This window comes from Urocampus carinirostris, chromosome 9, assembly GCF_059441175.1.
Source record: "Urocampus carinirostris isolate Australia breed hairy pipefish chromosome 9, RoL_Ucar_1.0, whole genome shotgun sequence".
In the NCBI taxonomy this organism is placed as follows: Eukaryota; Metazoa; Chordata; class Actinopteri; order Syngnathiformes; family Syngnathidae; genus Urocampus; species Urocampus carinirostris.
In genome coordinates this window covers 27,030,478-27,152,373 of record NC_142357.1, presented here as the reverse complement: position 1 = coordinate 27,152,373, position 121,896 = coordinate 27,030,478, and the positions used below count along the sequence as shown (strand labels likewise).

The window sequence follows — 121,896 nt, the reverse complement described above, 5'->3', positions numbered from 1 at the left end:
ATGCTACTGCACAAAACATAGCACATAAAATTAGTTAACTTAAAATACAGTAAGAAAGACTCTAAACCGGCTACTAAATAGCTGGCATCTTTAGGGTTTGTCTTGAACAAAATACAGTAAGTAAAATACAACGACAAATAAGTGAAATACAGTAAAGGACTTCCCTGCTATTGCTAGCATTTTCCTGCTTGTGAAAACACGGCGTACCTCCTAACAGTTATGAATTCCTCTGGACCAAAATACAAAAAGAACCTCTGCAGTCAAACACATAAAGCGGTTCAATTTGGACTTATGATTTTTTTTTTACCATGATACCTTCACTAATAAGCAAAAAATAATTGATTTTTGTTCCACCAAAGACGGAATTGTAACAATTAAATGCATTCGTTTTCAATTTTCAAAAATACTTTTTATAAAAAGAACAATTTAAAATTACTGCTGCCACATGTGGCCAATAACATTTAATGGCAGAAGCATGTAAACTGCAAATTATCAGTTTTTAAAAAAAATAAAAATAAAATAGGTCATGGAAAAAAAAAATTTCCAGGCAAAATATTCTTGTTTTCTGTGACTGACTGGCAACCTGTTTATGGTGTCCCCTGCCTACTACCCGAGGAAGCTGGGATGGGCTCCAGCGTCCCCGCGACCCTACTTAGGATAAGCAGATATTGGCTGGATGGATGGATATTCTTGTTTTTATTCTACTAGTTCTTTAAAATATATAGTTTTCTGTTTTTAAGAATTAATCTAAATAATTTCAAAAAAATGTTTTTGTTGTGTATATCACTAATCTGATGATTGGAAGATGTTTTGTGTGTAAACCATCATTCATAAAGGATACTGTGAAGAAATTTAGCACCATTTTTTTACACAGAGCTGCTTGAATAAAATAATTCATGATTAAAGTAATATTTTATTGCAATAAGTTACAACACTATAGGATGTTTTTTTACCCAACCAGAATCAGGTTATGAACTCAACATTAAATTAAATAATACCAAACTCGGTGTTAATAAGCTCCATCGTTTTCCTGCTAAAATTACTAATAAAATATTTAAAGGGACATAACGTATTATTTCGCTCCTCCTGGGGATTAAAAAAAAAACTAATAAGAAAACAATATTGTTTTAAATAGTACACAAAACTACATTATCAAATGAATGTATGATTTTTTTAAATACCCGTGGGTCGAGAAATTTGCATTTATTCTACACAACATGAGCCTCATTTAGAAGCAGCTGACATCATTGTCTGCCATCTTGCTCTTACAGGTACCCTAAAAACTAAAAAAAAAACAGGGCAAAACAATGAGAAGTAAAATGGTGCGTTTTGTTCACCTTGAGTCTCCATAGTTTATACTCCTCCATCTGGTTTCTGGCACTCATTTTTGGTTGGAAAACACCAGAGGTCTCCAACCTTTTTCAAGCTGAGCACTACTTTTGTTACGATTTCGCGCAAAGGGCACCTAGTTCGATATGCATTTCTGAAATAACTTATCATGTTATGTATATACCAGGTTGACATTATCAGAAGTTGAGTTAAAATAGGCTCTGTCATCCACAAAAACATCTCGCCAATTAAAAGTCAAATTTCCAGGAAAATTACCGTTACCCAGAGCCTGTTACTTAGGTATTTTTATGGGGCACTACGTCGGAGACCCCTGCACTACACCAGACAATGACATCTGGTGGTGAGATAATACACACTGCCCCTTTAGTATGAATCAAAAGTAATTGCATACATACTGTTACTGAACAGTATTTTGTTTTGCCCAGTGATAGTGACAAGAAACAAAAACACTTGCAAATCTACTCGCGTCCTATAACTGAATGTGTTCAACTGAGGAGGTTCCATTGCAATTATTTTCGTAAGCATCCCGGTAATAAAATCAGTGCAAGCAGATGAATGCAGGGTTAAGTGCCACCATTACTAGAAGCTGAGAAGATGAGCATTGGCGCGTGCCTGTACCTTGCCTAGGGCAATCATTCAGCCCTTTTTGATAGCGGCCGCACCCTTGACACCGCTCGCCCTCAGATTACATCTTATCAGCGTCAATAAAGAACACCGGCCTCTGCTGCATCTCGGCCAAAGAATCGCACCCGAGTGCCATGAGCACACATCTGGCGAGTCCAATTGAGCCTTCCAAACTGGTCAGCAGCACGACCCGCGTGATATTTTGCGGTTTCCGTGGAGATCGATGGTTCCGCTGAGAAGTGAGTGGTCGGCGTGATCTTCGGAGGCCAGGACTTCCCTCACAGCTGCCTCGAACGCGGCTGCCACGTTAGTGTCGTCTTTGGCGCTGGTCTCGAAGTACGGGCAGCAGCCGCTCTCTTCGCACCAGGCCCGCGCTTCGTCTGCGCCCACTTCCCTCCGCCCCACGTCCACTTTGTTGCCCAGCACCACGAAAGGGAAGCGCTCGGGATCTTTGACGTCCGAGTAAAAGGCAAACTCTTTCTTCCAGCCGGAGAGGTTTTGGAAGCTCTGCAAGTCGTCCACGGCGAAGGTGAGCAGGCAGCAGTCGGCGCCTCGGTAGAAGGGCGTGCGCAGGGACTTGAAGCGCTCCTGGCCGGCCGTGTCCCAGATCTGGAGGGTGACCAGGCGGCCGTCCACTTCCAGGTCCCGGTTGAGGAACTCCACGCCGATGGTGTGGAAGGACTGCGAGTCGAAGCGGTCCGTCACATAGCGGTTCATCAGGGACGACTTGCCTACTCCTCCGTCACCGAGGAGGATCACCTTTAGCAGGAGGCTCTTGCCGCTCATGGTGCACAGCCCTCCTCGCTGGGTCGCGACAAGATAGGGGCTCAATTCATCCTAGGAAGATAAAAAAATATATATTTTGAACTGAGTCCACCTAAGTGCAAAGTTAAAGGAAACAACAGGAAGCATTTGGAACCAGTCTAAATGTTCCATTGGATATTATCTCAATAGTAAATTCTTCCCCAGAGTTCTCACCACTCTAAATTCGCACACAAAACTTTACAAACGTGTGTAGAAAAAATGTATGTTCATATTGATGAACTCTTACATTTGCACATTGTTGCCGCTTAGTGTCATTGTACTATTTTCAGCTGTGCATATAATTTAAGACAGTCTATGACTAATATCTTGAAAATATTGCCTATCTATTCAATGTTCTTTTTATCTAGTTTATACCTTTATGCCTTTTATTACATGGTTATCCTGGAGTGCCACCTCTAATCCTGTAAACTGTGTACTGAAAAATGAAAATAAACAATTCTATTCTAAATGGACGGAAATATATTTTTTTATATTATATACATTTATGTAATAAAAAACTGCAATAAACAGCAAAATGAATAATTCTCACATACAAAATTCGATCAAATAGCATTCCATTAGCTGACTAATGTGTAATTTCTTAAACAGTGTTGCCTGGATTTGGAAGACTTTTTTTGCACGGTTAGGAACTTTTATCGAGGAATTTACATTAGTTTTTTATTTATTTTTGGGGGGAGGGGGAGAAAAGATACTGGTCAACGTATATATGTTCTCCATATTTTATGTGTTTTTTGATCATTTCATTTAACAATTTTGGTATGGGAAATAAAATGTTTTTAAAAAAATTGTTTGACCGATCTTATCTTGCCAACTGACATTTCAAGCCCGAACCCACCCGAATTTCGGACCAGGTTTGGACCCGGGGCCAAGATCTTACCTCTAATATATTATATTTTCGAATATATTACTATGTTCCATATACAGCAATCTCAAAAAAAGTAGTAAAAAATATAGAGGCCATCAACGTGGTGCCTGCGTGCACCAGCCTCAAATGCATCTCGGCAAGGAACACCTGAGTAGATTCCTATATCGTGCCCTTGATAAGTCATTGTGATTTTCTTTACTGATGTAAGAAACAATTTACATGATTAGCATCTCTAAATGTCTATACAAGTATTACAAAATACTTTTTGAAATTAGCCCAAGTAAATCACTTATACAAGACAGATGTTTTAGTTGTTGACAGCCAATTCAAACCCTAATTATAAGATATCATATGATAACGTAGCAACACAATAGTAGTGACATGGTACATTATTTTGAACATATCAGAAACTAAAAAAAGTGTGTCACTGCTTCGAAATGGTCAGTGACCCCGATATAAACCAAAGGAAATTAGATACCCCCGAAAAAAAAGTTTTTTTACCTTTAATATATCGTAGTAGTCTTACAAATTCGAAGTGTTGTGTGAACTTGTGTTCTTGCAATGCAGTACAAACTTGTTATTTGCACGCCTTCGATTTCGTCATCGGATTATTGTGTCCATGAGCATGAACCAGTGTCAACAAAATGACTGTTGGAACTACCACTGCGCATGCGCAGACATGTGCCAGCCTGTCAAAAGGAGCCTACGGCTAGAATGCTATTAAATGTCTAATCATGTTGACCTCATGAATAAGTGTTTTTGTGGTCGCACCAAACAATTCGGAACCATTGCGACTTAACTGCCCCGTGAAACTCACATTAAATCCAAAAAGCGTATTAAAAAAAGCTCTTTCCTAACTAAATTAGCAAGCTAGCCGGCTGCCGTCGTCGGCTTGTTGACATTCCAGCTGCTCATGCTAACATGTTAACAGCTTAGCATGAGTAGCTGCGAATAGTTCGAAAACGCTTATGGAACCAAAAACTAAACGTGGTAATTTATGCAGTGTGACCTGTCGATACAGACGCTATTAATAACGTGATTACTTACCTGTTTTAGGTTGTTTATGTATTGCAGTCGCCCAGGGTCCCCTAAACAGGGATGAGATTGATTATTGTGACGTTTAGTGGGCGGCTGTCCCCATTGGGTAGGCGCAGTTGCGCCTGACTATAAATTGCTGGGTCCTAAAACCTTTCCAATTCCTCTTTCATCGATATAATATTCCCATTTTGTTTAAATTTCAGAAAATTATCTTTTTTTGTGTGTGTGTGTGAAACGGTAACCTAATCTACGTTTTACATCTTAATTTTTAATTGAGTGAACTCATACTTAATGACACAGTTAAAAAAAATGTTAAATTGTCCATAGTAAACAGTCAAACATATCAATAAAATATATTTAACCTAGGTAGGCCTATTCGAAAATTATCATTAAATATGTATTATTTAGTCATAAATAATTACATACAAAATGCGAGAGCAAGACATTTTCGGGGGATGGTGTAATCGTGGCCTGTGCAGTCCTTTGAGACATTGAGGGCTATACGAATAAATGTGACTTTACTTGACTTTGAATTTGTATTAATTGGACATTAACTATTGTTTTGACTTTACCTGTTTTTTTAAAAATTAGTTTATTCATCGAGTATATAAATATTTGTAAACTTCCAACTACAAACTCCTTACGTTCCTTTTCATCAATGGAATAATTGTACGGTAAATGTTAAAAAAACGTCAATATTTTAAGTTGACACCCATGCACAACATCGTAGTAAATACATTTAATAAAGTATTAAAAACTCCGTAGAAAATAATCAAACATATAATTAAAATACTTTGACTCATGTATTAAAAAATAGAACAGCTTTATTAAATATGTATTATTTACTCATAAAAAATTAGATACAGAATGCTAGAAAAAAATTTAAAACTCCCTTTACTTTGTGTTTGTTTGTATTTTACATTCACTATTATAGTAACTTTTCCGAGTTTTCTGGTAATTATTTTTGTTTTTGTGTATTAATAGGAAAAATAAATATACTCTGGCAGCACGGCGGCGCAGTGGTTAGCGCTTGTGCAGCACAGTTCTGAAGTCATGGGTTCAAATCCAGCTACCGGACTTCCTGTGCGGAGTTTGTATGTTCTCCCCGTGCTTGCGTGGGTTCGCCCTGGGCACTCTGGTTTCCTCCCACATTCCAAAAACATGCATTTCAGGTGAATTGGCCGGTCCAAATTGTCTCTAGGTGTGAATGAGCGAGCGAGTTGTCTGTCCCTGTGTGCCCTGCGATTGGCTGGCAACCAGTTCAGGGTGTCCCCTGCCCACTGCCCGGAGATAGCTGGGATGGGCTCCAGCACCCCCGCGACCCTACTGAGGATAAGCGGCGCAGATAATGGATGGATGGATGGATAAATATACTTGTATTAGAAAATTCCCACTCACGACCCCCCTCGTGTACCCATGCATAGATTCAATAATATTGGTCTTTATTAGATGTTTATTCTGGAGTTCCACATCTAATCTCGTTGTAAACGAGGTTCAAGATGTTAATTTCAATGACAATAAATACAATTCTAATTCTAATGCAAAATATGATCCAACCTCTTCAAATATCTTAGCTGGGAAAAATGTCTAAATTGAGCAAAATACTATGCCCACTTCCTGACAAGCACCCATAAACACAACCTTCGTTTATTTCCAGTATTACATAAATGTCACATTGAGGTGTGTGATTTTCCTTTTCATGCAATACCGAGTTACCTAAGTTAAAATCAAATATGAACTAAGTAAAGAATTGCATATCGGTATAGCGTAAGAGCCGTTTGGGGTTGTTGGGTGGAGGAAAGCGTGGTATTTTATTTACATATTGTGCATTGGATTGTTTTTAAATCACTTTTGTGCTAGAAAAGTCTGATATAAATCATTTATTTTATTTGATAATACTGTACTTTTCAGTACAGATTGTATTACGAGTGTAGAAATATAGATGGCAGTATAGCACTCTTCTGCCTCCGACCGGTAAAGATCGAAAACAAGAAGAAGAATCCGGATGTTGTGTTTCTTCCTCCGTCTGCTATCAGCATCTTTCGATGCTATCATGCTACATTGGCAATATATATTTTTTAAGATAACCATATAAATAAAATTGTGAATTTGGGGTGAAAAAGGACTTCAATGTTTTTGCTGCGGTAACAAAGGTACTCGTTCGTTTCTTATTTTTTTACTCATGTGTTATGGACTTTGTTCATTTTAGAATTGAAGTTTAACACTTACTTTCGTATTACCACGTTAAAGAATTAACACGGAGGGAAGTTTAAAGATTGTGTTCGTTCTGAGCTTTGATTTATTAACTAATATGTATTTTTTCACTTTTGTCAGATGGCAGGGAGATGCAGGCTAGTGTCCTGTGTGTGCTTCGGTGTGTTTGGCATCCTGTGCTGGGTGTGGGTCTCCTTTGCGTCCTTCCCTGACGATCAGCCTATGATGACTTCCTACGATGCGTCAGATCGAGGACATTTCGAGCCCCAGAGCGCTCTTGCAGACATGGAGTTTGCCCAAGTGAACTCATATCGTGGGCCTGGCAACCAAGACAGACGTAGCACTAAGGAGCTGCCCATCATCTTGTGGTGGAGCGGAGGCTTATTTCCACATTTCCCTGGGGATAGCGAACGAATCGATTGTGCCACATCGTCCTGCCTGGCCACGAGTAACCGCAAGGTAGCAATGATCCTCAATAAGAGTTTTAAATATATATATATATATATATATATATATATATATATATTCTTATCTACTGTCAATGAAGTCTTCTGAGGTTCATCTGACTATTTAAGCGGTCGACAAATCGGATTACAAGCAAATATGCAACCATTAATGGATCCACGCACAATATGTTTTTAAAACTAGAAAGGTATGACAAATTGTTATTGGACCCTCGTGTTTTACTTCAAATTGCATACCCAGATATCATAAACCACTGACCAAGCCTGTAAACCCAGAGCCATTAAGGCAAAAGCCATCCATTATCTTCTGCTTGTCCGGGATCATGTTGGGGCAGCAGCCTCAGCAGGGAAGCCCAGACCTCCAAGCCACTTTGTCTAACCTATCCAATGGGATCCTGAATTGTTCCCAGGCTAGCCTATACCAATATTCTTTCCAGCATGTCCTTGTTTGGCCCCTGGGGCGTCCCCGGGCCTTATTCCCCTTATGTTTGCAAACATTGGACACGATTTCCCTCGACCCGATTGGGGTTACCGGAGGCGCCCTCTGGAGCAAAGCCTGGTGGCCTGGCCTAGGCCTGAATCTGAGCTTGTGGCTTTTAATCAAGTGTGCTGTGTAGTCCGAAATTTATGGTAACTTAAAGGTATGGTGCATTATTTAAGGTGTCCTTAAAGAAGTGGAAATATAAATATTTTCTCTATTAAGTATGTGTTAACAATGCCCAACTGAGCTTTTTTTTTCCCCCATCGCAACTATCTGCTTTTATCTTATTATTAGCAAAGCGGTTCGGTGCGAAATACATGAGGTAGGAAGAATAATTGAACAGGGGGAGTGGTGTAGAATGACATCATGCTCATGCCCGCGGTGTTATTTTGTTTCTATTTGTTAGTGTAGAGTGGGAATATTTAAAGTAAGAAAAAAGCCTGACTAGAATATGTTTATTCAAGTGCGTCTGAGAAATGCACGTACGTGTATGTGCATTATGAAGGAGATTGACTGATGTTGCAATGATAACACGAGCCAGAGGTGGCAAGCACGAGCAAAACATTCCAAATTCCATCCAGCTCCTTTAATTTAGGAGTATCCCACTTATTATTCATCAATATGTACCTACCTGATACAAAGCGATCTGAGCAAACTCAGGTGAGCTTGAGGTTGCTTTCTTTGATATTTCGAGCAATGTTTTAGAGCCATTTTTCTCACCGTCTGATCGAAAGCTCTCTTGTTTCATAAAATTATTTGTGATCACAGATGATAGAAAATAAGCAAACTATAAAAAGTTTTCTTTTCTCGATTCCCCCGCTGCCCACATCCATAAACAGCACAAAGGTTTACCATTATTGAAACAGACTCCTCAAGTCAGTCTCACTGTTTTTAATCCAATATGGCAGCAATGTAAAAAGTCGTGTGACCCTCCAAAGACTCTATAATTGATTGATTGTTTGTTTTTAAGGTCCAACTGTACAAAAGGACTTCGTCCATCATCTTCTACGGGACAGACTTCCGAGCCTACGAAGCGCCGCTCCCTCGTCTCCCCCATCAGACGTGGGCGCTGTTCCACGAAGAGTCCCCCATGAACAACTACATTCTGTCGCACGGGCCGGGCATCAGGATGTTTAATTACACGGCCACCTTCCGCCGGGAGTCGGACTACCCTCTGACCCTGCAGTGGCTGCCGTCCCTGAGCTATCTGCTGGAGCCCGTCGCCGTATCCCTGGCCGAGAAGAACCGTCTGAGGCGGGAAGGCTTGGCCCCCGTGCTCTATATGCAGTCTCACTGCGACGTACCTTCTGACAGAGACAGATATGTCAGAGAACTCATGAAGTACATTCAGGTAATGCACACATAATCTCATATTTATTTTTCTACTTCCTGTATCTGGAAAACCTGCCAGGAACTTCGTCGCAATGCCAGCGTTTCAACAGAACACAAAAACGCGGCACTACCATTGCAAGCAATTAGAAAAATTCACTCAAAGCAGGAAAACACTTTGGTGGACATGGGCCTTAACTGTAGTCATACATTCTAACCTTCCAACATTAAAAAGCGGTAGATTTTAATGTGCACTCTTTTCCTACACGCAAAACACAATCTGATTCCACAGTATTAAAAAAAACATAGAATAGAATATACCTTTATTGTCATTGTTACAAAATGGGTTAACATATTGTGACAACGAAAATGGGCATGACACTCCAGTTTCACATGTGCTTGTTTATAAGTTGAAGTGAAAAACTTTCACAAAAACAGAAATCTAACATGATAGTTGGACGGTGATTGTGCAGTTCGTGAACGTAACTACTCTGAAGTGAGCGTCAGGAGTCAGTTCTTCACCAATCGAAGATCGGTTCCCTGCGAGAAGCTTTTTTTCTTTTGTGATTGGTTGACATGCAATTTCTCCAATGGTTTTATGTTGTTGCCTTTAAATTTTTAGAGTATATAAAGGCTAAAAGTTATTTTTAGTCTAATTAAATGACTAGCAGATTGTTTTTGCATTAAATTCCTGTCACTTTTGCCATGCGTTTAAGGTGTGACTTGTTTGCTGTGTCATTGCGTTCATAATTAGTGCATTTATGATTTAAATATTTTACAAGGGCGCACATTAATCATAAATCTTCCTTATTAATTTGCTCCAAATATGGACCATTTCGTTGCATTTAAATTTAAAATGTGCCCCAAAATAATTCGATGTTGTCGAATCGAACCAACGTCTCACAAAATTCTATTGGAAACATTGATGCGATACTCCAAGGGATTGCTGTATTTTTATCTCCCCCCAGGTGGATTCTTACGGCAAATGTCTGAACAACAAAGCTCTGCCGGCACATCTGGAGGATACGTCCACAGCCACAGGTGAAGAATCCTCCTTCATGAGCTTCGTAGCCCGCTACAAGTTCCACCTAGCGCTGGAAAACGGCCGTTGTGCCGATTATATGACGGAGAAACTTTGGAGGCCTCTGCACCAGGGTTGCGTCCCCGTGTACCGGGGCTCCCCTGTCGTGGCAGACTGGGCGCCCAACAATCGCTCCATAATCGTCGTGGATGACTTCCCCTCGCCCAAGGTTCTCGCCGATTTCCTCAAGTCACTGGACGAGAACGACGACGAGTACGCCAAATATTTGGAGTTCAAAACCGCGGGCGGCGTTACAAACAGCCGTCTACTGGAGGCGCTGGAGAGTCGAGAGTGGGGAGTGAACGACATGAGCAAGCCCAACTACTTGAACGGGTTTGAGTGTTACGTTTGCGACAGGGAAAACGCACGACTGGCCGCTAAACGAGCCAATAGGAAGGCTCCGGAAAAGAACTCGCCTCCTAAAGCGAAAATGGCCACCAACGCTCACATGGGGTGCCCGTTACCCATCCCGGGGTTTGGAGAAGTGCAAGATCTGCCTGCTGATGATGGGTCAGTCCTTTTGAAAGTCTACCTTTCATTTTTTTTTTATCGGTGTTGGAACAAGTTACTGAAAACCAGAAATTAGTTACAGTTACTAGTTACTTTATTTAAAATGTAACTAAGTTACCCCTGATTGCTTGGTGTCTTGGTGGGATCCCTTAACCACTAAGGGCGTCTATTTGTCATTACTGAACTGAGAGTGGTGGGTGGGTGTTTGGAACCCTTAACCACATGGGTAATTGGGGCACCAATCCTGTAGTGTGTCTTGGGCAAGTACAGCTTGGTGGCACCCGTCCCTCTCCAGGCCAATAAATGTTTCGTGTGTTAGGTGAATGTGCTAACCACTGCACTACTATTACACGATAAAGTAGCCCGTTACTCGAAAAGTAACTGGTTTGTTACAAATTACTTTATATCCATATTCCATAGACACGGACCATCTAAAACTGCTAGAAATTAGCAACACAATAAAAGAAAGAAAAGAACCAACCTGTGGAAGCAGTTACCTGTTCATATTCTTGTGCTTGTGAAATCTTCAGAATTTCTAAACAAATACTTTGCTAAGACACTCCATATCCATTTTGTCGCTGGGCTTCAAACCACTCAAATATATCCTCTACTTCTAGGTACTTTTGAAGACGTTTTCTTTTTCTCACCAGGCATGGTGTATTGCAAGAACATTTATATAAGTAAAAAGACTAAAATTCAGCATAATTTTACCATCAATTCTATGCTCACGTTTGCCCCGTTGATTGTATTGTTCCTGTATTAGCCACGACCACTTACCACTCACTGCCTACTATTCGCTTCTGATGACACACAAGCAAATATGCGCAAATAAACCGACCGCCTGATTTCAGTATTTAATTTTGTAGTTGTCAATACGGTTCACGTGCGTGAACATACAGTAGGAAAAAGATCTCCATGACAAAAAAAAAATCTGGGTCTTTGTATACTGTACTTGAGACTCCGTCACCGTAACTGTATTTAGTTGCACTACGCCTATTCATCTTAAACGTTGGTGGCGATTTGGGTGTAGTAAATTACACAGGGAGTAAAGGAAGATCACCTAGACCTCAGTGTAATTCAAGATTTTCTTTTATATGCATGATATAATATAGTAACTTTTATTTTTTTCAAATAAATAAAAATCTACTTACCTTATATACTTGCATATTAGCCCACATCGCATATAAGCGACCCCTTAAGACCGCTTTAAAATAGCCACCATACTAAGAGGTTCGTACCCAAAATATTAAGAAATTGTGTACCTAAACAACGACAATCCCTTAAGTGCGTAGATAACAAAGAGCAATATGTTGGTATAAAAGCTAAAACCATATAATTTTTGAACCATTTACTGTACTTTCAAGCAGTGTTTCAATGGTGTACACTAGTACAATATTTTTATATTTTGCAATAATTTCTTTGTTCCTCACAATCATTATTGTCACTTTTTTCCACTTTACTGCGATTTACTACGAACGTTTTGGGACACATTATTATGCCAGAAAAGGGAAACAAAACACACAATACAATTGGGATGGCACCCTATTGATGAAACAAGAGTAAGAGATTGAGCAGGGCATTATTGTCATCTACTGTCTAAATGACCGTCTTTTTTTTGTTTGTTTATTTTGCCACGGCACACTCAAAACAAATCCGCGACCCACTTTTCAGTCCTGACCCACCAGTTGAAAAACTGGTTTCAACCACTAACTTGGGTAATGTAACATTCCTAATATTTTTTTTTCTCAGGTTTCTTAATTTTCTTAATTAGATCTAGGGATGGTGTAATAATAGTCTGGTCTGTGCAGCCCTTTGAGACTCCTTGTGATTAAGGGCGTCAAAATTAAACATGACTTGACTCAATGAGCCATTTGAATATTTCTTGACTCACCAGCGCCACCGCTGGTCGCAGCAAAACATGGCAAATCTATTTTTGCTCAATGGTTTCAAGAAGATTATTCCTTGCGACAGTCTTAATGATTGCTTAATAACCTCATTTATTATGCCAACGCATAATTAAAGCACCCTCGTGTCTGCAGATGGTTGCAAATGTGGCCTCAGGACTACTGGCATAGTCTGGACCAAGCGGAGGGCCTGGAGTCCCTGATAAGGAGCAACGAATCAGACCCGGCGCTCCTCTGGAGGCACATCCAAAGAATCGCCGCGAGCCGAGCGAGAGGCAAACACTGATGTCGGACGTGAACAATCCGACGTCGGATGGAGGGCATCCAGGAGTCCAGATGCGGTCCACACAATACAGACACTTTTTTGAAAAAAGGCTGGCTTAATATTGCACCTGCGCCCAAAACGTCTGTTGCCCTCACGGGCAGTTTGTTCAATTTTACTTTGAGTTCAATCATGTCAAAATGCTGAGCATTAACTTAAACAGTGGGGGCAATTTTACTCTGCAGGGGGAGGGTTGTTATTGTCATTCCATGTTTGCAATGGTGTGATGCCAAGTTTCAACCCAGTGTGCCAAGTGTGTTTGAGGACAATCAGAAAAGAGGCCGCTGGACTTAATGGTACAGTGTGTATTATTTTCCGCTTCATAGTCGTTTTTATTAACTCATTCACAGGGTTGGGTGGGTTTACTTTAACTTCAATTACTTTTGGATTACTCCAATACCAAATAGCTAATAAAAGACAAAATAAACTAAATATGAATAAAATTACTAAATTTTGTGCAGGCTTGGGGAGTAACAGAACACATGGAAGGGCAAAAATGATGTTGGCAAGATGGATTCATTTTCATTTTGTTTCTGTCGCATTTTATGTTAGTTTTGCCGGAGATCAAAGAGATCAAAGCCAGGAGAGAAAGCTTACCACGTGTTGTGAGTCATAATTGTATTCATATTTAGTTTATTTTGTCTTTTATTAGCATATTTGGTATTGGAGTAATCCAAAAGTAATTGAAAGTAATCAAGTTAAAGTAACCCTACCCAACCCTGCTCATTCAATGCTAAATGTTTCTCTTATATGGGAAGAGTCGGTGCCAGACATTTTTTGCCATTTCCACTCATTTTTGAAGGCCTTCAAAACATTTAGTCCTACAAAGCCTACATTTAGTTAGGTAGCGTGGGACATATAAAAAAATAGATTAAAACCCTCATCTTTCATTCGAAAAATATTGTTTCTAGCTTTTACCATTATTAAACAACAGTTAAACATTGCTAAGTTTTTGATAAAAACGGCTTTTTTCATTTGTAATACTTCCAATATCTAAACAATGCTTTCCATAAACACATGGGCCCTTTGCATGCAAAATTCCGGTTTAGTTCAAAGACACTGAATTTATTTATGAACGATGCATGAATTTTAGCGTCCGATGTTTCCGGTGACGTAATCGCACTATTTCGGCATGGCGATCGCATTCCTGCGCGCATGCACGAAACGTCATCCCTCGCTGCCCCTCGTGTCATATTGAGTGGTATGTATTCTTCCTTGTACTTTGTAGCACTCATTTTGGGTGACACTGCACCAGGGGTCTCAAACTCAATTTACCTGGTGGGCCGCCAGAACCAGGATCTGACTGAGGTTGGTACGCATATGGTTTTCAAAAGCAGAAACTTGCCAAAGTAACAATGGCAAGCATCCTATTTCGTTTAAGCTTCAGTTCAACAGCACTGACTATCACCTTCCACAACCTGGCAGCCAATTCAGTTTAAATCAAGTATTTCTCGATCAGTTTGCAAAAAAAATGTCCATTGAATGAGTTAATTCGTTAAAAAGTATAATCTGTGATGTGTACGCATTGCGGTGGGTCAAACCAGGAAGTAGCTAGCCAATCATATTGTAAGGTACATCAATTTAAAAAATTAGCGTGTAAATTTTAAGACACCCCCTAACTAATAAGCACAGATGTAGCATCCATATCAAAATTGTGAGGGCCAGACTAACAAACTCTTATATTACAGTGACGGCCCAAAACTATTGTCCCCACTGCCACAAATGACCCACAGGCCGTGAGTTTGAGACCCCTGGACTACACTCGTGAGCAAGTATTACACACTGCCTTAATTTGGCTTAACCACAATAGTAATGTAGTAGGAATGTAGCACTCAAAAAGGCAAAGAAAATGTCTATTTTGCAGATATTTCAGTTGTTTGCAAAAACACTATATTTATACACTACATTTGTTACATTTTTTTATACCAAGATAAATATTTTATTTTGTGAATAAGCAACAATATGTTTTTGGAATGGAATTTTATAAGAAGTCATGTTTAAGCCAAAAATAAATAAATATATTTTATCCCGGTAGTCTGTTTAAGTTTGATTTGAACCAAATTTTCTCTACTCCGACCAAGTTTTAAGAGTGTAATTTAAATAAAAATCACAAAAGACTTTTACTCTGAAAAAGTGGTTCTCAAGTAAACTGGGGGTGTATGAAAGCAATTAAAGGGGTACTTAACAATTTTCAAATATCTTCTAGATTAGCATGTAGCTTCTATTTACACAGCAAAAAAATCTAAGCTAATATTAGTTTTTTTATTTCTCTTTTGGGCCATATTTGTCAATGATTCCCCTGTTTAAATTCTAAACTCATAGCATTATTTTATTTCAAAAGAAGGGCGAATGTAAAATGCATTATTTAATACAAAAGTCTTGTTTGTTTGATTTTTTTTTTTCAATCAAAACTTACTTTAAAGTATTTTTATTTTATTTTACGATCAAGTCTAGAAGAACCTCGACCTGTAAGAGGCACTGCTGCAACAGGGACAAATGCACAACTCATCTGCAAAATGCAAAATCACTCGGAATGCAAGGAACGTACAGTATTTACATTTTGGGGTAGCCAAAATCTTTACGCGAGGAGAAGTAAAAAGTAGTCATATGAAAAAAAGTTTAAAAAAAACTTGAAATAACTACTCAAGTACTCAGTACCTGTAGCAACATCATATTTATTGTTTTTTTTTTTTCAAACAACAATTCAATCCGATATTCAAAGTCCATCCAATCAACAATAAATAATGACGAGTTTGTTTAACTGTAAATCTGTGTACTCAGTTTGTTTGAGTGAACCCTCTGTGGATAAGAAAAGAAGAAATATATATAAATATATATATATATATATATATATATATATATATATATATATATGTGTGTGTGTGTGTGTGAAACTACAGCTTAATTTTTCATATTTTGCCACTCCTATTTAAAAAAAAAAAAAAAAAGTCAACGAGTGAGAAGCGTGGCCCGAACCTGAACGTAAATATCGACATTGTAGGCCTGGGTTGGGCCCGGACCTAAGCTGTTATCTCTACTCTGAGCCGTTTAGTGTTACCTTTGGCGTTCCGCAGGCCTCAGTACATGGTCCCCTTCGTTTCAGTATTTATATGCTTCTGTTAGGTGATATTTTTTGCAAGTACAATGGTGGCCTATGCAGCCCTTTGAGACTTTTTGTGATGTGGGGCTGTACAAATAAACAAAACTTTAGTAGAAATTTTATAAATATTTTTTTTTTGCATTTTAATAATAGTGTATTTCTTTTTATCAAATAGTTTTAATAATTTGTTTTTGTAGAAAAAAAGAGTAATTATACCTAAAATGAACTAAAGTATTATGAAAATATGTATTTAAATGTAGTTAAATACTGTAAAATAAGAAAATTGATGCTTAAAATGGGCACAACTATTCAGCAAAGAGAAAGATCTATTTTTGAACAAAATTGGATATCCTAGGATATATATTCTTTAATTAAATTTAATTAAATTTTAGAGTAAATTAAAAATGGAAATACGTAAATTAGTAAAACTGTCCACCAACGGGAAAATATATTTTTGTTTGTTTCTGCAGTGTACACAGTCAAAGATCTTTGGCTAAAACTATAAAACACTTTCTTAATGTACTTAAAAATTACACTAACAAAAGAAAACTAGTACTTAAATAGAACAAAATGTCAATTGAAAAGTACATACATGGCTATTTTTGCAGTATACCATCTCAAGTATATTTGGCTAAAAACTATGATTTAAACATGTTCTTGATTCACTTCAAAAATAAGTAAAACAATACTTAACATGAGCAGAAGCATCCGCCAATAAGAAATCATGTATGTACATATCTTTTTGCAGCGTACAAGGATCCTTAGCTAAAATCAGGGGTATTAAAAAAATTACAATGAGAAACACTGACTCCATGTGCTCCTACTGAAAACATTTTTGAATAGGAAGTAGAGAAAGTAATATAAAAACGTATTCAATAATTGAATATTTATACTTAAAACTTGGTCACAGGACAAATACATTTGGGCTTAACTGTATTTGATGTGCAGTTTCTTCCAGAAAGAAGCACAAACATGTTTTGTCAGTGAAAAGTTTGCCCTGCCTGAAGAGAATGTGAAGTCATTTTTTGTACTGCTGGTTACAGTCTCTTGGCTCACCCTAAACCTTGCGTCCTTCTTGCATTGAAGCCGTCCAAACTGGGCAGAAGGCGTCCGCTTCTCACTTTAAATGCAAATGTGATCAATCAAAGGTTGCAGCATAGCAGTTTTCGCAGTGGACTTTGCCTCCGTGGAGGAACATGTTGTCCAGGAGGTCTCCCATCGGCTTCCAGCACTTTGCACACTGAAAAAGAAGGGGGGAAAAGTATTTCAAATTATGTAAAGTCAATACAGTAATCCCTAGCTAATCGCAGTTAATAGGGACCAAAACTCTCCGCGAAATATGAAAATCCATAGAGTAGCAGTGACCCTTTGGGAAAGTTCCCAAGGGTCAAATTTTGTCTCGAAATGAGAGTATATGACAGTAAAAAATAACAACTATAGATCTACAAATAAAACACAGAATTCCAGTTAAATGAATGGTCTTTATTGTCGTTTTACAAAAGTACAACGAAATTGGAGAGCTTTTCCTTTCAGGGTAAGAAAGCGATTTATAGAGCGGCTGGCTAGCTACACGCTAGCCTCTGATATCTCATCTCATTAGCTGCACCGCTTATCTTTAGTAGGGTTTCGGGGGTGCTGGAGCCCATCACAGCAATCATCGGGCAGTGGGCAGGGGACACCCTGAACTGGTTGCCAGCCAATCGCAGGGCGCATCTGATATCCTCAGGTTGAAATACAACCGTTCCAAATGTAACAGTTTCCAACGAGTTGAAGCTCTAGGTCATCAATTTCATGGGTAGGCCGAACCTGCGGCACCGCTATTGCCTTCTCTCCCGACGGTGCCCACCTGACACAATAACAATCCACGGAGCACCTGCCGGTGATCACCATTTCTTTGCGCTCTTCTGAATTTTCAGATTTAATGGATGTATTTCTTTTCAATGTACAGTAACGAGCTGCTAAAATACTAGCTGTTGTCGTGCTTCACAGTTAGTTTTGGTGGATGTACCTGCCCACTTTGTTGACTGACAGCATACACCAGCTTATCGCAGTCGTGCACACACACAACATTTACTTACAGGAGAAAGGAGACTATATTTAATTTTTGCGTACAATTGATGGTTTGTGTTTTAGATGTAAATGGTCTGCATTTATATAGCGCTTTCCAAGTCACTGAAACCTCCCAAAGCGCTTTACAATATGCTTCACACTTTCCCTTTTACACACACTAACTAACTGATAGCAACGTCAGCCATGCAATGCAACTACCTGCCTTTTGGCAAGGAAGAAAAACACACTACTTATTGGCATGGCAACGCTTAAAAACTAAACGCTAGTTTTCCAGCATAAAAGAAGACTACACTCATTTTTGTGTGGAATCGATAACGCCAATTTTTGGCATTGAAGAATAAGATGTTACTTTTCGGCATAGAGAAACGAAAGCTTTCGGTAAAGAAGAAGACGATGGATCTACGGCATTTATGAAGAACATACTTGTTTTTAGTGAAGAATTGATGGCGTAAGTTTTTGACATAGAAAAAGAACCCGTTATATATTTCGGGATAACACTTGCTTTCTGCAAAGAAAAACGGCACCAGGTTTTATTCATGTAAGTCCAAACTTTTCAGAAAGCGGGCCTGATTTGGTAAACTGAAAATGTGTAAGGGCCGACTACTCAGCCTGGCATTCTTTGAGCAGTCTTTAATATGTTTACCCTCCAATGAAAGGTTTGAAGTGCTTGGCAACCTCGTAGATCGCTTTTGTAGCATTTTTATTTGACTCGCAGGGTCTAGTAAAAAGCGCTGCTGTGCCATTAAAACAACTTCCAGTTGCTTCACCTTTTCACAGTGTTCGTTTCCAGTTAGCTTTTTGTAGTCAGCATGTTTCGTCTTGCACTGCCTCTTGATATTATATTCTTTGAAAACAGCCACAGTCTTATGGTAAATTAGGCAGACGCAGTTGTTTTTGATTTTGGTGAAAATATACTCCACGACCCTCACAGTCAACTTTCTTTTTTTTTTTAATTTACAGTCGGGAATAGGGTGGGCTGAAATTCTCACAGAAAACCAAGGGCAATGTGGCTAAAAGGTTACTGCCATCATCTGATGAAATGATAAAACCCTTTTTTGTATAAATGTCAACATTATTGGTGGGCCTATAATTCTTAATGACAAAGGCCAGGGGCCAGTAAAAATTTGATCACAGGCCGTAACTGGCCCCCGGGTCGGACTTTGGACTTGTCTGATGTAAGACGATATCCAAAATCAGTTATTACTTTTCAGCATAGAAAACCGCAAGGCTTGCTTTCAGCAAAGTTGAACCTCTAGTTTATCGGCATACAACCCTCGTATTTGGAGTCGGTGTGATGGTGGGAGTTCTAGCCATAGAATAAGAAAATATCACTTTTCAGCTTAGAAAAACGCAAGGCTAGCTTTCAGCAAAGAAAAGGACGCTAGTTTTGCAGCATAAAAGAAGATGACACTTGTTTTTAATGTAGAAGTAATGACGCACATTTTAGGCGTAGAAGAAGAACATGTTCCTTTCAGCTTAGCAAAAACACTAGCTTTCAGTAGAGAAAGATTACGCTAGTGTTCCGACACAGAAGGTACTTATTTTTAGCATAGAAAACGATATGCTACACTAGCTTTTAGCAAACAAAAATAATATTTTGCTATAAAAGAAGATGAATTCCTACTTTTTAGCACTGAAGTGCGAAATTTTGGCATGCTCTCGGCAAGAAAAAGACACTTCCAGGAATGAAGACCACACTATCTTTTAGCTTACAAGTGATGACGCTATTTTTCAGTATCAAAGAATACTTTGTGACTTTTTGGCATTGAAAGAACATATTGATGCTCAGTTTTGGCAAAATGGAACATACTAGCTCAAAACCATTTCCAGCTCACTCAAAGAACTGGGTATCGGGACATGCAAAATTGTTCGTCATTAAACTGAAATCTCTGTAATTATATTTTGTTCCTAAGTTAAAAACGGAGCCTAGAGGGCCTCGGTGAGTGTTATGCCCTTAAAAATGCTTGCTATTAACACAGCAAAGCCCTTATCCCAAAATCTGAGTAAATACCAAAGTAAAGAATATTTGGATCGAAGCTGACGGTCGAGTATCCGAGTGTCGCAACGGGGTTTCACATTTGTATTTCTCGGCACGTGCCGCTCGCCAGAATCCTGTCCCAGCGTTGCCAAGCAACCAGCAGGGCCTCCAGGAAGTCACTGGCTGATGGATTTTTTTCCTTCTTCTTGGCAGGCAAACCCCGGTATGAAATCTTCATAGTTATCGATTTTTTCCTGCTCCGAATGTTCTTTAAAAGAATGATCGGCCGGAAAAAGTTTTCAACACTTCTTTTGAGTGAGAAAAATCAAAGGATGCTAAAGTACCTTGAAACAATGCGGGTGGCAGTTGATATTGAGGTGCTCGATGGTGATCTTGGCATCGCTGCCCACTAGCTGGCCACAATACGTGCAGGGAGTTGACACAGAGCTGCAGAAACAAAAACAAAAAAAAACACTTTTTTTTTCAACAACCTTCAAACATCCTCTTTTCACTCATTCAATGCCAGACGTTTTTCTCAAATTAGGAGAGTCAGTGCCAGCCAATTTTTGCCATTATGACTCATTTGTAAAGGCCTACAGAAAATTTTGATATAGTTTAGTTTTAAAAACTCTTTTCATCTTTTACTATTGTTTAGTATGTTTTTTTTAATACTTGTTTCCAAGGAAACTTCTGAGTAAAGCAGCATTTTGTGAAAGAATGCATTTCAAGCAGAACTTGTTGACCTTTTTCTTGTATTTGTGATACCTACAATGACTAAACCATGCTTTCTTTTTTATTGTAAGAACACTATGCTAAACATTGTGTTCCTCTGTGGACATGACCGAAACGTCATCCCTTTCTGACCAGACGATGACGATCAGACTTGGATATCTTTTTTTGAAAGGAATAAACTCTGTTGAAGACTTAACCACCTATTACTCTTTGTCCATATCATGCGACTCACAACACTGCTTCACTACGCCTACCCGCCATACGGGGCTGCCTACATACTCTCATTTGCTGGATAAAAGAAGAAACACTAGGAAGTTGTGTGAACAAATATTTGTTCAAATCAACTCCTGCCATTTACTGGTGATTGATCATACTGAAATCGTATATATATATATTTAGAATTTGTTTTTTTTTCACAACAATTAGGAAGCCTTGCACTATTTGTAATGAATATTCAAAATAAATGACAACAACAATTTGTTTTTCTAGTGTTGTGTTTCGTTAGACTGTCAACTTAATTTCGATTAAGCATCTTGATGAATTTTTCTCTCCCAAAAGAGTTTTTAGCACTCCCTACAAAAGTGATACCAACGTGAGTTCACTTTTTGGCTGCAATAATTACCTGGAGTAAGATGGGGACCAGCTGAAAATGAAAAGAATACAAGAAGAAGGGTAAGCCAAAAACGTTTGTCAGCAGAATTTCAAATCCATATCTTAAATAAAACATACCTATTGAGGGAGCCCATTGCATTATGGGAAGACAAGGCGCTGGTATCCTTATACTCCTTGACGTAAACAAAGGGCCTTGAACGCGCAAACAAAAATAAATTCAGACTATCTGGTTATGATCCATCGCTTAGATTGAGATGATTCTCACTTTTTTAAGTCTGGTTCCGGTGTGGGGGTCCGTGGGGCCTCTACAATCCTGGTGTTAAAGAAGAAATTATGATTATTTTCGACGATCAAGATCGTAATCATCTTTGTTTGCTCTGCTTGAAGGATTTGACAAAAGTGGGTTGGAAATCAGGATCCAGATGGTCAGAAGTGTGCCAGGAGGAAACGAGAAAAAAAACCTGCAATCGCAAAGGGGGTCGATGGAAGTTGAAAATATGAATCGATGGATTTGGTTGTTAAAGGGAGAGTGTGTATTATTTGACCACTAGATGTCGCTGTATTTATGTGGGTCAACCTAAAAAGTACAAGGAAGTATACAAACAATAGAGACTCAAAGTGAGCACCCTCAGATCATCCTCCTCCCTCCATCTCACTATACCCGCAGCCCATCTCAGCTCCATGGGGAGCAGAACGTTCAGCCGCTCTGCCCCCCAGCTCTGGAACTCATTGCCGCCTGACCTTTGTAATTCTGCCCCCCTGTCCACCTTCAAATTCAGACTTCCCTCATAATCATCTGCCTCATATACTGCCCCTTTTAACTCTAATGTGGATTTTTTTCTTATTACTTGTTCTTTGTTATGATATGTACAGCAACCTTGAAAGGCACTTTGAAGAACAATGTATTATTATTGTTATAAAAAGCACAATTTTTTTTCCTTATGCAAGTTTATATTTTTTGTTTTGGCTAATAATAGTCACAATGTTTGCCTGTTTTCTGATAAAACAAATTATAGAATAAGTATCTAACTTTTATTTATTTTTTTAATCGTGTGCTTCAGGTCGTTGTCGTTTAATCGTTATTTTTTCCTATCTTAAGAATGTTCTATTTAACACTGCGATAGAAATTAAATCTTTGTCCAAATCCATTGGTCATAAAATAGGGTACCTGTACCCCGATGTTTCTATAAGTCATTTCAAAAAGTACTTGAGATTCTAGAATGTAACCCAAGGGGGCAGTGTGTATTATTTCCCCACTAGAAAACGAGTGCTACAAAGCACAAAGAATATTACAAACTACTAAGACTCAAATTGACCAAACCACACTATTTTTCTTCTCTTTTTTACCAGAAATTTCACTAGGTTTTTAGTCTTTTACCTTACCTTTAGCAGCAGGATGGACGACAATGATGTCAGTTACCTCAAGGTGCGGCTCATGTTAAGTAAAATAACAGACATGATTTGACCTACGAGCATTTCTGAAAAGGTATGTTTTGTGTAATTTAGCTCATTTTTCCAATCACTATTGCTTTTTTTGACAGATTAATTTTCTTTTACCACTATGAGGCGCTAAATATTACTGTCCCTTTACAAAAACTGACGAATATGTAGTGCCAAAATGTGTCTGATATTCATGTTCAAATCCTATGGAAAATTTCCATCGTAATTGATTTGATTTGTCATTTTTTTAACTTATTGTCGCTTTAATACAATCAATGTTAAAGTTAATAACACAAATAATCAGATATATTGAACCATATCACATTAAATTTTACTTGATTTAGGTTCTATTTTGTTTATTTTGTTAAGATGGAAACAATTGTCGTTTTTTTTATCTCTTTGCCATATTAGATCATATTTGCAACTTTTAGTGTAATATTTTTATTGCACTACAGAAATTAGTCTAAATGTATCAAAAATCCTTAGAAATTAGAAAAAAATGGCCATCGATATAAATGTGGCTGAAAAATGTTTTCGTGTTCAGGATTTTACTTATAAACGTAATTGCAAATGGTAATTATAGTTTCATTTATTATCGGTTTATTTTCGCAATAATCCTTGATGTTTATCTTTTCATAGATCTAATTTTGTGTAGCAAATTGTATAAAAGATATGTGAGAAGAATAGAACGTTTTTATTAGAGCTTTTCTTGTGGAAAACCTGAATGGCACAGGTTCACAAGGAGCTCCCTCCGAACCCAAGTAAACAATTTTTGAGTCCCCTGCACTACACAATACAACGACATCTTATGGTCAAATATAACACAGTTTCTTTTTAAACATATTTATATGCTGTATGTATATTTCTAAGGGATGGCCATGGCACCTGTATGATGCAGCAGGGGTAAACCAGTGAAAGCTGTCGGGCCCTGCTGTTGAAAAGAAGAGTGTGTTGTGTCACCCTGACCCGAGTGACATGGCCGCTTTCTTGTGTCTCGTTACATTTGGAGGGACGAAAGCATGACCGACTTGGGTGCCGGGGTGCTTGACTTGTTTGGGTGTTTGGGCATTTTGGTTGGCCATGGTCAATTTTTTTGTGTGTTTTTTGCTACTTTTTCCTTGTTTTTGTGTACGCGTTTGTCTTGCTAACGGTCACCCCTCTTAAGGGATATAACCAAGGTAGAGAGATAGATAGATGTATATTTAATTGTACCCATTACCAATATTCTAGGCAATTTTCTTTACTTTCTCATGCACAAAAGCTGTAATTTAAGAAAACCTCCTAATCCTCCACAACAAGATTGTTGCTCAGCCTCCGCAGACTGCTAAAAGAGTTTCGACCGCAAGCGCCTTAAAGCAGACAGGTCGACCGGCACAGCAAACCGAGCCGAGATCATGAACTCACCGATCCATCCTGGACAGCTCCTCCCCGCCGTATGTCTCCCTGGAATATAAAAAAAAAAAGCCGGATTAGATTTTCACTGTCGGCCGGCGCCGTCAATATGCTGGACACGTTCCAGTAAACAGGGATTTGTTTGGAATCCACCTCCCCCCCACGTCTAAGTCCCTTCCATTGAGGATTTATTGAGCAAGAGGGTCACTTTCACAATTCTGCCACTTGATCATGAACTCAGAGTTTGTTTTGACCCAAAGGGGGCGGAAAGGGTCTGAATCTATTTTTCTGGGGAAAGCTTTGGGTGAAGAACTTAAACAGCAACAAAGTGAACAGGATTGTATATTAGCGCTCAAACAATTGTGAGTATTTCAGATGTAATGAATGGAATCACTGCAAAACTATGTAACGCATTTTACGGCCTACAAGACGCATCATGAAACCGGTGTTTAATGACTACGCCGACAGAAGAGGCTGTTCAGTCATTGTCTTTCACTTCCATTGTCGTTGCCATTTTCCACGTCAGGTTTGTATTTTGTTTCCGGTTGAGACATTTTCAGGTTCTGTATTTGTTCTGGCATTTTATTTTTTGTTTTGTGACAATTGTTTGTTAGTTTTTTCCTCTGTTTTGTTATTTAACACAATTTTTTCAGGCATACTGTCTTAGTTCCAGCTTCCCTCAATTTGGGTCGACCCGTCAAAATGTTACAAGGATTAAATTTGTATTCGATTCATCAGTTTAACATTAAATACCATATTTCCCAAACTGAAACGCGCACCTAAACCACAAATAAAAGGGAAAAAAGTGCACCTTATAATCCGGTGCGCCTTATAGTCAGGAAAATACAGTATACTTAATTTTGAAAAAAAAAATGAACACTAGTCTAAAGTACCTTCTTTTCTGGATTATAAACTGCATCCAAAAACAAAAATGTTGCCAAAAATTCGAAAGTGCGCTTTATAATCTGGTGCCTTTTATAGTCATGAATGTACGGTACATGCTGGTTTAAGATCAGGTAATTGTGTAATTTTGTAACTGTAATCCTGTGCAGTCCTTTGAGACATTTTTGTGATTAAGGGCTATATAAATAAATTTGACTTGACTTGACTTAATTAGAAAACGGAGTTTTGGTATAACTTGCCTTCGAACAGCAGAAAATGTGTTCTAATAGTCAATGCCATTGACAGCTACAGTCATTAGAGATCAATTTTGACTGGGTTGGCAACAAATGAGTTATGAGGATTAACAACTAAATAAACAATTAAGAATTTGATTATCAAAATAATCAGAGATAATTTTTATGATTAAATGCTGTAATACCTCGCTACTTCGTACGTTGTGGGCTCAGTGTATCGCGGGGACAGGGAGATAGGTGGCATGCGTTTTTTTTTTTTTACCAGTATTTCCATCCAAAATGAATTGCATTCGTGTGGCCTCAATCCATTATCCCCATCCCCATACTGCTACGAGCATGTAACTGCACTTCTGTTGAAACTCAGCGGTTCATTGTGGGTTTTCTTTTTTCTCGGAAAGGCCCGCTGAAGCTAGTGGCCTGCCTAAAAAATGGCTGAAATGTGCTGTTTTGTCCTTGATCCATTATCGCCAGGCGATGAAAAACTAAAAGCGGGTGCTGGACAAGCAAATTTGTGTAAGGTGTGGCGGCTCTTTATCCGTTTTTTACAAAAACGGACAACACTGGTGCAGATGCGATCCATTAACCCCGGTTGACCAAACTGTATGTAACATCCTACATGCCGACATTTCTTGTGTAAATATTGTGTAAATTATAACTATAACCTTATCCTCCTTGTTTTATAACCTTATCTTCTCTGTTCCTTTATCTTCTTGGTTTTTTTTACCTCACTGTGAATGTGTGAAATTGGAGTGTCATGCCCAATTTCGTTGTCACAATATGTTAACCCATTTTGTAACAATGACAATAAAGGTATATTCTATTCTATTCTAAAACTGGGGCATGCATGTTAAAAATGTGTGTGACTACTTGGACCATAGAATAGTAAAACAATTAATTGTTGCTGCCCTATATATTTCTCAACTTGTAATTTGTTGGTTCTATTAAGAAACTGGACATGGCGTTAATGCTAATTCCATTTGAGTTTATATCTGTGATAGTATTGAATAAAACATCCATTATTTGATTTTGTATATAAGGTGTTTTTTCCCCACATCATGCAAGCAAGTTGCAAAATAATCCTTTGGTTTGCAGATAAAAATCTAATTCTCAATTTTATTGCATCGCATTATCCAGTCATGAATTTCCCCAGAGGGAATCCAACTTTGCAAAGTTTCCATTTCCTACCTGATGGTGGTGATGCTGGTGAATGTGTGGGATATCTGCCTTTCCTCCAGGCTACAGAACACATCAAATAGCAGCATAATTTAAGTTAAGTTTCCACTTAGCTCGAGCTTGTTTTCAATTAAATGCTTGACGGCCTCTTAATTTCCACACACTTATAAATCCTGCTAAAATGGCGAAAAGCAAAAAACGGCTTTAATTTGCATCTAATGAGCTCCGCTACGGGGAAATGATTACCTCTCTTCTTCTTCTTCCAGAGTAGCGCTCGGAATTGTATAAACAGAGGGGGACGTCCACCTATCCCATGGTGAGTCGTCTTCTTTGGACCTAAAAAAAACACGATTAAACGTGGAATTTTACATGTCAAATGACTCAAAAAAAGAATCGTCCACGAATGGATTATCGACAGGTAGTTTTTTGTATTAATCAATAGGTCAGTAAATTATTTAGTTCCTTTTACATATGTAAGGATTCTATTTTTCTATTTTCAAATTGATTCAACACTAAAATAATCTACTGAAAATTACATATTTTTCTAATGTAATATTTTAAATCTTTTTAAGTCAAGTCATGTTTATTTGCGTAGCCCTTAATCTCAAAGAGTCTCGACGGGCTGCGAAGACCTGATCTAAAACTTACTTGACGGCAAATACTTGCGAATGATATCACCTAATGTAAGCATCTAAATGTTGATAAGAAGGGGGCCAAGTACTGAACCCTGCGTAACACCACAGGTAACACTGAAGGGCTGAGATGTTATTTCACCATCTTTAACACAGTGCGTCCTATCTGAGAGGTAGGATCTGAACCATAAGAGGACAACTCGGGAATTTTATCTTTATTGGGTTTTTGATTAATTGGTAAAAAAATTGGCTGAATTATCCTTTTTTTTCCCAAAAATGTTAAATTGGATGATGTTGTTTCACATTACGGGTTTTTTTTTTTGGTATTCAATTTGTAGTCAACGGATCAATATAAATTGTATTTATTTATTTATTTCAGAAATTTAAAATGTAAAATATTATTTTTATAAAAGAAAATACAGGATGGAATACTTAATTCAATCGTATTTATTATCAAGGTTGGCTTGTTAAATTATTGATAAATCATTCGAATAATTTAATTATATACAGTTTTCACATGTTCCAGTATTAAAGAAAGGGACTGATTTAATTTAGCATTTGTTCAAATAATTGACCGCAATATAATCTCAAATATAAAGGGAAATTATCAGTACCTGATTCAATCTCAATTGATTAAAAATAACTCCATATTTTTTTACATATTTTAAATGTATTGGATTAATCTATTTGTCATTAAAATTGTTGACTAAATTATAAATAATTTGGGCTTTTAACATTAATTTCAGAGTTTTTTTTATCTAATAATTCATTTAATGGGTAAAATATTCAACTACATTACAGAAAAATGGACGTGTAGTCGTTTCTTGGAAATAATGTTCTGTTTCGGAAAACAAGTGTCCGGATCTGGCACACCACTGTCATCTAGAGGGCGCCAACAGGCAGAGGAGCCTACCAACAAACCTGTTCCTCATTACCCGCACCTCACTGTGATGTAAAAATTGTATTTAAGGACTGTGCCGATAGCAGAGGCTGTCGAGTCATTGTCTTTCACTTCTATTGCTGTCTTTTATGTCAGGTTTGGTTTTTGTTTCTGGTTTGGAAATTCTTTGGTTTTGTTCTCATGTCATTATTTTGTTTTGTGATCACATGTTTGTTTATAACTTTGTTCCTGTGTTTTGTTAACGATTGAAATATTGACCCAATTGTTTATCGCAGCCCCTATTAAACACATTGCCGGTAAAAATCACATCCCTTTTCGATAATTACATTTCCAATATTCGACTTATTTTATCAGCAATGCACAAAGCTTTTCTGGCTCAATGAACATGGCGTTCCGTGACGCAAAGTCAGCGCTAGTCAGCTCAGCGGAATAAAAGGCGTAAGATGGCGCCCCCTGACCCTCTTCAGAAAAGGGACTTACTTTCTCTCAAACGTAACCAGAGTCTGTTGTTCGTCCTGTTGGCCTGCTCCCGACACCTCTCGGCTGAGAGAGAACACATACATCGAAAGGCTTTTAGTGCCTAATGGGCGGGGGTGAGGTGGGGTTGGGGGGTCATAGTGTGTCTAAAGCGAGTACAGCGCGTTACAAGGAGTGGAGGCGTAAGAATAAATCGAAGTGTGTCATCACCTCTCTTCCGTTGTGGTTTCCCACGTGCGTGCCCACGACCGCTGAGTGCTCAGGCTGGAGAGGAAGCAAAATCATCACCACAGAAAAAAATCAAAAAGAGAGTTGGTTTAGTAAAATAAAAAATGATCCGAGTGGGCCAGGCAAATACCTGGTGGCGGTGGTGTCGATGGGGATGACGTCCTCCACCAGTGGTTCCAGGATTTGACTTGTCCTACTTGTGACCGTGCAAACAACATGAAGGTTGGAGAAAGATAAAAAGGAATCTAGACTATTAAATAAATCCTGATTTTTGTGAGTGTCTGTGTTCGTACGTGGCTCAAAGGCTCCAAAAACACTTAACCGATTTTAATGAAAATTTACACAGAAGTACTTTAGGTCTCTGGGATTGTCTTTAGCTAGGTTTGGTGTCTTGACACTCCCACAATATATACGAACAAAATCGATAAAATCTGCTTTCGTATCCAGACGGCTCTGAAGCTGCATGCAGTCTCACTGCTTTTTGGCACTCCCTAATGGATCCTTGCCACTTTTGAAATGAAATAAAAATGATCTGAAATGATCTGCATTTATATAGCGCTTTTCAAGTCAATGACTTCCTAAAGCGCTTTACAGTGTGCTTCGCATTTCCCAATAGCGGCCTTGTATTGCAGCCATGTAAGACGCTAACCTGCTTATTGGGGGTATTAAGGGTTCAGTGTCTTACCCAAGGACACTTCGACATGTAACACGGACGAGCCGGGATGCGAACTGGGATCCCTTGATCCCAAGACGAGCGCTCTACCTCCTGAGCTACTGCCGCCACAACCACGGTCCCAGAAAACTCATTCAAGTAAAATAATTGTGTTATATACCAGATTAATTAATAATTGAACTTTTTTTACCCACAAAATTGAGACTTTTTTGTGAAGCTTTGATATTGATTAAAAAAAAAAATCTCGATAATTTGTGCTTTATTGTGGGTCTATCATATCGCTAAATGCATACAAACCTTTGACAAGACAAAAAACAATAATTTGTATTGGATTAATATGTTATATCAACATAATTAAATATAAAAAATAAATAATTAAATATAATTATCTGCCATTGTGACAGGATTTTTTTTATTTCCTTTTTTTTAATTACAAAACTTTAAAATTGTTTTTCTAGTAATGAGCAAAATTGTGCATTATGGGAGATAATTTTGGCACATTACATTGATAGTTTCAAGGTTTTTTTTCGCGTTTATTTTATTTGTATGTTTTTTATTTATATTTTATTTTTTAAAACATCAAAGATCCACAATAAAGAACTGATACATTTTCTTAAAAAAATACAAAAAAATATTACATATGAATACGATATAAAAAACAGTATTTTTTAAAAAAGCTTGCAATAGACAGCTCTGATCAACAACACCTTGAGATAATTTAATGGCTTTTTTTTCCCTTTTAGACGATCATAAGTGTGTTTACTCCAAAGGACAGTAATTAAATCATGTGTTTATTTTCTCCTGGCCTCTAAACTCGTTCCTCACCCATTTACTATACTGGTGAAATTACCAATAATTACACACCCAGCCATCATTAAAAGTAATTATTTATGGACGATGGCAATTAATCGTGATTATTGTGCACTGCTGACATTTCTGTGGTTTGGGGTTAGAGTCTGGGTTTGATTTTCATGTCTTACATCCCGCTCAAATGGGATATATACAGTATATATATATATATATATATATATATATATATATATATATATATATATATATATATCTATATATATATATATATATATATATGAGCTCTTATATAAGTTAACAACATCTTTATAAACTCTCAGAAGACGACGATTTAACTCGATTTGTCACCCTGCTAAACTCCGACGATTAATTCATTCAGTCATCTGAAGGTTTTTAATCAACTCTGATGGCCCGAAGTTATTTCGGCCATTAATCATTTCAAATCATTTCCTAATTGACGTCGTCACCGTGTCGCAAAAACGGGCGACGGTTCAAAAGAATATTATTTTAATAAGGTAAAGAGAGGAATTCGAATTAAGGATGACATGATTTAAGAGGGTTGACTCACACAAAAATGTGTCAAACTTACGTGATGTCTGGCTCTTTTCTCTCCACAAAAGTGTGCAACGAACTTAAAGAGAACAGAACATGGCGTTTGTTAATACGCGACACTGATTAAGTTTAGAGAAATGCGTATGACTGTGTCAGAAAATTTAACCAGGCAGTTACAAAACTGACCTTAAATGGAAACAAATTTCAGAACAAAAATGTATTTTATATCATTTCATTCCATTGCAATGTAATTTTAGCTATGTAATTCATGCTAATCACCAATATTAATTAAGTTCATGTAGCTACACCTGTGGATGGTTACAGTTATGTGCCGCTAATGCTAAGGGAACTTGTCGCCAATGCTAGCACCTAGCGCAACATGCCCCGAAAATACCCATTCAGTTCTTTTTCTCAACCTGTAACAATATTTCAGAAAAATCACATTTTCGGCTAATTAGTGCTAATTGAACATGCTAAAATATCACTAGTTCTTTAACCTTCAATTGTATAATCAGTAACAACTCTCCAGCGTTAGCAACTAGCCAGTTACAGGAGCATAAAAATTACAAGGAGAATCTGTTGATAAATCACGATAAAATATTGTGAGCACGAGTAATTTAAATTACAAAATGATAGATGGATAGATAGATAGATAGATAGATAGATAGATAGATAGATAGATAGATAGATAGATAGATAGATAGATAGATAGATAGATAGATAGATAGATAGATAGATAGATAGATAGATTTATTCATCCCCGCAGGGAAATTCACAAAAGGTGGTATTGATAACCAATCCTCTTATTTCTGTTGTTATTATTAAATTTGATAAAATAATAGGGGAAAAAAAATCAAAATATTTTTGAGAGGCTTTTCAGTGTTAAATGCAAGAGTGATTATGAGTTATTTAATAACAGTTGGCGATTAATTACACTTGAATATTTTGAAAATGAGTAAATGATGTTACCTATACCATCCATTTTTTTTATTTAAAAAACAATTTCAGGATCAATCTTCTCTTTTTGCTATTTTAATTAAATTTAATGGAAAAACCGGAAATAATTATTTTTTAATCAAACGTTTTTTTTTCTTAGGATTTAAGTTTAATTGCCAGATGGACTGTGAGTTAATAATTAATAAAGCCTTTAATCACAAATTGTCTCAAAGGACTGCAAAAGTTACAATTACACCATCCCCTGATCTGAAACCAACATGCAGGCAAGGAAAAACTCAAAAACCTCAGCATGAAGAGAATAAGAAACTTTGGGAAGGGGCATCACAAGTGGTAATTTCCCTTCCAGGATAACCAGGGTGCAATAGATTCAGCATTGGGTCACACTACTTTATTTGTTTATGTTGGAGTTGAATCCAAATCTTTTTCTAAAATATGAAAAATAACTATAAACAATTAAACCTCTACCCCCTGTTGCCATTAAATTTGATAAAATAATAGCACTTTTTTTTAAATCAAACATTTTTTGAAGGTTTTTACATTATTAAATGCAAGATTAGCGACGAGTTTACACAGTTAAAAAACAGTGTTGAGCCAACATTCTGAAAATAAGGACCATTTGTTCACTGAAGTACTGTTAAAAGTTTACAAAATCAACACTGTTTGTCTTTGGGTACCTCAACCTCAGCTAATGGATTCTCTTATTAACGATTGCAATTCTCCTTGCTAAGCAAGAATAAACCTTACAAACAAAAAACAGCATCTATTTACTCACTGCAAAGTCAGACTATGTAAAATATTGCGATGCTGAAATCTACCATGATGTTGTAATTTGCTACTAGTACCCAAGACGATCCAGATTAGAGCCGAAATGGGCAAGACCAGATAGGTCAATCTGAAAACAATGTTTTGAAATTATTATTTTTTTCCATACACAAAATGTTATACGCTGTACACAATTTGAAAAGTAAAATACAAAAATACTACAAAAATCCAACTACAGTAACTAAAAAAAGAACACAAATATCAAATTAAGTGCTTAAAATGGAGCTAAATAATATTTTGCTTTAATTGTGACTAAAGACGCTGCCCTATTTACGAACGAGATAGGTTCCGGATGATCGTTCGTAAATTGAATTTGTTCGTAAGTTGCTTCAGTGCTGTATTTTGTATGTTTAAGGTTTATGTAAGTATGTTTAGGGCTTGTATAAGTAACCTGTATTGTTTTGTACTAAAAAATAAACATTTCATAAAGTAATATGCTCTATAAAGGAAAATAAAATTAAGTTTAAATTACTTTTGGAAGATGAGATAAAAAAGTTAGGCGACTTCCTCCTCTGTGGTAAAAAGTGGCCGAAAAAAAGCGAAACGACCATTTTTTCAACAGCATCAAGCTTCCATGTTCCAATTTCATTCAAATGAAACGGCTTGCCTCTTCTTTACACTTTACACTAACCATATTGAATGACTGCACGAGATATTAAACCATAAAAATGTCAAAGTTCTTTGCGCGCCTGAGATACAGTATGGAATGTTTACACACAAACTAGGAAGAGGAAGCGGATTTCTTCTTCGGGGTGGAAGCTGGGTGACCTCTCACAGCGCCACACGGCAGGTAGTGGCGAAAAGAAGCACTACGGTAATGTCCTGTACTCGGAAAATGGTGCACACAACATAAAATCTAACTTACAGCAATGTCTGGATTTTTTTCGACATTCCGAAAATAATGTTCGTCTTTACAGTTTTTTGTGAATGGTGTAGCAGGGGAGCGTCTGTTTTTGAAACCAGTTCGATTAAACCAATCTTTTTAAAAACAAATATAAAGAAATTTAACACGTAGCGGTCTGAATGTATACATATTTTTATAAATGAAAAAAATTGTATAGGTCTTCAGCATCGGCCTCTTAGCCCAATTTTTTAACACAACACAGCCCGTTACTCCAGTTGCCCATCCCCGATACAGGCATTTTACGTCAATATCCATTCGTCAGCTCATATTATCAACCCAAACAGTGCTCCCGATCGAGGACGAGGGAATTCGTGTAATCCATTTTGTACCTGTTGATGGAAATCTCAGAGAGGGGCTGCAGCAGGTCAGAAGATCTGCAGGAGAAAGGGGGGCAAAAAAAATTGCGGTTTCTCTTCGTAATCACATTGTGTTGCATTATGCATGCCGAGAGCCGGCAAAGTGTCACGAAGCAATATGATTACCTGTTTGGGGATGTGCTCCCTATCGGGTACGGATCAAATGGATCAGCCGAGCTGAAACACAATTTCACACTGATTTCACTCTCAATTGTGGCGTGGCACGTTGACTCTTAATGGGAAGATGTCATGTCTTATGAATGGTAAATAGAAACAATCTAGGCGGCAGATTACGACTACAAACCTCATGATGATTTCGGATCTGTATTTAAATCGCGACGGATGGACAGGATTATTCATCATTTTCAAGAGTTGTAATTATCGTAATACTTAAACTTAACTATAAAAAAGACCAGAAAATGATTTACTGGTATCAAGTAAAAAATGAAATGTGCTATCCTCACACTGGCCTCTAGGTGGTGATGGTGTGCAGCATGGACTTTAAAAGAAAACTGTGTAATATTTGACTTCCAGATGTTGCTGTGTTGTGTAACTGAAAACAAGTGCTACAAAGCACAAGGAATAATACAAACTAGGAAGTGACCAAACTGCGCAAATTTTCTTTTCATTTTTTTCCTACAATTATTTATTGGGGTACCCTTAATAGCTAGATGGCGAACAATCTTGCCAGCTCCCTCCAGGTGAGGCTTATGTCATGTAAAATAAATAAACATTTCTTGACATACGACTGTTGTAAAAGAAAATAAGAAAAATTATATTATAGTTAATGTATTTTTGCTTATTATTCCAAGCGATATTGTTACTTATTAATACGGATGACATTTTTTGCACCACTAAGAGGCGCTAAATAATACACAAAACACAGTGAAAAATGGCTCAATGTAAATATGTTAATATTGCATGTTTTTAAAACCGAGATAAATGTATTCCTCTGAATATTGCATGGTTGCCACAATTAAATATAGAGTATTAAAATGTAATATTGTGCTGATTATTCCACAGATTAATGAAAATATCGTTTGAAATACTATTTCCTAAAAAATATAAATAAACATTGTTATCTTTATCTCTACAAATTCAACATTTGTGAAATTGTTCACATACAACACATGCTTTTGAATTTCAGTTTCAAATTTAGAAGAAAAAATCTCATGATGTTCAACATGAATACCATTTAATTCCGTTAGCTCAATTCATCTACTTTCACTGATATTTTCACCTCAAAGAATATCTAAATATTTGAAACACATTGTCTTCGGCTGGCCCAAAATATAGCTTTGAATTCTTCCCCACCTCAAAGAATCCTTCACCGATCGAAACAATTCAGTTTACCTGAACTCTGTGACTGTGGTGGTCACGCTTGAGGTCAATGGTTCGGGCTCTGAGCTGCTAGGTGATGGAGAGAACGGAGCCAAGAAGAGCAGGAGTGACGAAGTAAAAAAAAATAGGGTAAGCAAAGGTTATTGCGGTTCTTCTCATGCATTATTTACATGGATAGTACTGACAGACATGCAACTATTTGACAAGCATGCAAACTAGGACAAGGTTAGATCAGGAGTTACTGACATTTTTGAAACTGAGAGGTACTTTCTTGTTACCAGTTTGATATGCATTTGTTTAATAACCTGTTATCATTTTATCAATATGTTGTTACTAACTTACTATTACGTGATTACCAAGTTGTAATTATTAGCTGCAAGTTTAAAATGGACTCAGTCATCCACTTAAACACTTGCCTATAGAAAGGCAATTATTGATTTACATATATAAATTGTAGACTTATTTTAAGATGAATTTTGGGAGAATTTCTCAGGGCTTGCCAAAAGATTTACACTACATATGGACGGATGCAACTGTGGCATAACTGTAAATGGACATTGACATTTTTGCCATGGGGCAGAATATAGAAGGGAAATGTCCAAGAGAATTTAACTGATACGCGTGAGGCTTTTTTAGCGAGTAAGCTGGAGTTTGCATGTATCATTTGTCTCTGAACCACAAGTCCCACACTCCTTTGCGGCAACAAAATATCCCGGATGAGGTGAAATGGCATGGGTGTAGTAATGTTCACAAGTAAACAGATCCTTTGTGTTACGCTATACAGAAGTAATAATGACATCATAGGCGCCGCCGCAAGCGGCAGCCTTTCGAGCAGCTCCGTGTTATTTCGCTCTTTTTCTGATTTATTGTTTTTATTGTCTTATCTTCGGTATTTTTCGTCCCGTTTGACAACTACACTTTGGATTACTTTCTATCCGATCGTTATGGATTTTAACGCACAAAAATGTGTTTATTCCAGGAATCAACTCCTTGCCCTGAATCCTTGTGCCAGCGTGGCTGCAGAGCCGGAGCTAAGGTGAAGGCTAAGCAGCTAGCACCGATATAAGCCTTTGGTACCGTCCGTTGTCATGGTAAATGTGAACTCTCTACCAAATAAGACAGACGAACTGGCTGTGCTGGTGAAAAACATCAACGCGTACAGGGAGTGTAGTTTGCTGTGTTTTACAGAAACGTGGCTCACGTCTAACATCCCGGACGCTAACGTGGAGCTTAAGAGTTGTAATTATCGTCAACTACCTAGGCAGTTAGGTAGGTAGATAGGTACACAATCAGGGCAGACAGAGACACAAAAGCCTGCGGGAAGCGGAGAGGAGGCGGACTCGCTATCTATGTGAATACGAGGTGGTGTAACGCTGGGCACAAAGATTTCCATCTGCTGCATGGACGTCGAACTTTTGGCCTAGCGTGTGACGTCATCCACTCCGCTGATGCTAAACTACAACACAGCACCCCGAGGCCATCCTGTCAATCTTTTAATAATCAACACAAGGATACTGCTGGAAGTATGAATTTCTCTACGGGGATAAATAAAGTATCTATCTATCTATCTATCTATCTAATGGATGGAAAGATGGATGGATGGATGGATGGATAGATAAGTCAGCCAGTCTGTAGATAAGTTGGTAGTTCGTTAGGTAGGTAGGTCGGTCGGTCGGTTGTTAGGTAAGTCAGTATGAAGATAGGTTGGTCGGTCAGTCGGTCGGTAGGTAGGTAAGTCGGTCATTAGGTGGGTAAGTCAGTCGGTAGGTAGGTAGGTCGGTCGGTTGGTTGATTAGTAGGTAAGTCGTTCATTTGGTGGGAAAATTAGTCGGTAGGTAGGTAGGTAGGTAGGTAGGTAGGTAGGTAGGTAGGTAGGTGAGGTGGTCAGTCAGTAGATTTGTAGGTAGATTGATAGATGTATGGTTTTATTTTGTGGAAATTCACTTAATACGGGTGGTTATGGAACAGATTTACCATGAAAACTGATGTAATACTGTTTATATGTTTTTCCTTTTTATTTTTCTCTCTCAAAAAATATAGTCCATGAATCCTGGGACAAACACACATTTTCACAATAGCATTTTCTATTCTCAAGTCGTTGCCATACCTGTTTTCCATAACGGTTACAGTTTTTGAGGTGATCGTGACGGTCTCCGTGGTGCTGTCGGGCAAAGGCACACATCATTTGTAGTCAGAATGTACATAACATTTCAAATTCATCACAACGAAAAAAAGCATTTTCTACCATCGCGTTTGACTTTGGATTGTATTCTGTGCAACTGAGTGCACCCGAGGCAGGCGAGACAAACAAAAAGAGCAATCCTTTATCAGTACAGAACATTCCCTTCTGTATTCATTTACGCAGGTAACGTGCTCTTTTTCAATACAGGGGCTTCTAGAAAGATTTGTTTAGAAATATAAATCTCCCGCTGAGGGGGAAATGGCTCGGGATACTGTAGACTAATGGACTAAAACACAAAAGAGAGGTAATGCATTTTCAATAGGGTAAAAGTTCATCAACACCTTTCTAAAGTTCAGATTCAAAAAAGAACGGCCCCTACAAAAGTGTTTAGATTCAGGGGTGTTGGGATTACAGCACTTATTTTGTGTGTAAAAATGAACCTTCACTGATAAAACAAACCTCCTAAATAGAAAGGGACAGCTTTAACTCATTAGGTGCCGGCCTACTTGAATGGAAAATTAAGTTTCGACGTCTGCTGCCTCCATGGCAGTTCAGTGTTTGAAATCATTTTTTGCCCAAAAATCAACTGACTAAAAATTAGAACTATACAAGTGTTTTTTCTTGCATGTCATTTCAAAATAAAACAAGAAAAGCACAGTTTATTTTAATGTTGCGCATAAATACCTATTTCCTGATTTAATCTCAACTATAACATGTAATTCTGTTATATTTTCTTTCCCAATTTACCCCAAGGAGGACAACTATTAATAAAAATCCTTTGATGAAAAATCCATTCTGATATCATCTATCATCAATATATATCTCATTCTCATCTCATTCGCTGCACCGCTTATCCTCAGTAGGGTCGCGGGGGTGCTGGAGCCCATCCCAGCAATCATCGGGCAGTGGGCAGGGGACACCCTGAACTGGTTGCCAGCCAATCGCAGGGCACACGGGGACAGACAACTCACTAGCTCATTCACACCTATGGACAATTTGGACCGGCCAATTCACCTGAAATGCTTGTCTTTGGAACGTTGGAGGAAACCGGAGTGCCCGGAGGAAACCCACGCAAGTACGGGGAGAACATACAAACTCCGCACAGTAAGGCCGGGAGCTGGATTTGAACCCACGCAGGAGGTTCCCACGACCTCAGAACTGTGCCGCACACGCGCTAACCACTGCGCCGCCGTGCTGCCCTCCTCAATATATATGAATAATGAAAAATACATTTTACTGACATCTGTCACTACTTTGCAGCCTCAGTGCATTGTGGGTAGAAAATGTTTCCGCAATCCATTATCAGTATTGGCATATTGCGGGGAGCATGGACTGGCCTAGCGCACATTTGTTTTTTGCCGTTACTGGATTCCAGCCTAAAATGAACTGCACTTGTGCGGCCGCACCTATTGTGTCCTAGCCTAAAAGCACTTTTTCAGAAGGCGTAGTATTCTGGCCCGTCTGAAATGAAATGGTTGATCCATTATTCATGGTCCATTATAGCTGTGAGCGAGGGCCATCAGAGCTCATTTTTTCCAAATTGGCCCGCAGAGGCAAGGTATTATGGCCTGCACAAAACGAACCGCACTGTTTTGGCCATGAATTATTCACCCCAGTCGACTATTTCTGAAAACGGGTGTTGAGAGAGCAAATTTTTGTCATGTGTGAGAGCTTTTTTTCCCGTTTTTGCACCTAAAATGAACAGCACCGGTGGCGGTCACGTTACATTATCCCCAGTTTACTATTGCAGAGAGTGGCCGCGAGAGAGGACATTTGTGGCATGCGTGTCTGCATCTGCATTTTTTTTTATATAGCGCTTTTCAAGTCAATGACTTCCCAAAGCGCTTTACAGTGTGCTTCACATTTCCCAATAGCGGCCTTGTATTGCAGCTATGTAAGATGCTAACCTGCTTATTGGGGGTATTAGGGGTTCAGTGTCTTACCTAAGGACATTTCAACATGTAACACGGACAAGCCGGGATTCGAACTGGGATCCCTGATCCCAAGACGAGCGCTCTACCTCCTGAGCTACTGCCGCCCCGATGGCGTGTCAGCTATTTCTTTCCTTATTCTTTCCACTTAAAAGTGAACTGCACTCGTGGGGCCACGGTCCATAATTCCCACAAGCAGGGGCCTTCAGAGCACATTTGTTTTCCCGGTTCGGGTGGTTGAAGCATGCCATTTTGGCCTTTCTCAAAATTAACTGCACAGTCTGCTTTCTAGTGGTGAGAAATAAAATTTAAACTACAAGTTGTAGGTATACTTTCTTTGAATCTGTGTTTTTTAGTTGTTTTGTTTTAACATTTTAAGTTTTGTTTTCTTTTTTCGAGATCACCTCTCACCTCCTCATTTCTTGTTTTTCATAAAATCTACAAATTGTATCTTTGGGGGTATTTTGTGTGTTTTTTTTTATTGTGGAACAAGGTTGTAATTTTGGGGGGTTGTTTGTCTTTCTTTTTTTTTGATCAGCCAGTTTCTTCGTACTCATTTGCACGAGCTCATAGAGTGTTAGATACCAGCACTGATAAAAATTCCTTTCGCGTACTAATGGAAATTTTCCTCACGTCACACTACTTTCTGCATTGGTTTCATTCTCCGGATATTAAACATGGTGCGGCGGCATGCTTTGAATCCAATGTACATAATATGTAAATGCGCTTCCACCCACAACAAAAGCACTGATTTAGTAACACACGTAAAAAAATGATGTTTTTTGGGGGGGCTGTTGTTGTTTAGCAGAGTGGGGGTGGGGGGGGGGGGGGGTTCTCTCATTCTCTTTCTCATGCTCATTCATAGGTAGGTAGCTTCGCTCATCCTATACCTTTCAAATTCTCTGTGCAGTTCCTGACTGTGACGCACGGGGCCTGGGGGAACAAGATCTTCAAATTCTTCCTGACTGCAAAGGCAGAAAGATGAATATTCAGGAAAAACGTAGGTTTGAAGGTAGGTCAGTCGGTTGGTCTGTAGGTAAGTAGGCAGGTAGGTAGGTAGGTAGGTAGGTAGGTAGGTAGGCAAGGAGGTAGGCCGATAAAGTAAGTAGGTAGGTAGGTAGGTAGGTAGGAAGGTAGGTAGGTAGGAAGGTAGGTAGGTAGGTAAGTCAGTAGATTGGTCATTAAGCAGGTATGTAGGTAGGTCAGTCAGTTAGTAGGTCGGTCAGTAGGTAGGCAACTAGGTGGACAGGTAGGTAGGTAGGTAAGTAAGCATTTGGGTAGGTTGGTAGATTGGTCAATAGACAGGTAGGTAGTTCAGTGGAGCGGTAGGTCGGTAGAAAAGTAGGTGGGTAGGTTGATCGCTGTTTGGTAGGTAAGTCGGTAGGTAGGTAGGTAGTTAGGGTAGGTCAATCACTAGTAGGTAGGTCGGTAGGTCAGTCAATTGGTCGATAGATTGTTAGATCAGGTAGGCAGGTAGGTAGATAATGATGTAGGTAGGCAGGTAAGTTTATAGGCTGGTCAATCAGTAGGTAGGTAGGTGGATAGGAAGGTAGGTAGTTAGGAAGGTAGGTGGGCAGTTAGGTAGGTAGATAGGTACATAAGGTAGGTCGATAGGTTGGTTGATCGTCAGTAGTTTTAAAGGTTGGTCAATCAGTAGGTAGGTTGGAAGGTTGGTCAAATGGTAGGTATGTCCATAGGTTAGTCAATCGGTAGGTAGGTCAGTTTGTCGTAGGTAGGTAAATTCTTTCTTTCATACCTTTTAAATTCTCGGTGCAGTTCCTGACTGAGACGCACGGGGCTTGGGGGAACAAGCTCTTCAGGTTCTTCGTGACTGCAAGGGAGAAATATAAATATTGAGAAAAACTGCAATAAATTTGAGCAGAGAGGGCAGGATCGTTAGGTAGGCAGATAGACAAGTAGGCAGGCAGGTAGGTAGGTAGGTGGGTATGTACGGAAAATGGTGGTAGGTAGGTAAGTAGGTCGGTAGGTTGGTCAATCAAAGTTAGTTCAAAAGGTTGGTCAATCGGCAGGTAGATAAGTAGATTGCTAGTAGGTAGGTAGGTAGGTAGGTAGGTAGGTTAGTTCATTAGCCAATCGTAGGTAGGTCAAAAGGTTGGTCAATCGGTAGGTAGTTTGGAAGGTTGATCAATCGGTAGGTAGTTCAGTAGGCCAGTCAATCGTTAGGTAGGTTGGTAAGTTAGTCAATCGGTAGGTAGGTTAGTAGGTAAGTGGTCGGTAGGTAGGTAGGTAGGTAGGTAGGTAGGTAGGTAGGTTGGTTAATGGTCGGGAAAGGTTGGTAGGTAGGTTATAAGGTTGGTCAAATGGTAGCTGTGTGCGTGGGTTAGTCAATTGGTAGGTAGGTCGGTTTGTCGTAGGTAAATAAATTCTCTCATCTTACACAAATAAAAATGATTCGACTTGACTCTTATACCTTTCAAATTCTCTGCGCAGTTCCTGACTCAGACGCACGGGGCTTGGGGGAACAAGCTCTTCAGGTTCTTCCTGACTGCAAAGGGAGAAATATAAATATTGAGAAAAATTGCAATTAATTTGAGCAGAGAGGACAGGATCGTTAGGTAGGCAGATAGACAAGTAGGCAGGCAGGTAGGTAGGTAAGTAGGTAGGTAGGTAGGTAGGTAGGTAGGTAGGTAGGTAGGTATGTACGGCAAATGCTGGTAGGTAGGTAAGTAGGTCGGTAGGTTGGTCAATCAAAGTTAGTTAAGTTACCTATTAACCTACCCTATATATATATATATATATATATATATATATATATATATATATATATAGGGTAGGTTAATAGGTAGCTAGGTAGATAGTTAAGCAGTTAGGTAGGCAGATAGACAAGTAGGTAGGTAGGTAGGTAGGTAGGTAGGTAGGTAGGTAGGTAGGTACGGCAAACGGTGGTAGGTAGGTAAGTAGGTCGGTAGGTTGGTCAATTAAAGTTAGTTCAAAAGGTCGGTCAATCGGCAGGTAGATAGGTAGATTGCTGGTAGGTAGGTAGGTAGGTTGGTAGGCAGGTTGGTCGGTACATTGCCCAAACGTAGGTAGGTCAAAAGGTTGGTCAATCGGTAGGTAGTTAAGACCGTTGGTCAATCGGTAGGTAGGTCAGTAGGCCTGTCAATCGGTAGGTAGGTCGGTAAGTTTGACAAGCGGTAGGTAGGTTGGTAGGTAGGTAGGTCAGTAGGTTGGTTGTTCGTTGGTAGTTAGTTCTCTCATCTTATACAAATAAAAATGACTTGACTTTGACCTTTCAAATTCTCTGCGCAGTTCCTCACTCAGACGCACGGGGCTTGGGGGAACAAGCTCTTCGAGTTCTTCCTGACTGCAGAGGCAGAAATATGAATATTGAGAAAAACTGCAGTAAATTTGAGCAGAGAGGGCAGGATACAAAAATCTAATACGATGGACCCGGGAAAGGAGATTGGGTAATACACTAGTATTTATATATATGTATATATATATATACAGGGAGTGCAGAATTATTAGGCAAGTTGTATTTTTGAGGATTAATTTTATTATTGAACAACAACCATGTTCTTAATGAACCCAAAAGTCTCATTAATATCAAAGCTGAATATTTTGGAAGTTGGAGTGGGGCTTTTTTAGTTTTAGCTATTTTAGGAGGATATCTGTGTGTGCAGGTGACTATTACTGTGCATAATTATTAGGCAACTTAACAAAAAACAAATGTATACCCATTTCAATTATTTATTTTCATCAGGGAAACCAATATAACAGCTCAACATTCACAAATATACATTTCTGACATTCAAAAACAAAACAAAAACAAATCAGTGACCAATATAGCCACCTTTCTTTGCAAGGACACTCAAAAGCCTGCCATCCATGGATTCTGTCAGTGCTTTGATCTGTTCACGATCAACATTGCGTGCAGCAGCAACCACAGCCTCCCAGACACTGTTCAGAGAGGTGTACTGTTTTCCCTCCTTGTAAATCTCACATTTGATGAGGGACCACAGGTTCTCTATGGGGTTCAGATCAGGTGAACAAGGAGGCCATGTCATTAGTTTTTCTTCTTTTAGACCCTTTCTTGCCAGCCACGCTGTGGAGTACTTGGATGCGTGTGATGGAGCGTTGTCCTGCATGAAAATCATGTTTTTCTTGAAGGATGCGGACTTCTTCCTGTACCACTGCTTGAAGAAGGTGTCTTCCAGAAACTGGCAGTAGGACTGGGAGTTGAGCTTGAGTCCATCCTCAACCCGAAAAGGCCCCACAAGCTCATCTTTGATGATACCAGCCCATACCAGTACCCCACCTCCACCTTGCTGGCGTCTGAGGCGGACTGGAGCTCTCTGCCCTTTACCGATCCAGCCACGGGCCCATCCATCTGGCCCATCAAGACTCACTCTCATTTCATAAGTCCATAAAACCTTAGAAAAATCCGTCTAGAGATTTTTCTTGGCCCAGTCTTGACGTTTCAGCTTGTGTGTCTTGTTCAGTGGTGGTCGTTTTTCAGCCTTTCTTACCTTGGCCATGTCTCTGAGTATTGCACACCTTGTGCTTTTGGGCACTCCAGTGATGTTGCAGCTCTGAAATATGGCAAAACTGGTGGCAAGTGGCATCTTGGCAGCTGTACGCTTGACTTTTCTCAGTTCACAGGCAGTTATTTTGCGCCTTGGTTTTTCTACACGCTTCTTGCGACCCTGTTGACTATTTTGAATGTAACGCTTGATTGTTCGATGATCACGCTTCAGAAGCTTGGCAATTTTAAGAGTGCTGCATCCCTCTGCAAGATATCTCACTATTTTTGACTTTTCAGAGCCTGTCAAGTCCCTCTTCTGACCCATTTTGCCAAAGGAAAGGAAGTTGCCTAATAATTATGCACACCTGATATAGGGTGTTGATGTCATTAGACCACACCCCTTCTCATTACAGAGATGCACATCACCTGATATGCTTAATTGGTAGTAGGCTTTCGAGCATATACAGCTTGGAGTAAGACAACATGCATAAAGAGGATGATGTGGTCAAAATACTCATTTGCCTAATAATTCTGCACTCCCTGTATATATATATATATATATATATACAGGTATATATAGACAAGTAGGCAGGTAGGTCGGTAGGAAGGTAGGTCGGTACGGCAAACGGTGGTAGGTAGGTAGGTAGGTCGGCAGATTGGTCAATCAAAGTTCCTTCAAAAGGTTGGTCAATCGGCAGGTAGATAGGTAGATTGCTGGTAGGTATGTAAATTCTCTCGTTCTATACCTTTCAAATTTTCTGCGCAGTTCCCCACTCAGACGCACGGGGCTTGGGGGAACAAGCTCTTCGAGTTCTTCCTGACTGCAGAGGCAGAAATATGAATATTGAGAAAAACTGCAATAAATATGAGCAGAGAGGGCAGGATACAAAAATCTAATACGATGGACCCAGGAAAGGAGATTGGGTAATACACAAATACACTAATATATAGATAGATAGATAGATAGATAGATAGATAGATAGATAGATAGATAGATAGATAGATAGATAGATAGATAGATAGATAGATAGATAGATAGATAGATAGATAGATAGATAGATAGATAGATAGATAGATAGATAGATAGATAGATAGATAGATAGATAGATAGATAGATAGATAGATAGATAGAGAGAGAGAGAGAGAGAGAGAGAGAGAGAGAGAGAGAGAGAGAGAGAGAGAGAGAGAGAGAGAGAGAGAGAGAGAGAGAGAGAGAGAGAGAGAGAGAGAAGTAGGTAGGTAGGTAGGTAGGTAGGTAGGTAGGTAGGTAGGCAGGTCGGTATGGCAAACGGTAGTAGGTAGGTAAGTAGGTCGGCAGGTTGGTCAATCAAAGTTCCTTCAAAAGGTTGGTCAATCGGCAGGTAGATAGGTAGATTGCTGGCAGGTATGTAAATTCTCTCATTCTATACCTTTCAAATTTTCTGCGCAGTTCCTCACTCAGACGCACGGGGCTTGGGGGAACAAGCTCTTCAGGTTCTTCCTGACTGCACGGGCAGAAAGATTAATATTCAGAATAACTGCAAAAAAAATAAATAAGCATAAATCTGAGCACAGAGGGCAGGTTTGAGGCTCAAATTAGGTCGACCCAGGAAAGGAGATTGAGTAATAAAGGTTACGCATACCAGAAGGTGCAGGAGAATGTTGTTTTATGTGGGTGTGTTGTGTCAGGTAAGTTTTTTTGATAGCGTTGATATTGTGTTCTCTATAAAATAGGGCAGTAAAGGCCAAAGACTTCAGATCAGAGAAAGGAAATCCATAATGGATGTAAAGCTCAACAGTGTCCCCTAGCGGTTGATTTCGTTGAGTGTATTTTAACATACCGAGACGTGAGATTCAAGAGCTCCTCCGTTCTCTCATCATGGATGCTGTGTGATGGAGTTGGATCCCATTTCTTTCTATTAACATAAAGGAAACAAAGTGAATATGTTGGCGTGTATTGATATCTCTTTAGCCGTGTCTAATTTAGGAAAGGTATTTTTAGAGAGCTGCAAATTATTTGTGAGTCCTTTGAAGTGAGTGCGGTGGCTAAATGCCATTATGTGTCTTCCTGCCAGTGAAGCTATGAAATGAAGGAGTGAGTCTTTTTGGTGGCTTACCCTTCCTCTGAACGAATGACCGCTGAGCGAGACTCTTCCTCTGCCAGCTCTGGCTCTTCATCCTTCAAACTGAAGGAGGGGAGAATATCATCATTAGATGGCAAGATAAGTTTTGGGGGACAGTAGACCCCCGGAAAACCGTTCCCCCGCCTCATGATGTTGAATCAAATAAGATGGTTTTTCAACTCCCTCTTTAACTATACAACATTGACATTTTTTTGCATGGTCCCAAATTTAGTAAATTCAAATTTTGCTGTGTTAGTGTATATCTCTAAGATGCCTCTCCGATATTGCCTGAACTACATCCCACGATGCCTCTCTCTTTCTTCATACAGTTCAAAATGTTGTGTGCTACATGTACTTTTCACCTCGGCTAGTTTCCTGAATATTTGAGTCAGCGAGGAGTCAAAAATACAATGGAATGGCTGGAAGATTTTGAATATTTATACTGAGGAGTATGTATAAATGCAAACGCCCGCACACACAAAGAAAAACCCCAAAAGGAGCAATTATTCAATAAATAGTCTCACATCAGATACACTGCGGTCTTTGGGGGGAAATAATATCGTGTGCTTTGTTGAGGCTGTAAGTTGGCCATCCAATACTGTATTTTTGTGTATCGAATATATCTGCCATGGGCCCAAACATTGCAGTGATGCCAAAGGGTTTAGCCAAAACATGATAACCATGGAGGCGAAACTTGCAATTATCAAGTAACATGAAGAAGGCTACCTTCGCTAAATTGCATGATTGGTAAGTTAGTCAATCGGTAGGTAGGTTAGTAGGTAAGTGGTCGGTAGGTAGGTTTAAGAAAATTATTAACAATTAGGAGGCAATTAAAGCAAAATAATCTTCTAATGGCATGAAGATCCTCACGAGTGGAGGGTTTAAAATCATTTTTAATCTGTCCTTTCGTCACCCACCCTGCATCCACCTTGTACTCCACTCAATCAGCTCAAGCCATGTTGCACCAAAAGTAAATCACATTTCATGTTTTCCTTTAGTTATATGTAATAATCGTGTTATTAAATAATATAACAGTAATCCCTTGTTATAATGCGGTTCACTTTTCATGGTTTTGCTACTTCACAGATTTGCATTGTGTTTTTTGTTCTAAATTGGCTAAACACTCCTCACTTATTATTATTTGTTGGTACAGTAGCTATTAGTAAAAAATAAAAAAAAATAAAAAACTGCTTATACAGTACTTTCTTTGTTAAACAAATGCTTGAGCCTATAAAAGTTGTTTGTTCTTAAGTTTCATTGTATAATAGAATATTCAATTTTTTAATATTTGAAAAAAATAAAGGTTTTTACTTTACGGTTTTTACCTATCACGGGTTCTTTTTGAATTGTATACCCTGTGATAAAAGAGTCTTTACTGTACTTGTATATTAAGCATGTACTTATAATAATAAAAAGAGTTATACATTGTATTTCGAAGCGCCTATCAGGACACCCAAGGTCTCTTACAATCTATTTTTTTGTTATTTTATTATATATGAGGTACTGGGATTCCCAAAGTAATTAGCTAATTACCAGAGGTTTCCATCACCCGCTATACGGCAATTTGACCGGACGATTGTCATGATTACCGATGTGAATAGACTCTGCCCGCTCATTTGGCGCCAACCGCTGCAGGCTCTGATTGGCTCCCTGTTCCTAGTTAAACCCAGTCCCCTGTTGTCAGTCCGTCTGCGAACCCCTGTTTATATAAGGCAAGCCTTTTTCGGCCCTGACTGCCACTTGCCCCGTTTTTGCTCCCGCTTGTCTCCGGCTACGACCTGTTTTGATCCCGACCACGTCTGCTCTCCCGTCCTGGCTTACGACTTGTTTCCGACCTCGACCACGCTTTGCTCTCCCAGTCCCGGCTACCGACCAGTTTTTCCGTCCCTGACACCACCATCGCTCGCTACGGAAGATCGACTTCCGTGTTCAGATCCCAATCCGAGTGCGAGAGCGTCCAGCGGACACCGGATCGTGGGCGCAGCCCTTCCTCTTTCTTTCAAATAAACTTGTGGTAAACGTTACATAATTGGGTCCTTATTCCCTTCTGGTCCTGACAACGATCCCACCATAGAACGGATCAAGGCTGTATCCCGGGGGATTTACTGTAATATCCTCGGTTTTCCGCGCACAAACAGTTGCAAGCCAACTTAAAATATTGGACGTGTACAGCCGTCATTGGGATGGAATGTCTGGGCGTTTTCCGTCACTACCTGGCTGAGTCAGAGTCTTCTGGAATGAGGTTTTCATACATGGCGGTAAGCGTTTCAACTCTGGAGCTGTGGAGATAAAGCAAAGGAACGGAATTCCAGGTCAAGGTACTGTGTGCACTTTGGCGAAACGGAATTTTGGCGGAATATGTCTCGTAACACTATTATGTTTATGGAAGTTGCATTTCTGACGGACATAACTATATTTTACTTTTGATTCAATACCACATACTTATTTCATCAATCAAGAATGGGGGACGAAAAAATTAAGCCATTGTGCAAGACCAAAAATTGTAATTAAATAAATATGTAAAAGTATCAAAAAGAAAGAGGTTTTTACATTTTCACTTATAAAAAATGTTCAGCTCAGTACTCGAAACACTTTCTATGTTAGTCCTGGCCCAAAAGGTTTAATGAATTTGTAATACCAACCTTGAGCTCTCCAAAAGTTCTGGCTCTTCGTTGATGGTGACAAGATGATTGTCGGCAGTCCCCAGGCTGTCTTCGAGTTCCGAGTGTGCCGAAACCACGTGGAGATAATCGGCGATGAGTTCAGGGAGAGGCTCAGCCACCTTGGTGTGGTCTGGTTTGGTGTCCTTCACCAAGGGCTCCTTTTTCAAAGGTGACACCAGAGGGAGGTCTTCCTCCACCAATGTAGGGGTCACCATCTCCACCTTCGGGTACTTATCAACAGTCACCACGGTCGTTTTGACGCTGGACGAGATTCTGTGAATAAAACATTCAGTCAGGCTGACAATAAGGAAAAAAGGAACATCAATTCAGAAAAATATTTTGTGGAGGGTCTACATGTTATGTGTCTCGGTGTATTCGGGCAGAGATTTGACAGAGGCAGTCGGGGTGACAGGTGAGGGCGGAGCAGCACGTGGAGGGGTATCTTCTGCAATATCCACCCTGCACATTTGGGGAGTACACACATAAAAACACAGTTAATCACTTGTGGTCCTTGGGTTTAGGGTGACAGGGCAATGAGTGGTTAGAAGGTCCGCGGTACATAGGACATGGGTTCAAATCCAGCTATGAGGCTCCTGTGCAGAGTTTGCATGTTCTCCCCTAATTGAGTGGGTTTCCTCTGGGCACGCCGGTTTCCTCCCACATTCCAAAAACATGCATGTCAGGTTAATTGGCCGGTCTAAATTCTCCCAAGGTGTGAATGAGCGAGTGAGTTGTTTAGCCGAACTAAGTACATGTACTCAGTTTGATGCAGTAGAAAGATTCACTGACTGTTTTTCTTCAAGATACATTTGAAGGTTAGGCTGTCTGGAATGCATCAGACATATTTTGATAACAGAAGGCCAGACGCACAAGGACAAACATCGCGACGCCCTTCGGCGAGGAGGTGGTGAAGCTGGCACCTGGCCCGCCCATGGGAGGAGTCGGCACGCCCATGGGAGGAGTCAGCCTGCCCATGGGAGGAGCGGTACGCCAGCTTGTGAAAAGACGTGGGAAGATCGGAGAAGATAGGAAAACGAGAGGGACAAACGAGAGAGAAATTTGGCTAATTCGGCTAATTCCATGGAGTTCACTTAGTTAAATACTTTAAGAAATTAAATCTGCCCCCGTGTAAAAATGTCGGCTATTCTTGTCCATCTTTTCCCAAAAAGAAATGAGCATGCATTGTTAGGAGGTGTTTGGTTAATGGAGTCAGATAACTAGTTCGAGCAATTTGATAAACGGTACATTTTCAATATATTTATTTCCTAAAAAGAGTATCCTCTGCCTACTGCCTGAAGATAGCTGGGATGTGCTCCAGCACCCCTGTGACCCTACTGAGGATAAGCGGTGCAGATGATAGATGGATGTCCTCCGGTCAAAAAGACCTGCCACTGTGTTGTTAAAAACCTAGAAAAAAATCCCCCAAATCAGTAGCACTCATATCATGGATTACCTTTTAGCTACAAATGGTGGTGAATCCACTGGATTTTCAGCTGCTTGAGACCTGTGTCATTTAAAAAACATAATTTAACATAATTTACTACATGCAAATACAATTTTTCGCAAACTCTACAATTTTTCTTAAGCTTCATACTCAAACTTTTTGGCGGCAGAGAGCACGTAAGAACGTTCTCTGGCAGCAGACTTGTGAAGGACTTTGCTGGCAAACGTCGTGCTGGAAAAGAAGAAGACGTGGCGTTGAGGAAATCCCGCAGCAGGTAAAAATTAAATTAAATTAAATTAAAATTATACTCTGCGTGTGTAAATGAGTGTGTGAAGGACCCATCTGAACAATTTAGAAAATAAATAGTAAATAGGTAAATGGAAAGCCACAAAATATCCCATTTTAATAAATGAACACGACTGTCACGGTCGCCATGACGACCAGTATGCCACGCCCCAAACTCAAGCTGAAGCAGATCAGCTGATTGCTGTTCTGCTTTTTAAGGCTGGATTTTGGGTTTGGCGGGTGCTGGTTCATTACTCTTATACACAATCCCGGTCTGTTATGCTTGTCCTGTTTTAGTCTGTTATGCCTTGTCATGTTTTAGTCTGTTATGCCTTGTCCTGTTGAGTTCGTGCCGGAGGAACTCTGTATTGTTCTGTTTTGCCTCGGAGTATTGGGCGACTTTTATTTTATTAAATAAAACCTATGGATCGTCAACGCATTTGAGTTCTCCCTTCATGCCTCCTGCCTCCGTTCTGGTCCGGTCACCCACCACGCCACGTTTCGTGACAGAATGAACCAGCCAACAAATAGAACTCAGCGAACGATCCCAGCGCGACTTGGGGAGAGCTGGAGAGCGCAGTTCGGCAGGCGCCTACTGAGTTGGCCTTCCCTGCCCGTTCGAACCACGGCCCCGCCCGTCGTGGCCCTTGCTGTGCCTCGAATGGGGTCCCACGAAGAATTGACGCCTGCCTGCCCGACTCCCGTGCCGATTGCCTGCTATTCCCTCTCCCCTGCGTGCATGTCCGAATCCGACTCCGCTGCCCGTCGGGCCGACTCCGACTCCCAAGCCTGCCTGTTCGACTCCCAAGCCTGCCTGTTCGACTCCCAAGCCTGCCTGTTCGACTCCCAAGCCTGCCTGTTCGACTCCCAAGCCTCCCTGTTCGACTCCCATGCCTGCCTGTTCGACTCCCATGCCTGCCTGTTCGACTCCCATGCCTGCCTTGACTCTCCCTGTACTGATTTTGTTCAGTCTTTCCTGTCCTGTCTTGTCTGTTCTGAATCTGTTCCCCCCTGAGTCTGACTCTTCTGAATCTGTTCCCCCCTGAGTCTGACTCTTCTGAATCTGTTCCCCCCTGAGTCTGACTCTTCTGAATCTGATCCCCCCTGAGTCTGACTCTTCTGAATCTGATCCCCCCTGAGTCTGACTCTTCTGAATCTGATCCCCCCTGAGTCTGACTCTTCTGAATCTGATTCCCCCTGAGTCTGACTCTTCTGAATCTGATCCCCCCCTTAGTCGACTCTTCTGAATCTGACCCCCCTGAGTGCGACTCTTCTGCATTGGCCTGACCTGAGTGCGACTCTTCTGCATCGGCCTGTCCTGAGTGCGACTCTTCTGCATCGGCCTGTCCTGAGTGCGACTCTTCTGCATCGGCCTGACCTGAGTGCGACTCTTCTGCATCGGCCTGACCTGAGTGCGACTCTTCTGCATCGGCCTGACCTGAGTGCGACTCTTCTGCATCGGCCTGACCTGAGTGCGACTCTTCTGCATCGGCCTGACCTGAGTGCGACTCTTCTGCATCGGCCTGACCTGAGTGCGACTCTTCTGCATCGGCCTGACCTGAGTGCGACTCTTCTGCATCGGCCTGACCTGAGTGCGACTCTTCTGTAGAGGCCTGTCCTGAGTGCGACTCTTCTGTAGAGGCCTGTCCTGTTTATCTGTCCTGATTTTGCCTGTCCTGTTTATCTGTCCTGTTCTCGTCGGTTCTGCCTGTCTGTCATCCCCTGTCCAGTTGGCCACCAGACCCCCCCTGCCGAGCGCCGATTCCGATCCGCCCGACGCAGATGGCGCCTGCCTCTCCCCGTTCCTGCGTGTTCGGAGGAGGGAGCAGGGTTGCCCCAATCGCGATCGTCAACATTCCGGGGCGCGAGGTAGTAATTTTTTCTTTTTTGGGACCTCGGGAGCTGTCCCTTAAGAGGGGGGCTCTGTCACGGTCGCCATGACGACCAGTATGCCACGCCCCAAACTCAAGCTGAAGCAGATCAGCTGATTGCTGTTCTGCTTTTTAAGGCTGGATTTTGGGTTTGGCGGGTGCTGGTTCATTACTCTTATACACAATCCCGGTCTGTTATGCTTGTCCTGTTTTAGTCTGTTATGCCTTGTCATGTTTTAGTCTGTTATGCCTTGTCCTGTTGAGTTCGTGCCGGAGGAACTCTGTATTGTTCTGTTTTGCCTCGGAGTATTGGGCGACTTTTATTTTATTAAATAAAACCTATGGATCGTCAACGCATTTGAGTTCTCCCTTCATGCCTCCTGCCTCCGTTCTGGTCCGGTCACCCACCACGCCACGTTTCGTGACACACGACATTAATGATGTTATACCTGAATATATGACATAAATGCAATGTTTTCATTTATTAAGAGATTTTGTCATTTATTTAATCATGTATTTTTTCATGTGTTTTGTATTGTATTCTATTGTGAATTTTGTTGTGTATTTTGTCGTGTTTGTCATGCACTTTGTCATGTAGTTTTTCATGTATTTTGTCGTGTATTTTGTTGTGCACTTTGTAATACATTTATTTTGTCATGCATTTGTTTGCGTATTATGTCGTGCATTTTGTAATTGAAATATTTTGTTGTGGATTTTTTCGTATTGTTGTGTATTTTGTTATTTAGTTCCATGTTTATTTTGCCATTTATTATGTTGTGTCTTTTGTCATTTATCTATTTGTCAGGAACCGGAACAGGATCAGGACCCAACTGCGTGACATTTCTCACAAAAGCCTTTTATTTTACGGGAAATGGGGAGTCATGCGCGTTAAGCATCGGTCTGGCGTGGGAAGCCAGAGACCGACGACATCGATACCAATTGCCTTAGTTGATATCGGACAGATGGGGTCGATACCGGACAGGACGGGACTCACAGGATTTATATTGAAACAGGATATCGAAATTAAACAGGACAAACTAGACTGGAACGAAAACTGGCGAGAATAATAAACAGGACAAAAATAACTGGGAACAAAACTAAAAACCGATATAAACAAGACAAAATAAACGGGAACAATACCGGACAGGAAATATCAACAGGAAACAGGACAGAGTCAGAACCCGAGTCATGTATTTTCTCGGGTGTTTTCTCATGTAGTTATTCTTGTATTTTGACACGTATTTCGTTTTTGATTTCGGTGTGTATTTTGTCCTTCATTTTGTCCTGTATCCATTTCAGAATGTATTTTGTCCTGTATTTCGTCATTCATTTATTTTGTTGTGTATTTTGTCGCGTATCTTTTTGTGTATAGCATTTAATTCAAATGTGGAGGTGGCGGCGGCACGGCAGCTGGGTGGTTAGCGTGCAGCCCTATGGTGCGGAGGTTCAGTATTCAAGTCCAGCTACCGCAGCCTCCCCGGGTGGAGTTTGCATGTTCTCCCCGTGCTTGTGTGGGTTTCCTCCGGTTTCCTCCCACATTCCAAAAAACATACATGTCAGGTTAATTGGCCGGTCCAAATTGTCCCTAGGAATAAATGAGCGAGTGAGTTGTCTGTCCCTGTGTGCAATCCGACTGGCTGGAAACTCCCGTGACCCTACTGAGGATAAGTGGTGCTGATAATCAATAGATGGATGGATGGGTGTGAAGGTGGCCCAATTGCCTGAGCTTTTCACCAATTAGTCGATTAATGAATAAAAGCATTGCAGTTGATTAGTGCACTCGTTGATTAACCAATAGGGGAAAAATCAGCCTGATTGACCCCCTCCCCCCATTCAAATAACTATTTGTTGTGACAAAATATATGACAAATACATCACAAAATGATTGACTAAATACACTAAAGAATACATGACAAAATTTATGACAAAAACATGACAAACTACGCACAAAAAATATGTGACAAACTACATGAGGTCGTCGGGCACCATTCCCTATGGTCTTTCTTGGGCAAGTACAGCCTGGTGGCGCCCATCCCTCTACAGGCCATCATCTCCAAACAGAAGAGCAGCTTCAGCGACAGACTGCTGTCACAGTATTGTTCCACGGACAGACTGAGGAGATCATTTCTTCCTCATGCCATGAGGCTCTTTAACTCCACCCGGGGGAGTAAAAGCCCACATTAAACCCCACCCCCACATTTGGATATTACCCTATTTTTATCACAGTGTCTATTTTCCGTAGCACAATTGAAATACTCTATATCAACACGTTATATTGGGTATTTTTGTATTCTATTTTATTTTATTGTTTTGTTTCTCAACACAAGGATACTGCTGGAGGAGTGATTTTCGCTACGGGGATGAATAGATAGATAGATAGATCAATAATTTATCTATCTATCTATCTATCTATCTATCTATCTATCTATCTATCTATCTATCTATCTATCTATCTATCTATCTATCTATCTATCTATCTATCTATGTTTCCACCCATTCAAATACACGACAAATTAAATGATAAAATACACTACAAAGTACACAAGAAAATACAAGACAAAATAAATACTAGATTAAATGACATAATGAATGACAAAATGTATAATTATATGAATACATTTAATCCATGTCATATCTTTAGGTATTACCTTATTAATTTATGTGTTTATTTATCTGTATGACATACCAGTATATTTGTAAGGATTGGTTTTCCATATGTGTGTGTATGTGTGTCCTACCGTTTCAACTGCTCCTCGCTGCCAATCTTTGTTTCCACATTTTCAGTCGATGACTTAACTGTGTGAGGAGCGCTGCAGACCACACAATGTTTCACGTTAGCATTTTTTTCCAAGTCAATTACGAGTGCTAGGTTAGCGGCTTACATTTTCTTGTAGCTCTCCGAATGTTTTTTGGTGATTTGGGTTGTCTCGCTGCCAAAACACAAAACGCAGTCACATAAAGCTTGCATTACAACAGGAATACACAAGGCGATCTAGCGGGCGAGCTGTAAAAGCTTTCACTGGTGGAAAAACTCGGTATCTGTTTTCTCACTGGCTTTGGATTTAAAATTGTGCATTTGGAAATGATTTGGGTCCAAAACAGCCCCAAAAAGGACTGACTCTGTTCTTTTTTGTTGTTGTTTTTAAATCAAATATGAATGGAAAATGTGATTGTTTTGTTGGGTTATTAGGTTGACCAAACGTTTTGGGTGATTAATTTAACCGTCGTCAGGTTCTTTATGTCAATTCAATACGATGACCCTAAATAGGTTCTTATTGAGCTCAACCAATGATTGGGGATGTTAAATTGGGTACTTCTTTCAGATTACTTAATTGATCAAACTTTTGGGGGTATGAATTTACCTATCGTTGGGTTAGTTATGTAATTCAAAGAGCTGAGTTAATTGAATGCAATAACACAAAGTGCAACCCACTTAGTGGCTAACACTGGAGTTATTAAATTGGGTCAAAAATTCAAATTACTTAAATCACTGAGCTTTCTGGGTATTATTTTCCCATCATTGGGTTATTTACATAACCCAAAGATCTATTTCATTTGAATGTGATAACTCTATTAGGGTTTTTAACTATCTAAACCAACATTTGGGGTTTTAAGTTTGTTTTTTTCCTGTCGTAATACTCAGTTGACAAACCTTTTTAGGTTATCTACTTATCCATTTTTGAATTATGAAAACCAAAAATATTTATCAAATGCACTGTCAAATGCAATTTTGTACTTAATCATCCATTTACTACAAATATGCATTTTTACTACCATGTGTTATTATAAAGGTCTGAAAAATACGCTTTTGCGTGTTAATGGAGGGTGGGGTTTTAGTCAAAAACTCAAAGTGGGCGGGGCAATAGAGGTGAGATACACTATAATCTTGCCATCATAACAAGAATTTCTTCAGAAACAAAAACAAATAAAAGGGTTTTGTTGCAAGTGACTTTTGTCTTTTTGACAAACTACTCTTGGATGCTACAGTACCTTGCAAAAGCACTGACCTTTTAAGACTTTTCAACATATCCTTTTGCTGCGATTACAGAAACAGGTATTTTTGGGTATGTCACTAAAAGCTTTGCACATTTTGAAACAAAAATATTTGCACATTATTCCCAACGAACCAGCTTAAGTTCCTCAAGGTTTGATGGGGATTGTTTGTGCACTGCTTTTTCAAATCTTTCCACAAATGCTCTATAACAGGGGTGGCGAACAAGTTTGACACAAAGAGCAGAAACTTTTAACTGTGAGAGTCAAAGAGCCACACCACGCACTGACCTGCCATGACAGACAGGCACACACAAAAACACACAATCAAAAACATATTATTTCCCATAACACACTCCTCTCCTTACAATGCAGTATTGTTCTTGTGTTAATTTCAAGGAAAGTGTCCACTCTAAATACACACAAAAAAATAAACATGAAACAAGGCAAAGAGCCACAGTATATAGGAAATATGATGAGGCAAAGAGCCGCATTCTTATTGGCCAAGAGCCGCGTGTTCGCCACCCCTGCTCTATAAGATTGAGGTCTAGACTTTGGCTTGGCCATTCCAACACTTTTATTTGGTTAGTTTTAAACCATGTCGATTTTGCTTTATGTTTAGGGTTGTTGTCCTGTCAGAAGGTGAACCTGCGCCCCATTCTCAGGTCTCTTTCAGACTGCAACAGATTTTCAGCTGGAATCGCCCTGTTTTTGGCTCCATCCATCTTCCCATCAACTTTAATGATCTTCCCAGTCCCTGCTTAGGAAAAGCAACACCAGAGCATGATGCTGCCTCCACCATGTTTGACAGTGGGGGTGGTGTTTTTAGGTAGCTTGGTTGTTTCCCTGATTATTTTTCTCCCTTAAAGTTTAGAGGGACGTCAAAGTTCTGGTAGGTTTGCAGTTCTATGCTATCTCTATTTTGATATTATTTCTCGCACAGTGAACTAGGAGATGTGTATTTTGTCGCGTGTTTTGTTTTAGCTTGTTTGAGTATTTTTTTGTGTATTTTGTCATTTATTTATTTATTTCTAAATGAATTTTGTCCTGTATGTTGTCATTCATTTGTATTTTGTTGTTTCTTTAGTCACAAAAAACAGGCTGCAAACTTATAGATAAAAAAAAGTTGCCAAATATTATCCCATTCCTGCTTTGAAATTTTCCATAACTTTTTCCCGGATCTGCCTGCTGTGTTTTTTTGGTCTTCATAATGCTGTCCGTTCTCTACTGTCTCCTCTCACAGACCTCTGAGACCATTGCAGAGCTCTGAGACTTAATACACTCTGTAATTGTTTGTTGTTTAGATCGAGATTGGATAATTAAAAATACATCAGGGAACTTCTGGAGTCTCTTGGCTAAGCTGAGAGAACATGGGGCCAATATTGTTGCAACACTAACTTTTCAGTTTTTTTCGATGTGCTGTAAATATAATACATTGACATAATTTTGATCCACATAGGTTTGTCCAGCAGATGTGTTGCAACACTCACCTGACACCATTGCTTTTAGACGACGCAGGCTTGTCGAAAACGCCCCTAGTTTTGTCAAAATTTGAATGAGTGAAAACAGAAATTGCAATTGGGATCTACTCTACTTACTTGATCGTGAATCCAGACGATGGCGATCTAAGAGCCAAAGACCAGGTGTTAGCACAAACCATTTGGTTTTTTTTATTCCCGACTGAAATTTTCGATCGTGATTTACTTTAGGCTTTCAGACTTGCGTGGTGCAGGTGCAGATGTGGGGGAGGTTACAGGACTGCTTCCTTCTTGGTTCTCACGCCGGGCCCTTATTTCTGCTAGCCTGCAAGAATATATAGTGAATTGTATCAATTGAGTTTTTTTCACACCATGCATATAAACTTGGTAAATAAGTCGCAATCAAATTTTGTATTCTGAAATGTTGGGGGGATTTTTTTGTACTGATTCCAGGTGTGCCCTTGTTCCTTCCGTAGCAAATCAGGTTGCGAAAAGAAAAATTGCATCAGGTTCTAAAAAAAATTAAATATACTTCTTTCAAACTAGCACAAGTACTTAAATTCTAAGTGTTTAGTCACTGATACTGATACTAAGAAGCGGTAGTACTAGAAAACTTGACTCAATACAGACCCAAGCACTGTATTTTCCCTAAATACGAAGGAAGTTGATTGGGATTTTCAGTTTTTCCTCATGTATATAGCCATTCTTGTTTAATAACCACATGTTTTCCAATTTAAAATAAATATGTGAAAATAAGAGTATATAAAAAATACAAACAAGATTGAAAATGAAAAATATAAATATAAAATCAAATTGAAAATGAAAAGGAGAATATCAAAATCGAATTGAAAAATAAATACAAATAAAAACAACTATTAGAATACATATACAAAATAAATTGAAATATAAAATGTAAAACAAATCAAAATTTAAATGAAATTCCAATACAGATCTGAAAATGAAAATTAAGATAAATACATAAAAATAAAAATACAAGGAAAATAATGAATACACAAAAAAAGTTTAAAAAAAAACAAACAAATATAAACATAAAATTAGGAATAAAACATGGAATTAAAAGAAATTAAGATGAACGTTTTTAAAAACAATTTAAAATAAGAAATACAGAAAATAAAATATGAAAATGAAAATAAAATTTTAAATAAAAATGAAAACAACAATGAAATAATAAACTAATAATAACATTGTTATTACTTTTATATTATTTTTATTGTTATTATACCTTCTAGCAGCAGTCATGCCTATAAATCAAGGATTAGTATTTTTTCTGCTATTCCATAACTATAAACAATGCATCGTACAATTCTTATTTCAAAACATATTATGGATTAAATTTAAAAATCAGATTCAACTCAACAGCAAAAATAAAGCCAACACTGTTTTAAATACTACTAATATTAGGAGCGCGGAATCTTACCAGGGCTTTTCTTCTCCAGATTCAACCTCAGAGTCGTTGTTGCGGTTCATCCAGCTCAAGTCGCCCTTCAGCTTGGTCCTGACTTTGGTGGTGCGAAACACACTTGCTTTTTCCCCTTCTAAGTGAATAACAAAGGATTTCATGTTCTTAAAGAGCAGTTGTGAGATTATTTTGTATGAATTCAAGAAGCTTGGGGACATCTTGGTTGCAGCAGAAAAATACAGGGAGCAGTTTCACAAGGATTTTAGTCGATTTTATAGTTTTCTCACTGAAAATCAACACGTGTCAATATAATGTAGACCTATCCAATGTTTCATTTTGTATTTCTTTATAATAGATTTACTCTATCGAATTGGTTTTGAAATTATACGATATAAATAATAATAAAATAATATGTTAGGGCCTAATTTTAAGCAGAAAATGTTGTGATATGCTTCTACAAAAGTCAAAAAACCATAGGGTTAGCTCGGAACGTTTTTCTTTCTCGTATGAATTTTATAAATATCTTGATAAATAAAACAAAATCATGATGAAAAATTGTACAGAAAGATGTGGCTAACTTATTTAATGTTGGCCTTGAGTAAAATACACATAAATATGTCATGAAAAATGTATTTTTCTTTGGGACAAAGAGACAATAGGGACAAGAGTGGCACCAAAACAACATTTGTCATGATGACTGATTAATATCACCTGTGCCCGCTCGTTTGGCGCCAGCCGCTGCTGGCTTCCTGATTGGTTCCTCGTCCTACCTAAGATCCGTCCTTTCACTCACCTGTTGTCAGTCCATCAGCGAACCTCTGTTTCTACAAGGCCAGCACTTTGACTCTGACTACCGTCGGTCCCGCTTTTTGCACCCGTTTTCCACCCGTCCGTTCCTGATTTCCCCGTTTGTCTCCGGCTACGACCTGTTTTTTGACCCCGACCAAATTTTGCTCTCCTGTCCCAGCTTACGACTCGTTTTTGATCCCGACCACGTTTTGCTCTCTTGTCCCGACTATCGACCTGTTTTTTCTGTCTTCGACACCACTATCTCCAGCTCCAGAAGATCCACTTCTGCATTCGGAACATGCTTCGATCCTGTGAGCGGCTTGCTACCCGCGTCCAGCGAGCACCGGATTGCTGGCGCTGCCTTTCCTCTATATCTCAATAAATTTGTGAGAAACGTAACGCGATTTGGTCTACCTTTTGTGCTGGTAGTGACAACATTTTTATATTAGTAGGACATTATTTTATCATTATATATATTATCCTTTTACAAGTTCCATTTGGCATGCCGGATTCAAAATCATGGCAGGTTGTATGTGGCCCAAAGTTCGTAGTTTACCCACCTCTAATGTTATTGGTCCTTCAAGCCAGATTTCCAGGTATTCCACATATACAAGAGACCATTTTGGACTACTTTCAGGGTAAGATCAGGGATTTTTCTGATTATTTTTTACTGCGAACAACATTGATAGTGTCTTATGGTTATGGGTTGTGAAAAAAAAAACTTAATTTGACAATTAGTGGACCTAGTAAGAACCAAATTTGACACTTCGACTTTAAAAAATGTTGTCAGGCCCATTTTGATGGCTCATACAAGCAAGATCCTCAAAACCATAAATTAATTTGTAAAATACAATTCATGTTCCTTTTGCGTACATCAAATAGCAGCAATATTAAAAGTAAAGTAAAGTTTTTGTGAGGATTTTCACCATTTTGTTGTACAAAAAATCCACAAGTGATAATGTAATTGGCCTTTCGAGCCAGATTCTAAAGTATTTTTAGCAAGAAATGAACCGAACAGTATGAAGCATAGCAGAATGGTTCTAGAGATCTTCTATTAAAAGGTTTAAGATTGAACTCAGGAAATTTATTTGTCAATTGTTTACAACGTTGAGACTATTCTGTGTTTTTGGGTTGTAAAAATAAACTTTGTCAATCAATGGACCATCAAAGAAGTTACCAGACCCAATTTTGTTGGTCATAAAAGGAGAATCCTCAAAACCTCACATTCACTTTTGTAAAATGGAATGCGCGTTCCTTTTGCATACAACCGGAACACGAGAACAATAGCATTCTCGAGTGTGAGAGGGCAGACACACCCATCAGTGGCCATTTATTGGGCGAGACACTTTCTTACCCACCCGTAGCCATGATTCCAGTTTTCTTTTGTTTCTTCGCTGATTAGCAACAAGCCACCTAAAGGAAAAAATATGAATGACACATAAGGGAGGACACAAACAACAAATCTTACAGATTAAACCTGCAAGTGGCTGTTTTGATAGCAATCAGCCTTCCCACGCTTTGTTCCCTCCCAAAAAAAGAGAACATATGGGCTGAGAGGAATTTCGCTTTCTCATCCTTCAGACATGTAGTACAGCCTGTCTTTCCACTCCGCAAAAAGAAAAAGAAAACCGCTATTGACTGAATAAAATAAATATCAAAGAGTAAAAAAACAGAATAATCTGTTCCATAAAGAAAACAATTGCTGAAACCTATTTACAGTCAGAATAAAGGATGAAGCTTTTCACAAGAACGATTAAATTTGAATAAACAACGAAAAAGGTGAGCAAACATTTGATGTGAAATTCCTTCTGTAAACATGACCTAAAAAAACTCCCACGGTTAGGAATTCACTCCCTCGTTATCTTATAAGATTATCATTGCCACAATATTTACAGCCAATAAACACACACAGACCTAGAAAACGCATATTTGTCCAAAGTCTAAGGCACATGTGCGTCTTAAATCAGCAGTGATTAATGAAGACGGGCAAGGAACTAGATTGACAACTTCACTGTAAAAAGATGGTAAATGTGTCCCTAACATACCTGTCAAACTCAGCCAATAGCTCCCCTCATTAATGATCGCTATATCACTTATAAAGCGATAATAAACCTTACAAACACAAAGTGGCACCTATTTACTCAAAACAAGACCGACTATTTTGGAACAAAAACATTGTTGCAAACGTTAATGAGGATAACATTTACTATCGTCTTTCTATCTACCCTGGTCATATCCCTCGAACGGGGTGACCGACAGAAAGACAAACTAAATATAATAATAATAAATAAAAAAGGGAAAAAGTAGCAAAAAAAACACACAAAACTATTTGGACCATTGCCAAACCGAATGCCCAAACACCCAAACAATTTAAGCACCTTGGCACCCAAGTTGGTCATGTTTTTGACCCTCCAAATGAAACGGGACACAAGAAAGCAGCCATGTCACTCGGGTCAGGGTGACACAACACATTTTTCTGTTCAACAGCAGGGCCAGACAGCTTTCACTGGTTTACCCCTGCTGCATCATACAGGTGCCCTGCCCATCCCTTAGAATGCATCCAAACACCCCAGTATCTTTTCACAACACCTCTCCACTCATTCCTATCACCAACAAGAGCTCAAGCTTCCACTAGATTTAGACCTATTTCCTTCAGTGCACTTATAACACTACCCATCCACGTCAATCGCGGCCTTCCTCTTGGTCTCCTTCCATTTACAAATATATATATATATCTCATCTCATTAACTGCACCGCTTATCCTCAGTGGGGTCGCGGGGGTGCTGGAGCCCATTCCAGCAATCATCGGGCAGTGGGCAGGGGACACCCTGAACTGGTTGCCAGCCAATCGCAGGGCACACAGGGACAGACAACTCGCTCGCTCATTCACACCTAGGGACAATTTGGACCGGCCAATCCACCTGAAATGCATGTCTTTATATTTGCTATTGTACCGCGACAATATTATCAATCAATTACGCTGTCTTCTGCCACCAGTGATTGAGACGATCCGAACTAGAGCCAAATAGGCAAGACGTGATCAATCCAACAAAAAAAAGGGAGTTTAGAAAAAAATGGCGTTATTGCCACAATAATTACAGCCAGAGGCCGCAGAATGCACATTTGTCCAAAATTTAAGACACACGTGCGTCAGGAAATCAGCAGTGATTAACGAAAAGGTGCAAGGTTTTGAACCGACAACTTCACAGAAAGTCACGGGCACACAAATATAAGACGGCAAACATGTCACTAAAACGATTTACATCAAACGACAGACTTCAATCACTCACCCAAAGCGCCCAGAAAATGACAGTGCACACCCGGTCTAACTTTATTATCCAAACAAACTGCTGGCAGTGCAGTGGCCCACTCAACACACGCTCTTCTTTGTGACTTCTCCAGTCCGACAGGTGTTTTGGGCGTGAGCGCCAACAAGCCGAGCCGGTCCAGGAGGGAGAGACTCTTGGGGAGGAGCACCGAGTTTGCAGCGCGGGCCGTGACGGAATGAATTTCCTTGGTATTCACTTTGTTGTTTGGGAGTGAGCGAAGAAATCTTTGCCCTGCGTGAGTTCGACCGTCTTGAGTGTGTGGGGTGGAGTGACATGACAACGGCGGTAAGGGCGCGTGGCGACCTCTCCACTGGGGAAAAAATAGGCTCTCACGCTCACTTGAGCATGGAACGAGAGTCATAAACCATACTGATTGACTATAGCCAGGAGTTCTTTGTCTAATGCTCAAGTAAGAGAAGTGAGAATTTAATAAAAAAACATACTACATACATTGGTGTATTTCATATTACCAGTTAATCAACCTCAAACGAATCACACTTTTCAAGACCGAAGGTTAGAAAAGTCCAATATGGGGTGCAGAAAGACCATCTTAGGAGAAAAGAGCTAAAATACAAACTGATATGGTGGGGCACAGATGAAAACATTGTGAAGAAAAACGAATGAAAACTGAGAAACATAAGGAAAGAAACTTAAATGAAATGAAAAAGATGCGGACAAGAATTGTAATAAAACAGAAATAGAGGGGCACAAAAAGACCATGTCAGGAGAAAAGAGCTAAAATACTAACTGATATGGTGGGGCACGGATGAAAACATTGTGAAGAAAAACGAATGAAAACTGAGAATCATAAGGAAAGAAACTTGAATGAAGTAAAAAAAGATGTGGACAAGAATTGGAATAAAACAGAAATAGAGGGGCACAGAAATACCATGTCAGGAGAAAAGAGCTAAAGTACAAACTGATACGGTGGGGCACAGATGAAAATATTGTTAAGAAAAACGAATGAAAACTGAGAAACATAAAAAAAGAAACTTAAATGAAATAAAAAGATGCGGACAAGAATTGAAATAACACAGAAATAAAGGGGCACAAAAAGACCACGTTAGGAGACAAGAGCTGAAATGCAAACTGATATGGTAGGGCACGGATGAAAACATTGTGAAGAAAAACGAATGAAAACTGAGAAACATAAGGAGAGAAACTCAAATGAAATAAAAATATGCGGACAAGAATTGAAATAAAACAGAAATAGAGGGGCACAGAAAGACCATGTTAGGAGAAAAGAGCTAAAATACTAACTGATATGGTGGGGCACGGATGAAAACATTGTGAAGAAAAACGAATGAAAACTGATAAACATAAGGAAAGAAACTTAAATGAAAAAAAGAAGGGGAAAATAATTGAAATAAAACAGAAATAGAGGGGTACATAGAAACCATGTGAAGAGAAAAAATCCCGCCCCCCCAAAAAAAATTCAGATATGGCACAGCACTCACAGACCATGAAAGGGAGGAAGAACTCAAATGAAAACCCACTTGGTAGGGCACACCGAAACCTTGTAAGAAAAAAATAACCTAAATGACAGGCATTTTTGGGAGAAACAATGTAAGGATAAAACAAAAAGAACTGGAGACAGAAATCGTGGGGTACAGAGAAACTATGTAAGGAAAGAAACTATAACCAAATTGACATGATGGGCTAAAAAGAAACCATGCAAGTGAAAAAAAGAATTTAAATGAAAACCAACGTGGTGGGGCATAGAGAAACCCTGCGAGGAATCAAGAACTTAAAAGAATATGGACGTGGTGGAGAAGAATGAGATTATGTGAGGAAAAAAGAATTAGAACAAAAATAGGAATGGTTGGGTAAAGAGAAACAATGTCAAAAAAGAAAAGAACGTAAAGAAAACAGACTTGAGTACTGACATCTTGGGGTACAGAGAAACCATGTGAGGAAAAAACTATAATGAAAACAGACAGGGTTGGACATAGAGAAGCCATGTAAACGGAAAATATGTTAAAAAAAAACGAAAATGATAGATCAGAGACACTGTGCAAGGGAAATGGAATTGAAAAACATGGTTGGACAAGGTGATATCTTGTGAGTAAAAAAAAGACATAAAGAGGCACAGAGAAACCATGTACAGAAAAAAATAATTAAAGCACACGTGGTGGGACACACTGTAAAAACAATGTAAGCAAAACAATAAGTAAAATGAATACAGGAATCATGGGACACAAAGAAAGAAACAAAGTAAAATGAAAATAGGCATGGTGGAGCACAGAAAAATCAGGTACAGATAAAAAAAATATTTCAAATAAAAGAGACATTAGGGGCCCAGAAATAGGGAAAAAAAAACTAAAATGAAAACAAACATATTGGCATTAGGGGAAATAATGTTAAGAAAATAACAATTAAATAGGAAAAAGACATGGTTGAACACAGAGAAACCTTGTAAAGAGAAAATAACTCAATTTAAAAGACTCAGTTAAGACATAGATAAGCCATGAGAGGAAAGAACAACAATGTAAACACATGGTGAGGCACAGAGGAACCAGGTGAGGAAAGACCACTCAAGTTTGGCTCATTGATTATTCATTTTCCTCAAGTATGACATATTCCATCTTACACTTACATTTTAAAGTTTTTATCAGATATTTTGTATAATTCTAGGCCAAAGTAGAAGTAACAGAAAGGAGTCGTTAAAAAACTCTGAAGACAGAAAAAAACAAACCATTATCCCCTCAGAAAATCTTTAGAGAAAAGAAGGCGTGACTCACTTTCGCAATGAATCCACAAACGGATGGCGAAAGCGAGCAAAGTTTGACTCCAGTCGTAAATGTAAACGCTCAAGTCTATTGTCTCAGCTGATTTTTTTTTTTTTTCATTTTTTTCCCCTCAAGCTACAAACCAGTTTGACAGCCTCAGCCGGTGGCTGCAACTATACCTGTGACAGAAAGACTGCAAAGAATCTGGCCATGGTAGGGCAAATCCTTAAAGGTGGTGTCTGTAACTTCAAAATTCTACTTGCTGAAGCCACCTTCTGGATGAAATCATCATTGCAGCCTGTGTGCAGCCCCTTTTGTATGTGGAATTCTTAAACACGCTCGAATAAACTTCCTTTGTCATCTTTTTGGTGGTTTTGGATTGGCATTTCGACTGGATTTGAAACAGTCCTTTTCTTACTTTCACCATTTTCATCCTAAAATTAAAGAAAACCGCGAGCTTTGAACTCGGTTGGACATCGTACACACATACCTAATAGAGAAAAGGTTTAAAGGGCACCTGAAACTCTGCAACTCATCTTTAAAGCCCCAGTGTGTAATATTTAAACACTAGATGGCACTGTTGTCTAATGCAAACCAAAACCACTGCCACAGAGCACAGCGTAGCAGCAAGTTGTAGGGATTCCACTTTGTAAAAGAAATAGACATTTCTTGACCTCATCTCATCTCATCTCATTAGCTGCACCGCTTATCCTCAGTAGGGTCGCGGGGGTCCTGGAGCCCATCCCAGCAATCATCGGGCAGTGGGTAGGGGTTCACCCTGAACTGGTTGCCAGCCAATCGCAAGGCACACAGGGACAGACAACTCGCTCGCTCTTTCACACCTAGGGACAATTTGGACCGGCCAATCCACCTGAAATGCATGTCTTTGGAATGTGGGAGGAAACCGGAGTGCCCGGAGGAATCCCACGCAAGCACAGGGAGAACATACAAACTCCACACAGTAAGTGCGCTAGCTGGATTTGAACCCGTTTTTTTAAAAACAAAATTGGTATGACAGTTCGTGAATTTTTGCTTAGTATTCAAATCAATTTTTTTTTCCTGAATGAAAGTTTTTTATACCACTAGGAGGCACTAAATATTACACACTGTACCTTTTAGTATCTTTTGGATGAATGACATATCTTTGCCACTAGAGGGCGAAATATATTGGGCAGACAGCTAGCGATGCGCCTAGAATGTAATTTTACATTTTAATAACAAATACCCGCACTCATTAAGTGTGTATATTGGAGTTTATATGTCAAGATTTCCTGCGAAAACAATGTTACCCTCTAGGTGTAGTTTAAGAAAGCCATTTTTTTCTTTATTTTATTTATAATTCCTAAATGCCAACCTGTTGATGTTAAACAGCGTTAAAAATAGAGTGTGCGATAACATCTAAGTGTGAAACACTATCCGTGTTTAAAATGTGAGAGTTGGTGAGTATGAAGTACAATGGACACAAGAGTAAGTTTTAGATTATAAGCAAAAAGGCGTAAATGGGACGATAGATGATTGGATTTGGCTGCTTGGAGTGGTCGGTGGTCTGGACATGCAGTACCCAATATGACTGCAGATGTTTTATCAGTTTTTGGGCGGATTTATTGTGGGGGCCTTGACATGAAAGCTAAAGGCACTTGCGGAGGCTACAAGTACAGCGCACGCACACACACACACGATTTATAAAGTAGTCAAGGACTTTAGATTAGATTTAGATTGATTATAACATGTTTCACTTTGTAAACTGAATTAAATGTGAAAACAGTTGAGAAGGGTTTCCAGCCATGTTTTGAAACATACTTGGAACATATGAGCAAGAATTGAGGAAACACAAATGTCTGGGTTTTATAAATGGCAGCAAGTGGATTGTCAGGTTTAATGCGTGAAAAGTATGCCGCTGGCATCATTAAACGAACAAAGACTGAATGAAAAATGGGAAATTATTCTGACACCTGAAATAAAAATAGGTCATTTCCTGCCTGTCAATACTAAGAGGTAAGGGAATGATCTTTGCGACAATTAACCTTTTAAGGCCCAAATATAGAAAAACGTATATATTTTAACCACCTAGATGGTATTATAAGAGGCCTTTAAAGATGAAAATGAAAAAACACGTTTTTTTTGTGAAGTTTTATGAGATATACGATTTTATACATGTAATGCTCGACATTTTCTCGAATTGGAAGAGCCAGTCTTCCCGAAATAGGCAAATAACAAATCAAGGGAAAGCCAAAACCCTCATTTGTCATATTACCGATTGGAATCACCTGCGCCCGTTTATTTTGCGCCAGCCGCTGTGGGCTAGCTGATTGGCTCCCTGTCCCTATTTAAATCCTGTCCTGTCACTCCCCTGTTGTCAGTCCGTCTGCGAACCTCTGTGTTTACAAAGCTAGCCTTTTTCGACCCTGACTCCCACTTGTCCCGTTTTTTGCTCCTGTTTGTCTCCAGCTACGACCTGTTTTCATCACGACCACGTCCGCCCTCCCGTTTTGGCTACGACTTGTTTTGAACATGACCACGTCTGCCCTCCCGTCCCGGCTTACGACCCATTTTTGATCCCGACCACGTCTACTCTCCCATCCTGGCTTACGACTCGTTTCCGATCCCGACCACGTTTTTGCTCTCCTGTTCCGGCTTTCGACCTGTTTTTCCGTCCCCGACACCGCCATCGCCCGCTACGGAAGATCCACTACCGTATTCGGATCACAATCCGAGAGCGACTTGCTTCCCGCATCTAGCGAGCACCAGATCACGGGCGCTGCCCTTCCTCTTTCCTGCAATAATACTTGTGAGAAACGTAACGTAATTGGGTTCTGGTCCTGACATCATCTTGTTTCTTTTAGCTTTTACCATTGAAAATAATCCTTTACGAGAAAACTTCTGAGATGACTTTTTTTGAAAAGATGCAGAACTTTTGCTTCGGCGCTTATTTTTGCATTTGTGATACAGCCGATATCTGAACAAAGCTTTCCATTAACACAAGGGTAGAGTACTTTGCTTGCGAAATGACCTTCTTTTGCAAGTACACCGATCAGATGCATCGCATATCTCGTGACTCTCACCACACTGCGCCTACTCGCCTTATGGGGCCCCTACACACACTCATTCGCCGGAAAAAGCAAGCAACACAAGGAAGTTGGGAGTCCTCAATGTGTGAACAAATTTCTGATCAAAGCCACTCCTGTAATATACCAGTGATTTATCATTCTGAATCATTCCCAGAGGCTTGATACTTATGAGCATCAACAAACCCTTTTTTAAAAAATCTATCTACCTACCTTTCGAAGCCATATGCCCCTCGTGGGAGGTGGCTAGTCAAAAACACACTCTCATTCACCAAACATAGATTCCTCTTCGCTCTTCCCAACCTGACACTGAACATTAAGTCCACAGCACAACAATGGGTGAGTTGCTGTGCCACGTAACCCTTCATCAGCAGAAAGACCCGACAGCATACACTGGTTTACCCCCTCTGCATCACATGTATCTCTCAGTCATTCTTAATTATCCTTCACCATTCTCATCCATCCCTCGCCAGGGTTGGGTAGGGTTACTTAAACTTGATTACTTTCAATCACTTTTGGATTACTCCTATACCAAATATGCTAATAAAAGACAAAAAAAACTAAATATGAATAAAATTACTCAATTTTGTGCAGGCTTGGGGAGTAACGGAATACATGGAATGGCAAAAATGATGTTGGCAAGCTGTTTGGATTTATTTTCATTTGGTTTCTGTCGCATTTTATGTTAGTTTTGCCGGAGATCAAAGCCAGGAGAGAAAGCTTACCACGTATTGTGAGTCATTATTTTACTCATATTTAGTTTATTTTGTCTTTTATTAGCATATTTGGTATTGGAGTAACCCTAAAGTAATTGAAAGTAATCAAGTTAAAGTAACCCTACCCAACCCTGTCCCTCGCATCCATTAAATTAACCGATCTCACATCCAGAGCACGTTTCACCCAATCCATCAAACCATATTGGGGCCTTCCTTGCATTCTATTTCCCACCACTTCTGCACTACATACACTTTTAGTCAAACGTCCTTTATCAAATTCTTTCCATAAATCCAAACCATCTGAGAACATTTTTTATTTCATTTTTTTATACTTTATGGCGTTGAATGATATGATAGATCCAGTCCAAGGTAACAAAGTGTTGTTGCTAAGCCAATGTTTCACGGATTGTGAATATTCTGCACTACATGGGCTTCTATAGACATTTCCCACCAGAGAGAATAATTGTGAGTCAGAACAATAACATCCAGTGACTATTTTAAGGTAAAGAAAATAAACAACATAAACCGTTTTTAAAACTTTAGAAAAAAATGAAAAATAATATAATTTTAAAACCCTGGGTCTTACAAGTCAAATTAAATATCTTTCTCCCACTTCAGCGGATTATTGAAAGTGTAGGCACAGTGAAACCATGTACAGGAAAAAAAATAGATGATTGGATTTGGCTGCTTGGAGTGGTCGGTGGTCTGAACATGCTGTACCCAATATGGGCGATATAAAATAAATACTAATTCCTCAACCTATGAGTACTTCAAAAAATATAGGTTTGTATGATATTTCATGTATTACTGCTCATTTTTAAAAGCAATCTATTTTTGGAATGAAAAATGAATGGGGCACAGAGAAAGCATGGGAGGACAAAAAGAGCCAAATGAAAAGACATGATGGGCACAAAGAGATGATGTAAGAAAAATTAACAAAATAGGCAAAGTGAGGCACAGAGAAACCATGTACAATCCTATATTGGGCCACACAGTGTTTAGTAAGCTTTGTAAATATAGTAAAAGTAAACACAATGACATGCTAAATTTAAACCGCTTCCATTAAAATTCCTGTTCATAGGCAAAGTGGTTAAAAACTGATTTTGATTATGAAAGAATATGGTTACAAAACGTCATAAAAATACACCATCATATAAATGTGCCTTTTTTTTAAGATACGGCGTTCACCCATCTTACTACTCAGGGTACCACCAAAAAACAGCCTATTTCTGCTCATTGTTGTCTTCTTTTGTATCTTTATTTTGTTATGCTTTGGATTTTTTTTTCATATTTTATTTTTCTCTTTTATTTTTTTATTCCCATGCAAATGACTGGACAAAAACTCTTTGGTCACTATATTCTGCCCTGTGCTTTTTAGCACTTGTTTTTGGTCGGATGGAAAAGTGACATCTAGGGATCAAATAATACACACTGTGTCTTTGATTTTCATTGTTGTGCTGCGTCTTAAATGAACGGAGAATGAACGGAAATGATGCTGTGAAAAAATAATTTTATTACATCATAATCAGTGAAATATAACAGTGTTAAAGTGTATTAAGTTTTATGGACCCTTTAATTTGTAAATATTATGACTTAAGTGGGCAGCGCTTAGCCTGGAGGCAAAAGCATACTTGCACTGGTAAGAAGACTGAGGAAAAGAAAGCTGTCAACGCTGCCCGTTGTCATGCGTTTGTGTGCCGGATTTGGAGAGAAATGTTGCGGATCGTAAATTGAAGTTTTACAGGATCCCAATGGACACTCCTGATCAAAGAAACATAATAGTCATGATTAAAGTCAGTAAAGCCATAGATTGGACAGAGGCACTCATCAAAAATGTTTGAAGTAGCAGCGCACACTTCGTGACAAGGGGAATAAACGTTTATCAAATTACTTATATTGCCAGAATATCTTGTTTTCTTAGCTAAAGCTAACAGTGTGTAGCCTAATACCAACCGTGTCGTTATGAACACTGTGTGGGTCGGGGAAAATAAACAGGAAAACAATCAAAGTAATTTATTACATTTAATTATTCATATATTTGTTATTTTTTTAGGATTTGAAGCTAAGAAAATACTCCACTATAATATGTATTGGAGAACAACCATCAATGTTTAATTCCTCTTACCTGATTGGGTTTGCAGCGCACACATTTTTGGTGAGTGCCTCGGTCTAATCTTTTCGTTTGAATGCATTTAACCTTAACCCTTCTTTTTCTTTGATCAGGACTGTCAGCTGTGCAATTTACGATCACTAACGTTTTTTTTCTTCGACACACAACCTGACATTTTAACATGCAACCAGTAGAAACAAAAGCTTAGTTTCTTCTGTTTTGACCAGCTCGGAGTATTCTGTTGCCTCCAGTTTCGACTGTGACGTCACGTGTGATACATGCTATGAGTGTTTATTTAGTAACTTTATATAGTAAAAAGTAATTGCTGCATCACATCATTATTTTGAAGTAAAGCACACTTTTGAGTTCGATAGTGAGAAGGCGCTTCATTTGGACTTTCCAGCTCATTACGATATGAGCAATGACAGATAATCAGTGCTGTACAAAAAGGCATGATGCAAGAAAGAACGTGCAGAATGTGAAGAGCGGTGTCTTAGGAAACAGCGTGGCGGCTGCCATCTGCTGGTGGAAATCGTACATTACAGTTGGAAATCAAACGGAACATTGTTTCAAACGTCCATTTTAACGTAACGCATTGTGCCTCAAATGAGGATAGCTTTGTACAGTGAGTTCAATGCCCTCCTGGAGGCCAACTACGGGCTTATAGCCGAGGTCCCGCTTGGCTCGCTTGCAGCTGTAGTAGTGATGCGTTCCGGCCAGGGCCACTCTCATCGGCGTGAAGGTCGGTTTGAAGGTCAGCAAAGGACTCAGCACCAGAGACAAAAGAGAAAGAAGAACGGCCAGGACGTAGACGAGCGTGTAAGGCAGGTGGTAGCGCGGGGCAGGGTAACCTAGACCCACTAAAACCTTTGACATGAAGTCCCAAAATCGGATCGGTTCGTCGTTGGTGATGTGATATGGCTAGGGAAACCAAAACACACACAAAAGCATTTGTATTCTAACAAGAGATTGCTGATCTTTGACTTAGGGTACAAAAAGTAGAAACAGTAATCCCTTGTTTATCGTCTTTGATGGAGACCAGAACCACCCCAAGATATGCAGAGAATAAACTACGGGGATAATGGGTAGCGAGTGGATTTTTAGCAACTTGTGATGCATTGAGTACATAAAGTGCAAATCATAAAGTAGCAAGGGATTACTGGGTTCCTACAGCTGAAAGTTAAATTCAAGGCTTTTTACAACTCATTTATTGCCTTTTGAAATCAAATTTAAGACCAAGTCGACAAAAAAAAAAAAAAACAACAACAACAACAACTGTAACAAACCAAAACCACCACATTAATTAGAGGCAATTATAAACAAATATGTATTTTAATCTGTTGTTTATATCAACATTTTGGTCCATTTGTAAACTTTCCCTCTGAAAAACTGACAGATAACTACTAATTCCACAGAACTCCTTTCCTACATCGATGAGCATTTTTACCATGAATCATGATAAAAAAAAAAAAAAGACTATTAAATCTCAGTTCAAACAAATATAAATTTTATGTTTTTACCTTTTTAAGACTTTTGAAAATTGGATTTATGACATTTTAAGGCCAATTAGGGCCTTATTTTAGAATAAATTGAATGCTTATTATGACTTTTCGCAAAACTGACTGTATACCAGAACATAGAAAATGCAAAGACAAATGCATCCTATAATCATATATACAGACGCTGACCTACTTACGAACGAAATATGTTTTCGTATCATTTCGTAAAATAATATGCTCTATAAAAGGTACATAAAGTTGAGTTTAACTTACTTTTGGAACATGCGCTTCAAGAGTGCCCGGAAAAAAAGCGTTCTGATCATTTTCTCAACCGCAACAAGCTTTCTTATTCCACACTCATTTAAAAAGAAACGGCTCGCCTCTTTACGCTTTACACCAACCATCTTGAATGGATGCACGAGATTGAACAATAAAAATGTCACGGTTCTTAGAGCGCTGGAGATACAGTATGTTTACACGAACAAGGAAGAGGAGGCGGATTTCTTCTTCGGGGTGGATGCTGGGTGACCTCGTAGCGCCACACGCCGGTAGCGGCGGAAAAAAGCACTACACTAATGTCCTGTACTCGGAAAAAGGTGCACACAATACAACATCTAACTTACAGCAATGTCCGGATATTTTTTGACATCCCGAAATCTTTTTTCGTATCTACCGTTTTTCGTAAGTCGAATGGTAGTAAGTAGGGGAGCTTCTGTAAATTATTATAATTGGAGAAGTAAATTACAAAAATGAAACTAGAGAAAACATGTGTAGTCTTGAAACACACAAATACTAAGATTTAACATTGAATTAATATCTAGCAACGACAGCACTGAAATAGAACTCCTTCCTTATTACACGTGTAAATTTAAGAGTTTTTCCACAACAACTGTAGTCAGAAAACACAGATTTTTAAGAAAAATTCCACTGACCTTTCCACATATGGGAGACTCAGGCCTCAGGTGCTCAGCAGCCAGGATGTGACCGTGTACGACGTTCTCCACAAAGGTGAAATCCACCAGGTTAGTTCCATCACTTGAAACACATAAAACATTCAATATTCCAAAATGTCATGATGGATGTTACGTCAGATGTCTTGGGTCAGACTCACCCAATGATGAACTTCATGTTGCCCCTGCGAGCTGTGTCCACCAGGATGGGGACCAGCTGCGGGTCCCGGGGTCCGAAGATGCCATGGGGCCGGATGGCAACGGTGAGGAAACCCTTCTCCTTGTCGCAAGCCTCCAGGACCAACTTGGACACCAACAAAATATGCATTTGTGTCACAGTAAAGAGGCTGAAGGCTAACACTCAAGGACCATTTTTTTTTTAACTCAAGAAATGGGGAAGCCAAATGAGTGACGCTTGCGACCACATGACCCAGAGACTAATTTGACCCTACCCAGGGTTAGGTAGGGTTACTTTAACTGGATTACTTTTGGATTACTCCAATACCAAATATACTAATAAAAGACAAAAGAAACTAAATATGAATAAAATTACTAAATTTTGTGCAGGCTTGGGGAGTAACGGAACAATGGAACGGCAAAAATGATGTTTGGATTCATTTTAATTTTGTTTCTGTTGCATTTTATGTTAGTTTTGCCGGAGATCAAAGAGATCAAAGCCAGGAGAGAAAGCTTACCACGTGTTGTGAGTCATCATTTTATTCATATTTAGTTTCTTTTGTCTTTTATTAGCATATTCTACCCAATGCAGTGCTTCAATTATTTTCTGTCCAGTAAAATTTGTCTATAACATTGTTTAAAGTACACTTACATAACACTGTAAACTGATTAACATATAATAGATTAAAAATGATGTATAGATCAACTTCAGAGTTCCTACAGCTTAAAGCAAGTTGAATTCAAGACTTTTTAATGCCTTTTGAAATTAAATTCAAGACCAGTTTGACCCAAAAAAAAAAAAAAAAACATTGAAGCAAAACAAAAACAAAAAAACCAATGTTTCTGGCACACAATTCATCGTGCTTTGTACATTACCTGGTACATTATTTAGCCATTGCGATAAACATCCATCAGACAGCCACTTCTCATTAAATGGACACTTTCCCATTGTCCAACTTAAACCTCTGTCTGAAGTTGCTATGTGTATTATGGGTAGACCCAAAACAGGCATGTGCTATGAGAGGCCCGACTGAAACCACATAGCCGTTTTGATAGTTTCATTATTATCGAATTAATAAAAAAAATAATTGATAAAGGCTACAAAGTCTTTTTAGTTCAAACAAATATAAAATTTACTAATGTGTTCACATTTTTAAGACTTTCAAAAATTGGATTCAAGACATTTTAATCCCAATTAAGGCCTTATTTCTAGAACAATGCATCCAATCCCTTTTAAGACGCAAGGATCCGCGGGAACCCTGAACCTACAACAAAGCTTTGAAATTGGAAATAATCCCGTTTTGCAAGACACAGCTTTTTGAAGCAGAATGAACGAAGCAACTCTCAACAACGCTCGCTGGTTTATTGACATAGGAGTCACTATCGGCACCAAGCACGAAGGTTTGGGTTTGGCATTAGTAAGGACCAAGTCATAACAAAACAAATCTCAAGTGAAATAGGGTAAAGTTGCCACCAATACATTTGTCCTATGCTTCAGCACTCCAGGAACGAAGTTGATTTAACCCTTTTTGCGCTGCTTTGTCAGATCGAACTTTGTTTGAGTGATTACATAGTGTTGGTGCCGACAAAACTCGATATACAGTGGAACCTCGGTTTTCGAACGCTTCTCAGTTCGGACAAATCGGTGTTCGACCAAAAATTGAGAAATTCTTGCGTCGCTGTTCGGTCAAAAATCAGAGTTCGAACGCCGGTAATGCGTGAGTGCGTACGCTAGGGTGCGATGCTAAGCGGCGTACGGGTGTTTTAGCCCATAATTATGCCTCCGAAGAAGGTCGTTGCAAGCAGCAACGTTGCTACAGGTGAAAAAAGAAAAGTTGTCCGTCCAACTATTGCCTTTAAGAAAGACATAATAGCTAAATATGAAAGAGGTGTACGAGTTTCCGATCTTGGGAATACAGCATGGCTAAATTTACTATCAGTACGATAGTAAAGAATAAGGAGGCTGTGAAATCGAGTGATGCGGCTAAGGAAGTGAGTGCTATAAGCAAGCAACTGCCGCAAGTTTTGAAAGAGTTTGAAAAACTTTTGATGATTTTTCTCTCCCCACCGTCCGCCACAAAGGTAAGAAATCCTATTCATAATTATTTTCTTTGTCCTTTTTTTTATTTTCACACGTTCATTTTAGCGTAATCTTTCGTACGGAAGATTACGCTAACGCGAACGTACGATTAGCCTGGGTTAGCTTCACGTTTACGTTCATGGTAAACATTCAGGGTGTTGTAACGGATTAAAACGATTTACATTACTTTTAATGGGAAAAACGATTTCGGTGATTGAACAAATCGGTTTTCGAACAGGGTTCTGGAACGGATTATGGTCGAGAACAGAGGTTTCACTGTACCTCAGTCCTTAGCAACCCTTCGCTAAAAAGAACTCGAGCGTGATTGGGGTGTAATGTCTTGAAATTTATTGGGTCGCTTGAGGGTCCGTTCTACTTTATGTCAACACCTCATATTCAATGCTCTTATTTCTTGCTATATGCTATATTGAGGCTAAATGTAAAGAAAACACTGTCAAGAGAGCACCACTGCTCCCCTAGTGTAGTGGAGGTGCAATTGCAGAGTTGTAAAATTAATTAAAAATAAAAAAAGATTCCGTATGAAAGTTTGACCTCATATCCCTTAGAGAAGTGACGTCACCGGAAGACAACCAGGACCAAAACAATAGTGTGTCCCGATGAAAAACAAAAAAGGCGATTGTCATAATCAGCGAATGCATAGCACTCATTTTTGCTTGAAGTAATTGAAACTTTGCTTACTGTGTTGCTTTTGTCAGAGTTGCGTGTTTTGATCGTCAAAAGCTGTGTGGTGTTAGTTTACCTGCAGTTGTTCACAGCGTGTTTTCATTTTTTTGCCTTTGCCTACTTAGTCATGTGATTGTGACTTTTCCTTTTGTGTTTTTCGCTGCGTGTCCTGCAAATAATATAATATTGTTCAGAGCAACTTTTCTCCAGTTGGGTTTGTTACAGTCTTTGTGTTGTTGGCTCTCATTTATCCTGGCTGCTAACTGCATGTTTTTGATCAGCCAGCCGCCGTTTGTTTTTTTAAGCCGATTGGTCCCCATTCAACTTCTATAGAAATCGGCTAGCCTGCCGTGATCATTTAATTTATTTACGGCTGGGTTTGTGTTTGTTGCTGTATCGTTATTTTTATGTTGGCCTCTGGTTATACTGGCTGCTTACTGCATGTTTTGATCAGCCAGCGTCCCGTTTTTCCGCCGATCGGTTCCAGTTAGGAATTTTTATCAGCCGGCTAACTTGCCACACAAGTGCAGTCAGTGTGAGATATGTGCTATTCTGTGGCCGCAGATGTGCTGAAGTCATTGACAGCAGAGGCTTGTACACTTCTTACTAATTGCTGACTGTTGTAACCTTGAGATTTTTTTCCAAGCCAAAGTTATTGTTATTCTCTAATTTTGATAAGTGTGTTCTCTAATTTTGATCTCCAGTGTATATATGCAAAAAAAACAAGCTAAATGAAATGCACTGCCCTCCTACCTTCTCTTGCTTGATCTTTGTCTCTGTGTAGTAGTCGATGGGCTTCTTGGCGTAGGGCAAATCTTCACTCCCGTTCTTGATATCGGAGCCCTCAAATACCACGCTAGCGCTACTTGTCAGCACCAATTTCTGACAACAGAGACACACGAGTATGTACTGTAAACGGTCTCTACTTTAAACTTCATACTTTGTAGCCTCAGTGCATCATGGCTTGAAAAATATTCATTTAAATATTTAAAAAAATATGAAATATTCAAACAGGGTTGCATGTGTACGGGATGCACAATTGCATTTTTTTTTTCAGTTCAGGCCAATTAACCGTGCTCTTGAGGCTGCCCTGAAAAGAATTGCCCTGTACTGGCTACGATCCATTATCTTTAGTTGACACTTGCTGAGAGGGCAAATTCGTGTCATGTTTGGCGGCTCTTGTTTTCGCTCTTTCAGCCTAAAAAGAATAGCAGCTTGCGGCCGCAATTTATTATGCCCGATCGAATACCGCTGCGAGTGGGGACCGGCAGAACTCATTTTTGTCAGGCCGTGTGGCTATTTTTAACGTTCTGTCCCACCGGGAGGCGTGCTAAAATGAACACTACTTGCGCGGCTGCATTCAATTATCTCTGGTCGACGATTGCAGCTCATGTTAAAAAAGGTGGAGGCAGGGTGAGGGCTTCTTGTCATATTTTTTGCTTATTGCAGGAGGCTCTTGTCCCCATAACCGTGCTAAATGAGAGATTACAGTATTTCACATCGATGTATTCTAACCCTGCTTCTCTCACCTGTACGCCAGCTTGAGCGCAGGCCTGAATGACTGTGCTGGTGCCCTCAATATTGACCTTCTCGAACAGAGCCCTGTCGTCACTGGCGGGTGACGGAGAGGCACAGTGGAACACCAGTGACACACCTTGCAGTGCTGGCAACAGGGCCTATGGGTGACATAAATAACTCAAAATAGTTCAAACGAATAACAGAAATGGTCCACTGAATAACCCAGATAGCTCAATGATAATCCTAGCAACAATTCGTACCTGCCAATCAACCAGCCATGGATGTTTTTGAGGCGCGTAAGGAAAACTGAATTCCCGGGAAAAACATATTAAAGACACACGGAGAACATGCAAACTCCACATGGGGGGGTTAGTAGCTCAAATCGAACCCAGGACCTGTGAACCGTGAGGCAGACGTGCTTAACACTCATCCAACGGGGTGTACCCGGTATTTCATCCATCCATTATCTGCACCGCTTCTCCTCAGTAGGGTCACGGGAGTGCTGGCGCCCATCCCAGCTATTTTGGGTAGTGGGCAGGGGACACCCTGAAATGGTTGCCAGCCAGTAGCAAGGCACACAGGGACAGACAATTCGCTCGCTTGTTGGAGGAAACCGGAGTGCCCAGAGGAAACCCACGCAAGCACGGGGAGAACATACAAACTCCGCACAGGAAGTCCGGTAGCTGGATTTGAACCCATGACTTCAGAACTGTGCCGCACAAGCGCTAACCACTGCGCCGCCGTGCTGCCCGAGTATATTTATTTTTCCTAATAATACACGAAAACAAAAATCATTACCAGAAAACTCGGAAAAGTTACTATAATAGTGAATGTAAAATACAAACAAACGCAAAGTAAAGGGAGTTTTAAAATTACTTCTAGCATTCTGTATCTCATTTTTTATGAGTAAATAATACATATTTAATAAAGCTGTTCTATTTTTTAATACATGAGTCAAAGTATTTTAATTATATGTTTGATCATTTACTACGGAGTTTTTAATACTTTATTAAATGTATTCATTACGATGTTGTGCATGGGTGTCGACTTAAAATATTTACGTTTTTTTTTTTAACATTTATCGTAGAATTATTCCATTGATGAAAAGGAACAAAAGGAGTTTGTAGTTGGAAGTTTACAAATATTTATATACTCGATGAATAAACTAATTAAAAAAAAAAAAAAAAAGTCAAAACAATAGTTAATGTCCAATTAATACAAATTCAAAGTCAAGTCATTTATTCGTATAGCCCTCAATGTCTCAAAGGACTGCACAGGCCACGATTACACCATCCCCCGAGAATGTCTTGCTCTCGCATTTTGTATGTAATTATTTATGACTAAATAATACATATTTAATGATAATTTTCGAATAGGCCTACCTAGGTAAAATATATTTTATTGATATGTTTGACTGTTTACTACGGACAATTTTACATTTTTTTTAACTGCGTCATTAAGTATGAGTTCACTCAATTAAAAATTAGGATGTAAAACGTAGATTAGGTTACCGTTTTACACACACCAAAAAAGATAATTTTCAGAAATTTAAACAAAAATGGCAATATTAGGTCGACGAAAGAAGAATTGGAAAGGTTTTAGGACCCAGCAATTTATAGTCAGGCGCAACTGCGCCTACCCAATGGGGACAGCCGCCCACTAAACGTCACAATAATCAATCTCATCCCTGTTTAGGGGACCCTGGGTGACTGCAATACATAAACAACCTAAAACAGGTGAGTAATAATGTTATTAATAGCTGGACAACTCACTCGCTCATTCACACCTAGGAACAATTTGAGCTGGCCAATTAACCTGACGTGCATGTTTTTTTGGAATGTAGGAGCAAGCCAGAGTGCCCGGAGGAAGCCCGCGCAAGCACAGGGAGAACATGCAAACTCTGCAAAGGAAGGCTGGTAACTGGATTTGAACCCATGACCCCAGAACTGTGCCGCGGGCGCGCTAACCACTCAACTGCCGTGTTGGGGGTGGATTTCATTGGTACATAAAATGACACAATTTAAAAATGAATAGTATGGTGGTTATGACACATCTGCTTGACCACGACACAATTTGGTTCATTTTAGGGGAAAGTTTGATCTGGTGGAAAAACGAATTCACCTGCAAATCACACAGGTCTCCTTGGTGGAAAGTAACGCTGGACATCTCGAAGTTCTGGCGAATGTCGAAGACAGACACGGAATAGCCACGTTCCACGAGTTTCTCTACTAGGTGCTGGCCCAGGAATCCGGAACCGCCGATAACAGCGCATCGCTTACTACTCTAGAAGACACAAAACCCACACAGCAAAAACTGCTTTAAACAAAATTGAAAAGACGTCAAGGTTCCTTCCAAAAGATGTCTTTATTTGGTTAAAAAGTCGAAGTTGAAAAACTTTCATTTTTAAGGGATTTGAGGACCTTATTTGGGATCAAATTAAAAGAAGTAAATGCAACAAATATGTTTGGACTAAAGTTAGTCATTGATCGGCGCTCTGAACCAGAGTTGGGCATAATATAGCCCATGGACAGTGTTCCCACTAAGCTGCGCGCAATTGTGCACTGCTCGCACATTCTCAGCGCACAAGAAAATCTAGCCAGCACACAAAAATGAGGGCTCAAAATTATTAATTAAGAAGCGACTCAAGTCAAAGTTACAGTGCATGAAGGTAAAAATACACTGGTTCCCCTGACGTTGTGTCCTAAATGCGGTATTTTGAAGTCGAGTCAAAGGAGAACGAAGTTGAGTAAAGTTAGTAGAGTTTGTCGGGGAACCGGCTTCTTTGGCTCGGCTCACTAACAGGAACCGGCTCTTTGGGTTGTTTTTGCTTCTTTAATCCCAACATGACCAAATATGTAAAATTATGCACAAAATGACTTAAAGGAAGGGGGGAATAGAACAAAAAAGAAAAAAATACAAAAATGAAAAAGTAGTGAAAAGCTGAGAAAAAAAGCCAGAAAAAAAGAAAAGAAAAATGTAGGAAAAAAGTACATAGAAAACAAAAAGAAAAAAGTAAGAGCTCAGAAAAAATAAACACAATGAGATTTTTTTTAAAGGAATTAAAAAAAAAGTAGAAAAAAAACACGGTAAAAAGAAGAAAAAGTTTGTGTTGCATTCAAATCATTTCCAATTATATCAAGTGAATCGTGTTGCCAACATTGTGCTTCCACTAAAAAACGTGATTAAGTACAGTTCCGTATCTTACAACCGACTAAATAAGCCCCCAAAAATATTATGCGACAAAATATATCAGGAAATAAAAAGAAATGGATATCTTGTGAAAGACTTTTAAGAACAAACGACGTTTGAAGGCCGTACAACCTTTGCAATAGTACATGAGTCAATTCATTCAAAAGGGAAAAATAATTTTGCATTGCCGGAAACTCAGCAAAATGTAACTTCATGTCAAGTTTTGGACATGTTTGATAATTAATTATCTTGCCACACTTGGGATTATGGTTGCTCACTGTTGTTTCAAGCGCTGCTCACCGACTTTGTGTGAACGTTCAGACCCGTGGAAAATTAGAGGGAACATTGCCCATGGGCTACATGCTTCCAGTCAGGATTCATCACCCAGCCTGCTAAGCAAAATGTTATAATAGCATGTATTACAAGGTAAAAATAATAATGATAATTACTACAATGGTGATGTGTTGCTTTCAGGGTTCCTACAGCTTAAGTCAAGTTAAATTCAAGACTTTCAAAGACCTTTTTTAAGCCTTATGAAATCAAATTTAAGGTCAAGTTGAGAAAAAAAAATAAACAACTGAAACAAACGGAGAAAACACACTTCATATAAACAATAGATGGTGCCTCATACACATGACTTGGCTGCTTTTAGCAATGGCGTGAAAGGGCCATCCAACAGCTTCTCATAAAATGTACACTTTCCCATGGTCCAAAATAGAAGTCCTTCTCCGAAGTTACTATATACAGTGGCTTGCTAAACTATTTGCCCCCCTTGAACTTTGTGACCTTTATCCAAATTTCAGACTTCAAACATCAAGATATAAAACTAATTTCTTGTGAAGCATCAATAAGCATAATCCAGCTTTAAACATCTCCACAACAGTATCTTGGACCTGCCTGGTGTGTTCCTCGTTCTTCATGATGCTCTCTGCGCTTTAAACAGACCTCTGAGACTATCACAGTGCAGGTGCATTAGTACAGAGACTTGATTACACACAGGTGGATTCCATTTATCATCGTTAGTCATTTAGATCAACATTGAATTATTCAGATATCCTCACTGAACTTCTGGACAGAGTTTGCTGCACTGAAAATAAAGGGGCTGAATAATTTTGCACACCCACTTATTTGTTTTTTATTTGTTGAAAACGTTTAAAATATCCAATTAAGAGTGTTTCACTTCATGATTATGTCCCACTTATTGTTGATGCCTCACAGTTTTATATCTTTATGTTTGAAGTCTGAAATTTGGCAATAGGTCACTAAGTTCAAGGGAGCCAAACAGTTTCGCAAGCCACTGTATATTGGGGCTAAACCTTAGACATGTGAAAGCCCGACTGAAACCACAGCCCCGTTTTGATAGTGTGACCAAAAACTGAAACTATGTTGCCGTCAAAAAAGGTGAATTATTAAAATAAAACAAAAGAAGACAATAGATAAATGTTACTAAGTCTTTTGAATTCAAACAAATATATAGCTTTTTCATGTGTTCGGATTTGAGAGACTTTTGACAATTTGTATTGGAGACATTTCATGCCAATTAGGGCCTTATTTTAGAATAACTGCCCGGAGATGGCTGGGATGGGCTCCAGCCCCCCGCGACCCTAATGAGGATAAGCGGTACGGCTAATGAGATGAGATGAGATGAGATTTAAATGCCTTTTAATACTTTAAGGATTCACAGGAACCCTGGATTTGATGCCACACTTGTCCCCAGTGTCCCGAACATTCAAATCGTTCATTTATCTTCACTTTATTTTTTCAAATCAAGATTATTATTAAATCTAATGAAAATAACTAGGCATGCAGAATTTTCAATGAATATTATCGAATGTAGTGCTTCAAAAAGGGGCGTAATTATTAACTTTGTTTAAATCCTTGGTGTTTCAAAATCAGTTTAATTAAATGGTTTATTGATAGATGGGGGAATAAAGTAATATTAAAACATGTACATGCCCACTTTTGGCCCAATTTTAGGACTAAATCAAAACTAAAAGACGAAAATCCAAAAGATGTCCCGTGGTGCATGGTCAGCGTTTCAATTAGCAAATGAATTCATGAATCAAATCATGAATTCATTTGATAATCAATTCATGAATTCGTTTGCACTTCAAACAGTAAAACGTTTGTAGAGTAAAAACAATGCCTCAACTCACCGGTCGAACACGCGTGGCCATAATAAAGTCGCTAAACATCAATTATAAGCGTGGTATTTTACTCGTGTGCCTTTTCCTTTTCAAACACGAGAGACAGACACACTTTGTCGGATTAAGTTTCGAAAATGCACCATGTGTGTTGCGTTACCTGACTGACTCAATCAGCTGAGTGAGTTCTTAACATCTATTGGATACCCGCTAGATGACGTAAAATAATGACCAATCAGAGGGGGTAAACGTAAAAGAACGCCACACTTTTGGCCAATCAGATGTGATCTCTTTCACCTAGTTTAAAGTGACCGTGTGTATTATTTAGCGCATCCCGGTGGTTAAAACAAACGGCATTTGGAAAAGCAGAAAGGATATTCATTTAAATGATAGTGGAACTATATATTGAACATTGTGTAAACATGCATTTTTGAATAAACTTGGATTTTGAGGAATTAGTATTTGTTTGCTATAAGATGATTCTCACTTGTATCCTGGTCATCCTGGAAGGGCGATAACCTGATGTCCCTTCCCTTCTCAAGGTGTCTTCATTTGTCTCATGCGGAGCCATCGTGTGGGTTTTAGATCAGGGGATGGTGTAATAATAGTCTCTGTTTTTTTATAATTCATGGTCTGTGCAGCCCTTTGATACTTATTAAGGGTTATACAAATAAACATGACTTGGCAGCATTTTGCTGCCAAGGCTACCATCAAAACCTCATCTCATCTCATTAGCTGCACCGCTTATCCTCAGTAGGGTCGCGGGGGTGCTGGAGCCCATCCCAGCAATCATCGGGCAGTGGGCAGGGGACACCCTGAACTGGTTGCCAGTCAATCCAGGGCACACAGGGACAGACAACTCGCTCGCTCATTCACACCTAGGGACAATTTGGACCGGCCAATTCACCTGAAATGCATGTTTTTGGAACGTGGGAGGAAACCGGAGTGCCCGGAGGAAACCCACGCAAGCACGGGGAGAACATACAAACTCCACACAGGAAGTCCGGTAGCTGGATTTGAACCCACACAGGAGGTTCCCAAGACCTTAGAACTGTGCCGCACACGCGCTAACCACTACGCCTATTGCTGTGTTTCTTATTTTCTTTGGATACGTTTTGGTCATTTTAAGTATAATTTTATTTATACCCATGTTTCCCTTTTCTTTTTCATTTATACTTTTTCTTTCTTTTGTTTAAGATAGATAGATACTTTATTCATCCCCGCAGGGAAATTCACACTTCCAGCAGCATCCCTGCGCTGGAGAACAAAACAATAATAAAGCGAAAAGAATACAATACACAAATACCCAATGTGACGTGTTAATACCCAATGTAGCGTGTTATACCTGTATAAAGTATCTAGATAGTGCTACACAGAATACACACTGCAATGAAAATACGGTAATATGCAATGTGGGGGGTGTGATTTAATGTGGGCCTTTACTCCGCCGGGTGGAGTTAAAGAGCCTCATGGCACGAGGAAAAGAAGATATCCTCAGTCTGTCCGTGGTACAAGACTGTGACAGCAGTCTGTCGCTGAAGCTGCTCTTCTGTCTGTTTTCACATTTTTCTCTCCTTTTTTCTGGATTTGTACTTATTTACTTTTTGTTTTATCACATTTTTCTTTCCTTCCTTGTGCTTGTTCATTCTTTTTTTTCATATTCTGATGTACTTATCCCCCCACCAACTCTTTGTTTTCTCTTACTTTTTTTTCCTTCTTCCAGAAAAGCTTGGCGAAAAAAATGAGGGATTTTTTTTTCTCCCCTCCCCTTTTTTTCTGTTTCTATTTGCCGACATTTCTTGTGTAAATATCATGTAAATTATAACTATAGCCTTATCCTCATTGTTTTATAACCTTATCTTCTCTGTTCCTTTATCTTCTTGGCTCATACCTCACTGTGAATGTGTAAAACTAGAGTGTCATGCCCAATTTCGTTGTCACAATATGTTAATCAATTTTGTAACAATGACAATAAAGGTATATTCTATTCTATTATATTCTATTATCTTCACCCCCACCCCCTTTTCCATCTTCATTCCTATTTTCTTACTTTTTTATGTCTTTCTTTGAGAAGCACCTGGGGAAAAAGTGAGCGGAAAAAATATTGTGTTTTGGTCACTTTGAGTCTCCGTAGTTTGTATTCTTAATTGTGCTTTTTTATTACTAGTATTTGGTTGCACCACCATTACACCATTAACATCTCATCTCATCAGCCATACCGCTTATCCTCATTAGGGTCGCGGGGGGGCTGAAGCCCATCCCAGCCATCTCCGGGCAGTGGGCAGGGGACACCCTGAACTGGTTGGCAGCCAATCGCAGGGCACACAGGGACAGACAACTCATTCGCTCATTCACACCTAGGGACAATTTGGACATTGTGGTTAAATGTTACACGATATATTTACCTTTAATCAATCTGCACATGTTGGAAATTTGCTAGTTTGTTATTTTAACAGAGAAGGATGTCAGAATTTGAATGAATAGAAAACGTTGTCAGATCAATAAACATAGCTCATTTATTATTGATAGTGTATTTTATCTATATGCTTGTATCTAAATTTCTGTTCAGTTCGTCTAACCAACCAATTTTTGTGAGAAAATCAACAGTTGTTAAGAATTACAAATGAGATGTGATTCACAAATGAAAATTAACAACTGTGCGGGTTTTTTTTTGTCTATTAATGAAATGTAAATCTAATATTTTGGCGGTTCATCCACAAAATATCAAAAATGTAAACCCGTTTGATTTTTTTGAATAAAATGTATAGTTTAATACACATTCCCAAAGTACAAGTGATTTATCATTTAGTTAAACACGTGATCGTTATTTTTTGTCAGAAGACAGTATTTCTTCTAAGCATTTCTGGAGCACTTCTGGTTCACTTAAAAATTGTTACATGTATAGATTAACATTTTCATGTCAATTTTGTTTGTAATGATGCAATGTGCAATGAAGTCTTTTAAATATATATGTAACCGCGGTGTACACGTCCCACCAAAGAACTACATTCACGCTGGACTGGATGATGAGGTTTTTATTACAGTTGCTGCAAATGAATGAGTCACACACAACATGTGGTTAGCTCCTCTGCTGGCTTTCAACACGTTGTAGACTGCCCAAAACATTTTCTTTACAGTTGAGATACAATTTCAGAAAATCAACAATGAGAATTATTTTTACATCCAATTTAACAAGATACTTTTAACAAGAGATCGTATAGTGTTTTTTTAACATTTACAATGAATTCAACATATTTTTCTTTAAACTGAATTTTAACCAACATCATCCTTTTTATATATATGAGAAAATAGAAATAATAACAATAACGAGTATAAAAACGGGTATAATTTACCTGCAAATGAATGAGTCACACACAACACGTGGTTAGCTCCTCTGCTGGCTTTCAATATATAAGGGGAATTAGCATTTTAGCACAACATGCAACGTCCGGCAAAACTAACATTAATGGCGACAGAACAAAACAAAAATAAATCCAAACAGCTTGACAACATCAATCACATTACTGTGCATGTTGAGAGATTTGTCAGCTGTGGTTTTAATGTTTAAAATTAACTTTTTGCGGAGCACCAAAAGATCGTGCCTTACCGTTAGCAGCGCACTGTAGACTGCTAACGGCATCCGCCTTTCGGTCACAAGATCAAAAGCCAAACCAAACCTTACCCCATACCAGCAGGTGGCACTGTTGGACTCATCATTGCAGGACACTTTGTTCGATGCTGTCCCAATCATATGCAGAGGTTTTAATTCATGCGTTTATTACATCTCGGCTTGATTACTGTAATGTATTGCTTTCTGGTCTCCTGATGTCTAGCATCAAAAGTTTGCAGCTTGTTCAGAATGCAGCAGCTAGACTTTTGACTAAGACCAAAAGGTTTGAGCATGTTACTCCTGTATTGGCCAACTTGCACTGGCTCCCAGTCCACTTAAGATGTGACTTTAAGGTTCTCTTATTAACATATAAATGTTTGCATGGACTTGCACCCTCTTATCTCTCTGATTTGATTTCCCCCTTTGTTCCTGCACGGAGTCTGCACACGGAATATGCCGGTCTACTTGTGACTCCAAGAGCCAAGAAGTCTGCAGGCTTGAGAGAGTTCTCAGTCCGGGCCCCGGTGCTATGGAATGCCCTGCCTCCGGAGATAAGATCTGCAACCTCAATTGAAGTTTTTAAATCGAGGCTTAAGCCGCACTTCTATTCCAAAGCTTATGATTGATGCCCACCTCATATTCTGTATTGTCCTGTCTTTTTCCGACTGCCTGCCTGGTGGTGATACGAAGGAGAAGGACGATTTGAGATGAGTCAGGGGACAAGCGTTTGACCTGAAGCATGTGAACGCCTGCATGGACCAGCTGGCAGAGATGGGAAGCTGCGTCGTGGCCGTCATAGACTTTCTGGACTAGTTTACAGGCTGGGGGCGTCGCTGCTGTCATGCACTTTCCGGACAAATTTTCAACATGTTACCTAGTGTTTACTATGTGTACTGTAATGCTAAATGTAATTCACCCTGGTCATTCTGAAAGGGGGATACCACTTGTGAGGTCCCTTCTCAAGGTTTCTCTTTTTCCTCACGCTGAGGTTTTGAGTTGTTCCTTGCCCGCATGTTGGTTTAAGATCAGGTAATTGTGTCATTGTAATCCTGTGCTGTCCTTTAAGACATTTTTGTGATTGAGGGCTATATAAATAAATTTGACTTGACTTGCACAAAAACTATGTAACATATTTCAGCAGGAATTTTAACAAAACAAAAGTTATTTTTACACCCGTTACATATATAGATATATTTGGCGGTTCCTGCGTTGTTCTTTACGCATCCAATCAAATCATTTGGTTTCTCCCCCGTCACCAACAACAACCAATCATTATTTCCCTTCATTCAGGAGCAGTCGTTTTTGTGTTCAATTGCGCCCGATAGGTTCTCCTCAGCTAAAGGAGAGTACCAATCTTAAACGGGAACATTAGGTGAGCAAAACAAGCGTCACCGAGCGATGAACAGCTGCTAAAATATGAAACGCTAACATCGTGCTCTGTTTATTTACTTCTTTGTCGCCATCCATATATTTACGCTCTTTAAATCACGACTTTAAGTATAACAGATAAACACGTTTATCTGCACGGATATTTTTTTAAAGTCTGCTAATAGATACTAATTGGATCATAGCGGATTTGCTTAGCTTGGATAAATACACAATTGATGGTGAGTGCAACATATCACACCGTAGTGTGATGTGATGCACGTGTAATTACACGCAATGTTGTTTATTTTTCTTGCTTGCAGGCGTGCGCTAAGAGGCCATCGTTGCAGGGGCCGGTGCCTCCTCCTCGCAAGAAGACGACCCCCAAACTAGAATTGAGCGAGGAGCAAAAGCAGGAGATCAGGGAGGCCTTTGAGCTCTTCGACACCGATGGAGCTGGGTTCATAGATGTCAAGGAACTCAAGGTAAACAACAAAGGTCTGGATGCTGCAGGAGGAAAGAGATCTGCTTATAATGATTGAACATTTGTGATGGTGAATGGTCTGCATTTATATAGCGCTTTTCAAGTCAATGAAGACTTCCTAAAGCGCTTTACAATGTGCTTCACACTTACCCAGTCACACACCAATAGCGGCCGTGCAGCCATGCAAGGCGCCAACCTGCTTATTGGGGGCATTAGGGATTCAGTGTCTTGCCCAAGGACACTTCGACATAACACGGAGGACCCGGGAATCGAACCTGTGATATATTAATCCCAAGACGAGCGCTTTACCTGAGCTTATGTTGAGCATGTACACTGCATAAACGTTTTGAAGGTGGGAGATAAAATTGGTTATTTTATGTGTGGTTGCTTTCTTACTTTAATACGTCTTTTTCTTGTGAAATAAAGGGAAATGAGCTAAATTGTTTTTTTTTTTTTAGCAAGCATTAGAACATTTTGTTATTAAGAGAAGTTGTTCCCCAAAAATAAATGGTTTCTAAATCGTTCTTCTGCTAAATATTATTAGTTAAACTGTATTTTATCCAACAAAAAAAGAAAACATCTTAAAGGGACATCGTGAGATCATTTTTTAGCAATATACCTTCATTGTCATTGTTACTAGATAGGTTGAACATATTGCGACAATGAAATTGGACGTGGCACTCCAGAGTCACATTTTACAGTGAGGATAGATCAGAACAAAGAAGATGTTTGTATTGTCCTCGTTGCAGGCTTTGTTTTCTCCGGAGGGGGGTTTATAAGGGGGTGAGGGACAGACAGATGGCCAAATCCAACTAGGTGGGGGGAGGGGGGAAGCCCTGTACGCATGTTTGATGTTACTGCACACACGGTCCAGTGTTTTTCCCCCGGTTGCACAGTCCACGTATTGAATGAATTTGGGAAGTACAGTTCTTAAGCATGCCTGATTAAAGTCGCCGGCGACGATAAAAGCCCCGTCGGGGTGTGCAAGCTGCTGTTTATCGATAGCAGCGAGCAGGAGATTTAGCGCTATGCTAATGTTAGCATATTAAGCAAAGGGTTGGGGAAAAAAAAAAAAAGAAAAAAAATGATACTTTTGGTTAAATTAAGTCTTCATAGTTTTTATGCTTTCTTGTGAGACATCTAGCTGTCAAATAATGCACAATGTTCCTTTAATGTTCTTCATTTATTGTAAATTAGTCATTCTTTTGTTTTACGGCCAAAAATACCCCTAGTTAAAATATGGTAAAACATGATAATAAAACAAAGTTAAAAAAAAAAAAAAAAATTATAATGGGGCCAGGGAGATACTTGCGAATGAAACCTGAACTCTTTGACACATTTTAAGGCATCACGTGCAATTTACCTGTAATCGAAACAATGCACTATTAGTACTATTCAGCTGTCTTGTAGGTTTTGTTCTGACTATTTGGTTATAGTTTTAAATATTTTAAGTTTACCATTACTGGTGTTTCATGTTGATTTACCTTTCATTGGGATAAGGAATTGCTATACATGTATTTGGGACACTTATGGTTTGGTTAGATTATTTTATCCAAGATAAAATGTAAACAATGCTTAAAATGAAACATTTATTTATTGTGTTATTTCCAACCCCGAACAACAATTTTGGTGGTATGAAACAGCTTTTTCCTTTGAAAGGTTGCCATGAGAGCTCTTGGTTTTGAACCCAAGAAAGAGGAGATCAAGAAGATGATTGGTGAAGTGGACAAAGACGGCACCGGGAAGATCTCCTTCGGGGATTTCCTCAGTGTGATGACACAGAAAATGGTAAATGATTTTATAACCTATTTTGATTCGAAAATAAGAATTTCCTAAGGCATGGATTCTAGTTTGAAATAAACAGGAAAAAAAAAGCGGGAGCTAAATTATCATGATCCCACACTAGTATGTTCAGGCGGACCTCAGTTAACGCAACAGAAATTTAAAATAGCATTTTCAATTTTGAATATCATACTTCATCAAATTTCCTCTTTTCTATAAAGGCAGACAAGGATTCCAAAGAGGAAATCCTGAAAGCGTTTCGTCTGTTTGACGACGACGAGACCGGCAGGATCTCCTTCAAGAATCTCAAGCGTGTCGCGAAGGAGTTAGGAGAAAATCTCACAGATGAAGAGCTGCAGGTAAAACATTAGCTGCAAAGAAGTGATGAAGTTCTCAATAAATGAATCATAATTCTACGAGAGATACATTGAAACAAAAAAAAAGGTCGTCAAAAAGGACATCCCTGGAAAGTAATGACATTTTAAAATAAAATGAACCATTAGTCTTTTTACATAGTTAGGTTTCCAATTCAGATATTTTGATTATCAACTGACCGTTTTTATTGCTCCCCTAAATAAAGGAAATGATTGAGGAAGCAGATAGAGACGGAGATGGCGAAGTCAACCAGCAAGAGTTCCTAAGGATCATGAAGAAAACATGCCTTTACTGATGAGAATAGCATTAGCTTTTTAGTGTGAAGAGCTGCTTATAAACGTTATGGTCTTTTGTATCATTTCTCAGTATTGTCTTGAGGTCAATCGTTTTAGAACTTAAGAGGTCCAATGAAGCCCAAGATGCCCTTTTTCAGGATGCTGCATATTGTAATTTAAAATTGTTGTGCAGAATAGGAAACAGTGCCTGCTTTGTTACAGTAAACATCAGTGACTATGAAAGAGGAATGGCTTTTTTTCCTTCTTTCTGTAAGACGTTATTTGTATTTTCTCATTTATTATTTTCTTTTCAGACATGTTGCAAGAAACATTACATCACAGAATTAACAAAATCACCGAGGGGAAAAAAAGGGGGATAACAGGTTGAAGTCAAAAGCTTAAAAGAGATCTGTCCCCAAAAAAAACTTTGGACTCTTCTTCAATCATTATATGAACAAATGATCATAGCTTACATCATTCTAACAATCATTTGTTATACATTTAAAAATGATCACATTTTGGAATCATGATTATATATATATATATATATATATACAGTACACACACTGTATTTTAAAGTTTCACTTTTATACAAGGAGTGTGGGCTATGACAAAAACAAGACTAAAAGAGGTTGGAATTTTAGTGTCGTTTTTGTCATAGGCCGCCTTCATAGTATAAAAGTGATTGTCAGCCATTTTGTGATACTCGCATTGCACGGAATACTCAGTTTCATAAAAGATATCAGCAGAACTGCTAACTCCAGCGTTTGTTTTGCCCATCTCAAAACACAGATGTTAAATGATTGCGCAATGCTAGGAAAGTCATTCCTCCTTCAATAGATGTGCCCTATATTATAAAGGAGTGACAATGTATTTATTTAGATTGACGACTCAGAATTCCCAAGTGGCTGCTCAAACACAAATTATTTTACATGCAAATGTTTACATATGGTAATTCTTATCATGAACACTCTGCTGTTTGTAGTTTTGTTGTGTGTTGTATTTTCCAATGTTTACATATTGTATAGTGTATAAGAAATCCAACTTTATGGTACAAATAAATTAAATATCTTTAAACAATCCTGTGTGTTTTTTATAACATGGTAAGCATGTGTTTAGCATAAAGGACACATTTGAAAACCAATGAGGGTAAAAAATGCAAGCAAAATTGTTTTGGTTTGTTTTCATATTTTTTTATAAATAAATTTAAATTTTACATAATATAGGAATAAAACCGAATACAAATGAAGTGTGAAAAGAAAGGAGATCTAAATATTAATAATAAAAGGGTTCACACTCCTTTTTCATGGCCAAATTCAAGCACTTATTAAGGACTTTAAAAGCAAATTTTCCAATTTCTCCAGTACCATTACAAAAATTAATCCGGTGTGCATTTATATATGAGAGTTTTATTCTTGCATGTGCATGTGAAGATGTTAAATCGGGAATATTTGTTTTTGAAACAAATTTCTCCGAACATGGGTGTTGGGTAAATTAACAGTAATATGTAGCTTACATTTTGAGTTGCAGGAAGTTATTCCTATAACCATTTACCATTGGGAAATGCCACCTTAATTTAGCAATGACCCATTATAAAAAAATCGATGCTGCTGTTTATTTTTCTTTATATTTTCTTTCTATTTTTCCCCCCAATTTTTTAATATGAATTTAAAAACTATTGTATCTTTTAAAATTCTCAATGGTGCGCGTCAACACCCCGGACTTGTGTCTTCAGTCAACACATGTTGGGTTTCATGAAAAAAAGCATAGTTGTAGTACAAATGCACAATGAGAAAATAATAAATTACTGAAAATTAATATTTGCTGTAAAAATTATGAAAAAGTAGATAAGAAAACAATATAGATGGATGTGTGGAATATATTCTAAGCATTTCCGAATTAAATCAAATCTGAGGGTCAACAAAATAAACTTTATTTGTAGTTAAAAAGTATCAATTTGATAAGTATTTCTACAAGGTAAAAAAACAACAATCATCACAAGATTCATCAGCTAGATTATTTAGTTGATAATAATAATAATAATACCTCTTTAGCACAAAAATACACAAAAAAAAAAAAAAAAAAGTCGCTGAAGTAGAAACTGTCAAATGCGTTGTTTACAAATCGGCCCATTGCAAACAATGGACATTTTGACGGTCCTTTCCTAAATGTGCTCTACTTACCTCACAAGTCTCAACTGTGAGTTTCACTCAGTTTGGTCTTAGCAAAATCTTCGCTGAGTTTCCGCATGACTTCTCGATGCCTTTGCTCGGCCAGCTCTTGCCGTGTGCTGCCATAATTCTCTTTAACAAATTTGGCGAAGGGCGTTGGGGGACGAGACTTCGATGGTGTTAGAAGGACCAGTTGTCCTGTGCAGAGTGCGCACACAAACTTTAGTGTGTCCAGGGACTTTGAATGACGCCCGATGCTGTAGGGAAATAAAGTGTGACATAAAACACCAATTTGAATTTAAAAAAAAAAAAATCTCAGGGGTTATGTACCAAAATGAACCCATGAAAGGCGAAATCCATATTTAAACACGTCAATGTACGTTGAAACCAAAGAATAAACCATTTTCAGGCCCAAATATGTTAAAAAGTACTGTATTTTTTTTTTTTTAACAGATAACGTCTGTAGTGGCAAATTATACATTTTAATCATCTATGCGACCCGAGTAATTGGAAAGAATGCTAGAAAATGAGAATGGAATAAAAATACCAAATACTGACCAACTAATAGTAAATCACGAGCTGTAATAAAAATAATGACGCAGAAGCATAGCCTATGCTTAAGTGAACTGGATTGCCAGGACGTCAAACACCTCAACACTGCCACTGGATTATACCATTAAACAGAGTTTCACACTCCCTCTAATGGAGTATTTCACGGCACTTCTAAATGAGTCGCTGCATCCTGAGCCCGCTGTGTAACATTTTCTTTTTCTGAAGTCCACAGTGCAGGTGTGCTTTTTCAAGAGAAGAACATGGTGATAGGCACTTGTCCAATTTTTTAAGCAACAAATTTGATCATTTGCATTTAAAAATTCAATACAATAGGTGTGTCTACTTCAGAAGTGTTTTATTGCACGCAATTTCATAGCCAACTATTTGAATGCTGGCTGTGAGGACAATTACTTATACAATGGAACCTCGGTTCTCGACCATAATCCGTTCCATTTCTTTGTACGAAAACCGATTTGTACGATCACCGAAGCAGTTTTTTCCCATTAAAAGTCATGTAAAATTGTTTTAATCCGTTCCAACACCCTGAATGTTTATCTTGAATATTTAACGTAAAGCTAACCTAGGCTAATCGTAGGTTCGCATTAGCGTAATCTTCCGTACGAAAGATTACGCTAACATGAACGTGTAAAAATAAAAAAATCAGGTCGTTTACACGTCATTTAGCACCCGGGTCTCCACAACAAGTGGTGAGCGGTTAAAGGATAAAGAAAATAATTGTGAATAAGATTTCTTACCGGTCGGCAGAAGCCATGCTGTATTCCTAAAAGAAGGGAAACTCGCACACCTTCATATTTTGCTATTATTTCTTTCTTAAATGCAATAGTTGTACACACTACTCCTCTTTTTTCACCTGTAGCTGCTTGCACAGACCTTCTTCCGAGGCATAATTAGGGGTTAAAACACTCCCTTCACCAGTTCTTCACGAGGGGTGGGGGCAATCTACACTCTTACGCCGCTCAGCGTTGCCCCTAGTGTACAGGCGTCCGAACTCCTATTTTTTGAACGAAAAGCGAAGCAAGAATTTCTCGAAATTTTTGGTCGAGAACCGATTTGTTCGAACTGAGCGGCGTTCGAAAACCGAGGTTCCACTGTAGTTTATTTTGAGACACATGAAAGAAAACTGGATAAAGACACCAAAATAAAAACGCAATTTTATTATTAGTTATGTTTTAAACCTATAGTGTAGCATTATATTAAATGATTGATTTTGTAATTCAAGTATTTTTCCATTTTTTATTTTGTTAAATGAAAATGTTTGAAATCACTTCAGATTTAGCAACATCCAGTGGACATGTTTAAAACTGCAGGTCATCGGTTTTTTTTTCGTGATAAGGTTCATTTTTCTTTTGTTCTTTGTATCACAGGTCAGATTAAATCCATTGGCGAGCCAGATCTGGTCCAAAAGTTATATAGTTTATCCACCACTAATAAATGGCTCACAAAAGAGCCACTCACTGAAGTTCACAAAACGAGATTGCAAGAGAACGTAATTTAAATTAAGAAAGCCGTTTCACATATGTGTCCATATTTAAGCACAACATTATTGACTCACAGGTAGAGTGACTGTTTAGCCAATCACAATGAAAGTACGCGAAGTAGCGAAACCATGAAAAGTAAACCAGGATATAGCAAGGGATTAATGTATACACATAAGAAGAACTTTATCACTCACGTATTCTGACACTTGGCACACTGGTACTGGAATTTAAACTTTATGTCATAGCTGTGGCAGCGAGTGACCATGGGGAGCTCAGGGTGCACCAAGGTGGACTTGCGAGCGTACAACTTCCATAAGCGTCCATGTCCGTCCCTCATGCCGTTGATCAACCAGGTTGCAGCATGGCACATCTCGTGGATCAGAGTGTCTCTTAGGCGATCTAAACGAGCAAGAGTGCTTCATTATATGATGTCATCATGGACATGAACAACTGCTACTGAGCATTCTGCACAAAACTTATCCATCCTGGATGAAATACACTTTCCTGGCTTACTACACAGCGACAATTGTTAATGCATAAATCTATGGTATTTATAGAGTCTCAAACCTAGACGACAGTTTAGTGTTTATATTAATCCTTTTATAATGTAGGTTACGTTCCAAAAAGCATGCATGACAGGCAGAACGTGTGAATTAAAAACCTTTATAATTCCTATGGTTTGTACTGAAACCAATGGAAAAAATACCTTTCACGGGCATAAACATATGTCTTAAGAAAAATACTGTAGTTATTTTTTCAAACTATTTCTTTACAATTAACTACAGTACCTTCAAATAATAAGTAGGGGGAATTTTTAGCTAATCGGAAAGCAGAACACAATGCAAATCTACGTAGTAAAGAAACTATGAAAAGTAAACAGTTTTATAGCGAGAGATTGCTGTATTCCAAAAAATAAATACAGAAAAAGTTCTCTAAAACAAGTCGGGGTTTTCTTTGACTAAACAACACAATTAGGGGCTATTAATTACATTGGCCTACATTTTTTTTTTTGGTATAAAATGACCCAGATTGTTTTTCATTTACAAAATTATTTTGTCTGTTTGTGCTCTGTGGGAAGGACATTGATTACTTTAAATACTTTTTGAGGCTATTTTAAACATAATGAACACATTTTTGAGGAAACAAATTTTACAATACAACCGTGCAAAACAAACCAGGGAGTTAACACATATACTGGATTGGCTCTTTTCTGGCCCATATTGGGTTACTTTTCACCCCGTTCTTGAGAAAGTATGTTTAAAAAGATATAGCAACTACATGCTGTCACTTTTCTTGACAAATCGTTGTAAATAATTACCTGCAGAATCGCAGACTTTCTCAGAGAGTTCAATACGAGCGTAACGGTTTCCTCCACCTCGCTCCTGTCCGGTGATACAGTAGCCTGCTGTTTTGCGCATTTTCTTGTTCCAAGTCACTGACATGTTGATGGGGAGCTAGAAACGACCAAAAACATGAAACACTTATTTGGTTGATCCATATTATTGATATATATATACATATATAAAGTATGTTTATAATAACGAGAAAACAACTTCGTACCTTCCCATCGAACACACTGCTGTTGTATAACTGATACAGTTTACTCGTAAGTTCCTCCTTCTTTTGCTTGAATTGCCGGCAATAGCTGGAGTCAGGGTTTGTTAGGGATTCCAAGAAGCAACCTGGGGTTTTGCACACAGGTAGTCTAAGGGAAAGGCAAAAATTTAACACACGTTAAAACTTTCTGCGTTCCCTGAGAACGTTAATTTATCAAACACTAGGAATCATGTAGTTTTTTCACTGTATGATACTTTGAGAAAGAAAATGTATTCTGGAGTTAAGAGATTTTTGCCCTTTCTTATTTCAATGCAGCTCTATTTAGAAAATATTTTATTCACGTGAATGACATAAAACTGCTATCATTTGTTTTTTGGAAGTAAATTTACCCACTTTTGCCAATATAGAAACAAAACGCTGCTGATCATTTCTGAATAGAGGCACGTGATATTAATCTAGGAAAATGAATGCACGTAACGCACAACTTTTAATATTAATAATTGATTTCAGCAGTGACAACATATTTAGTGGTTAGCTGTTAGCACAATTATCTATTTTGTCATTGCTTTAGTTCGCTAGCTGGAACTAGCACAGTAGAAACTAGCATTAGAAGCTTCTTTCATTTTTAACATTCGATCGGTCCAGCCCTTGGTTTGAAGTCACTTTTTATTTTTATTTGGCCTTCTATCCATTGGACTTTGACACCCCAAAGTTAAAGAAATCGACTGCAGTTGAATTTCAGTATAGGGTGGAGGACAAATAAAACTGATAGAAGATGCACCTGCTGGATAAGCCCTTTCTCGGCTCTGTCTGGCTCACTTTTGGCTTCCATGTGGTGCTCTTCGCAGGAGTCTTTGCACCAAGATTTGTTGCACCAGAGGAGATGTATATATGCTTTGCTTGTCCTGTTACACGTGGAACTGACACAGGAGGACCCATATTTAATTCTGAATTTAAAACAAACCAGGGAGACGGAATAAACAGATGTTTTTGCAGTTACTTTGCTTGCTGGATACATGACAAAAAAAATAATGTCACAAATGGTTGCACCTGCATTATTGTTGGAAGTAGAGTCGGTCAATATGTTTTTCTTTCTAAGCCTTTCAATTAATGACGAGAACTCCTCTTCTGAGCCAGATGAATCGTTCAACTTGGGAGGAGCTGAAAGATTACGCTTGGGAGAAAGCAAAGTTGCAACACGATGGGATGGTCGAGGAACAGCTAATGAGACAGGAGGCAGAAACGGAGATGGCGGGCTCTGCTTTGGCTCGCAAAGAAATTGCTTGCTCTGATTAGATTTAGGCAAAAAATTTGATTTTTTGAAGCGGGTCTTCCAAGTGCTCTTGATAACAATATTATCATCCTCACTATCACTGATGAACACAGGGGAGTCAAACCGAGAGAGAGGGAGTGGTGTCTGGAATACATTTGGTCTTGATGAAGTATTGCTCTTTTTACGACCTAGAGGAAATTAAGACAAATTTATTATTCTGTTTGCAATAAGCACAAATTACATCTACAATACCTTTTGAGGTTGATTTTGTCTGAACAAAGTCATCATCTGATACGTCATCATCCACGACAAAATCTTTGAGGCTTTTGGACATAAACAGATTTTAAGAAAGCTTTTTAGAACAAGTTTCACATAAATAACAAATTCATATAAATTGCATGGATTAAAATGAAAACAGTCACCTGTCTTCACTTTCGTATACTTTCTTGGGCTTGGAGGCAGGCGTTTTCACACGGTGAAGGACTTGATAGACACAGAAAGATCAGCATTATGTTAGCATTCAACAATAACGTGGAAAAGTGGAATGTAGTTCGCCAATGACTGGACACATGAATGCATACCTGCCCACCTCAGCAAATTGCTCCCCCAATTAATGATTGCAATTCTCCTTATTAAGCGATAATAAACGTTACTTTTTATTTACAGCAAGAGATGCTATTATATGTAGAATAAAAACAAAACCAACTTGTGGGAATAAGTTTATTTTATTTGCCATATAAGGAAAACAAAAAATTCCCTTTACAATCTTTCTTAGTTCTTTCCTCAACTGCAGTAAATTTAGTGTTGCTTATTTAGATAAATAAGCTGAAATTGGTAAAATGAGATGATTGGTAGAACAGATGAATGAGTTGTTAATCGTAGAAAAAAATGACAACATGAAATTATCAGAAAAATGTATGGGGAAAACGTACAAGTTGACTAACAGGTGTGTGAATGTACTAAAAGAATTGACTTACATTTTTCAAAGCCGTCATCATCATCATCAGAACTCACTGCAAGAATACTTGAATTGAAAACTAAGTTAGAAGCCATTTTTAAGATATAATCATATGAAAGGATGGACCTTACCTGTTGATCTTCACAGAACTGCATGGTTTCTTTGAGGTGATTCTTGTTCTTGGAGTGTTCCAGTTTTGAAGAACTGAGGTGAAAAAAATAAAATAAATAAACAATTGCAGATAACAAGCGTTCATGGACCGAATTCAGAGCAGCATTCCATATTACTCACCTTGGTCAAACTCGTCATCACTTGAAATGATTGGTGTCGGGTTTTTATATGCGTTGGTCCTGTCACGTGGTTTCTCTTGGTCTTCATCCTCCGAAATATAAATCATCGGCGACCCCGATCGTTCATCAAAAAGATTTCCAATAGTGGCACCATAGCGTTGTTTTCCAATGGAGTTAATCAGCTACAATGTGGGAATGGGGGAATTAGATATGAGATACAGTAATCTATCCGTCTATCTACCGTGGTCATGTCCCTCAAGAGGGGTGACCGACAGCAAGACAAACATACAAAAACAAAGAAAATAAAAGGGAAAAAATAGCAACAACAAAAAAAAAACACACACACAAACATTTTTGGACCATGGCCAACCCCACTGGTTTACCCCTGTCGTATCATACAGGTGCCCTGCCCATCCCTTAAAACGCGTCCAAACATCCCGCTATCCTTTCACAACACCTCTCCACTCATTCGTATCACCAACAAGACCTCGAGCTTCCACTAGATTTAGACCTCTTTCCTGCAGTGCACCCATAACACCATCCATCCACGTCAATCGCAGGCTTCCTCTTGGTCTCCTTTCATTTACTTCTGCTAGATACAGTAATATAAAGGTGAATACAAACTGCAGACCTTTTTTTCTGCTGCGTCGAGTCCACCGTCCTCGTTCCAGCCCATCTTTTTAGAAACGCGTTCAAATAACCTGCGGGTATCATCATTCATTGTTTCCCCTGTAAATCAAAACAAATTATTAATAGTTAAGATTGTTTTGTCAGCAGCAAATCAAGCTAGGCTGACGCGTTCACATGTTTACCGTTGAAATAGTGCTGCGTTTTACGAAAGTAGCCTTACTAATCACGGAATTAATTTCTAATAAAAAAAATGACACTTAACCAAGCCTAAACTTCACAAAATGAATGTATTCGTCAAAAATAAAATCTCTTGGTAGCTTTAAAACAAGAAGAACGACAAACTCGGTACTTGAAGATTCAAATCGCGTAACTTTTCCGGGCATACTCAACAGACCAATCAGAGCATTTATTTTGCAAGGTACAACCAATCACGGAAGGCGTTTTAACACGAACAGCAGCAGACGTCATTATGTTCATCTTATCTTAAGTGTCGAAATTACATCAATGAGTTCAAATTTGATTTTGAGTGCAGAGGTGGTAAACCTGTCAAAATTAAAATAAATGCATTTAATTTTCAACGCTATTTCTCAATTTAGTGTGGCTACATTGTTGAGAGCGTGTGTAAATATGTGACGTCACGCTACGACGAGAACGCTATTATTGGAGGCAAACAAGCACCCTTAGCCAAAATGACAAAAACAAAACAAAAAAGAAAACAAAGACAAACACAAAAACATAAACTTTATGTACACGAATTAGTTTTGTTTTTATTCTACATTATAATGTCAAACACACAGCCTGAGGCTCAGACCCAGCCCGTTGGATGGTTTATTCAGATTCAGATTCAGATTCAGATTCAGATCGACTTTATTGTCATTCTAGTACACGTGTATACAGAACGAAATGTCGATGCATCTGACTCCCACAGTTTCCTTGAATGTACAGATATAAATAATGTTGTATTGTATTTTGGCTACGTGTAGTATTTTACCATCGTGCCGATAGTGCAAGAAGAGTAGCTAACCAGATGTGCAAAATGGGCAGTCAGGTTAACAAGTCAGGTACACAGTAACATTAACACTGTAACAATAACGCTGTAATTACAATAGTGCAGAGAGCAATGTGCAAGGAGTGGGAAGCTATAAAAAATTGTCCTAAATTGATGAGTATGTCCAGAAGAGAAGAGAAGTGAGTCCCTAGGTCATGGGTCTCCAATATTTTGCAAGTTGAGAGCTATTCTTTGTTCCAAATTAGGTGCAAAGGATGCCCAGTTTGATATGCATGTCCAGAATTACAATTTATCCTGCTATTAAGGAAGGCACTAAAATGTGGATTATTGGAAATAGAAAACCAACCTCTGAAAAAAACAATTTTACAAATTAAAAAAAAAAATCACTTCTGAGCTTTTTTCAGAACAGATCAGCAGGCACCACAGCTGGCCTTTGGGGCACCCTGGTTCCCACCGGCACCACGTTGGTAACCGCTGCTCTCGGTCATTTCGATCAAAAGTTATGATTTTTTTAAATAAATGCTCCTATTGTCACTAGAGAGCAGTAAAGTATATACTCTCAGCTTAAGTAGTTGATATGAGTACTCCAAACGTATTGCCCATGCACTGTTATAAGGTTTGCATTTCTTTTTATTAATTTCTGTCAGGACCAGAACAGAAACAAGACCCAATTGCGTGATGTTTACCACAAGTTTTATTGAAAGAAAGAGGAAGGGCTGCGCCCACAATCCAATGTTCGGATTTGGACTGTGATCCGAAAACGGAAGCGGATCTTCCATCGCGAGCGATGGCGGACTCAGGGACAGAAAAACTGGTCGGTCGCCGGGACTGGGAGAGCAAAGCGTGATCGGGGTCGGAAATGAGTCCTAAGCCAGAACGGGAGAGTAGAAAAAGTCGGGGACAAAAAGAGGGCGTAAGCCGGGAGGGGAGAGCAGACGTGGTCAGGGGCAAAACATGTCGTAGACGGACGGGAGCAAAAACGGGACAGGTGGGAGTCAGGGTCGAAAAAGGCTTGCCTCAGTATGCCTGAAGTTCGCAGACGGACTGACAACAGGGGACTGATAGGACTGGGTTCAAATAGTGACAGGGAGCCAATCAGAACCAGCGACGGTTGGCGCCACTTAAGTTTGTATAGCCTGGTGAGTTGGCACAGGCGTAAAACTGCATTCACTCAGCTGTTAAAATAAACCAATTAACACATGTAATGCCAAACATGAAAGTCATTGTTCTCCTATTGTTTGCGAAAACATGTGTTAGGTTTAGATAATATTCCTTGTCATGCACGATTATTATATGTAGGCTAGGGTACTAAAGTAGGTTGAATGATAATACTGAAAAAAACACTGAAAGGTAAAAACTAATGTATGTTGACATTCTTTTACTGAACCTGCCAGCCATGGAACAGAAAGTCTGGACCCCTGTCCCACATAGTTTGTCCGGTTGTGAGTAAATAGGTGCCCGTTGTGCTTGCAAGGTGCATTGTTGCTCCATACGGAGAATTGCAATCGTTAATGATAAGGGGGGGGGGGTTAAGGGTTATTGTTCTATCTTCGTTATTCATTATCCATTATCCGTTATCGGTCAGTTCATAATACGCTACAAAGCCTAGGAGCCGGGACTCTTACTCGGATCAAGTGGCTGAGGTTGACAGGTATGCAGTATTGTGGGCTGGCATTTAGGGTTTCAGGTCAAACAATTTCCGAATTGCTCCACTAGAGGGCAGGCGAGTTAACAAAATAAAAATTGAAATAAAGCGCACGTTAAAGTGATGTCAATTCTATGACGTAAAAATACACAAAAAAGCAAGCATTTCCCTTTAAGTGATGACGCAGCCTAAACAGCAGCCCCCCCAAAAACTCTCGTTGGGTCTATTAGGACGCAGTTTGGTCTGCGTATGTTGTCCCGATGATGTTCCTCAGGGATGATAGAGGGGATTGCAGCTCGGACATGGGGGACAAGTCCATGAGCAAAGAGTTGGATGAATGGATTGAACAGCTCAGAGAGTGCAGGCGACTCAGGGAAAACCAAGTCTACGAACTTTGTGAAAGGGTAGGAATCAATTTGGAGTGGGGGGAACATGCAATAACAACGTGACAAATTGTTTTATTTGCACTTGCATTTAATTTGTAAATGATCTTAAAGGGACAGTGTGTATTAGTTCAGTTGCTTTTAACTGGTCCGACTTGAGGACCCAGCATTCCACTCTAATGACAAGCTGCGACCCAAATGAAGAAAACACTTCTCTGTTTTGTAGAATTAAAGGATTGTGCAGTTTAAAGCAGAGAAAGTAGGATATATTCACCAATTTTCAGAAAATTAAACGACCAGCTAAACCAAAACAACTTCAAGTACATCAAATACCATATACATTCAATCCTATATGATATGGTATATAAGCAACCCCTTTAAACTGCTTTAAAATAGCCGCATACTAAAAAAGGTTTGTACCCAAAATATATTTAAAACATCGTGTGCTAAATTGTGCCTATAATAAAGAAGAATATACTGAAACACGCTAGAAATATAACATTTTAGACCATTTACTGTAACTTCAATCACTGCTTCAATGGCAGACACTCGTATAATATTTTCATATTTCGCAATCATTTCCTTCACCTTCATTGTTGTAGTCACTGTTTTCCATTTTTCCTCTCCTTCATCACTCAATTTCTTGGGAACGATTAATTAGGGCTGCACTAATTTGAAAAAATGAATAGAATTTCTATTTTTCAGACCAGTACTCCGATCTCGATAAGATTTTCAATTTTAAAAGAAAAGTGCATTTTCTGCGCTATTTTTGTTATGTTTTTGTGAGCACTCGATCATTGTGACATGCTTTAACCTTAGGAAAACAGTGCCCTCTTCTGGGGAGATTTCTCAGGTTTGCCGTGGGTGTGTGGCATAGCATGCTGCTTGCAAAGTTTTACATCGCCTTAATTGGCTACTGCCTTTAAAACTTGCTCCTGATTGGCCAACGCGTAAAACTCGGACTATGACAATTATGGTTGGCCAAACACTCCATCGCTCAAATAACAAAGAGGAAAAAAACACAAACATGAAACTATAAATCCTTGAAAAAAAAACCTCAGTGTCTTGTGATTACACAATCACGCTACGTCACATCGCAATATTCATTCGATTTTTAGATATGTTACTGTGTATATGATCCTCCCCTTTTTTCTTGTTAGCATTATTTTGCCAGAACAAAGGCTAACCAGCCACTTTGGGTCTTAAATTAGCAGTTGAGAAACACTGCATTCGTTGACCACTAGATGCTAAATGGCAAGGGTCTCATTCCGTTTTCTTGGGGGCAGCCGGGCCTACTCTAAAGTCTGAGTGAGGTGGGGCCAAATTGGGTTCTCTAAAGGAAAATCTCCCGTGATCCCTCGTTTATCGCGGAGGTTAGATCCCAATGAAGCCGTGATAGACCAAGTCCGTATAGTGAAAACCTTTATTTTTTATAATTATTATCAGGGCTTGTGAGGAGGAAATATTGTATTTATTTGTGTGAAACACACACCCCTAACTTTTTCAATTCAAAATAGGCATACAAAATTTAGTTTGACCTCTCTCCACTCAAACTAAGCATTGAAAGTGACAATTGTTGTTGAATACATGCGACCATGGTCTCAATCATTCATTGACAACTATAAACACAATGCCAACATAGAATTTACAATGTGTTTATTTCATGTCCTAAGTCCGATTCATTATCAGATACACCAAAGAGTTGTTCACTCGTCTTGCTTTTTTTTGCATTCATATATATCTTTCAGGATTCCTTTCCTGTTTTCTCCATTCTCTAACATTAGTTTCTGGTACTGTGTATAGTGTGACAATGAAAGGAAATCAAATGCCTTTTACAAACGAATGAATACAGTCCTGCCTGCGTGATCTACACTGATTTGATTTCAAACACATCTCAAATGCCGAATCACTCTTGGAAATCTCACAACACACCCCTTCCCACCTAAAAAAATGTTTTCCTTGGATCTTTATAATTCACTTAGGTTACCTTTTTCGACTTCAAAACTGTGAATTTTATTTTAAATGGCAACGCTACAGAAGGTAAAATCTTAAGCGCAAGCGTTAGTCCAAGCCCGGCCCAAATTTCGGCCTGGGTTGGGCATAAAATATCAGTCGCTGGGGTCAAGCCAGGATTCTCTTTTGCTGCCTTTTTTTCTCTTTTATTATCTGCCCTTCATTGTTCTTTGCCTCTTTGCGTCCCTCTCATTCTTTTTAAAAGTGCCATGCTAGATTCTTAAAGTTGTATGTACTTCTTTTGCTGTTTATGATCAAATTCTTTACCCGTCAAAATGACGGACGGCCTTAAAACTTTCCTGTCAACTCTTCCAAAAAATAGATAGATGGATAGTATCCTTTGTTGTTTATTAACAGAATGCCCTAGGGGTGCTGTGCAGTAGTTTAGCAACAGCGGAGTGGATGACGTCACACGCTAGTCCAAAAGTTCGACGTCCCTGCAGCAGATGGAAATCTTTGTGCCCAGGGTTACACCACCTCGTGTTCACGTAGATAGCGAGTCCACCTCCTCTCTGCTTCCCGCAGGCTTTCGTGTCTTGTCTAACAGCGCTGAAGCCGGGTATTTCCGGGTAGCTCCGGGTAGCTCCATGTTAGCTTCCGGGATGCTAGACGTGAGTCACGTTTCCGTAAAACACAGCAAACTGCACTCCCGGTACGCTTTGATGTTTTTCACCAGCACAGCCAGTTCGTCGGTCTTATTTGTTATAGAGTTCACATTTTCCATGATTACGGACGGTACCGAAGACTTATAACGCCGCTAGCCGCTTAGCCAGCTCCGGCTCTGCATCCACGATAGGGCCCCCTCATCATGCCGGCACGAGAATTCTTCAGGGCAAGGAGTTGATTCCTCGAGTAAACGCATTTTTGTGCGTTAAAACCCATAATGATAGGATAGAAAGTAATCCAAAGTGTAGTCGTCAAACGGACGAGAAACACCGAAGACAGAAGCAGACACTTAAAGCAATAAATCACAAAAAGTGCGAAATAACACGGAGCTGCTGGAAAGGCTGCCGCTTTGATGTTCCGTCACGATGGAAAATTGTAATCCAATGTTACCTCTGCAGACACAGTATTATAAAAATATCCATGTTTATACAGTCTTTGTTAACTTGTATTTCGGCACAAAAAACTTTCATTCGTTATTATAAATCACCTCTCCCCTTCCAATCTTTACATTTTTGGTTTGCTTCATGCTTAGTCCTAAAAATTCATTAATTGATCCGGCTCGAGCGGGCTCTGGTCTGGCTGGATTCTTTTAGCTTACCTCTAAATGCTATTAGAGACTCATTTTGACGTGCTTCTATTTCCCTTATGTCAAGGCCAAAGAGATTTTGCAAAGGGAATCCAATGTTCATGAGGTGAGATGTCCAGTGACAGTTTGCGGAGACATCCATGGTCAGTTTTATGACCTCATGGAGCTCTTCAAGATTGGCGGAAATCCCCCCAACACCAACTATCTCTTCAACGGGGATTATGTGGACAGAGGATATTATTCAGTGGAGACAGTCACACTCCTTGTGTGTCTGAAGGTATTAAAAACGTCCAGAATAGAAGGCAAGAGAACCCCTGACGGTTTGATTGGTTGAGCTTTTGCCGTTTGTCTCGTAGGTCAGGTTTCGTGAAAGGATCACCATTCTGAGAGGCAACCACGAGACCAGACAGCTCACTCAAGTGTATGGATTCTACGATGAATGCATGATGAAATATGGAAATGCTAACGTTTGGAAGTACTTCACTGATCTGTTTGACTATTTACCTCTCACCGCACTTGTAGATAACCAGGTGAGACTATGCAAATTGTAGCACCTATGCTGTTAGTAAGAGGGAAGACAGGTTAGTGGACTAGCCTTGATGAGTGGTAAAATTAACAGAGGAAAGACTACAGTGAAAATTAATTTGAAGAAAAGACAGCAATTTATTTCACCACTTGATGTTGCCGTATTGTGTAGTGAAACAAAAAAACGAGTGCTAAAAGGCATGGGGAAATAATACAACGGAGACTCAAAGTAAACAAAATGCACTGTTTTCCTTATTTTTTGGACCAAACTTTCGTGAATGACAGAAAAAATAAATGCAAGGGAACAAAACAACAGGGAAAAAGGGAAAAATAGAAAATGTGTCAGAAGCCAGAAACGAAGACAGGACCCAATAGCGTTCGTTGAACTCAGTTCTATTGAAAAAGAGAGCAGTGCTTGCTTCCACGATCCGATGATCGTCGGACACGGGTGGCTGATGGCAGGAATGCGGATTTAACCCTTCCGCGTCGAGCGAGGATAGTCGTGGGTGGCAGTAATCGAGTCCAGAAAAAGGTCGGCAACAAGTATCAGGCAGGAAACAGGGCAAAACAGATCGATGGCCGGGACGGAACAGCAGGGCAGAAACAGGTCCAGAAACAGGTCGGCAACAGGTATCAGGCAGGAGAAAACAAGGCAGGAGATTGTTGGAGGGTACGTGCTTGCCTAGCAAAAGTGTAGGTTCGCAGGACGGTCTGACGGCCTCCTCTTGGAAGCCAGAGGTCTAAAAAGGGTCCATGAACCAATCAGCGCTTGGGGCTGTTGGCGCCAACAGGGCATTCGCAGTTGACCCGAATCAGCAATCATGACAAAATGAAAGAAACAGGAACAACAGAAAAGAAAATGGAAAAGGAGAAAGAAGAAGAAGGAAAAAAGAAAAAAACCCGAAAAGGGAAAAAAGCAGAAAACAAAGAAAAATGGAGAAGGACCAATACAAAAGAAATAAATCATGTATAAAAGAAGGAAAATACAATAGCAAATGAAAGACAAAAATGAAGAAAAGAGAAGACAAAGTAGAAAAAAAAAATAAGTAAAAAGAGACAGAACTTTATTCAAACAAGGAAAAACAAATCCGTGTTTTTAAATTGAAACAATTTATTTTATTTAGTTGGTTGATCAAATATACTAATAATATTACTACCAGCTCAGTAGCCTAGATGGTAGTGTGCCCGCTTTGAGACTGGGAGGTCGCTTGGCTGCTGCTGCATCGGCTCGCTACAACGGGTCAGGTGTATCGACATTTCGTTCTGTGTACATTGTTACAAAGAATGACAATACAAAGGAAATTATTATTATTATTATTATTATTACAATGTGTCTCCTATCAAACTTTCATATTTTATTTCAATTTCAAATTATCCTTTTATTTATTTCTAACTCGTTTTTAACAGAGGTTACACGATGCAAGATCTGAATGAATTGTTTTTTTTTTTTAAATATAGATTTTATGCCTCCATGGAGGACTGTCTCCTTCGATATCCACCCTAGAAAACATTCGAGCTTTGGATCGCATACAGGAGGTTCCTCACGAGGTACAGATCATAAAACTCCGAAAGCCGAGCTAGCATAAACCACCAAAGTTTTTTTTTCTTCACATTTAGGGTCCGATGTGTGACCTGTTGTGGTCGGACCCAGACGATCAATATGGATGGGACATTTCTCTCCGTGGAGCCGGTTACACCTTTGGACCAGACATCTCGGAGACTTTTAACCATGCAAATGGCCTCACTTTGGTTTGCCGGGCACACCAGTTGGAAATGGATGTAAGAAATCTAATCGGATCCATTCTAAGGCAGGGGTGTCAAACATTTTAGGAGAAAATAGAAGAAAAAGCACTCAGGCGGGGGTTGGACTCTGAAATAACATACAAAATAATTAGCTGTAGGGTTGGGGATCCTGCGGAGGTTCAGAATCAGATTATTATTCAGAGGTAAAAGAATAGATTTAAAATAATTATTGGAGTTTTTTTTTCTCTATTCTTTTCCTTCAACACGAGTAAATCTTTCGAAATGTTTATCAACTGCATCTGTAAAAAAAAAAAAGAAAAACAACAGTTATAAATGGTAGATGGTCTGCATTAATATAGCGCTTTTGAAGTCAATGAAGACCTCCCAAAGCCCTTTACAATGTGCTTCACACTTACCCATTCATACACACACACTCACACACCCCTGTTGTAAGTGTTTTTGCAACAATAACTAGTACAAACTATGTAAGAGGTAACCAACCTTATTCAAGCTGAGAGCTGCTTTTTTTGTTTTGGATTAGCGCAAAGGGATTTTTGTTTACATTTCAAAAAAAGTGATTTATCATGCTATTCCTATGTTTTTACTATGTTATTATTATACTCATACAAGGTCGTATTTGTTCTAAGAAGGGTTAAAATAAGCTCAATCAACCACTAAAACATAATGGATGTACAAAGTCTAGTGTGATCCATTGTAATGGTTGTAATAAAAGGGTTATTGATAAGATAACAGTAAGAAGTTATATAACGATAATAGTAATAATAATAATAATAATAATAATAATAATTACATTTCTATTTCGAAGTGTCTTTCAAGTCACCCGAGATCGCTGTAAACAGAATACAAAACAGTGATACTAATAAAACAGGAATAAAAGAAAGCTATGAATACATAAAAGAAAAATGACACTTTGTTGGAACCAGAATGGAAACTGGACCCAATTGCGTAACGTTTACCACAAGTTTTATTGAAAGAAAGAGGAAGGGCTGCGCCCACGATCCGGTGTTCGCTGGACGCGGGAAGCAGGTCGCTCTCGGACTCGGACTGTGATCCGAACATGGAAGTGGATTTTCCGTAGCGAGCGATGGCGGTGTCAGGGACGGAAAAACTGGTTGGTAGCCAGGACTGGGAGGGGAAAGGGGGGTCAGTGTCGGAAACGAGTCGTAAGACAGGACAGGAGAGTAGATGTAGTCGGGATAGAAAATGGGTTGTAAGACAGGACGGGAGAGCAGACATGGTCGGGATCAAAACAGGTCGTAGCCGGAGTCAAACGGGAGCAAAAACGGGCCAGGCGGGAGTCAGGGTCGAAAAACGTTTGCCTTGTATAAACAGAGGTTCGCAGAAGGACTGACAACAGGGGACTGACAGGACAGGGTTTAAATAGGGACAGGGAGCCATTCAGAACCCGCAGCGGTTGGCGGCAAATGAGCGGGGACAGGTAATTCACAGCGGTAATCATGTTTGTTTGTTATGGATTAGCATAAAGGGCTACGTGTTTTTTATGCACTTCTAAAACTAGAATTAGAATTTTCTTTTTGGTCATTGATGACAAGGTAGTGAACAAGAACTGTCAGCAGGGGATAAAACTGTCCAGAGTTGCGTCCTCAGTGGTGCCCGGGCGACCCGGGCGGTTACGGGATCCGTTACCTATGAACATTGTTTACAACAAAATGAAACATGACACTCCAGGATAAATACATACTTAAGACTTAAAAGAGAAAAATAATATTTAAAAAAGCGCACATCCCCATGGTGCGGAGGTTCAGGGTTCAAGTCCAGCTACCGCAGCCTCCCCGAGTGGAGTTTGCATGTCCTTCCCGTGCTTGCCTGGGTTTTCTCTGGGCACCCACTTTCTTAAAACTGAGAATTTTAGGCCACATCGTTTCTGACACAGCGACTGTAAAAAAAAGGGAAAGTTGACTGTGAGGGACGCGCTTTCAGAACAAGTATTTTTTCACCAAACTCCAAAACAAATGCGTCTACCTAGTTTGCAAAGAGGCTGTGGCTGTTTCCAAAGAATATTATATCAAGGGACACTGCCAGACAAAGCATGCTGACTACAAAAAGCTAACTGGAAACAAAGGTGAAGCAACTGGAAGCAGCAGCACTTTTTCACAAGAACCAGCTAGTCAAATGAAAATGCAACAAAAGCGAGCTACGAGGTCATGACGCTGAACGTCAAGCACAACACACCTTTCACGAAAGGTGAATTTATTAAATAATGTTCCAAGAATACTAGGCTAAATAGTCGCCCCTCACACATTTCAGCTTACCAAATTCCGCTTTCTGAAAAGTTTGGACACCCCTGAACTAGAAACTGGGTAATTTGGAATTTAGAATATTATTAGTTTGTATTGTACAAAACAACCCTTTAAAAACTTTCGTTTGATTTTAGAAAAAAAACAACATTGGGTCATCTTGATTTTACCTCCCATAAATAATGTGTTGTTCAATATAAAAATGTGAGTAATTTGGTTTGAAACCACCTCCAATTGTAATCATTTTTTAAATGTGCTGTTTAAAACCATCTTCAAAAGATTGTAATTTACAAAGACAATTAAAATCTCTCTTATAAAGACCCCTGAAAAATGGGTAATTTGGTCTGGGACAACCAAGAACGGGGGTCAGAAACCTGCTGCTATAGAGCAGAATGCAGCTATGTAGCGCCGCCCTACTGGCTTCTGAGTGTTTTTCCAAAAATGCTTGGAAACAAAGAGGGATGGAAATATATATTTTTAAACCCGGTTCCTGTGGAACAGACCTGGGCACTGCGGTCCTCGAGGGCCACGTTTCCTGCATGATTTTGGAGGTTGGATTTTTTCAACACAGGTAATATGAATTATCAGCTAGTTAGCAAGCTGGCCGGAGCTTGGAATCACCTGTATTGGAGCAGACAAACCTCATAAACCAGGCAGGACATGCTGCCCTCGAGGCCTGGGGTGCCCAGGTCTGCAGTAGGAGGACAATTACATAAAATGTGATTTGATTATGCTCCTATTTAGATTCTATGGTACCATGTCTCAACTTTTACTTTTAATGTGTACGGTATATTGGGTTATCTATGAGGATTGGGTTTTTATTTTTATTCTGAAAATGTATGAAATGAAAATGAAATGAAATTGGATCTTTCTATTTTCTTTTCAACTTTGAATGGATAACTGGATGCTTCAAACACATTTTGTTGTTGTTTGACAATGACAATACATTTTTCTGAACCTGAACCCAAGGAAATATTTTAAAAAGTTTTATTCAAGGTTGTTAAAGTAATTACGTCAGAACCAGAACAGGAGGAGGACCCAGGTGCGTAACGTTTGCACACAAGCTTTATTTTAACGGAAATGGGGCAGTCATGCGCATGACCACAAACACCAGTGATTCGGCGAAAATGGAAGACAGAAGTCCGGCGTGGAAAAACAGGAAGCCAGAGGCCGACGAGATCGATACCAGATACCGGACAGATCGGATCGATACCGGACAGGACGGAACAGCCAGGATCGATACCAGATACACGAGCAGATACCGGACAGACAGGATCGATACCGGACAGGACGGGACACACAGGATCGATACCAGATACTGAAGACTGGAGTCAGATATCAGACAGGACGAGACAGACGGGATTGATACCAGATACTGGAGTCGGATATCAGACAGGACGAGACAGACGGGATCGATACCGGCGCAAGATATCGGACAGGATGAGACAGGCGGGATCGATACCGGAGACGGAAGCAAGATATCAGACAGGACGAGACAGACGGGATCGATACCGGACACTGGAGACCGGAGCCCGATATCAAACAGGACGAGATAGACGGGAACTATACCCGATACTGGAGATTGTAGCAAGGTATCAGACAGGACGAGACAGACGGGATTGATACACGACACTGGGGACCGGAGTCTGATATCAAACAGGACGAGATAGACAGGATAGATACCGGACAGAGTCAAAACACACGTCTTGTGGTTGCAGAGGTTCGTTGACGGACTGACGAGGTGTGAATGAGGACACTGAGTTTAAATAGGAGGGAAGCCAATCAGGCAACGGACCGCAGCTGGCGCCAAACGGGCGGAGCCAAGTGACGGCAATGGGCAACCGTGACAAATCATCATGCGGCTCCAGGCATTTTTGTTCTTTTATTCTGTTACGGCTCTTTCAACATTTTGGGTTTTTACCTAGAAAATTGGATCAAATTGACACAGAACGGTCCATTGTATATTATTTTCCCCTATTTCTGAGTGTACACTTCATGTCACAGCCCACTGACTGCTTGTTTCACTTGATAATTGTTGTGTTCTTATTGGTTACTTTGGGTAAATTCAAATAAGACCACTTTGGGATTCTTGATTAACAGGCAGGGTCTGTATTGTAAATTGTCTCGTCTAATCTAGTTTAATAAAATGACCTGAAAAACCTTTCCATGCAGGGCTTCAGCTGGTACCACGATAAAAATGTTGTGACGATCTTCAGTGCACCAAACTACTGTTATCGCTGTGGAAACAAGGCAGCGATCATGGAACTTGAAGACACCCTTAATTGCTCCTTGTAAGTCATTTGAGAACACCAATTAAGTTGCATGGATCGTGTAATTATGATTCATGCCAATTAAAAAAAATGTATTTTGCTCGCCAGCCAACAGTTTGAATCCGCCCCTCGCAAAGAAGAAAGCCTAACATCCTGGCGTTTCCCAGACTACTTCCTCTAAAGATCTCCAGATGGTGGACCAGAACTGGAAGCGGGAACATGTCCCAAAATGAAAAAAAAATATTGCTGTGGGAAACAATAGCGAATTTGGACATTTACACATAAGCACTTAGAATATTAATGTATAAATTAACACAGGGGAAGTTATTCCATATGTTGTCTTTTTACTTTCTCTCACAACGCAAACATGGAAACAGACTGATGTTGTAATAGTGTATATAAGAGGACTTACTATTTTGCAGGCACTAATGAAACACAGATGCCTAAAAATACTTCAACCAGGGCTGCCAAAGAATTAGAATGAAGTTTATTACATTACAGCATAACCAACTCCTAGTTATGATGCTGATAGGGCTTGTTGAGGCTATGTAAAGTAATGTAATTGGACACATGGGATGCATAATTCTTTGGAATGCCTTTGTGATTTTCCTTTATAGTGGCATTTGAGTCTTACCTAATAATGTCGAACCGCAACAAAACAACAAAAACAGCTTGACCTTGAATCACTTTTTGGGGGTATAAAACCACATAAACCCCAGCGAACTGTGTTTTAGCCATTGTTTTCACAAATGTATTTGTTTCTGTCATAAAATTCAATGCCAAACAGTATGGAATACAATTAAGACAAGAAAAAAGATGTTTTTTCTGTAAAAAGTAAAAGTATTTACCCCCTAATGGTTTCCTTTTCTTTTTTGTTTGTGCTGGCGTTGTGATTTGCAGTGGACCCCAACGTCAGGAAGCAGAAGGCATGGCAGGGTTTTCAAAAATGATGGTATTTAACAGCGTCTGAAATATTTACTAGAATAAAGGCATAATGTCGATGAGCAATCAGAGCAGACATGGTGTTGGGGAAAGGGGGTGAAACAATAACAGTGTCTGAAATAACGTCTGTCCGGGGCGTCCATCTTTTACGTCGGGCTTACAACTTACACAACGTCTCCCACCGGGTGGCAGACAACTTTATCAAGGAAAAAAAAACGTTCGTTCTTATTTTTTATTTATTATTTTTTTCGAAATGAAACGTTCTTTATTCTGATTTTGAAATCTTTGTTCGTTTTTTTAAATTTTGGGATCTCGGTTCGTTTGGCAATTTGCATACTGGGCAGCCAATCGGAAGCCTGCATCTTCATGGTTCCGGACTTTCCCGAGTGTTATAAGGTCGTGCATTTGCATATCATTTTGCAAAGTAGATGCACAGAGAACATAAGAAAAATTGATAAGTGGCTAGGAATAAAGCCAACACTTCAGCCCAGAAGAAAGATTCAAAAGAAGCTAACAAAATTGATGATGCAACAAAACGTAAACGTACATTAAAAGTATCGTGGAAAGAGGAGTTCACGTGGCTTGTAGCAGACGACGCAATGCAAACATTGCATGAGTAAATACAGGTACATACTGATGGCAGATGGAAAACAGCGATGTCATACATGCAATGAATGTTATAAGTCGATTTCTAATAAACTTAATTTTAAAGTGTTGTTCTATTATACAGGGATGTGATTTGACCAAAGTGAAATTATCTGAAAATTAGCGGGGGGGGGGGTGATTGCTAGCTGGGGGGGGGGGGAAACCAGGTAGGACCAGGGCAGTGCCCTGGTGGGGGGAAAAGTGGGGCGAAGCCCCCCCCCGGAGCTCATGGTTTTTTTTAAGTACTTTCAATGCACTCAGATGACAAAGAAATAGACAAGACAACAGCATAAATTTTCAATGTATATTGAACTATCCCATATAAAATTACAGTTTAAGTCAACTCAAAATCAGTCACATTAAAAAACATTTCCCCAACGCCACTATCTTAATTGTAAAGAAGATGGTTCCAGTGGCAAGGGAGACCCTAGACGACCGGCATCTTGAAACCTAAAAAGTGCAAACATGCAGCATTCATTTGAGTTTGTGTCAATGATTAACCATGTTATTAATATTAAGTAAATTATGTACCATAATAATATCGTGGCCATTAAGAAAATCAATGGTAGAATATCATACAAGTACTTAATTTAAAAAATATAAATACTGACAATAGTTTTGATTACTATTAGGCTTAATAATATTTTTAAATTTCCTAAATCATATTTTAAATGTAATAATTTATTTCTTTAATAGCAGCGTATCCAAGTATTTGATAAATGAAAGTACAATAAGTATAGGCCCTACAGTAAAGTGTTGGTGTAATGTACACATGAAAATCTATTATTGTAATTGTTAAATATTTATGGCCATTTTTATTACGTTATAATATTTTCGAAAAAAATGGGAAAACTGTCAAATAAATTTGAAAAGTTTACCACCTACCTCAAAATTCACGACTCTATCAGCAACTGGTACAGGTTGTTGGGGTGGATCACGTCTCTTTATTACCGCTTCCGATTGTGATGTCAATAAGGGATGGAGGCCGTAAAGTTTTGGAGTTTTCGTTTGGGCACCGAAACTTCCAGCGATGGAATAATTTGTCGTTCTTGACTGGAGTTCTTTCACGTGTTTTTTGCTCTTTGCGTGACTTTCAAGAGCTTTGAAACCTCTCCCACCATAGTCGATGGTATCATGACACCAAATGCAAAGTGCTTTCCCGGCACGATCGATCTTCCGAATAAAGTCATTGAACAAATTCGTCACAGTCTTCTTTCCAACATTCGTAGATAATTCCTTCTCCAACCAGTCCCATCGAAACTTGTTTTTTACAATCTTATCAATTTCTTTAGCTCGCGGAGCATCTTTGCGTTCGATCACGGACATCTTTCTTTAAACACCCGGCAAAAACGTGTGAGAAATGAACAATGGCACACTCCTATAACAAGCGCGTTTATTGGTCAACACGAGACTTCAACCAATCGCAAGTACGTTTCATTTCAGTTACGGAAACACTCAAATGGCATGCTGTCGAGACGAAATCGTTTTTTTTTACCAATTAAAACACCGGAAATTTTAAAATTTTATTTTTGGAGATAAAAAAAGCGGAATTCCGCGAATTAGCGGAAAAATCACATCCCTGATTATATCTTCTGATTATCCATCCTTAATACTTTGCAACATTTTTTTTTTTTTTTTTTTTTGCGATTAGTCGTCTTAGTGTTTCAAGGTTCTGAAAAATGGGGCAGACAACTTTATGGCTGGGCAGACAACTCTGAAAAGTTGCCTGCCCAGCCATAAGGCAGGCAACTTTTCAGATTTGTCTGTTAACTTTTTGTCACGAGTTTCAGACGCTGTATTTAATCATAAAACAATCAACAAAGTAACTAACAAATCGTAAAAAAAAAACTATTACCGGAAATTGTTACAAAAGTAAAAGCATCTCTTCTACCCGGTGTTTGCTCAAGCAAATAGTTGCAACAAACCTTAGTGGAACAACAACAACAACAAAACAATCCAGATACCACCCCTCACGTTTTTGTCCACATCAATCGATAATTCATTTCTCTCGCTTTTAATTTGTCGTCTAGCTGCTTCCGGTGTAACGGGGTGTGTGTGTGTGCGATGTGGCTGTGATCGTGCGCGTGTGTTTGTGCTCGCGAAATTAGCTTGCTGCCGCCTTTAGGGGAAACCTTACGGAGAGCTGATACCCTCGGTGCAGTGAGTATTCAAATAGTATTTAAAATACAAACGAAAGGTTTTGGTCCCGGTGTCAGGTGGGAAGGATACAGCGAGCGCGTGCGCGTATGGCAGTGTGGATGTGGCGCTTCTGTACTAGTTGAATATTGGATGCACAGCTGCATGCCCATCTTCGCTTGTAATACGTATTTTGATTTTCTACATCGTGGTTTTGTGTTCTGGTCCTGGTCAGACGATTCGGGTCTGCAGCGGGAGTGTTTAGCAATTCTCATATGTTGAATGGAGAGTGGTATTTTCGATCTGCGTGTAATTATTACAAAAGAAACGCGATAAGGTATCGAACGCACGCAAGCAATCGGTGGTTAATGTGTAGCCGCGGAGGCCTGCTGTGATTGGCCGAGAGTGAGTGCACAAAAAGCGACCTCGATCTTTCACATCACTCGGTCCAAAGTTCATCCCCACAAATCACCTTCATCCGCTCTTAAAACTATTGATTAACGCATGAACTTGGACAGAAAGTAGAACGTGAAGGGGAGAGCAGCTTTTTCGTGCGAGTGCGTGTGTGCTCGTGATCCGAGTTGAATTCGATTTAAAGAGACCGCACGACCGGTTCCACATCAATGCACGGAGTGTCAGTCAGTGTGTCCGACCAGCCTCAGCAGCCATGTTTGGTGCAATTCCAGGAGGAGTTTCATCATCCTGCAGCAAATTCTTGCATTTGAAGTTCGGAGTGAAAATGGTTAAAAACTAGATTGAACTGGGAGCGTTTGAGCGTGTTCGTGGCAGTACCGGCCAGTTTGATCTGGCTGCTTGCGCGTGTGTTTCTGCACATTTTCTGACGCGTGCAATGTAAATTGTGGTGCACAATTTGTTTTTCCGTGCATTGCGCGCATTAAAACCTTTCAAAGCTGCCGAATTGGAAGTATAACGGGCGTTGCCATAGCAACCGTGTTCACAACACATTCCTGCATAATTTAAAGGGACGTTGTGTATGATTTTGCGTCTTCTAGAGGTAAAATATACTCCATTGTTAGAAAAACAACAACATTGATTTGAATAACAAGCAAAATACATGAACTATCATAAAAGCATGCATTATTAGAAATAATGATAGGTTGAGAAATCTGTATTGATTTTACACAAAAACACGTAAAATTACTTAGAGGAAACTGAGGGGATTGTCTGCCATTTTGCAGGTACCCAAAGATTAAATATGGTGAATTGTCTGTTTTTATATCGCACCTTTTAGGTCACTGAAGACCTGCTAAAGCACTTTACAATGTGCTTCACACTTACCCATTCACACACACACTCACGCTGATTGCAACGACAGACATACCTGCTTATCGGGGGCGTTAGGGGTTCAGTGTCTTGCCCAAGGTCACACAAATAAGAAAACCTTATGCTTGTGTGCTTTAGAGGTCGTGGCAACTAAATGACAAGTAAAAATAGTGCAGTTAGGTTAACTTGATTCTCGGTAGTTTGAATTTTTGGAGCAATCGTTGTTGGTTGCATTACACAATATAGCCACATCTAGTGGTCCAATACTACAGTGTCCTTTGATTTCACTCAAAAGCTGTAAATGAAACAAATAACCATTCCCCCCCTCGTCAAGAACCGGAACAGGATCAGGACCCAAATGCGTGACGTTTCTCACACAAGCCTTTTATTTTACGGGAAATGGGGAGTCATGCACGTTAGGCAGCAGTCTGGCGTGCGATAATAGGAAGCCAGAGGCCGACGAGATCGATACCAATTGCCCGAGCAGATATCGGACAGATGGGGTCTATACCGGACAGAACGGGACAGACCGGATTGATATCAAAACAGGATATCAAAATAAAACAGCACAAACTATACGGGAATGAAACTGGAAACCGATATTAAACAGGACAAAATAAACGGAAACAATACAGGACAGGAAATACCAACAGGAAACAGGACAGAGTCGAAAACCACGTCCTGCAGGGCAGAGGTTCGTTTACGGACTGACAAAGGAAGAGTGAGAGCACTGAGCTTAAATAGACTGAAAGCCAATCTGTCAATGAGCTGCAGCTGGTGCCACAGGAGCGGGGCCAATTGGGCGCCATGGCAACCGGAACATCTCTACTCTTTACAGTGAAGTTAGTACAGTCTAAATCGGAAATATGTGTGAAGTATGTTGGTATGGCCATGGGTTAAACTAGTTAATTAATTATCTAGACATAACTTGAGAACATATATTCAGTACTATAAAAATAAGCCAACAATACTGTAATTTGTCATTTTTTGCCATTAATGGGGACTAGAAACGCCATCCACCCCCTACTGCAATGAGCGAAATCTGCCAAGTAGCGCCGCCAGCCAATCAGAAACGTGAATTGTGGGATTTGTTTCCCTTATCCAGCCTTCACCATATTTCACTGTTGGCAGGTATCATTCTATGGTGCAAAAGCAACTTTTACTACCATCTTGTATTAGTCGACTACGCTGTATAGGAATAAACAAAAAACAAAATCAGAATTAGCTCGATATACTTATTTTTTAGGCAAATTGCTACTTTGAAAAATGAATTACGGTTTAATCTCCGGATTAATCCTAAAAATTGGCACAATACACTTTTTCAGATGCTTATGCTGAAAAATTAACTCTCGATCAACCACCTAATTAGTGCTAAAATAGTTACAATGCAAATTATCTCGGTCAACGACAAAATGACAAAAAAACATTTGACTCTAGACGTATTCAGTGTATCCTGTTTTATAGTACACAGTAGTGAAATAATTGGTGTCATTTGGATCAATGTTTACTTTGAAAATGTTTTAATTGTTAATTGATTAATTTCCCTAACTATTAATTGCTAAACTAAATTAAAACAGAACTGAAAAATAAAACCTAGGGATGTTTAATACCATATTACTTCAGCATTATACTAACACCCAAATATTGAGTCATCGCCACTTATATCATTAGTCCAAAAAATGTCCTTTCCTCTGGATAAAAATGACCAATATTTTAAATAAATTCAGTTCTCGTGGCGGAAAATGACCTCAATCCATTTTTAAATAGACTGACGGTGAGTTAAGGAAATACCTTCAAATCCCAGACTATTTGTACTTAAAGGGACAGCGTTTTCTATTTGACCGCTAGATGTTGCTGCATTGTGTAGTGTAACTGAAAACAAGTTCTAAAAAGCACCAGGAAGAAGGCAAACTAAAAAGACCCTAAGTCACCAAAATGCACCATTTTTACCTCTCACTTTCTTTGCCGAGCCTTTTGCGAGTTTTTATCTTTTTATACCTGTAGCAGCAAGATGATGTCAACTTCCGTGTTTGACTGCAGGGAACTTTTACTTTTTAACTTTCCCAGAATAAAGTGCAATTGCACCTCCAGTACACTAGGGCGCAGTGGCGTTCTCATTGGCCAAATATTTAATTTAAATTATGCCTTTTTGAGGTCTAAATCTAGTGGAAGCTAGAGCTCTTGTTGGTAATAGGAATGAGTGGAGAGGTGTCGTAAAAGGATAGTGGGATGTTTGGACACGTTCTAAGGGATGAGCAGGGCACCTGTATGATGAGGCAGAGGTAAACCAGTGAAAGCTGTCGGGCCCTGCTGTTGAACAGAACAGTCTGTTGTGTTACCTTGACCCGAGTGAAATGGCCGCTTTCTTGTGTCCCGGTTCATCTGGAGGCACGAAAGCAGGTGCCGAGGTGCCTAACTTGTTTGGGTGTTTGGGCATTTGGGTTGGCCATGGTCCAAAAATGTTTGTGTGTGTTTTTTGCTATTTTTAATTTTCTTGTTATAGTATGTGTTTGTCTTGCTGTCGGTCACCCCTCTTGAGGGATATGACCAAGGTAGATGGATAGATAGAAAATGTTGCCTTTATGCAGTGCATTGAGTATAAGCATTGAGTATGAAGTGTAGACACAAAGTGTATCAGACCCCTCAAGCGACCCCATGAAATACTTTTTTTTTACCACGGATGCAGGGACAAGCAAAGAGATACAGGGTAAAGGAACAAACAAAAGTATCCTCCCGAAACCTAAGTCGAGGAAGTCTGTTGAAGGGTATGTAGCACTTCATTGCGACCACTGAAGGAAACGAGCAAAGATCGGTGTGCTTTCTAT

The 121,896-nt window shown here is 39.2% G+C and overlaps 8 protein-coding genes across 22 annotated transcripts in view; 4 read left to right on the top strand and 4 right to left on the bottom strand.

Annotated features, from left to right (window-relative positions):
* Positions 1 to 1,618: 1,618 nt before the first annotated feature.
* Positions 1,619 to 4,790, bottom strand: rab9b (RAB9B, member RAS oncogene family). The gene is made up of 2 exons (XM_088343408.1): positions 4,712 to 4,790; positions 1,619 to 2,811 (listed from the first exon to the last, which is right to left on the bottom strand). Exon 2 carries the CDS (start codon positions 2,758 to 2,760, stop codon positions 2,152 to 2,154), a length of 609 nt encoding a protein of 202 aa, XP_088199534.1. The 5' UTR covers positions 2,761 to 2,811; positions 4,712 to 4,790; the 3' UTR covers positions 1,619 to 2,151.
* A 1,912-nt stretch (positions 4,791 to 6,702) lies between these two features.
* Positions 6,703 to 13,338, top strand: pofut4 (protein O-fucosyltransferase 4). Its single transcript, XM_088343407.1, has 5 exons — positions 6,703 to 6,855; positions 7,037 to 7,375; positions 8,832 to 9,212; positions 10,159 to 10,781; positions 12,821 to 13,338. The coding sequence occupies exons 2-5, from the start codon at positions 7,037 to 7,039 to the stop codon at positions 12,969 to 12,971; spliced, it is 1,494 nt and encodes a 497-aa protein (XP_088199533.1). The 5' UTR covers positions 6,703 to 6,855; the 3' UTR covers positions 12,972 to 13,338.
* Positions 13,339 to 15,662: 2,324 nt separating this feature from the next.
* On the bottom strand, positions 15,663 to 63,465 carry znf185 (zinc finger protein 185 with LIM domain). 13 transcript variants are annotated; one of them, XM_088343396.1, is made up of 37 exons: positions 63,225 to 63,465; positions 61,293 to 61,347; positions 59,164 to 59,281; positions 57,952 to 58,050; positions 57,846 to 57,872; positions 57,738 to 57,782; positions 55,140 to 55,187; positions 54,996 to 55,067; positions 50,252 to 50,332; positions 50,111 to 50,161; positions 49,012 to 49,116; positions 48,637 to 48,930; positions 48,208 to 48,273; positions 45,989 to 46,057; positions 45,713 to 45,787; positions 45,302 to 45,376; positions 44,639 to 44,713; positions 42,657 to 42,731; positions 41,838 to 41,912; positions 41,163 to 41,237; positions 40,297 to 40,371; positions 37,401 to 37,454; positions 35,306 to 35,362; positions 34,079 to 34,129; positions 33,926 to 33,970; positions 30,951 to 30,992; positions 29,009 to 29,071; positions 28,861 to 28,914; positions 28,654 to 28,716; positions 26,887 to 26,976; positions 26,653 to 26,703; positions 24,344 to 24,382; positions 21,765 to 21,812; positions 21,617 to 21,691; positions 21,510 to 21,530; positions 20,500 to 20,602; positions 15,663 to 17,347 (listed from the first exon to the last, which is right to left on the bottom strand). In XM_088343396.1, the coding sequence occupies exons 2-37, from the start codon at positions 61,300 to 61,302 to the stop codon at positions 17,246 to 17,248; spliced, it is 2,568 nt and encodes an 855-aa protein (XP_088199522.1). In that variant the 5' UTR covers positions 61,303 to 61,347; positions 63,225 to 63,465; the 3' UTR covers positions 15,663 to 17,245. The 13 variants fall into 13 exon arrangements, with proteins under 13 accessions (XP_088199522.1, XP_088199520.1, XP_088199519.1 ...); XM_088343394.1 differs by having other exon boundaries at positions 29,009 to 29,074; positions 35,306 to 35,359; positions 63,225 to 63,464; XM_088343393.1 differs by having other exon boundaries at positions 29,009 to 29,074; positions 63,225 to 63,463.
* Positions 63,466 to 72,351: 8,886 nt separating this feature from the next.
* On the bottom strand, positions 72,352 to 84,296 carry nsdhl (NAD(P) dependent 3-beta-hydroxysteroid dehydrogenase NSDHL). Its single transcript, XM_088344099.1, has 7 exons — positions 84,137 to 84,296; positions 80,913 to 81,074; positions 78,803 to 78,949; positions 78,027 to 78,155; positions 74,494 to 74,636; positions 74,315 to 74,417; positions 72,352 to 72,804 (listed from the first exon to the last, which is right to left on the bottom strand). Exons 1-7 carry the CDS (start codon positions 84,173 to 84,175, stop codon positions 72,466 to 72,468), a joined length of 1,062 nt encoding a protein of 353 aa, XP_088200225.1. The 5' UTR covers positions 84,176 to 84,296; the 3' UTR covers positions 72,352 to 72,465.
* Positions 84,297 to 89,092: 4,796 nt separating this feature from the next.
* Positions 89,093 to 93,095, top strand: cetn2 (centrin, EF-hand protein, 2). The gene is made up of 5 exons (XM_088343392.1): positions 89,093 to 89,341; positions 89,423 to 89,584; positions 91,243 to 91,371; positions 91,587 to 91,724; positions 91,946 to 93,095. The coding sequence occupies exons 1-5, from the start codon at positions 89,339 to 89,341 to the stop codon at positions 92,033 to 92,035; spliced, it is 522 nt and encodes a 173-aa protein (XP_088199518.1). The 5' UTR covers positions 89,093 to 89,338; the 3' UTR covers positions 92,036 to 93,095.
* An 831-nt stretch (positions 93,096 to 93,926) lies between these two features.
* gcna (germ cell nuclear acidic peptidase) lies at positions 93,927 to 101,342 on the bottom strand. The gene is made up of 13 exons (XM_088344098.1): positions 101,128 to 101,342; positions 100,947 to 101,044; positions 100,317 to 100,497; positions 100,157 to 100,229; positions 100,045 to 100,091; positions 99,490 to 99,550; positions 99,320 to 99,390; positions 98,845 to 99,255; positions 98,576 to 98,741; positions 97,798 to 97,942; positions 97,556 to 97,691; positions 96,432 to 96,636; positions 93,927 to 94,443 (listed from the first exon to the last, which is right to left on the bottom strand). The coding sequence occupies exons 2-13, from the start codon at positions 101,034 to 101,036 to the stop codon at positions 94,209 to 94,211; spliced, it is 1,821 nt and encodes a 606-aa protein (XP_088200224.1). The 5' UTR covers positions 101,037 to 101,044; positions 101,128 to 101,342; the 3' UTR covers positions 93,927 to 94,208.
* Positions 101,343 to 103,812: 2,470 nt separating this feature from the next.
* LOC148359955 (serine/threonine-protein phosphatase 2A catalytic subunit beta isoform-like) lies at positions 103,813 to 114,919 on the top strand. Its single transcript, XM_088343391.1, has 7 exons — positions 103,813 to 104,003; positions 107,315 to 107,524; positions 107,604 to 107,777; positions 109,231 to 109,320; positions 109,390 to 109,551; positions 113,967 to 114,085; positions 114,173 to 114,919. Exons 1-7 carry the CDS (start codon positions 103,860 to 103,862, stop codon positions 114,243 to 114,245), a joined length of 972 nt encoding a protein of 323 aa, XP_088199517.1. The 5' UTR covers positions 103,813 to 103,859; the 3' UTR covers positions 114,246 to 114,919.
* A 2,745-nt stretch (positions 114,920 to 117,664) lies between these two features.
* The window catches only part of sfxn1 (sideroflexin 1), a 15,332-nt gene continuing 11,100 nt past the window's right edge, over positions 117,665 to 121,896 (top strand). Inside the window, exon 1 of one of the 3 annotated variants that reach the window (XM_088344095.1) lies at positions 117,665 to 117,811. The gene's annotated coding sequence lies outside the window, so the exon portion shown is untranslated. The remainder of the gene's footprint in view (positions 117,812 to 121,896) is intronic. The other 2 variants (XM_088344096.1, XM_088344097.1) reach the window with 2 other exon arrangements.

Coding starts and splice junctions, on each gene's coding strand:
- rab9b (XM_088343408.1), bottom strand. CDS start 2,760: ATGAGCGGCAAGAGCCTCCTGCTAAAGGTGATCCTCCTCGGTGACGGA.
- pofut4 (XM_088343407.1), top strand. CDS start 7,037: ATGGCAGGGAGATGCAGGCTAGTGTCCTGTGTGTGCTTCGGTGTGTTT. Junction 9,213..10,158: donor AACTCATGAAGTACATTCAG/GTAATGCACACA, acceptor ATCTCCCCCCAG/GTGGATTCTTACGGCAAATG. Junction 10,782..12,820: donor GATCTGCCTGCTGATGATGG/GTCAGTCCTTTT, acceptor TCGTGTCTGCAG/ATGGTTGCAAATGTGGCCTC.
- znf185 (XM_088343393.1), bottom strand. Junction 35,363..37,400: donor GTAACCGTTATGGAAAACAG/GTATGGCAACGA, acceptor TCCATCACCTAG/CAGCTCAGAGCCCGAACCAT. Junction 26,704..26,886: donor CTGGAAGAAGAAGAAGAGAG/GTAATCATTTCC, acceptor TGTGTTCTGTAG/CCTGGAGGAAAGGCAGATAT.
- nsdhl (XM_088344099.1), bottom strand. CDS start 84,175: ATGTTTAGCGACTTTATTATGGCCACGCGTGTTCGACCG. Junction 78,950..80,912: donor GAGACCTGTGTGATTTGCAG/GTGAATTCGTTT, acceptor TGTCACCCATAG/GCCCTGTTGCCAGCACTGCA. Junction 74,637..78,026: donor CAAAGATCAAGCAAGAGAAG/GTAGGAGGGCAG, acceptor TTGGTGTCCAAG/TTGGTCCTGGAGGCTTGCGA.
- cetn2 (XM_088343392.1), top strand. Junction 89,585..91,242: donor TAGATGTCAAGGAACTCAAG/GTAAACAACAAA, acceptor TTCCTTTGAAAG/GTTGCCATGAGAGCTCTTGG. Junction 91,372..91,586: donor GTGTGATGACACAGAAAATG/GTAAATGATTTT, acceptor TTTTCTATAAAG/GCAGACAAGGATTCCAAAGA.
- gcna (XM_088344098.1), bottom strand. CDS start 101,036: ATGAATGATGATACCCGCAGGTTATTTGAACGCGTTTCTAAAAAGATG. Junction 99,551..100,044: donor TGATGACGGCTTTGAAAAAT/GTAAGTCAATTC, acceptor GTGTCTATCAAG/TCCTTCACCGTGTGAAAACG. Junction 96,637..97,555: donor GAAAGTCTGCGATTCTGCAG/GTAATTATTTAC, acceptor TTGCTCGTTTAG/ATCGCCTAAGAGACACTCTG.
- LOC148359955 (XM_088343391.1), top strand. CDS start 103,860: ATGATGTTCCTCAGGGATGATAGAGGGGATTGCAGCTCGGACATGGGG. Junction 109,552..113,966: donor CACACCAGTTGGAAATGGAT/GTAAGAAATCTA, acceptor CTTTCCATGCAG/GGCTTCAGCTGGTACCACGA. Junction 114,086..114,172: donor GACACCCTTAATTGCTCCTT/GTAAGTCATTTG, acceptor TTTGCTCGCCAG/CCAACAGTTTGAATCCGCCC.